The sequence below is a fragment of the Lissotriton vulgaris genome, chromosome 7, assembly GCF_964263255.1.
Source record: "Lissotriton vulgaris chromosome 7, aLisVul1.2, whole genome shotgun sequence".
NCBI lineage: Eukaryota > Metazoa > Chordata > Amphibia > Caudata > Salamandridae > Lissotriton > Lissotriton vulgaris.
Window position 1 is genome coordinate 88,602,949 of NC_141695.1, and position 144,179 is coordinate 88,747,127.

At 46.5% G+C, this 144,179-nt stretch overlaps 1 protein-coding gene and 1 pseudogene across 1 annotated transcript; one reads left to right on the top strand and one right to left on the bottom strand.

Annotated features, from left to right (window-relative positions):
* Window positions 1-39,020: 39,020 nt before the first annotated feature.
* LOC147700859 (uncharacterized) lies at window positions 39,021-114,221 on the bottom strand. The gene is made up of 3 exons (XM_086929758.1): window positions 113,404-114,221; window positions 68,291-68,632; window positions 39,021-40,738 (listed from the first exon to the last, which is right to left on the bottom strand). Exons 2-3 carry the CDS (start codon window positions 68,587-68,589, stop codon window positions 40,294-40,296), a joined length of 744 nt encoding a protein of 247 aa, XP_086785884.1. The 5' UTR covers window positions 68,590-68,632; window positions 113,404-114,221; the 3' UTR covers window positions 39,021-40,293.
* Window positions 68,890-72,817, top strand: LOC147700860 (proteasome subunit alpha type-2 pseudogene; annotated as a pseudogene).
* Window positions 114,222-144,179: the final 29,958 nt, after the last annotated feature.

Genomic DNA, 144,179 nt, shown 5'->3' on the forward strand with positions numbered 1-144,179 from the left:
TGTGGTATGTTTGTGTCGCCGTCACGGGGGGAGGCGGGGGGGGCAGGGGAGTTGTATTTTTCCTTTCTTTTCAGTGTTGCAACCGGGGTACCTAATTTCAGCGGATGGTGCATTTTTGTTATCTTTGGATTGCTCGAAGACCTGCTTGAAGGGACACTTTGATTTCGCGAGACTTAGCTCCTAAGTGGCATTTCTTATGGTTTTTTTCTTTTTCTATAGGTGCTCGGACTCATTGACTGATCTCTCTCTTAGCGTTGTGCATTACCACCGTCCTAAATTGCTTCATTTCCCACTGTGTGGGCACATGTGTGACGCCCCGGTGCGGCTTATTGTGTTTTCTTTCCCTTTTTGTTAATTGCAAAATAAAAATTTTACAAAAAAAAAAAAGTATGTAGTCTAGGGCATGGTCCTCTTCCGGAAAGCACAATGTCTCTGCCAGGCCGGCACCTCCCACACCACCACAAGGCCGACGCCGTCCTCGTTAGCAGAGTAGGCTGAGATCCTGTGTGCCTGCCGTACCCCGGCGCTCTGGTGCACGAACCCGTCAGGGCCGACCCTGCACAGCCAGGCCACACTGATCAGTATCAGACACCAGCGTGTGTCAAGGAGGGCTCACCACGTGGCAGTGTAACCTCCAAGCCTGAGGCCCGCGATCCGGACGGCCTTTCAGACCACCGCTGTCCCCCTGACATTGGCCCACATTACTCCTTTCTCGTTTACATATTCTACCGGCGTCCTCTGCAGCCCGGTAGGTCCCATATGTGAAACCTTGTCCTGGCTAATGAATGGCAGTGGCCCCAAATCCGGACCAGTGGCCACAGCACCAGACCCCCCCGATCAGTGACACATAGCTCCATATAGGCTACTTGAGACATGTGCTGCCACAAACCCGGTTCAACGCCAGCTGGCAACACATGCTACCAAAAAACCCTGTTCAACGCTGCCGGCGACATGTGCTGCCACAAACCCTGTTCAACACCAACCGGCGGCACGTAGATGAGGGACCAGGACTAACCTGTGGACCTGTAGGTCTCACATCCAGCAGCCAGTCTCGAATCATGAAGGGCAGAGTCCACACCAGTGGTCGCACGGAGAGGAGTAAGAGGAAGATGCGGCTCAGCCCAGACGAAAGCTAGGTCACAGTCATGGAGGTGACCGAACACGTGGTACCACTGAACCTGAACTACGCAGGCCGGTGGGGCCACCAACCTATGCCGGTGACACTCAGTGAATGGCCCGTGCTGACCGCTCACTTCGGCCTACACTGCTCAAGGCTTAGTCTGCACTCTAATAGTTCACAGATTTGGAACTGAACATTGAGTATGCCCAGGCAGATAACACTTCATTGGACACAAAGAGAGTTGTAAGTGGATGCCGCCTTGCATTTTGGCGTAGAGGAAAGGATCATCGTTACAGAGGTGTTCGTACACTACCAACAACCGCCCTGGTGTCACTAGCGCTGTGCATCGCGAGCCAGCGACATGTGGCTGTGGGCCACTGCTGACCGCTGCCTCCGGCCTACACTGCAATCCAGTAGGTCACATAGTCTTGATTAGACAATGACGGAGTCCATACCACTGTACCGGCATCATCGCAGACCGCATCCCCTCTCAGCCTGGGTGCCACTAAGTCTGTTCCCCGACATTCATGTACACTCTCTGGTCGAACTTTTGTGGCGTCTGAGCCTATGGACCTGGGGGCAGGTTTCATTCTCATGTAGCTGAGACTGAACTGGTGGTGGCAATGAGACTGTCTCATTCGACTTCTCCATTCAGCTGCTTACTGATAAAATCGTACCTTTCTGTGTCTTACCCTGGAGAACACCTTCCACTGTCCCCCGCAACCCTTCACAACATACACCTCGGACATTGATGGTGACCTGCTCAGGTCGAATAGCCCATCTGACTGCATCGCAAGTCACCGTCCCTTGGCACCCTGAGTGCCTGTGCCAACCGCTGTGCACTCCAGGTGCCAGTGACTTTGTACACCGCAGGTCATTGTCCGTTGCAGATTGTGTTTTGTGCTGTGGAATGTTTGCGCAGGTATGTCACCTCAAACAGTGTGGGGGCCCTGAGACGTTGATGGGCAAGATGATGAAGTTCTAACACACCCCACTGCATCTGCATCAGTAATATATTGAAGGGTCGCAAAAACTGTCTGGCCCAGCAACTGTCAGAGGCAGGCAATTCCTCGAAGGAACTATACAAAATACTGGAATCCTTTGTAAAACCCACAGCTTGTGTAAGCTCGGATGATTTTTCATTGCCACTGTGTAATGAGATATCCCTGTTTTTTGAGAGCAAAATCAACACGATTTATGATAAAATCCTGAAAACCACCAGTACCAACTGTGGAAACCCTGTCCCCTTAGCATCGCAACAAAAAAAATCATCATCCTTACTTTCCTTCCCCCCAGTGTCCAACACCGATCTCCCTCCCCTAACTAACCACATAAAATCCGGCTCCCCTAATGATCTCATACCAGCGAAAATGATGGCCCCTCTAAACTCCCTCTTAGGCCCATCCATACAAGCTATCATAAATCAATCCCTTAGTGAAGGACAGGTACCAACTGAATGGAAACAAGCAGTAGTCAATCCTATTCGGAAAAATACCACACTACCTTGGTCTGACCTATCAAACCTCAGACCCATCTCCCTCCTACCCTACCTCAGTAAACTCACAGAGAAGCATGTCAACACACACCTGTCGAAATATATCGAAGCAGCGGAAGGCCTGGACCCATCCCAATCTGGTTTTAGGCCTAATCACAGCACTGAATCAGCCTTCCTCTCCGTGACCGATAACATCAGGATGTCACTGGACAGGGGGGAATCTGTGATTCTAGTGCTGTTAGATTTATCCGCTGCTTTCGACACGGTATCACATGAACTTCTCCTCGAAAGACTGAGTGATGCGGGAGTAGGAGGAACGGCTCTCTCATGGCTGCAAAGCTTTCTCTCCGGCCGCACCCAAGGGGTCAGACTTGGCTCTCACTCCTCTCCATCAAGAGTGCTAACTAAGGGTGTGCCACAGGGCTCATGCCTTAGCCCTACGCTTTTTAACATTTATGTGGCCCCCTTAGCAAATATGATAAGATCCTTCGGATTCACTCCGGTGTCATACGCTGATGACACCCAACTTCTGTTTCCCTTTCAAACTCTCACGCCTGCAATTCTATCATCATTTGCTAATGGGATGAGAACGGTAGCACACTGGATGGCAAAAAAATTTCTTCAATGCAACGTGACCAAAACCGAGGTCATGTTGTTTGGAGGGGCGACTCTTCTCTGGTCCCCTGAATGGTGGCCTCTGGAGCTAGGCCCTGTCCCTAACCCTAAACCTATAGCGAAAAACCTTGGCGTCAACTAGACCAGGCGCTCCTGCTCAAAGAGCACACCACACATGTGGTGGGGCTTTTAAGACGTGTCTTTCCATTTCTGCCAGACAGCCACAGAAAGACCCTTATCCAAACTCTAATAATAGGCAGAATGGACTACTGCAACGGACTATACCTATCGGCAAATGAAGAACAACTAGATAAACTTCAGGTTGTCCAAAATACAGCAGCTAGACTGGCCCTCAATGCCCCCCCCCAGAACGCCATCCCGCCCTTTACTTCGCCAACTTCACTGGCTTCCTGTAAAGCAGCGCATCAAATTTAAAATCTTTAACATTATACACAGATGCTTGTATGGTACCAGCCCCAAATATCTAAGAGAAAAATTTATACCATACATCCCTAGACGCGCACTTCGCTCTAGTAACCATCTGCTGCTACAGGTCCCAAAGATAAGAAGAGCTAGACAGGGAGGCCGAGCCCTGTCTTACAAAGGACCCATACTCTGGAACTCCCTACCCACCGAACTCAATCAGTGACACTTATAAAGCGCGCTACATACCCGTAGGGTCTCAAGGCGCTGGGGGGGGGGGGGGGGGGGGAGGTGCCGCTACTGCTCGAACAGCCAGGTCTTCAGCTTCTTCCTGAAGGAGAGGTGGTCTTGGGTCAGGCGCAGGTCGGTCGGGAGGGAGTTCCAGGTCTTGGCGGCCAGGTAGGAGAAGGACCTTCCTCCTGTAGTCGCTCTTCGGATGCGGGGGACGGCGGCGAGGGCGTGGTTGGCTGATCGGAGGTGGCGTTTGGGAGCGTAGAAGTTGAAACTGATCAGGAATTAAGTATTATTCAGAAAAAAATTGAAAACTTACCTCTTCACCAGGCCATAGTTTTTCATCCTCCCTCTTCAGCCTCAACTCACAAAGTAATCTGCCCTAAATTGCAAGCAACAGCGCAGAGATATCCCTTCGGGAATTGACTCAGGCGCTTTACAAGCAAATAAATAAACAAATAAATAAATAAAGGGACACAATCCGTGACTTTTTCTCCACATGAGCACACTCATCTCCAGTGTCCTAAGCCATGTGCACTGCAACTCACGGACACTTCTGTTTGCATGTTGGCTGTCCTCTGGACTTTCTCCGGCTCACTCAATGTTGCTCAGCAGTTAACTCTGTATTGCACGTGTTTTCTGTTTCCGTTGCACTGATTTCCAATGTGGTTGCCAGCACCAGACATTCAGTGCGGAATGGCTTACACTCACCGCACACTCATCAAGCACAGGCATCACTGTACATGTGGCCCTGCCAATAAAGGGGCCATGTGAATGTGCCGTCGCCAGTTCAACATGATATATGCGTGTATCCCTGTTGTCTTGTAGTATGCATGTGGGCCCTGGGCCCTATGACATTACATTGTGCTGTGTACATCGGACGCAGACATGTCACTGCAGGCAGCGGGTTGGAGCTTGGACATGTAGCTTTGTCATCACCCACTCAATTCGTAAGGGGAGTAGCCAGGGCCGTCGAACGCACAGCCAACATGGGTATGTTACTGCTATTTGCGCGCCCCTGGGAGTGGTTCTGTGTTGTGCAGAGCCAGTTGTGTCCTCTGTTCTGCAGTGTCGGCTATGCACATTGTTCGACGTTGTCATCAATGTGGGTGTGCTGTTCGTGCTATGTGTGTGTGCTGCAGTGTGCCAAGGGAATCTGGGACATGATCCTGGGTGTTTTTGAGTGTGCAGTGTGCTACGCCTCATTGTGCATATTGCCATTGTGCCCATCTCCACTTGTCCATCTAGTTCCTGTCGTGGCACTCTCTGTTGATGTTGTGTCAGGTCCTCTCGAGCTGTGTCTGTACTCCTACTCCTTACACCGTCTCCACACTGATGACTGTGGCCTGAGTTTCCTCCGACACCGCCGGGGTCGCTGGACTGCCACCTCCTGTCGCCATTGCTACCTTCTTGTTGGCAGCTGGTTTGTGCCTGGTTTAGGTAGTCACGTCATGCTGTCACCTATTGGCCTCCTGGATTGGCCTCCTCGGCACTCCGACAACAAATCCAGGTTGTCTGCTAGTGGGTCAGTTGCTGGTAGTGTTCTGTCACCTCCGTGACGCTGGTCTTGTTTTCCTGCGGTCTGCACCCCATCTTCCTCGCGCTCTTCTCCTTGGCCTTCCCCGACCCCATTGTTCCTTGCTGGTAGTCTGTGGGGGTTGTGGGGTTCGAATTGGCCTCTGCGCTGGGTCAGGGTGCATCCATGTTGCTACGTGCTTTGGCTTGTTTCTGGTGTTTTTTTTTAGGTTTTTATGGTGCATTGTCCCACCAGACGCGTGGGATTTGCAGGCCTGTGGCTGCTTTTCGCTACTTTTTGTACCGCATTTGGGCTCATTGCATGTTTTTTTGCATTCGCTTATCGCATTTTTGCAGCGTGGCATTGATTTTCACGCGGACATTTGCCACGTTATCTGGTGTCTATCAAATGCTACCACCTTGTTGTGAATTCCACGTTGGCACAGGGTTATTTTCCAGCGATGGGCTGCGATGTTGAAAGTTGAATTATGGTAATCTTGCGGTAGTTATCACACCTTCTGGTGAATATACCACTAAGAATCCTCTTATGGGATGAGAGACACCCCATGATCTCGCTTAAGACTCTGCAGCGCAACCAATATAACTTGGGCTTGCACTCTCAGATATGGACGGTAATTACTGGGCGTCACATCTGATTCATATTAATAACAAGGTTTGTGCACCACACGACCACCTGATATTTTGGAAAGTGCGATGAGGACATATAAAAAAATAATCTAAGGTAAACTAGAACTCAATCTCTTTAACGAGATGTTATCTAGAATAGCACTTTCAGGCCATCATTCCAAGTTTGTTGGAATTGGGTGGGGTATTCACCACATGCAGTAAATACCGTTACCTGAGAGTGAGGTTTTTGCCACGTGGTAAACCCCTCCTATTCCGAGCATTTTTAAAGAAACATTTTGCCTTTTTCCCAATCTTTTCCCCCAATACATTTCGGCAGCTTTGACCTACAGCAATTTATCAGGGAAAAACTATAAAGGTGTGATAATTATCACACAACCTGCAATTTTGATCCCTGTGAAAACACGTGTTTGCACAGGGATTGGAATTTAGCCTTTAACTCACAATGAGGGCTATCATGAAGCAGCAAAAGGTCTGAACAGATTAAGAACTGCAAGTGTTCATGGTGAAATGAAAAAGAAATTACTGTATATTTTTACACCATATATGTAAGAAGAAAGCAGGCTTGCTTGCCTTTTTATGATTAACAGTATATATGCATTATTAAAACTGCCATTTGCACAGCTGTACAAAAAGGTTATGGAATCAAAATTTGGTAATTGCAATATATAAACATCTAAAACAAAACGCATGGTGCAAGTGGAATAATGAACAATAATGATACGAAGAACAGTGATAGTGTACTATTTGTAACAGGTTTTAACTTAGCAAAATACAACATGAAGTGTAAAAGATAACATGACTACATTTTACAAGGATGCAAATTTGCCAGCCTTAAAAGAGCTCTGAATCCTCTACCAGCACAGCATGTTTATACTATTGGACTGTCATCAAGAGATAAAGTAGCCAATTACATGGGAGAGCTTTATGAAAAGTAGAATGAATTCCCAGATTTGGAAAGAACCACTTTAAGTAAGCCCACTTGGAACATTGTCGCTATGAACATTAACGTGAAATATGACAAATATGATGAATATTTTTGCCATTCCCAATATTTTAAGTTTAAATGTTCTCAACCAAGAATATGAGTGGCAAGCAATGTATTTTTTTCATATAGAAATAAAAACAACTCAATTAAATGCTGATGGTTTTCTATAGCTTTATTATAATGACTGAATTAAAGTAAGTAGCTTTTGTTTTGTAGCCACAATAACAGCTGTTTTGAAGCACAAAATGGTGAACAAGAACGGTGGCATTCACTGATTAAAGGGAGAGACCTGTGACAACGTGAACAGGAAATGTACTGTGGAGAAACCTGGAAATCATGAACATGGATACTATGGTGCTCTTCAACTGGCATACAGGCACCATCTACATAATGACGGCAGAAGCCACAGATGATGTTTACTGCATCGGGGTTGAGGGGAAGAGTCCTAGCCTCATATTTTGTGATTGAATGCAGACACTCAGTTGGTAGCCAGGGTGGAGGAATACTGAGGTGCATAATCTGAAGCGCAGCAAGAACAAATCAAGGAGTATTCCAATACTATGTGCAGCAAGAGATATTCTGGTGCACAGCTGCTTGTCTTGTACAGCTAATGGGTGCTAAGCATATAGGGAGACCAGCTGTAGCAGTAGTCCCCAGGTAAGCACAATTAAGATCCAGGTTATGATACTGCGATTGCCCACACATTAAATATTAGTGCTAAAAATGTCCTCAGGCAAGTTTCAAATCCAGTATGTCCATCTGGGCAGCCTTATTTTTATTTGAAGTCTCAATTCAAATAGGTGAGTTCCAGCTCAGCCAACATGCATTTCGTCAATTAGGTGTTTGCCCTTTATCAAGACTAAGAAAGAATGAGAGCCATAACAATGTGGATTGATATAGTAACAAATAGTCAAAGTGCACTGGTTAAATATCTGAAAGTGTTTTAGTATGAAAAATGTAAAACATTCAGGGCCTCATTTATGGTATTTTGGCATAGGGCAACGCAAAAAGGCACCATGCTGTGCTGCCCTACGCCAAAGTGAAAGGGCAGGAATGCACCATATTTAAGAATATGGTGCAAGCATTTCTGTCCTTTATCCCAGGTCTGGCGCTGTTTCGGCAGCGTAGCTCCAATGTAGACACCCTTGCACAATGCTGCACATGCCTCCATTGCTTGCATGCAGGATTGTTTTTTTTAAAGGGCACCTTCCTCCACAAAAACAATACATTGAGACGTTTTTTCTCTTTCTATGTTTGCTGCAGAATGCCGAACACATAGAAAGAGGAAAACGAGGAAAAATAAACATGTTTGTCCTCGTTACACCTCACCTTGGGAGGCGTATGGATTTGGCACATTGGGGCAGTGTCACATCCCATGGATGTTGCGAGGGAAAACCCACTGCAATGTCCATGGAACGCATCCCAGGCGCAAATTAAGGTGACCCAGCTGTGTGCGCTGCGTTGTCATATTCATGATTTATGAGGTCACTCAAAGGCATGCAGGGTGGCTTTGCGTGGCTTCATCAATCAAATTGAGGGCCCTTGTCATGCATGTACCCCTTTACATGGTGCAAACGTGACACAGGGCTGTCATAGATAAGCCCCTTAGTTTTTAAAGTGAAATGTGATAAGCAATGAAAGTAATTAATGAATAGCAATGATATGTGTATTTCATAATGAATAAGAGCTCTGTAGATTTATTTTCTTTATGACAACATATTTGGTAACCACATGGTATAAAAATGTGTTTACAACTGAAAAGTTGTCTAACACATGTTGGCTTGAGTTCTTTTAGTACGGAATTAATGTGGGTTGAATTTGAGGGAAGATATTCATGAAATAAATATTTTGAATCAGAAAATAAAAATATTGTTATTGTAGTGTGTGATATCTCCCAGACTTAATGCATGTGAAAATTTATAAATGAACGTCATAGGACATGTGATGTAAGTAGTGAGATATAGTTGTGTTTAGTGCTGGTTTGAAGTCTAAAATGTTTCAAATTGAGAGAGAATTAGAGAATGGGAATGTATCATCCAATCTAGTTACAAATAAAAAATGCAGTAAGACATTTCTTACACTAGGAAAAAACACAGGTACTAGTTTGAGGTATGTGGTAAATATACAAACAGATGACCAAACAGTAAAATGGGACCAAGAACACTTTTGCAAAAGCCATTAAGTTGAGTTAAAATCAATTCAATGAGTCACATCATACCTTACCCCTTAAGAGGTGTCAATCTGGCTCACAGCCATAGTTATTAGAAGTCGAGCTTGAAACACCAAAATGCAGATTCCCAGGTGTCAGGCCAGTCAGAAGAAACTAAATTTCATGATGCACTAACCTGTTATTCTGGATTCAACAGAAGCAAGGATATTTTCCACACTAGGTCAAGCCCACAACTAACTTTGCAACACTATGATGGAGTTGTACAGCAAGCCTGGTGAAAGAGGACTAGGACACACTGCGGGACTTAATCTGCACTACCGGAGCGTTGATACAAAAGGTAAAAAAGAGCTTTAGTGTAACTATATTTTGTATTCTGAAGTTTCAGCTATGAAGTGGGGTCTCTTGTATAGCTGGTGGCACTCCCTGTAGTTTGACTCTCTGTTGCAATTTGAAACATGCTCTGCTGTAAAAACAAAACAGAATTTGCAATCAGTGACTGATATTAAGGGGAGCAAGCAGCCGTGCTCTAAGCTGCTTTTCGTTCCTCCCTATGGGGTCCACCACAGGGAGTTAGGGGCCCATTAGGATGACATCCCATCGTAAATAGTGACAGCCCGCCATAAGGGCGGGGGTCCCTTGCCTGGAATTAGGTTGCGACCACCACAGTGGCGGGCGCACCAGCATTCCTGACATTGTGGCGGGCGGTGCACTCAGCACCGCCCGCCACAATGCCAGAAAGGCATCCTGTGCACTTCCATGCACAACATGGCAGGCACAGCGCGCTGCCTGCCATGTTGTGCATGGAACTGCTGGGGAGTACCATAGGTACCCCCCATGTGCACCCCCACCCCCCCCCCCGGAGTCCCTGGGGGCCCGCAACAGGCCCCCAAAGCAGACTCTGCATGCCTTTCCAAAAGGCATTGGAAAATGCCCATTCTAATATGGCTGGCAGTGTCTCATAGACACCACCACCATATAGAACCCTTTTTCGCCCGGTCGCAAGGCGACCGGGGCGTAAAAGCGGCAGACGGTCTTTCCTTCCGCCGCGGACCCCCTAGCCATAATAAAATGGTGGGGGTCATTCCGGCACGGATGGCGGGGGGATCACCATCCTAATGGGGCCCTTAGTATCAGACCAATGCTTGGGAGCCAAAATTTGGGTCACACGCCAATGATGCATACCTTTCTGAATGCTTAACCCCTAGCTGCGGTGGCAATTCCGCCGCAGCGCTAGGGGGGAGGGGGAGCAGAGCGGCGCTCGCATGCTCGTGATGGAGCAGCTCCGTCACGGGCCACGGTTGAGCTTTGCTCCTGACAGAGCGGTCCCGTCATGGCCCCGCCCGTTCAAGGGAACGTCCAGCGCAGGCGCGGAATTCGCGCCGCGCAGGCGCGTCGAGCGGGCCATGACGGAACCGCTCCGTCATGAGCACAGCTCAACCGAGGCTCATGACGGAGCGGCTCTGTGATGATCATGGAAAAGGTTAAGGGAAGGGGGCTACCATTGTTTACCCCAAAGCCTATCGGTATCCTAGGGTCTCAAATGTTCTTTGTTGCATAGCATCAGTAGACATTGAGGTAATCAGAGGCTTTGTAGGAGTAAGTAAAAGGTATCTAAGGCAGGAAGAAACATTCAAACGCTTGTTGCTTGATCTGACTGACCTGTAAGCTTTGATTTGTCATTGCTTTATAGAAGCCCCTCTACTTGCAACAACAATTTCTAGTGGCTTTATGGTAGGAAAGATAAGAGGCTTCTCCCTAAAGCTCTTTCTTATACTGCTGCGACCTGAAAGAACATGACTGTCTGCTGATCTCTGGTAGCTTCTGGGAGGACTTTGCAGCTTGTGTGTGTGTTGACCTGCACTCCTACTGAGCTCCAAAACTGGGTAGACAGATTCTAATCACACCAATAATAATAAATAAATCATGTACTACCCACAGGTGTGCTCTAGGCAGTGGCACATAGAACTTGCTTTTCAAAGCCAGTGCACATGGGTTAGTAACAATGACTGGGTGAACCCAGTGTCAATTTATCTACATTTACCAAGATAACTATGTGCAAAACACTTTTAGGAAACAAAAGAAAAATGTTGAACTTCACTTTTTGTGTGCTATAATTAAGCAATGGCAATCTCAAACTAGGAACTCACCAAACAAGATTGATCAGATCAGTTGTGCCTTTGTCAAGCAAAAAAAAAGTGTTGGAAATAAGTACGACTTCTGTTTTTCAGTTTCTTTTCATTGTGAATACTGGGAGGTTTGTTCTGTGCTTTCCAATGTTTGAAAATTAGTGCTTATCTGTGTTTATTGTTTTTGCTCCTGACGTAATCACAAAGGTGATGTCTTCAGTTCTTATAAAGAAACTTGCTTTAATTTCCTTATTTCCCTCATTCACCCCTACAGTCAAATTTTTTTTTTTAATTCAATAAAACTTTTCGGTTTTTCACAACCATAAAAGTATACAATTGTTAACAATGCCTTCAATAAAATAGATATATACAGTTTTAAAATCAATTTCTAAAAATCACAAATTCATTTTGATCTCCTCAAGGTAGTGTGTTTCTATTCACATGGCTTTTACCCTTTTGTGACTCATTCTCCTCGTACCTATACACCTGATCATCTCAATTCTCAGTGCATTTTAGAGCCTCTTTAACTTTTTTTTATATATTTTCCCATGGCACAAGCTATGTCTAAATTAACCATTTCCGCTAAAAGGTTTACTGCATGCATCCTATTTTTAATATCATACTTTTTAAAAATCGGGCATAAAAACTCTTTTCGAATTTCTAAAAACTTCTGACAATCTAATAAAATATGTAGAGTATCACATTTTGTTCCTAAGGTGCAAGCGCAATTTCCTTTTTTATCTATCATGGAACTTTTTACCCCTTTGTTCATGTGACATGGATTTACTTCAATTCTCAGCCTGAACACTTCTCTCCGTAATGGGCAACTAGGTAGCCTATCAATATAGGGGAAGTGTAATTCCTTTTGCCACGCTGTGGCCATGTGGAGAACTGAACTTTTCCTCAAGAGGTAATCTTGGTCCTGTACTCTAGATATTTCTTTGCCCAAGATCCTAAGTTCCCTCTTATCTATCTTAAGTTGAAGGGTCTGGGGGAACAGCTTTAGCTTTAAAATATGACATGCATTCTTGACAATAACTCTGGTCTCTTTTACCCACTTTAGCTCACTATTTACAATTTCATTCCTACACCATTGCGAGTTTTCATGTCCTTCACCCAAACTCAAACGTTGCCAATAGCGCAGTAATTCCATGCAGGCTGTTAAACCCCAGGAGGTAATTCCCAGTTCTAGTCTCGCTGCCTGTACCATTGACGATTTAGGCAGAGAGAATAGATTTTTCAAGCTATTTCCCTCTTCTAAGTCCCACTGATTTTTACCACTCAAGTAAAGGACTTCTGCCCCATACAAGAATTGAGGTGGAACCATTGCAGAGTAGGCTTTTAGGACCGGTCGGTCAGACATTTCACCAAACACATTGTTAAATCTTTTTAAACCCTTCACTGAGGTAGCTGTTCTCAGATTTAGTGCGTCGAGATGGGTACGCCATTGTAGGCTTCTTTCAAACCACATCCTCAGGTATCTATATTCTGTTACTTTTTCCAACTTTTCGGTCCCTAAATACCAAGAAAACCCTGTTTTCCTTCCGCCAAAACATAATATCTTAGTCTTTTCCATATTAATCACTAGTCTCATGACCAGGCAGTATTCTTTAAACTTGTTTAATTTCCTCTGTAAACCAATTTCCGTCTGGTCAATGATTACCAGGTCATCCGCATGGAGTAAGCACGAAATATGTTTCCTACCTTGTTTTGGACTGACCCCTTTTACATTTCCTAAGATTAGGGGTAAGTCCGCGATAAACAGGGAAAAGAGCAGGGGGGCCAGTACGCAACCCTGCCTTAACACATTACCAATTTGGATTTTGTGCATTAAACTCCCCTCTACATCTAAAATTATTTGGCCCAATTTTCCGTATGCAGGGCTTGAATCAAACTCAGTAGATCCCCGGGATATTGTACCCTATCAAGGTCAACTATAGCTGCTCCCTATCCACCAGGTCAAATGCTGCGCGGAAGTCCACGAAGCAGCTAAACAAACTGCCCCTCTGCTCAAGCGACTTCCATGCAATTGCCCAGAGGGCGAAGCAAGGGTCTACCGTTGAGTGTCCATCTTTAAACCCTCCCTGTTCGGGGGCACGATCTGTTTTTCTTCCACCCTACCTTTGAGTAATCTCAGGATTATTTTAGCCAATACTTTTTCGCCTATATCTAGTAGGTTTATTAGCCTGTAATTTTTGGGGGCGTTTACATTTCTTTTTTTGTGGATAGGTCTAACAATAGCTCCTTTCCAACTATCTGGCACATTTCCTGTCTCCAAAATACCCTGGTACATATTCGCAAAGAACTCTGACCACCATTCTGGCTTAGTTTTTATAATAACTGCCGGTAAATTGTCTGGGCCAGCTGCACGGGTCAAGTTTAATCTAGAAATTATCTTCCTAATATGGCTTGGGGTAAAATGTTCTTTTAACTCTTCCCTCACACCTGGCCATGCAGTTGGACTTATTTTTTCTATTGTTGGCCACTTCCCATAAATTTCCTCCAGGTAGTCCACCCATTTACCCTCGAGAACCGAGCACTGCAGAGACCCTGCCACTTTACCCGTGCTTTCTTGTACCAGGCGCCAGAAGCCTTTCACATTTTTATCTTCAATGGCGACCAATAAAGATACCCAGCATCTGTCTTTATAAGTTCTTTTCTTATTCCTGATGATTGTTTTATATTTTTTCCTTAATTTCACAAGGTTAGTAAATAGTCCTCCATTAAACCTACCTTTAAGTTTTCTTTCCTTTTGCCTGATGTTAGCTTTTGCTTTGCGACATTCCTCATCAAACCATGGTCTATTTTTGGTGTGCAACCTTTTATTAATTTATTTATTTTTGCCACGGGTTTACCACCTCTAATTTTTACCCCTAGGCATTCTACTAGTTGACTTATTATATTTGCATACCATGTGGTATCATCCTCAGATGTCGTTTTTTCAAATGGGAGGTTTTGCTGAACAGCACTTAAGTTTTGAATATGCTCATCTGAAATACGGGTTATTTCACTCCTACAGTCAATTATTCCTACAGTTTTGCCTGGTCCTAACTTCCTTCTTTGTACCCTTTAATTCAATTTGCCCCTTCAAATAACTTTACATTATTTCTCGCAACTTTCTGCTTAATTTCCTAGCATTCAAATCCTTCTTTCCAGCAGTCCAGTCTCTCCCGGTGACAAAGATGTGTATGAATGGGGATATGTTTGCATCCCATTAAATATGATTGTAGCAGACAAACAGTTACCTGTGGCCATTTAACATATCTTCCTGCTCTTCTGTTCTTCAGACAAATGGCAAATAGTTGCTGAATGAAGATTTTTTACTTAGGATATGAGGGATATATATAGTAGTGTGCTCTGTAATCAGTTATTTTAATCTGTTATAACGTTGTCCTGTTCTTTTCTTTGAGATACCAAATCTAATTTATTTTTACTGTCCGATCTGGGCCTATCCCCACTCTACCTGGCCATAGGGGAGAAGCTTGCTAAGAAATTATTATATTCATACTATTAGCTGTAGGGGCTTTTGTGACAGCAACCTGTGCCACTGTATAAAGAAGCAGCTTTGGTATTCCAACAATATATTGAGTAAACAATATCAAGATGCAGAAATGTTGCTTTTTTTAATATCGGGATCTACAAATATTGTGAATCAGGTATATCGTTGACAAGAATGTCGATTTTCGAATGTAATATCCATGTTAAAAATATCTGTTATTAATATTGTTTACAAAAATATCTATGTTTTTAATATCGATGTTTAAAATGTCTAGGTTGTTACTATCGTTTACAAATATATTGTTGTTAATAATATCGTTTTTTTATTATTTTTATGCATTTTAGTATATGTTCTAATTGAATATGTTATACATTGTTTGTAAAATTATTATACATGCTTTTTATATCAATTGTAAAATTATAGTTGTTTTTTAAAATTAAATGTAATTGTTTATTGTCATTTTTAGTGCCGTAGTGGGTTGTGGGGTTTGTAGGGGTACAGGATTGGAAGTAAATACATTATCATTAATTATTAATTGATTTTTTATTATTAATCATTAAATTGATAATGATGTAAATTGTAAAATTAACATATTTTTTTAGTTATGTTTTAGCTGTGCATTGTGGTGTTTGTATGGGTTCAGGGTGGGAAGAACATTCATTATAATTAATTAATAATAATGGTTAATTAATAATTATTATTTAATTGATAATTATGTAAAGTGTGTCATTAAGATATTTTTTAAGCTATATTTCAGGTGTGGGTTAATGTGTTTGTAGGGGTAAAGGGTGGAACGTGAATTAAAATAAATAATAATTAGGTAATTATTATTAATTGCTTAATTATCTGCTTTGGCTGACTGGGCACTGTAATTATACTTGCTAGCGCGCACTTTGGCTTAAATATTTTCATAGCGCTTTGGCTGACTGTGAACTGTTATCTTATTTACTGTGCAGTACCTGTGATAATATTAGCTGCGCACTGTCTGTATTGCATTGGCTGTGTTGAAATTTAAACTGTGTCACTATTTGCTCTGTCTCCGCGCACGAACTCGCTCCCACCACAATAGTAGCGGTAACATCATTTGGCCCTCATAGCGCCCCATTGCTCCTTGTTGTTGTTGTTCGGCCATTTTCCAGGTTGACCCGAGCCCTCCCTCGACCTCGCTCCCGCCTCCCTGCTGCCCCTCCCACCCACGAGAGCTACAGGCCGTCCTCTCCCACACAGAGAGCTGTGACCATCTTGCCTCCAACGCGAGTGGTCGCTCCCCCCGCTTCCTCCCTCACCTGTGGTATCGTAGCGCTAACATCTGCTTTGGCTGACTGGGCACTGTAATTATACTTGCTAGCACGCACTTTGGCTTAAATATTTTCATAGCGCTTTGGCTGACTGTGAACTGTTATCTTATTTACTTTATTTATTCAATGCGCTTACACTGGTGCTACCTGCATTAATCTTGGACCCCTCCTGAGGCTTGAGCCGGGAGGTAGAGTGTAATTGTGTGCTAACTGTGTTATTTACTGTGTGCAATTGTCGCTGATTGAAAGCGCTTTGTACATGAACGCTAGCTGCGCTTTTAGACGCCGAAATTTTAAAAGTATCATTTATTCGTAATTTGCTTTGAAATAGTTTTAGCACTTACCCCGCCCCTACAAATCACTCCCCTTGCACTTTCGCCGGTAACAGCCGATTTCAGGGCTGTTTACCGAGCAGAAGGGAAGCATTTTTCACGGCAGACATCTTGAGTGGGAGGCGGCAGCTGGTTCAGCGCTCTAGCCATTCCTACAAAAGGAGCCCAGGGACTTCAGACGCGAGATTCAATGCGCTGACACTGGTGCTACCTGCATTAATCTCGGACCCCTCCTGAGGCTTGAGCCGGGAGGTAGAGTGTAATTGTGTGCTAACTGTGTTATTTACTGTGTGCAATTGTCGCTGATTGAAAGCGCTTTGTACATGAACGCTAGCTGCGCTTTTAGACGCCGAAATTTTAAAAGTATCATTTATTCGTAATTTGCTTTGAAATAGCTTTAGCACTTACCCCGCCCCTACAAATCACTCCCCTTGCACTTTCGCCGGTAACAGCCAATTTCAGGGCTGTTTACCGAGCAGAAGGGAAGCATTTTTCACGGCAGACATCTTGAGTGGGAGGCGGCAGCTGGTTCAGCGCTCTAGCCATTCCTACTAAAGGATACGGATACCCTCCGCGACAGCGGACGCGTGCAGTGGACGCGCCTCGCCAGCGCCGGAGTCACACCAGAGTCAGCCCGTCTGCGCCCGTCCGCGCCTCGAACGTGCCCTGGACGTGCCAATAATTATGGCGCCTTCTCCTTCAGGTATCAGGGAATACGTTAAATGCCCCTCTACAATCAATGCATTAACTACCACAATCGGCCATTCACGCCTAAAATATTCATCCAACTTTCTACTATCCCTACGACCCACTCGCCATCCTTTATGCAGGACTATCGATCCTGGTTTAAAGAAAATTACATGCCAATGTTGTCATTTATCCACTGACCACGTACTAATAAAAGCTTTACAGGTTAGAAAACCTACAAACAATGTCAAGATGAGTTCAGAACAATTCTTATTCTTTAGTATTAACTGCCGCTCATTACCTAAGCATCGAACTGAAATCTTCAACTTACTTTTGGATGAGGTTCCTGACGCCGTTTTTCTAACTGAAACGTGGCTTCAAGACAGCTCTGGACCTGACTTAGCCATGGCACTCCCTGAAACTTATGCTATTGTCAGACTAGATCGTGAAAAACCACCAGGAGGAGGGATAGCAATTATCTTTAAAAACCGTTTGACTTGTGCTTAGTGCTAACGCTGCTCCAGCGCTGCGCGCATATTGCTCCTTGCTTGCTCCTTGCTTGTAGAATTTTAAATCTTTACTCGCCTCGTTTTTATGCAAATAGCGCCGAGCGCTTCGCGCTTTTAATTAGTAGTCTTCTACCGCTTAGGGGGAAATAAGGGAGTCTTACCCGCACCATAATTCGCCACACACCCACATTTGTGGGTTAGAAGGGACTCGGGGGCTCTGCAGCATCATCGCGCCGGTTTGTGAGCGCCATCTTGGAGTGGGGAGAAGTCCTTCCACTCTCAGCGCCATCTTGGTGAGGGAGAGACACTCGCCCTGCCAGGACCCACGCATTGGAGGAGGAGGTATTATCAGTAGGACCTCCTACCTCGCTCAGATAGATTTTGACTTGTGCTTAGTGCTAACGCTGCTCCAGCGCTGCGCGCATATTGCTCCTTGCTTGCTCCTTGCTTGTAGAATTTTAAATCTTTACTCGCCTCGTTTTTATGCAAATAGCGCCGAGCGCTTCGCGCTTTTAATTAGTAGTCTTCTACCGCTTAGGGGGAAATAAGGGAGTCTTACCCGCACCATAATTCGCCACACACCCACATTTGTGGGTTAGAAGGGACTCGGGGGCTCTGCAGCATCATCGCGCCGGTTTGTGAGCGCCATCTTGGAGTGGGGAGAAGTCCTTCCACTCTCAGCGCCATCTTGGTGAGGGAGAGACACTCGCCCTGCCAGGACCCACGCATTGGAGGAGGAGGTATTATCAGTAGGACCTCCTACCTCGCTCAGATAGATTTTGACTTGTGCTTAGTGCTAACGCTGCTCCAGCGCTGCGCGCATATTGCTCCTTGCTTGCTCCTTGCTTGTAGAATTTTAAATCTTTACTCGCCTCGTTTTTATGCAAATAGCGCTGAGCGCTTCGCGCTTTTAATTAGTAGTCTTCTACCGCTTAGGGGGAAATAAGGGAGTCTTACCCGCACCATAATTCGCCACACACCCACATTTGTGGGTTAGAAGGGACTCGGGGGCTCTGCAGCATCATCGCGCCGGTTTGTGAGCGCCATCTTGGAGTGGGGAGAAGTCCTTCCACTCTCAGCGCCATCTTGGTGAGGGAGAGACACTCGCCCTGCCAGGACCCACGTGACACCCTGCTGGCCATTTAAGATGGCCGCCAGACAAGTGCGCAGCGACGGTGCGCAGCGGGGGCGCCGTAGGGGCGCCGGAGGTGCGCCAGAGGTAAGCCCGTTTGCGCCCGTTCGCGCAACGGACGCGCTTAGGGCCGCTACCTCTGGCCCCTCCGGTCCAAACCGCATAGCGTACACTCGGAGTGAGCTCCTCGAACTCAGACCTGGCCAGGACCCGGCCAGATCTTCTACTTCCAAGCCAATCACCTGTGGTTTGCTTAATGTCAGATCTCTCTGCAAGCACCACACGGAATAGCCTTCCTCATTGAGTCTGAACAGCTCGATGTCCTCTTTCTCACAGAAACGTGGACTCGGGAGGACTGTGAGGTCGAGCTGGGCTTAGCCTGCCCTTCAGGATATAAAATTAGTCACTCACCGCGCCCACTTAACCGAGGAGGGGGAATCGGATTCATTCATAGAGATTCGCTTACCCTCTCCCAGTTAAAGATTCGAGAGGTACCGGGATTTGAACTGATGGGCTTCTCAGTCAAACAGCAGGAGTCGATCTGCTGCTCGGGTGTTCTGTGTTACCGTCCCCCGGGACCAGCACCATCCACCCCTCTTCTCATTGACCTGATCTATGAACTTGCCAGCTCCCACTCCAGGTTATTAGTTCTTGGAGATTTTAATCTGTGGGCAGGCAGCTCGCTGGACAATGCATTTTTTTCTCTTAGCCAAGCCTGTACAGACATCAACTTAGTACAGCTGGTGAATGCTTCCACGCATCGGAAAGGCCACATATTGGACCTGGTGTTTGCGGATCCTCAATGGGCATCACTCATGGACATCAAATGCCAATATTGGACGGACCACTTTCTGATCAGGTTTTCCCTTTGGTCGGAGGACCCTACTTCGCGTAAGGCTGGACTACCTCTAGCTAAGCTAGAGAGACCTTGGTCCCGCATTCTAAACACTGTCCCATTGCCGAACATCTTAGATGAGGACTTCAAACTTGGCAACACAGTCGAAGATAGTTATACCCTCTTCTGTCAGTCCATAGCTAGCTCGCTGGATAAGTTAGCGCCCCTTCGGAAGTCGCGAGGGAGAGTGAACCGAGCTAGTCCTTGGTACACGAGCGAACTTCGCCAGCTCAAACTCGACTGTAAACGCGCGGAAAGGGTATGGAGGAAGCAGTACTTAGACTCTGAGAAAATTGCATTTAGGTCTGCTATGCATAAATATAAAGCTCAAATTAAGATAGCGAAAGCGACCTTTCTTGAACTAACTCTGAATCAGGCCCCAAACAAGGCTCAGGCCCTTTTTAAAATCGTTAAGGACCTGGCTCACCCTACGTGTGTGGCTAGTGCTGTTCCCTCGTCGCAAGCTCTTTGTGACTCTCTTGCGGATGCCTTTGAGGAAAAAATCCGTAAAATCCTAGCAGGTCTGCAGGACCCACGGATCTCCACCACTGAGGAGGGAGCTCCGGAGGCGATGGCCAGTCGACCCCTGCAGAGGGCTACTAATCTCTGTCAGGAAGCTCCGGTCACACCCTCCAGTCGACCCCGACCAGATGAGCAGTCCCCCAGCTCGGGAGCTCCGGCGGCGGAAGCCAGTCGACCCCAGTTGAGTAGCCCTCCTCTCTTTCCTTTGGACCAGGCCCTCAGCTTGGGAGCTCCGGCGACTGCGGCCAGTCGACCCCAGTTGAACTGCTCTCCCCTCGCAGCCCCTGATTCAGCTCCCTGTTTGGGAGCTCCGGCAATTGTAGCCAGTCGACCTCAGCAGGGTAGCCTTCTTCCTTTTCCTGTGGAGCCTGTTCTCAGTCTGGGAGCTCCGGCGAGCGAGGCCAGTCGACCCCAGCTGAGCGGCCCCTCTGTCCCCACTTTGGTCCAGGCTCTCTGCTTGGGAGCTCCGGAGACCATAGCCAGTCGACCCCAGCAGAGAAGTCACTCTTCTCCTTCCTTGGAGCCGGCCCTCAGTCTGGGAGCTCCGGCGAGCGAGGCCAGTCGACCCCAGCTGAGTAGTTTTCCCCTTCCATCCCTGAAGGAGTTCGGCGATTTAGCTCTGACGATTTCTTCTGGCTCGCCTTTGGATCCTCTCCCCCCAAGACTATGGAGGGTGTTTCAAGAGGACCTCTTCCAGCCACTGCACGCCATCTGCTGTCAGTCATTTGAGACAGCTACTGTTCCAAGCTGCTGGAAGAAGGCAGTGGTATCCCCGCTTCTAAAAAAACCTACGCTCGACCCTGCCTGCCTCTCTAACTACCGGCCAATTTCCCTGCTCCCTTTTCCGGTTAAAATTATGGAAAAGTTGGTTACCCGTGCTCTGTCTAGTTTCCTAGAAGGGAACAGCTGGTTGGATGAGACGCAATTCGGCTTCCGCCCAGCGCATGGGACCGAATCTGCGTTGGTGACCGTGCTGGACAATCTGCGGGCGCGAGTCGACAGTGGTCGGGCAGCATTTTTGGTGCTGCTCGACATGTCGGCCGCGTTCGACACGGTCAGCCATCCCACCCTGATTTCTAGGCTAGAGGAGTGTGGGGTCAGGGACAAGGCCAGGGATTGGCTAATCTCCTACTTGGACTGCCGTCAGCAACGGGTTTCATTACCCCCCTTCAGTTCAGAGGAGCGAAGAGTAGGACAAGGAGTACCGCAGGGCTCGGCCATCAGCCCCATACTCTTCAATGTCTACCTCCGCCCCCTAGTCCAGCTCATCAAAACCTTCGGTATCTCTGCATTTAATTATGCAGATGATACCCAGCTGGTCTTCTCTCTGGAGGGACATGACGCAGTCTCACTGGAGACCTTTCAGCGGTGCATGCAGGCGACAGCGGAATGGCTCCGGTTGAACTCGTTACAGTTCAACGGAACTAAGACGGAGGTTTTACACTGTTCCACTGATCGAGTTCCTCGTGACCTCCCTGTAGACTTCTGGCCTCCGTCCTTCTCAGAGACGGTGTCTGCGGCACAATCAGCGCGCAATTTAGGCGTCACTTTTGGGCCTAACCTGCAGTTGGATCTACATGTGAATAAGATCTCCTCAACATGTATGATGCTGATTCGTATGCTGCGCAAGGTCCTTCCTCTTCTCCCTGTGCATGCCAGACCAGAAGTAGTGCGTTGTACCATCCTAAGTCGACTTGACTATTGTAACGCACTACTTCTGGAGGCCCCGGTAACACTCTTGGGCAAGTTGCAAAGGGTGCAAAATATCGCTGCTAAACTCGCCCTTTCTCGCCCCTACCATAGTTCTTCTACGGCAGCACTGCGAGAACTTCATTGGCTGCCAGTTCATCTACGGGTGCGTTACAAAGCAGCGTGTATTGTGTTTAGGGCTATTCATGACCTGGGCCCCATTCCTTTGCGGCAAATGTTTGCCTGGTATTGTCCATCTAGAGCTTTACGCTCCTCGTCATCCAGGCTACTGGTAGTTCCACGATTCCAGAAAGTGAGGATGGGGGGCCGCTCTTTCAGAGTAGCGGCAGCCAAACTCTGGAACTCTCTGCCCATATCCTTGAGAAGCCTTGGAGATCTCCTATCTTTTAGAAAGGCTTTAAAAACTCATCTTTTCCCCAGGATAGGCTGAGCTACTGTTTCCATTGAGTACGGGTCAAAGCGCCAGGATGCCCTTGGTGGTGACAGGTTGCGCTATATAAGTATGCCACAATACAATACAATTGCGAATTCAATAAACTCCAATGTGAGGGTTGCGAAGGCACAATTTTTAAACTCTCACTTACACCGAACTTTACTTTCTCTGGAGCACTTATTTATAGGCCTCTAGGAACCGCCTCAAATTGGATACCTCACCTTGTGAACTTATTGGACCTTTAACTATGAAAATGGCTAGCTTCACTATTCTAGGAGACATGAATCTACATTTGGAGAAAGATGATTGCTCAATAGTCAATGGATTCAAAACGGATCTAGCATCCCTTAATCTGACCTTAAAGAACTCCGGCCCTACACACAGAGCTGGTTATTTGTTAGATCCCATCATCTCCAACTTAAATGATATATCTATACTCACGGCCACACCAGTGCCCTGGTCTGACCATTTCCTGATTAAATTTTCCCTTCTTGTAAAATTCTCAAACGGGATCAGAACTCCAGTTTCTACGCAACTAGTCAGGAAATGGAAAAAGCTTGATTTAGACAACCTCAATTCCCTTCTTGAGGGCCATCTCCCTTGTACAAAATCAACAGTACAAGAATTCTCTACATCAGTTCAAACCTGGCTTATAAAAGCCATTGATTCCGTTCTGCCTAAAACTAAATTAAAACAAAATTCCCACCGCCCCCCTGCTCCTTGGTTCACTGAGACCTTGAAACAGGAAAAAAGCGCATGCAAGACTGCAGAACGTCAATGGAGGAAATCCTACTGCCCTGCTGCCAAACTGGCTTACAAAAACTTACTCTCAAACTACCAGAGGCTTTGCGCCAAAGCTAAACCGGAACATGCTTGCACAAAAATCACTGAAGCATTGTGCCAATCCAAAACACTTTTTAAAACTGTAAGAGAATTAGCTGGTTCCCTCACTGTACAATCTCCTCCAGACCTAAATAAACCACAATGTGACGCTCTTGCAGCCTTCTTTGTAGAAAAAGTTGATAAGATATACCAGGGTATAGAACAAACCACAAAGGAAATTGCCAATTCCAGGGTGATTCTGCCTTCTACTAACATTGGCCTTGAAACTAATACTTCAGCCCCCAGCATCCCTGCGGAAACAGAGTTGTCCACCTGTATATTCTCCTATGATTTAACACCTCCAGCTATCCTAGACAAATGGCCGCTGCTTGACGTAGATCTGGTTCGTAAATTATTAAATTCCATCAAATCAGGTTCACCAAATGATCCAATACCTTGTTCCATCCTGAAAAAACTTAATAATAAAGCCTTGGAGACAATCACCAATCTTCTCAATAAATCATTAGAGGAAGAAATTGTACCGAAGGAGTGGAAACATGCAATGATTCACCCTTTACTGAAAAAAGCAGGAACAGATCCAAACCTGCCATCCAATTTCAGGCCTATCTCTTTATTGCCAACTTTTGCAAAGATATTGTAAAAACATGTTCACAGAGTCCTCACTGATTTCATTACTATCCATGATCTATTGCCCCTTCACCAGTCAGGATTCCGCACAGGGTTCTCTACAGAGACAACCCTGTTAGGCGTAACTGAGAACATCCGTCTAATGTTGGACCGCGGAGAAACGGTTGCCTTGCTGTTACTGGACCTCAGTGCAGCATTTGATACTGTGTCACATACTGTACTTGAGCAAACACTCCACACCACCGGTATCAGAGGCGCCGCTAGCAATTGGATTAAATCTCTACTAGAACATCGTACTTTCCAACACAGGCCTGATGTGATGGGTACCCCCCCCGACTCCAGTCAAATCAGCCCGCAACCTTGGAGTCATCATTGATGAATCACTTAATCTTAACCAGCAAGCAGCTAAGACATCAGCTACATGCTTTGCGATTTTAAAGTGGTTAAAAAAAATCTGTTGGATGCTGCCCAAAAATACCCAAAAATCGGTCATCAACGCTCTGATAACTTCCAGGCTTGATTATGCCAACGTGCTATACCTGGGGGCCAATAATGCCACAACCCGACGACTACAGACAGTGCAGAATGCTGCCGCAAGATTACTGTGGAAAATTCCCATCTCCACACCCACCACCAAGTACATCCGTGACTTACACTGGCTGAAAATCGAGAATCGGGTAAAATTCAAATCCTTATGTATTATGCACAGGATTTCAACTAACAAGGCACCCAAGTACCTACAAAATCTTATACACCCCTACCGTCCATCTCGTACCCTTCGCTCAGCCACAGCCAATCACTTTGTGATTCCCAAAATCAGGCTGGCGAGAATGGGGGGCAAATCTTTTTCATATCTCGGACCTTCTCTTTGGAACACACTTCCACTGACCCTTAGGCAGGGAACCAACCACTTGAAATTCAGGAAGGCCTTAAAAACCTGGCTGTTCAACATCTAAAACCTGAACTTCTCAATGCACTGGATCATCAGCGCCGGGAAACCCTTTGTTGGGTAGCTGTAGCGCTATAAAAATGAAACAAATAAAATAAATAAAAAATAAATTTACTGTGCAGTACCTGTGATAATATTAGCTGCGCACTGTCTGTATTGCATTGGCTGTGTTGAAATTTAAACTGTGTCACTATTTGCTCTGTCTCCGCGCACAAACTCGCTCCCACCACGATAGTAGCGGTAACATCATTTGGCCCTCATAGCGCCCCATTGCTCCTCGTTGTTGTTGTTCGGCCATTTTCCAGGTTGACCCGAGCCCTCCCTCGACCTCGCTCCCGCCTCCCTGCTGCCCCTCCCACGCTCCGCCCCCTCCACTATCCATTTATGACCAATGATCCAACGCGCAGCGTCCACGCGCAGCGTTCACGCCCCAGTCGCGCCGAAGGTGCGCCAAAGGTAAGCCCGTCTACGCCCGTCCGCGCCTGGACCGCGCCCAGCGCCAGACCCCCTGGCCCCCGTACCACCAACCCCACCCGCATTACATACGACGCCTCCACCCTCTTAGCCCTAAACCCCGGCCGACTCCCCAACTGCGCCCAAGCCGCTCCTGGACACACCCATGGACCCTTCACATGCAACTCCTGCAAGTTCGACAGCACCAAGAACAATTCCTCACCCACGAACACAAAACAGATATCTGACTCCACCCACCTAAAATGCATCCTACTCAACACCCGCTCAGTCCACAGACACGCCATCGAACTTTGGAATCTACTAGACACCATCTCTCCCGACGTCGCCTTCCTGACAGAAACATTCATGAACGCCTCGTCAGCCCCTGACATCACCATTGCCATCCCGGAAGGATACAAGATCATCCGTAAGGACCGCACCGACCAAACAGGAGGAGGCATCGCTATCGTCCATAAGAATTCCATCCGCATCTCAACCAGCTCTGACGTCAACCTTGCTATAGCCGAACACCTTCACTTCCAGATCCACACCGACCCCAAAACCACACTCAGAGGCACCCTCCTCTACAGGCCCCCAGGATCCCGTGCACAATTCAGCGACGTTATCACTGACTTTATCACCCCACACGCCCTCCCCTCCAAGGAATACATTCTACTGGGAGACCTCAACTTTCACCTGGATAAGAGCAACGACAGCAACGCCACCTACCTTCTGGACAATCTCGCCAACCTCGGACTCAAACAACTTGTCACTACCCCCACCCACATCGCAGGTCACACACTCGACCCTATCTTCACCTCCAGCAAACATGTCTCCTTCAGTCACACCACTACTCTCCATTGGACGGACCACAGCTGCGTACACTTTTTCTACAATAAAACTACCACTCACAACCATCCTCAACCTACTCTGCGAAGAAACTGGAACAAAATAACCATCGACCAGATCTCCTCATCGCTTCTTCAAAACCCCCCTGTCCTCTCCTCAAACCCCGACCAAGCAGCCATTAACCTCACCCAATGGCTATCCAACAGCGCCGACATCCTAGCACCGTTGAAAAAACGTCAAATCAAACTAGGCAGCAAAAACGCCTCCTGGTTCAACGATGATCTTAAGAAATCGAAGAAACTATGTCGCTCCCTCGAGAAGGCCTGGAAAAAAGACCCAAACGCCATCACCAGGGACGCCTTCAAAAACGCCACCCGCATACACCACCAACTGATCCGGACTGCCAAGAAAGCCGCATTCAAAGACCGACTAGATAACAACGCCCACAACAGCAAGGAATTATTCAACATCGTCAAAGAATTTACCAACCCCTCAGCCAACTCCAACGACATCACCCCCTCTCAAACCCTCTGCGACTCCCTAGCTTCCTTCTTCCACAACAAAATCGCAGACATCCACAACAGCTTCGACAACCAACCCGGAGACCAACCCACCCAACCTTCTGCCGTACCTTCACCCCCCCTGAACATCCTTAATGACTGGAACCCAATCTCCACTGAGGACACCATCCGCCTGATGAACTCCATCCACTCAGGATCCCCCACAGACCCATGCCCTCACCACATCTTCAACAAAGCTGATTCCATCATAGCACCCCACCTCTGAGACGTCATCAACTGCTCCCTCAACTCCGCCACCTTCCCGGAAAGCTGGAAACACGCCGAACTCAGCGCCCTTCTGAAAAAACCCACAGCTGACCCCACCGAACTCAAAAACTACCGACCCATCTCGCTCCTACCATTCCCGGCCAAAGTCATCGAGAAAGCCGTCAACAACCAGCTCGCCGCCTTCCTCGAAACCAACAAATCCCTCGACTCCTCACAGTCCGGCTTCCGAGCCAAACACAGCACGGAGACCGCCCTCATCGCAGCCACAGACGACATTCGAACTCTACTGGACAATGGAGACACAGTCGCCCTCATCCTCCTCGACCTCTCCGCAGCCTTCAACACAGTCTGCCATAGTACCCTTCTACAGCGCCTCAGAAACATCGGAATCCAAGGAAAAGCACTGGAATGGATCACCTCGTTCCTCACCGGAAGATCCCAGAGAGTCCGCCTACCACCATTCAAGTCTGAGGCCACTGAAGTCATCTGCGGTGTACCCCAAGGTTCCTCACTCAGTCCCACCCTCTTCAACGTATACATGAGCCCCCTCGCGACCATCGCACGCCGACACAACCTCAACATCATCTCCTACGCTGACGACACTCAACTGATCCTATCACTCACCAATGACCCTCACACCGCCAAAACTAACCTACATGAAGGAATGAAAGAAGTAGCCGAGTGGATGAAGCACAGCCGTCTGAAACTGAACTCAGACAAAACAGAAGTCCTTATCTTAGGTACCTCCCCCTCCGCTTGGGATGACTCTTGGTGGCCAGAGGCCCTTGGAAAAGCACCCATCCCGACGGACCACGCACGGAACCTGGGCGTCATCCTGGACTCCTCACTCTCTATGAACAGACAAGTCAACGCTGTTTCATCATCATGCTTCAACATTCTCTGCATGCTCAAAAAAACATTTCGCTGGATCCCCACTGAAACCAGAAAAACAGTCACCCATGCACTGGTCACAAGTCGCCTGGACTACGGAAACACCCTATACGCCGGTATCACCGCAAAACTCCAGAAAAAACTCCAACGCATCCAGAACGCATCAGCCAGACTCGTACTAGACATCCCGCGTAAAGACCACATCTCTAGCCACCTGAAAAACCTCCACTGGCTCCCCGTCAATAAGAGGATTACTTTCCGCCTCCTAACCCACGCTCACAAAGCACTCTACGAACTTGGACCCGAATGCCTCAACACACAACTTTCCTTCTACACCCCCTCTCGCCAACTACGATCTTCCAACCAAGCCCTTGCTACCGTTCCTCGCATCAATAAAACCGCCATGGGAGGTATATCCTTCTCCTACCTCGCAGCTAAAACCTGGAACTCACTCCCCACTCACCTTCGTCTCACTCAGAACCACCTAGCATTCAAAAAGCAACTTAAAACTTGGATATTTGACAAGTAATTCCCCTCCCTTCTCCCAGCGCCTTGAGACCCTCCGGGTATGTAGCGCGCTATACAAATCTCCTGACTTGACTAGGTTTTGGTTGCTGGGTTTTTAGGGGTAAGATATATTTTAGGTTTCGTTTGTTGGGTTTTTAGCGGTACAGGGTGGGAAGTTAATTAAGAAATACATTTTGATCGTTGATTATTGAAATGTTTTTAATTATTCATTTGTTAAGTATATATGAGGTGTGTGTTGTTTAGTTTATAGAGGTATAGCGTGGGAAGTTATTTAAGTAATAATACATTTGAAAATATTAATTTATAAAAAATGGTGTTATTTATTATGTAATGTGTGGATTGTGTTCTGCTTTTTCATTTAAAATGACATTTTAATTGTTGGCTGTTATGATTGTGAGAATAGTGTGGAAATGTAATTTAATTAATTGTATTTCTTTTAATTGATAATAAATATTAAAAATGTAATAATTATGTAACTTGTTTAATTTCTGCTAAATTTTTAGACATACTTTTTAAATTAAATATTTATATTAAGTATTTTTGATATTTAATAGAGTTGTTAACATTTTTTACTTTTGTACTACCTCCTTCTACTGTTGAACCGAGTGGGAATAGTAAATGTTATCCCTCCAGAGATTAATGCTTTCCCTACTGTTGCACAGACTGGAGTGAGAATATGTAAATGTAACCTCTCCTGAGTCCAAAGCTTTCCCTACTGTTGCACAGACTGCAGTGGACATAATACATGTAACTCATCCTCAGTCCAACACTTTCCCTAATGTTGCACAGAGTGGAGTGGGAGTCTATTTTACCCCTCGTAAATCCAACGCTTTTCTGACTGTTGATCTGACTGGAGTAGGAAAAGTAACTTTTACCTTTCTTAGTTTAAAGTTTCCTCTACTGTTGTGTAATTTGGAATGAGAATAGTATATTTATTATTTATATAGTAAAACATTTTTATTAATATTGTTTAAAAATATATTAAGTGTTTGTGTAAGTACATTTTAAAAATATTTTTAGTAAAACTTATTTTTATATATTGTTTACTTTTATGTATAATTAAATTGGAAACATTTAAAAATAAATGTCAGTTTATTTGTTGTACTTTTTAATTTTTCATATTTATTTTATAAAGGCTTGTAGGGTCTATGTTGCAGATGGCACTTTAACTTTTTACTATGTGCAGTGTGAATAGTTATGATGCATTTTATATCATAGCCGAAAGAAAGAGAGCATTTCAAAATGTTCCTATTAAATGCGGACACAGTGTTTCAGCACCAAAAGTGACAGGGTTTTTTGACACGCAGGCAGTAGGAATGCTATTACATACTAGAAGACTACTCGATGTACTGTCTATAGTTTATACACTGACTAACACATTTTCTAAACTAATGTATGAACTGAACACAGCAGCTTCTCTAAAACCAGCTCATTGACTTCTTTGCATTGCACAGTGTAACTGAGCATATTCATGATATGGTCCATGGTCCTTTTATATGGACAGGCATGCTTTTTAGACCTTCACAGGCTAACCCTAAAAATAGGAGTGTTGGGTTTTGTGATTTATTGGAGGACATTGATTCTGGAGTCATCCCAATGCACAGTGTTTTGTTGCCACAGTCAAGATACTTGAGTTTTCGGAGGGCAAAACTTTCCCCCACTTATAATGAAGGAGGATGGAAATATGGAGATGCTCCTTGGCTTGGACTTGGACACTGTTTAGTGAGCTGCTGCAAACCTGCTGGTCAGTTCACAGCAAGATATAGTGAACAGTAAGCTGAAGCCATATGATGTGTACCATACTTCCAAGATGGGAGTGTGAGTGTTTCCAAGGGTACAGGGACCTTGCAGATGTCTACAAGAACATCTTAAGTGGCTTAGCTTGGCCCACGTTGGTCATAGTTGGAGCATAATTGGAGCATCCATCACAGAAAACTGCTTATAGGTAGGGGTTGCAGTTATACTGTTGGACACCAGAGGTGACCAAAGCATTAAAAGTGCAGCAAAAGTCTGTGTTTTCTAGTTTCTACTGAACACCAGTATTCCCATTGGTGGTGGTTTACCAGTTAAAATTGTTTTAAACTCAAAACCCTAGAAATAATAGTGCTGAAGGTTAGGGTGTTATTTTTGGTACATCACTTGATGTCCTTTTTGTAACCCTGTAACAGCTGCTCAGAATCTGACAGGCCCTTTATAATCCCTTAATTAATAGTGGCGTATAGTCTTTCTTGCATTGGGAAAGCCAAAAGGTCTGGCTTTTACTCCAAGTGCTTATTCTCTGCTTGGTCATGTTGTGAGTGTGCTATTTTAGTTCGGCGAGTGTGTGATTGGAAGAGGTGGATGAACATATGCATATCTGTGTGCATGAATGAGGAGTGACTGACCGCATGGATGGCTGCACTATTCCACCCACTCATGAACTCGTTTGTGCATACACTCACTCTCTCATCCATAATAACACCCACACAAAGTCAGCACTCAAGTAAGAGGCACTTTTGGTAATAAGCCAGATGTTTAGCCGTTTCTACTGCTTGTTTGGATATGGCAGAAATCTATACTACTTTTGTAAAGAACTATGCTGCAATGCTTTTTTAATGAAATACTGAGTAATCTATGGAGTTGCTTTTAACAAATATACAATTCCCCAGGCCAGGTATCAACAAAAGACAGATATGCTGAACACTGCAGTTTATCAACATCGTATTATGGAAATTCTTCACTTTCTGCACAACATCAAGAATCTCATCTTGCTCGCATGGACACACGGGAGACCGCCCAACAAGCATGCAGTGGTCTGACCGTCATATTTGTACATGACCGCCGGGAAGGCGGTCGGAAAGTCAGTGGTCCCACTGCTATGGTATGGCTCGGCCATATAGAAGGCCTACAGCAGATGCCGCTGTGGTGCAGTGCCTTCTGCTCGTCCGTGCACTGTGTGCCATACACTATGTTGTACATGATACATGGTGCACGGAGGTAAGTGGGGGCTCTATATGTGCTCCCAGGGCCAGTTTTCAGTGGCCCACCATGGACGGGGGCCCTGTCAGGGTGCTCCCATATCCTTTTTCGATAACATTTTCATGTCATGATTCACACCATGAAAAGGCTGTCGGAAATGGATATTGTAATCCTGATGGCTGTGCCTGCCTCAGAACCTAAATCATACTAGGACGCTGCTCCGTCCTCCTCCTCGTCGGGATCTCTGATCCTGCTGGAGCCGGTGGTCTTGCATCCGACATCTGTAAGTCAGAATGCCAGCATCGTAATGCGTTGGTCCAACCGAAGGGATACTGGCGGTTGGCCTGCCACCGACGGCCTGTCGGTTATCAGACCATATTGTAGTAGCAGTTATTAATTTTGTTTGTTCTCACTTGGATTTTTTGATTTGGTGAACGTTGATCTACTGGGTGCTATCCTTTTTCTATTAAATCTTTTGTATGTTGTATGATAGTTGGCCATAATAGGGGCTGAGACATGGAAGAAGAAGTTTTGACTTTTAGACACTCCTGGGAAAAATCTGACTCTCTTTCTTTTCAGCCACATAATGCCCATTTCCTTTGTTCGTTCACCTAGTAAGGTTACTTTTGTTCTTCAGTTGTGGGTAAGAGAGAAAACATCTACCCATATGGTAAGGCAGACAACTCTTAGGGACCAATTAAGAGTTTGACAGTGTGGCTGCGGGACGGCTCCGCCGCCACACTGTTAAACCCGGTTGAGAACCGCCCGCCATATAATGGTTTATTTGGTCATTGGCATGCGATTCTTTTGGCGTTCCCACCGGGGTGCCTATAAAATAGGCACCGCAATGGGAACATCAAAAACTGTTCCAGCACGCCATGGACTTAAAAGTTCATGCCGTGCTGAAATTCCTGTGCGTGCACACAGGGGGGCACATCCCAGCTGGGGTTTTCATGGAGGAGGAACTGGCATGAAAACCCTGGCAGAGAGGAGTCGGTCCCGCCAAGCATATGGATGCCTCTGGACTGCCAGCGCCAGGGAACAATTATTCCCTGGCATTGTCGGCGGTTCCATGGCAGAACAACCGCTAGGGTTGTAATGTGTAGGTTGCAAGACAGCCACTGCCACCCCACCATGAGTCTGGCAGTTCAAATACCGCCAGACTCGTAATCTGCCCCTTAGTGCAATCACCAATGTCATTAGTCTTCAGTGCAAATGTTGTGTTTGTCTGACAGAGGTGGATCAGGAGTGTGTGAAGGAACACAGAGGGATCTAAGATGGTGTGAGGAATACACATCTGAGCTACTTTGGCAAGGGTTTACTGAGTGACATTATAACTGATGTCTGTGCTTACATATGGGCAGTAAAAATGTAGGGATAGTGCCTCTGAGGAGGACACCATGGTGTTTGCATCCAGTATGTCAAAGGGTGCCACACTTAAACGTACAGATGTGAAAAGGGAATTTTTAGCAGTCAGATGAACTATTATGAAGTGTAGAGTATTTGGGTGCAGGATATGATTAAAGTAAGAGCTGACCACAAACTTTTAAAGATGGCATTTATGATTAAAGGGGTAAGCATAATTCTATCCAGGATCTATTTCTGAGTATCCTAGCTGCAGGAGCATACCTGTGATATAGAATTTGGGGATTATATAAATAGCTTTACAATAGATTGTCATATTTACCTTCTGATGTTGAGAAAGGGGAAGCCAAGGGTTAGATGAAGCATGTCTTTTTGGCATTCCCTGAGACAGTGGTTTAGTCAGAGTGGAAAAAGACTTTAAGGGTTGATAAGTTGCTTTTTAAGGTGTATGAGCGTGCAATGGTGGTAGGGCACATAACATACTGAATAACCTACTGAAAACATACTGAAAATAGACCATTTGAGCCAAACAGATACATCTAGGAGCCTATATAGCCTATTGGGTGATTAGCAGTGCTCTATAAATACTGATCAATTAATCCTAGAGGCATACATTATTGGTGATTCTACAAAAAAACGTATTTATCGCCACTAGCAACTCTGGCCTTGAAGCACTCTATTTGGAGTTGCCTCCATGGCAGGCTGCCTACCAGCGTAGATATCTTCATCTCTACCTTTGGGTCCATCAAGATGCATTGACATCTCTGCTAAAAATGGATGAACAGTCACTTCCTATCTCTGGAACTGTTGAGTCAATGAAACAACATGCAGGAATATTGTGGTGAACTATCCAAAAAATATAAATATGATGTCCTTTAGGTGTTCAAAAACAGCCCCAGCATTTTAGAGAGATGAGATGTGTGTACTGATAACTGTCCCCCACAACTGGTGGTAGACATTCCACAATGGCTTGCTCAAGTCTGAGGTTAAATGGTGCTCAGAAAGCAAGGTGGTAGCTTGTGGCCCCGTGTAATTACCAGTGGCGGATAAAAGGACAAGACGTCTACCTATCACTTTCTTCTCGTCCTCCTCAGTGCATCACCCTAATTGTAGTGGACATGTGCAGATGTGGTGCTCCTGCACCCTGTGCCTACTGAGGTTGCTTAGGTTCTAGTTTAGAGATGACTTGGCCTGGCAATTCAGGCTGGACTGTCCTTATGAAGCAAGACCGAAGCTGATTTGACTATAGTTGATTCATGTCTGAGAATACAAAGCTGCCATCAGTCTAGCTAAAATGGAACACTTCTCCAACAGGATCTCGTCGGCGGTCGACAAATCTAAGGAGGTGTTCAGAGTCATGAACGAACTTACTATAGATGATAGAACCCTCCCAGCCCAGACCCCCACTCAAGAGGCATGTGACACCCTCAACTCCTTCTTCTTGGAAAAAATCACAAAAATAAAAAATTCTATCCCTCCCCCTCCCCAGTCACACCCACCGGATACTTCCTCTAACAACTTCTCGACTCTCACTACTTTCCCCACTCTAGACCCCATTTCTTTAGCGGAACTCGCCACCCGCGTGAAATCTGGCTCCCGGAACGACTGCTGCCCGCCATCTGTCCTGCGGAGTATATGCCTCAACCTGCCAGATTGTATCCTACCTCTACTTAACGGGTCGCTCAGCAGCGGCATCGTTCCTAGTTCTCTCAAGGAGGCCATCCTAGTGCCCCTCCTTAAAAAACCCGGCGCCAACCCCTTGGAGCCGTCGAATTATCGCCCCATTTCCCTCCTCCCGTACTTTTCAAAATTAATGGAGGCCCACGTCACCCGGTGTCTGTCAAACTTTATTGAATCTTCCTGTCATCTTGAGCCTAACCAGGCCGGCTTCAGACCTGCCCACTCTACCGAGGCCGTCATCCTGGCAGTTCTGGACACACTCAGGAGCAACGCGGACGCTGGGTCCCCCCAAGCCCTCGTTCTCCTGGACCTGTCGGCCGCGTTCGACACGGTGGACCACAACATCCTTCTCCACCGTGTCGAGCAGACAGGCATCCAGGGCACCGCTCTTGAGTGGGTCAAGTCCTTCCTTACTGGAAGAACACAGGCGGTCTGCCTGGGACCCTACACTGCCACAAAAACTCCCACGTCCTGCGGAGTCCCTCAGGGCTCCTCCCTCTCGCCGCTCCTATTTAATCTATACCTCCGGCCTCTGATCCAATCTCTTCAGAAATGGGACATTATTGTCTACAACTACGCCGACGACGTACAGATCATCCTTCCGCTCAACTCACCTCATGCCATCAATACGTTCCACGCAGTCATGATTCACATCCAACTCTGGATGAACCAGAACCAACTGAAGTTAACCCCGGGAAAACTGAGCTCCTCCTCCCTGGACTCAGTCAAGCTCACTGGGGCCCGCAGTTCTGGCCTCCGGAGCTAGGCTCTCCCCTAGTCCCGGCAAAAGCAGTAAAGAGTCTGGGAGTGATCATTGATGCCGAACTCTCCCTCAGAGCCCAAGTGGGAGCGGTAATCTCATCCTGCATGTACCAGCTCCGGAAGATCCGTAAAGTTTGTCACTTACTTCCCCCAGCTGCTCTTACCCAAGTTGTCATTTCACTTGTGCTCTCCCGCCTGGACTTTTCTAATTCCATTTACTACGGTCTCCCACAATTCCTGTCACACCGCCTCCAAGTTGTCCAGAACCAAGCGGCCCGCCTAATTCATAAAACCCCCAGATGGCAATCGGCCAAACCTTTACTCCACAGTCTTCATTGGCTCCCAATAGACCAAAGGGCAGCCTTCAAGGTGGCATGTCTCACATTCAAAGCCCTCCGTTGTTCCGGCCCCGCGTTTCTTATCCGCCCTCACTGCCCGATACGTAACCTCCGATCAGCCCACCGTCACCTGCTAGTCACTCCCAAAATCAAAACCAAGAAATTCAGCGGTCGCCGTTTTTCCTATCTAGCTCCCGGGCTTTGGAACCTCCTTCCTCTATCCATCAAATCCTCCTCTTCCCTTCTGAATTTCAGAAAATTGCTTAAAACTCACCTCTTCCCTCCCCTTAGCTAGAATTTCACTACTCTCGCTTCCTCCTCACTCACTCTGTCTTTCAGCGCCAGGAAGCCTCGGCGTCAGTGCGAATTACAAATTGCACATAAGATAAGATAAGATAAGGTTTCATGGTGGGCAAAATATTTACGGATTGGATTGTGGCCCAGAGTAATTACCAGTACCTGAGATTAGTTCAAGCATTCCATCAATACCCTGCTGTTGTTTATCCTCAGTGTGATGCCACAAGTATGCTTGGATGTGGGCCCTGGGCTCACTACGCCGTAGGACTCAAGCTGCACCCGACTGACAAGAATTAAATATGCTGAAACCGTCAGAGGTTGCTGGTGTTCACGTTCAGAGGGGACTTGGCCTGTCAGTTTGGGTTGAACTGTTCCTTTTGGAGCAGAACCAAGTCTGATTTGTCTGTATCTGGATCCTGTCTGATGTGGCCAGAGCAAGCAGAATAATGATGGACTGGATTGTGGCCCAGAGGAATTACCAGGAGTTGAGATTATTTTAAGAAATCCATCCATCACTTTTTGTAGTCATGATCTACTGAAAGGCAGGGTCAGTCCTTAACTTTTACTACCATCATTTAAATCATTTGCTTTGTGAGATATATATTTTGAATATTATTCCTAGATTTATATTAACAATGCTGGAATCACTCCTTTCTACCTTGTTTCATCTTGGAGATTTGGCATTGCTTGCAATGGAAGAAATCTGAGGTGTTCTGCTTTTGTCTGCAATCTATATCTGCAGATATTTTCCAGTCTGTGACTTTGACAGGATAAATAAAGAGAGAGAACAAGTACATACTCCTCTACAGATGTCTTGGAGGCTTCTACTGCTATCCAATGAAGAGAGGTATTACTTCTCTCGGATAGGCCCCTATTCTTAGAGGGTAGTGTAGGCCCTCACATTTCAACAATACTGAGACAAGTGAATCATATCTGTATTGTAAATTAAAAACTCTCTGTTTAGAAGATAAACAAAATGTTTATTATATTTGATTTTCACATACTTGATTATTGAGGAAAGTGTTTCCATCATAAGTTGGAAAATTTAAATAATTTAGGTAAATAATTTAGGTAAATGAAGTAATAAAAGGGGAAGCATCAGTGTTGTTGAAATGACGAAATAGGGAGACCTCCATGGCTTAGTTTTGTTGCTTCTCCTTTGAATACTACTGTCTCTGTAAGAAACTTAGGGGCTCATTAGGATGCAGGCCCGGCGATGGCGATCATTACGCCATGCTAATGTGAAATACCCCCTCCATATTACGATGGTGGTGTCTATCTCGGTGGACGCAACTTCCGTCCGCTGCTTTTCTGCCGGTCAGCAATCGTTACGATTGCCGCTGGGCGAAGCTGGGCCACTGATATGGTGGTGGTGCCCAGCAGGCACCACCAGCCTTATAAGAATGTGGGTAGTTTAAAGACCTTTCCATGGCTGCTATGCCCCATGGAAAGGGTGGCGGGTATTGGCTTTGGAGGCCCGTGGCGGGCCCACTGTGGGGTGTGGGGGGTGCACTTGAGGGGTACAATGGCAGTACCCTACACCAAGTACCAGGCACTGCGTGATGCCTGCCACGTGGTGCAGGGAAATGCTGTGCTTGCCCTATTATAATTGCGGACGGTGCTGCAGCCAGCAGCACCATCCGCAATGGTAAAAGGCCAGGATGTACCCTTCAGTATGGCGGGCGCATCTTAATTGGGCCGGTGGGACCGCCGCACATTTGGTGGTCGGACCAATGTCCGCCCGCCATCATAATGAGCTCCCTAGTTACTTGTTGAGGGGTGCTGAACTCTACTGAAGCAGCAACAACAATCTTTGTCAGGGTGAAGTCACAAGCAGTCCCTAAACTAACCTGTTCTCATCCCTCTGGTACCTTGTGTTTCCTCAGAGCCATCTCATGTGCAGAGTAACATTTGTCTATGTCGTCTTCCACTACAAAAGTGGGCACCAGATCTTTAGGGATGCAGACTTTCTTTTCTCCCTCAGATACTGCAGGTATGTTGCCACCATAGCAGATGGACTCTGAGGCTTGTCTAGCTTTGAGATCCAGTTCCTTCTGGCTCATCTCATCATTTTCTTCTCTGCCAAGGCCCTCTCAGCTGTGGCCTTCCTTTCTTATGCCTGCAGTTTCATTTTGGCCAAATTCACCTTGAGCTCCCTTTCAGCCCTCCTGTCCTCTAACTCTTCTGGGGACATGTTATTTGAAGACACACACTGCTTTCTGCCCTCACACTAGGCTCTCTGTGAGTGGTCAAATGGTCACCCTCTTCTGGGAGCTCCTGTTCAAGCCCACAGTCAGGGCCTTCTCTACTTCTAAATCAGTGTTGTCTTCATCCGGATTAAGATCCTCCTCCTCAGACTCCCCTGCATTCCATCCTTGTGACTTTGTCTTAGACACAGAGGGCTATCTAAAGGTCCAGCGTTTTGCCATCTTTCCTGCACACAGTCCAGTCTTCTTGCAGAGTTTCTGCAGCTTAGCCCTGCCAAAGGTGTCCACATTGAGCACCTACATCTCCATGAAAGAAGACAAACTTTAATTTAGAAAAATGAAAAACAGTCAATCAGAAAACTAGGGAGAATTAAAAAAAAAGGTTTAGTTTGGTCTAACATTACTTATCTGGGTTTTCAGTGTAAAACAAAATCACGGCATGGTACTGCACAAACACAAGTCCAGATCCTCACTGCAGAACAACAATTTTGACCGGTTTACCTGCTCCTAAATGAAAGTTACCTCTTATTAAATGTGATAAGGGAACCCACTATTAGTCTATGGGAGAAGTAGAGTTTTTCACCACCAGAACATGTAAAACTTAAAAGTACATGTGCAACCTTTTACTTACACTGCACCCTTCTGTATGGTCTATTTAGGGCCTACTCTAGGGTTGACTTATACGTATTTCAAAGGAGTGTTTAGGCCTCGCAAAAGGCTTCTTTTGCCACGTCGAAATGGCAGTTTAAAACTACAGACAGGCTGCAATGGCATGCCTATACCATGTTTTACAAGGCTCCTTAAGTGAGTGGCGCAATCAGTCCTGCAGGCCCACTAGTAGCATTCATTTACAGGCCTTGGCACAGGCGGTACCACTCTACTAGGGACTTACTAAATAAATGTACTAATTGCCCACCAGCCAGTTCTTCCATGTTTAGGGGAGAGAGCACAAGCACTTGATCACTTGCAGTGCCGGATTACCAAATAGGCAAAGAAGGCACCAGCCTATGGGTCCCACTCCTATTAGGGGCCATGCGACAACAGATACAAATAATATTGATTTGATCTTGAAAGAAAATTAAAATCATACTTTCAAAACGATAAAAAAATTAATTAATTCAATGAAACGAAAACATTACATTAAAGACTCCATAGGGAAAATACTGTATTAATGAAATGTACCCATTAACAACTTAAAGTACATTAACCAGAGACATCAGATTCACAGTACAGTTTGTCTCATCTTCTGGCAACTGTCAGTTTGTAAATAAATCAATACATTGGGTATTAGGAGATAATTTGCACGGGGGGCCTGACATTGCGACTGCCTAGGGGCCTCCACAGGTTTTAATCTGGCACTGAGCAGTGGTTAGCAGTGGTAAAGTGCACAAAGTCCTAAAGCCAATATCAACAAAATCCAGCAAAAATTCAAGGTAAGTAGACAAAATATTTTTGGGAAGACTACCTCAAGGCTGACAAGTCTTGCACAGTGTTTTCCTATTGGATTAAGTAGACGAGAAGTGTTTCAGTAGGAAAAACAAGATCTAGTCCTATTATTTGTTGACTATGAAAAGGCGTTTGATAAACTTTGCTTTCCCCACTTCACAGAGGAAAATGGAAACGCGAGGGTTTGTAGGAGGGCTACTTTCCTTAATCATATCAATCCATTTTAAAACTCTTTTAAAGCTAATGATGAGATCCGATAAGGAGGCCAACTAAGATAGGAACGGTAAAGGCAAAAGTTGTGGTGGAAGACCACCCTAAAGATAACAGGTCTAGCAGTTACGTTCTGTACCCAGCTGATCACTTCTTCCCCCTCCTTCCAGCCTTCCTACATATGCATCTCTTCTTCCCTCTCTCTCCTCCAGGTCTCCATTAGGTCTCTATCCCCTACATTTCTTACAATCCTTAGTTGCAATATTTTCATAGATACAATAATTTTAAAACATGATCAGTAGAAATGTAAATAGCTTGATGGCAAAGAGGTCTTTATTTTTGCCATGCACCTAGAAGATGGGAGCAGTTGAGTACATTAGGGGATGAGAATGAGGGCTGAGAGGACAACAAGGATAAAACTTTAAGTAAGTATTTGAGTTCCCAGTTTCTTCTGATCCCACACTTCTGCAAACTTTACTAGTAGTGGAATTATTTTAGTGATTGGCTAACATTCTCTCTTATCTTAGCATAGATCCTCAAATCTTTCTTTCTTACTCATAAATTACTGAAATATCAGTGAACTGTCAAGGAAGGTATTAAATGTTAGTAGGCATCTTTAATTGGTTTTAACTGGAGAAAAAGAATTGCAGATAAAAAAAATTGCCTACATTCTAATGATTGTAGTGATATATTTGTAAAATTGTCATTGTCTATGGGTAGCATTTGAAATTCCGTAGTCCTCTGTGTGTTTTCCTTTTCATACCCCATCTCTTAGTGATAGTCCTGCAGGTGGATTCCATTCTGTAGGATAGAAAACATCATCGTCCACTGCGTCCTCGTAACTCGGTGGAGGGGTCTGCGTTTCCTCCCGAGGTGACCCCTCTGCTGGCTGAATAATCTCATGCATACTGCAGGGACCCCTGAGTGGCTTATGGTGCTTCAGGATCTTGAGCACCAGGGCGGGGCCTGTCACTGGCTCCCGAGCACCTCTAATGTCTTCTGCTGCAGAGCCCCCTCTTCCACATGGTGTGACCTGCTGCGAAGTTGGTCCCGCTGTACATGGCATTGGAGGCACGCTTATTACTGCGCTATATGGAGGGGGCTTGTCATCAAGAACTCCAGTAGTCCATATGCCGGACAGTGTACTGTTCATGGGTCCCACAACTTCCTCATATGTTGGTACATCATAAACAGCAGAATCCCTAGAATGAGAAGCAAATTGAAATATTAAGAACAAGACAGTGCAGCAAAAATGTATCAAGAAAACTAGAGAACAATATGTATGGCTTCGCCAAAGTGAAAGGGAAGGAATGCACCATATTTACCCAATACAGTGCACTCCTGTCCTTCCCCCTAGCTCTGGTTCCATTTTGGCAGCCTAGAGCCAGCGCAAGCACCCTTGCATCCTGGTGCAAGAGTGCCTGTGTTGTAAGTAGGATTGTTTTTCTGCAGCAAGGACCACCTTCCAGCACGAAAACACCCCTTAGAGGTGTTTCCTCCTTCTATGTGTGCTACAGAATGCAGCACACATCGACAGAGGAAAAAAAGGAGGAGAAATAAAGATACTTTTTCTAGTCACGCCTGCCCCTGGGAAGAATAAGATCTTGAAGCATTTCCGGATTTGCAAGTCCTTGTTAATCTAGGAATGCATCAAAATCCATTGAAGTGCGGGGGAACATCCACTGCAACGACCATGGAAAAACCTCCCTTGCGCGGAGTAAGGTGACGTAGTGATGTGTGCTGCATTGCCTTACTTAATACTTATGATGCCACTCAGAGCCATGCAATGTGGCTTTACATGGCTCAGAGCCTTGCGTCATTCATGTACGACTTTGCATGGTGCAAACATGAGGCAAGGCTCTCAAAAATATGCTTCTAATTCACTCCTACTGTTTAATTTACTTGGTTAAAGAATATGGATACTAACGTAACTGATTGCATGCATCAGTTAGGATCTTTGTGCAAAGTACAATTTATGAATACTTATACCATTGGCTTACAGGTAGCTTTTTTTTTTTTTAAACTTTATTGTCAAGTAGGCAAAGAAGTTATTCACATTATCCTTATCTACCATTAGTCTCACACTATTACATATTTTTTACCAGAGACGGATAAATCACATTACAGTCTGATGTCTGAGTCTATTCTCGCATTATGGATATGGAAGAAATAATCGCAACCATTCCGCATAGAATCTCACTTATCAACATGCCATATCCTGTTCTAGTTCGTAATTTGCCCATGTATAATACAGCAATTGGTTCCCAGCAATTTCAACTAACAAAAAGAAAATGACTTCTACAAAAACCCAACTAATGTCATCACCTCAATAGAATGTTGTACCCTTTCATAGACAGTTGTCATCCACTGCACATAATCCGTACATTGTTCAAAGGTAATGTCGTGTTCACGCTCCACCCCATCACAAATCAGAGTTTCATATACCAGCCTGCCCCCTCTAATCTTCTTCCTCCTCTGACTCTAGGTCTTCGTCCTCTGGTAAGGGTGCACACGGTTCACCCCTGTATTTATTCCACGGCATCCACACCTTATTCCATTTACGGGGACAGGCCCGCAATACGTACACCGCCCTTTCTTTTACCATTAGGAGGTCCATATTTCTAATCCAGCCAGTCACTGTAGGCAATTCTGGAGCACCCCATTTTTGTGCAATGTCCCTTTTGGCCACTGTCACAGCCAACGTGACCCACAATTGTCCATATCTGTTCAGGTCAGTTGGGTCCCAAATGTTTAGCAGGCACTTACGGGGTTCAGGCAGGAGTGACACCTCAAGGGCTTGGGAGACTGTGCGCATAATTTGTCTCCAGACTTCTTGGATCAATGGGCAATCCCATAGTGTGTGGAGTAAAGTTCCCTCCTCCCCGCATCCTCTTAGACAGAAGGGGTGTGGTGCCCGCTGTATCTTGTGCAGAAGTGTTCTGGTGTAGTAGGTGCGGTGTAGGATCTTGAGCTGGACTAACCTGAACCTAGCCGAGATGCCCACTTCTCTTGGTGACGCAAGCGCCTCATTCCATTCTGTGTCATCCATGTCTCCTAGTTCCCCAACCCATCTCTCTCTAAGTTTCTGCGTGGGGTCTGTTAGGTTGTTAACCAGTTTTTTGTAGGTGAGAGAGGTTGCCTTCTGCTCCATAAAGTCCGTCAGTAACCTGTCCTCTAGTGGTGACGACTCCGGGAGTGTGGTGTCAGGTGGAATTGCGTGTAGTAGGGCGTGTCGGATTTGCACATACCTGAATGTTTCATTGGGGCCCATACCATACTGCTGCTGTAGCTGTGAGAACGGAACCACCGAGCCCTTATCCCAAAGGTCTCCTACCACCGAAATCCCTATCTGATCCCAGTGTGCGAAGCCCTTACTGGACCTTAAGTTTCCTAATGATTTCGCGTCCCATAACGGCGTCATTCTGGTGATTTTTCCCTTCCACCCCAGTCGAGATTGTGCTGTATGCCATAAGGTTGCCGTATGTAACGTCGGTCCAAACAATTTCCGAACCTGTGAGTGATTGTATAACACTGAGAGCATGCCGTCCGTCCCCAACTGTGACCAGTCCGCCTTATATGCGGGGTCATCCCGCGGGATGTGGATCCAGTGATTAATTATCTTAAGTTGGGATGCCCAATAATACAATTGAAGATTGGGTAGCGCAATTCCTCCTTCATACCAGCTTTTAACTAGTTTGTCCTGTGCTATACGGGCTGGGCCATTGCTCCACAACAGAGCAGATACCAGTGCAGCGACTTGTTGGAAGTAGCGTGGAGCCACCACATAAGGGGTATTTTCTAACACATAGAGAAATCTAGGGAGAGCCATTATTTTATATAATGCTGCTCGCCCAAGGAGGGTTAGCGGCAGGGTAGCCCAGTACTTAACGTCTGCACGGAGACGTGCCAGAGGTGGCACCAAGTTCGCGGTGTAAAAGTCCGCTGCATTAGTGGTGACGAAAATGCCCAGGTATTTAAATGAGCCAGTCGCCAACTGCAGGGGGCAGTCATCCCGCAATAACGGCTCCGGGCCCTTAAGTACGAATATTATAGATTTGGACCAATTCAGGGTGTAGCCTGACGCTTTTCCGTGCTCATCGCACAGAGTCAACAGGGCAGGAATACCCTCATTGGGATTGGTCATGTAGATCAGCATATCATCTGCATATAGGGATACTTTATCTTCCCACCCGTCCTCCCAGGCGATGCCCCGAAACAGTGGTGTTGCTCTGAGCAGGATAGCTAGTGGCTCCAGTACCAGCGCGAAGAGTAGGGGCGATAGCGGGCACCCTTGTCTGGTTCCGCGTCCCAGGGGGAAGGGCTGTGAAATGTGACCATTCGCCACCACCTGTGCCATTGGCGACTTGTACAGTAGCCGTACCCACGCTATATATTTCGGGCCGAAGCCCATACGAGCAAGGACCGCAAATAGATACTCCTATTCCACCAGATCGAAAGCCATTTTGGCGTCCAGGGATAAGATGACAGCCTGTTCTGAAAGGAGATGTGCTCGTGCCAGGACTCCATGTACCCTCCGCAGATTCAGTGTTGTGCTTCTGTGCGGCATGAAACCTGATTGGTCGGGGTGTATCAGAGTGTGTAGGTGCTTGGTCAGGCGACTAGCCAGGAGTTTCGCTAGGATCTTTGCTTCCACGTTGAGCAAGGAGATGGGTCGGTACGAGGTGCATACCGTCTGCGGCTTGTCTGGCTTAGGAATGGCTACTATCGTGGCTGTGCGTTGGTCCAGAGGGAGTTCAGCCTTGTCTAAACTCTCTTCATACATATCCAGCAGGGGTTTGCTCAACAGGGGGGCCGACGCTTTGTACCATTCCACGGGTATCCCGTTAGGACCTAGCGCCTTGCCAGATTGCAACGACTGTATTGCCAATTGGATTTCATTGTCTGTTAAGTCAGTGTCTAGTTCCTGTTGCGCTTCTTGTGAAAGCGCGGGGACAGTAATGTGGTCAAGCGATGCTAACGCCTCCCGTTCTCCGACAGCCCGAACCGGTGTGTATATTTCCTGATAATGGCGTGCCAGGGTGCTTACTATTTGTTCAGGGTGCGTCAGCAGCTGGCCATCCTGTGTGTATAGTCTCTGAATGCCTCTGTTGCAACCACCCCTCCTGTCTAACCAGGCCAGCATCTTCCCGGCTTTATCTCCCACGTCATATACCCTGTGTGCGGTGTTCGCCAAGTGCCCCTTGGTAACCGTCGTGAGATGGGCCAGGTGTTGTTGTTGTCTGAGGTGTAGCGCATGTGTAGTGTCAGGGGTGGGGTCGGACATGTGGGCGGCGTTCGCGGTGTGTAGTGCCAATTCTAATTGAGCGAGTTCACTTCTGGAGTCTCGTTTGTGCCCCCTGATAGCCGCTATTGCTGCGCCGCGCAGGACTGTTTTGTATGCCTCCCAGAGTACCGAGGGCGAGGAAACTGTTCCTACATTTTCTGTAAAACAGTGTGACGTGGCCAATTTAAGTTTCTTCCTGATACCAGGGATTTGCAAATAGTTGGGGTATATTGGATAGAGCCTGGTGCGTTTCCTCTCTTTAGTCGTAATGTGGAGGGACACTGGGGAGTGATCAGATACACCTCTGGGTAGGATCTCTAGTTTGTCTACTGATCCCAGTCCCACCCCCAAAAAGAAGAGGTAGTCAATACGTGAGAGACTGTTGTGTGTAGAGGAGTAGTGCGTGTATTGAGTTGCTGTGGGGTTCAATTGACGCCAAACATCTGTGAGGCCTAGCGCGGTCAGAAAACTAGGAAGCGTGGCAGTCCCCCTCTGGCGTTCCCGTACGGGAAAGGTGTCTAACAGTGGGTCTGTTATGGCATTAAAGTCTCCCCCAATGATCATGTCACCCTCTGGGAGGTCAACAAGAAATTGACCCAGCGCCGGCAGTGCCGTAGAGTGCAGTGCCGGGGGGATGTACACGGACACCACGTTGAGGGGTCTCCCTTCCCACTGGCCATACAGCGCCATAAACCGACCCTGGTCGTCCGTCCTGCGGCTTTCAACCATAAAAGAGGAGTTCTTCTTAAGGAGTATCCCAGTGCCCCATGACCCTGTAGTGAACTCCGCATGTACCGCCATGGCATACCCACGTCTGTCAAGTGCTTTGCAGGTAGACCCAGCCAGGTGCATTTCTTGCAACATCACCAAGTCAGGCCCGTGACGTTTGATGGTTTGGAGGACCAATCCCCTTTTAATTTTGTCTCCTAGACCCCTAACATTCCATGTGAGCAGTTTTAAGGGGGATACCACTGTCATTGGTGGGCCCCCGTTAGCTGGTGTACCTCGAGCCTGTTGGGCCATTCGGGTTCACGATTAGTGTTGCTGATGTGCGGAAGTGGAGCGCAGCACATATGCAATGACTCGTGCTAGGGTACCAGGAGTGTACGGCCTGTAGTATGACCGTGTTCCATACTGAAGTGGTGATGACTGAGAACAATAACCATAACATTACAACTTATCCCCTCCCAGCCCCCTCCCTGCTCCCCTGCACCACGGACGAAAACCCGCCCGCATCCCCAACTTGGCAGAGTGCTTAATCCCATCCCCGTCCATCTTACTTGCTCGTGGGGTTGGTGTGACCCCTACAGGCACCGGCCGATGCCCGCCCTACTCAGCTCCATCAGCGTCAAGGTCCCAAGGGCTACAAACATGCTGTCCCTCATGCAGCCCATTCAGATCAGCCCCTAACAGGTTGTCCAGAGTCAAGTGGGTCCCTCTCAAGATCCGAGTCCAGTGCTGTCGCGCCTTCCTCGTTCGTGGGGCTTCCCGATGGGTGATCCGGCTGGTGCTGGTGCTGTCGGTCCCTGTGCGGACGCTGGGGTTGGCCCACCTGTCTCCATCCATCAAGCCATTCTCTAGCCACCTCCGGCGTGTCAAAGAACCACGTTTTTCCTTCGGCCACAATGCGCAATTTGGCGGGGAAAAGCATTGAGTACGGCAGGCCTTTGTCTCGCAGCGCCTTTTTCACGTCCGTGAACGATTTTCTGCGCCTAGCCACCTCTGCTGTGTAGTCTGGAAAGAAGGCCAAAGTTGAGTTCTGAATTCTTACAGGTGGGGAGACTCTCGCCGCTTGCAGGATTGCGTCTCTGTCCCTAAAATTGAAGAGCCTGGCCAGTACAGGCCGCGGAGTGGCGCCTGGCTTGGCCGCTCCACCAGGAACCCGGTGTGCTCTTTCAACAGAAAAGAAGTGAGATAGACCTTTAGGTTTCAGCTGGGTTTTGATTAGGTCCTCGACGTATAAGTCCATCGCAGCTTTACCCTCCGATTCCGGCAGGCCTAGGATGCGGACGTTGTTTCTCCGGGAGCGCCCTTCCTGATCGTCGAGCTTCTCCTGTAACTGTTTAGTGACTCTTTCCACGCGCTCCATGGCTACTTGCAGGTCCGAGGTGTCCTCAACGAGTGATTTTGTAACTACCTCCACTTGAGACACCCTCTCCGCCATTTTCTGGAAGTCTGCCCGAAGCAGAGTGACCTCGGAAGAGATGGAGCCCACTGTCGTCCGGACCTCGTTGAGGGTTTTCAAAACGTCCTCTAAAGTCACCTTTGGAGTACCACCCGTTTCTGGAGTTGCGCCAGCGGAGTGGCGGCCGCCACTCTGGGATTATCCATGTTGGCCGTACGCAAATTTGTCGAGCTTCGCCTGTGTCGACGTGCTCCTTGTGCCTTTTCCGGCCATGTTGTTGTGGTGTTGATGGAGGTATGCACACTCGGCTGCTGGGTTAGCTCTTGGCCTATGAGCCGCGCGATTCCCCCGGGCGTCGGGCTGTCAATTGTGTGTTCCACTGGTTCCAAGGGGTTCCCTGTGTTCCCCACAGGGCCTAGATGCGTTGCAGCCGGTGGTCGCGACGATCAGCACGCCGGCCTCCGAGAAGGTCTGGTGCGGCCTGCTGCGCGGCTGCTCTCGTTCTCTGCGTGTACTGTAGCGCTACCAATCATGGTGCTGTGGTGTTTCTTTAGTGGGTCCCTGCCGGGGGGCCTCCTGTGCAGCGCGCCCGATCTCCCCCGTGCACTACTGCAGCATTGCCAATGCGGGACTGTCTGAACCAACAGGGCGCCACATGAGTCGGGCAGCACCGTGGACACCCCCACACAATGTCGCCTCTGCGTCAGGATATTGGGGCTCAGACGTGTCCCTTCGTCGATTTGGGGTGATTCTAATCGGCAGCAGCGCAGGGAGACGGCAGGGTCCCCAACGCAGATCGCCTTACCCTGTTGCATGAATGGCGTGTCTGGTCGCTCGTTCCCTCCAATATGGCGCCGTCCGGGGCCCAGGGAGGCCCTCGCCCTTGCCGGTTATCGCTCTGCCCCCAGACGGTGCTTGTGGCCAGTCCCGGTCCAGACAGCTCCCTCGGTCCACACAGGGGTGTGCGCTGGAGAGGCGGTTTGCTCGCGCACCCCTCGCGACAGAATGCAGCAGTGGCTGGCCGGCGTCACAGCGCCCGGGCCGAGGATGATGGACTTCCGCCCGGGTCCGCCAGCCACTTTAGGTCGGTGCGGCTAGGCAGGCGCAGGCCCCAGATCGTCGTCTCAGGATGGAGCAGTTCCCGGTGTCCGATTACCGCCGGGGTCGGAGCAATTAGCGCCACTCGGGTCCCCGAGCCGATGTCGCTCCTTCGAGCGGGCGAAAAGTCGGATCAGTGTTCGGATAGATAACGCGGGCCGTTATGCCTGGAGGAGCTCCCGCTTCAAGCTGCCGCCATGCTCGGCAGTTGGCCACGCCCCCCTACAGGTAGCTTTTTTATATTTATTTTCCAGTTGCAGGGTTTAATTAAAAGAAAAAACGAGCAAGGTTATTAAACATAGTAATGTTTAATGTTTACATTTCCTAGAGTATGAACTTTGACCATTGGTTGGTTAATTCAATGAAAGCAGCACGTTTGGTCATCCCATTTGGTTATGTTGGGAATTCTAAGAGCCTCATTTACGAGGCCCCTAGCAACACTTTCGCGCCACCGGAGCATCCCTTTTTTGACCCTCCCTGTCGCAATTCGCTGCAGCATATATCCTAGGCCACGCAAAACCACTTTGCGTAGTTTTTCATAGCCTTATAAATATGTGCACCTTTCACACAGAACACTGCGTGAAAGGGGCATTCCATGGGTGTTGCTGTGGGTGTCCCCATGCAACATCCATGGACCTGACATAATCCTAGATTTATGAAGAATCTTAAACCTGGGAATGTGTCAGATGCTAAACTCACCCTAGGGGTGGTGTTAGGGAGGCATGTTAAAAGAGGAATAGGCAGTAGTATAATATATATATATAAATAAGTGACTGGAGCAAATGTTTGTCAAACTCTATACGAAAGATGTTACAATTCAGAGCATTTAAGCATAGGACATTGTGCAGATTTATTAGAGAAAAATTCTTAAATAAACAACTCATTATGAACAATTCGGACCGGAAATTAAAGAATGAAACTATTAGATAAAATGCAGATACAAGACTATTCACGCTCCTGAAACATGGAAGACTTAAGGAGTTTTTTTAATGTGCTGTAGTCGCTAACCTGGTCAGTGAACTGCTTCCCTTCTAGCACAGCTCGGCCTAGGTGGCTGCTTCACCTGACCATTATTGGTCAGAGTTCAAGGTCCTTCTCCACCTGCAGGCAGCCGCCTGCACCTCATTCCTGGTGGTCCAGTGGGGAGCTTCTCTGCTCTGCAGCTTAACTGCTCTGCCGCTTCTCTGCCTTCTATCTCTCTTCCTACTGATCTCTTTTTCCCTTCTTTCATTTTTCTTTGCTTTTCTACACTTTTTTCACTTTTCCCCTCTCTAGCCCCTTTCTTCTTTTTGCACCTTTCCCTCCGTGTCCCTGCTGCTGCTCATGCCCCGCAGCCCCCTCCCCACCAGTGCTGCTTCCCGCTTTCCCACCTCCCAGCCTTCCTGCTCACTACTTATGGCGGTCCCTGCATGGATGTGTGGAGAGGGTGCACCAATGGCCCGCTAAAGGCAAGACCAACTGGGACCTGATCTACTCCATCGACCATGACATCACCTTCCTCATGGAAACGTGGATGTACCCCAACTCCGCCCTGGACATGCCCACCACTATCCTGGACAGCTACAAGATCATTCACAATGACCTCATCAATAAACCAAGGGAGAGGGTTTTGCAATCATACACAAAAGCACCCACTGCCTCACCACCCACGCAGACGACCACTCGACTGACATGGAGCACCTCCACTTCCAGGTCCAGACCAACCTGAACACTACCCTCATCTAGAGAACAGCTCACCACCTCCCTCAAGCAAAAACCCTCCCACCGACATCCATGGATGCTAATATCTCAGCACGCAACTTCCACCGATAGATCTCCAACTGCCCTGACACTCTGTTTCCCCTGAAGAAAGCCCCAAGTTTGAGACACTCCAAGAAAACCAGCCGGTGCTCTCTCACCCTTCATGAGTCCAGATGATACTGTACGCGGCTCAAGAAGAAGAAATGGAAGAGCAGCAAAGACACTGGAAGACCACTCAGCCTTCAAGACCGGTGTCACCGCACACTACCACCTAATTAGAAAAACAACAAAAACGGCCCTACAGGAATGGATCAACGCCAATGCACTCAATAGCAATTAACTTTTAGCCGTGGTCAAAGAATTTTTCACACCCAGCACAGAGACAGTAGACAACCCACCCTCTCAAGACCCCAGCATCATCCTTAGCTTCTTCTTTCCCTGCAAGATTAAGGAGATATAGAACAGCTTCGACAGCCTTGTAACCCAAGAGCCTCCCATCTGCAGTCACCGCACCCAATGACACCAGACCCCAGCAGACCCTACTCAGCTGGACTCCCCTCACCACTGCTGACACCCTCAAGCTCATGAAGAGCATCCACTCCGGAGGACATCCACTCCGGAGGACCCTCGAGACCCTGCCCGCACCACATCTTCAACAAAGCCGGCACCACGATCACCCTCAAATTATGTTGCACCATCAACTCCGCCACCTTCCAGGAAGACTAGAAACACGCAAAGATCAACCCCTTGCTGGAGAAACCCTCTGCTGACCCGATGGACCTCAAGAACTTCAGACCGATCTCTCTTCTACCCTTCCTTGCCAAGGTCATCGAGAAGGTCATCAACACTCAACTTTCCAAGTTCATCGAAGAGAACGACATACTGGACACCTCCCAATCTGGCTTCCGAAGCAACCACAGCACCTGGACTGCCCTCCTCACCGCCACAGACGACGTCTGCACCCTCCTCGACCGAGGGGAAACTAAAGCCCTCATCCTCCTGGACTTCTCGGCCGACTTCGATACTGTTTCACAACACATCCTATGCACAAGACTCTTTGACACCGGCATCCACGACACAGCCCCGGAATGGATTTCCTCCTTCCTCACCGGCCGAACACAGAGAGTCAGACTACCACTGTTCCACTCTGAACCCACAGAGAATATCTGCTGAGTGCCTCAGGGCTCTCTCCTGAGCTCCACTCTCTTCAACCTCTACATGGCCCTGCTCATAGCCATAATCAGGAACCACAGACTCAACATCGTCTCCTACTACGATGACATCTAACTGATTCTCTACTTCACAAACGAGCCCATAGTTGCCAAGAGCAACTTTCACGACAGAATTAAGGCTGTCGCCACTTGGATGAAGAATAGCTGCCTCAAGCTTAACTCAGAGAAGACCAAAGCCCTCATCATGGGCTCCACCGCCTTGGCCGGAGACGACCACTGGTGGCCCACAACACTTGGAAGCCCCCCAAACACACAGACCACACACAGAACTTCTGCATCATCGTGGACTCCTCACTCACCATGAGCAGCCAGATCAACTCCGTCTCATCATTCTGCTTCCACACGCTATGCCTTTCCCTGAAAGATTTTCAAGTGGATCCCCATAGAGTCTAAAACAACAGTCACCCACACACTCATCAGCAGCAGAATCGACTACTGCAACACACTCTATTCCAGCATCACCTTGAAACTCCTCAAGAAACTACAGAACATTCAGAACACCTCCGCCAGACTCATCCGCAACATACCTCACCACAGCCACATCACCGGCCAACACAGAAACCTCCACTCGCTCCCAGTCTACAAAAGAATCACCTTCAAGCTCCTCACACAAGCCTACAAAGCCCTACATGATGCGGGACCTGCATACCTTAACCAACGCCTCGCATTCCACGCACCCACCAGTGACCTCCGCTACGGTCAACTGGCCCTGCCTAGAGTCACACGTTTCCGCAAGACCACGAGCAGAGAAAGTTGCTTCTCCTACCAAAGACCTGGAACAACCTGCCTCTCCACCTCAGGCAATCACTGTCAATGCCTCATTTCAGTATCGACCTCAAGACCTGGCTCGTCGACTGAACAACAGTGCCTTTGATGGACCAACAGTTCCCCCCATGCCTAGAGACCCTTACGGGTGAGTAGTTGCGCTTCATAAGCCACCTGCTTGATCGAAAGATCACTGATGGATATTATAGAATTTACATCACCAACTCCATAGTCCTTCTCAATCTAAAATCTATTCAACTTAATTTCACAAAGCCATAGAAGCACATTAAAATAAAATTAAAAACATGCAAATCTAATAAAAAACATTATTAAACAAATATCTAAAACACTGTCACATCTCGTGCTATTGACACAAGCCAAAATCATGTCCTCCAGGGATTTTCTGATTTGCGAAGTATAATTATGATGAAGCAATTACACAAATTTTGAGCAAATACAATTGTTGCAAAAACATCAGTGCCACTTTAGAATGTCTAAAGCTGTGCTTTTTTTAAAAGAGCTTCCAAAAAATGTTTTCATTGCACAATATGAAAGCTTTAATAATGACATGGGCAGTAGAAATCTGACATATTAATTGCTATGTTTCATTTTGCATGCCTGCGGTCCATGCCAACTCAAGAAAGAACAGGGAAGGCTTGTTTATAGGTTTCTCAACTCTGCAAATGGGGCTAGACTATACATATCAGACTGGCAAGTCATACTGTCAGATCTTGGGTCTAGAAGCCTCTAGGTTCAGGTGGCTAAAATGCATTGGTTCCTACAACAACCTTTGTGATGAGGGAGAACTGGCATGATTTTAGGCTGGACAAAGATTTGATGGCATCAAGTAAGATAGGTCATGATCTATATATGCTTTGGGGTGGGAATTTCAACTTCAATCCAGGAAAATCTGTGGCTTCTCCGCTGCCGAGAGAAATGAGCAAACACATCAGAGATCCGTTGAGTTTGAAATCAATGAGGATTGCAATTTTTTGCATTATGTGTAGTCTGATAAGATATTCATTCATTCAAATGGCCAAGTTCCTATCCAGAACCTTAACTTAGTTATTGAGCAAATTAAAGATTGTTGGTCAACATTGTTTCAAATAGTTTTTTTTAGTATTAGTAAGTTTATTATATTTATCGAAAAATGATTACAATAAATCTAACAGGTTAAAATCATGCTTAAATTAAATTGCTCTGCTAGAATATAGTAAACACTTCATATCAGCTCATGCAAGACCATGTTGTAATAAAACATTAATAATCGTGTACAGTTTGGTTAAGTTAATAGTAATCATAGTCTAAAAATGTCATACATTTTCTGATAAAAGTGTTAGATCGTTGCAGTAATCAAAGTTTTAGAGACTTGTTGACAGTCCTTAAAGTAACTTCTCTGAAGACTACACTCAGATATTTCTTGCTTAAATCAAGTAGATTTGGACAAAGACAGATAACCAGCATCCCTCATTACCAGCATTCAAATGGTTAAAAAAACATTCAAAAAATTTATCTTAAACTGTAAAGTAGCTCTTTCATGGAAAGGGAGCATCATTATCCTTATTTATAGGAAGGGTCCTCTGGTATGACCTGAAAGGTATCAGTTGAGAGCACTCCTGGAATGTTGCAGGACATTATTTTGAAAACTCAGCGAATATATGTTTAAGGAAAAATTTAAGTGGAAAGACAATGTATGATAAATTGGTTTGTTGGTTTACTGGGGTGTGTGCCCTGGTCAAGCAACTGGCACAATCGCTTCGAGGGTGAACGACAAAAGGCACCAAATTAACCTGTGCTTAACCCTTGGTAGCCTAGTACAAACATCATTCAGGCTTAACTTAGAGGCAATGTGTAAAGTATTTATGCAGCACACAAACAGTAATTAGGTGAAAACACAACACAAGAAAAATCCCAAACCAATTTAGAAAAGTAAAGTACATTTTAATACATAATTTGACACCAAAATGACAGAAATCTAATCAGTAGAACTGGATTTATGATTTTTTTAATTTTATTTTATTATTTTTTTTTTTTTGGAAAACCTTTATTTATAGAAAAAGTACACCGCTATTCAGCCATACATCCCGGAGGCCAGGCAGCATGAAGTCAACAGGAACGGTCGTGCACAACACCATAAACAGGAGCAATCAGGTTTAATTTTTAAATAAGAGTGAACTCAAAAAATAAATAAACCATGAGGTAGAAAGGCCCGTAAAGGGCAGAAAGAAAGAGACGTGCAGGAAGCACGATAGGCAGCGGAAGAGAAAGAGAAGGAGGCTGAGGACAGTACAGATATAGCGGGCTATTGTAGCGGGAGGGGGTCGGAGGCTCGACACCCAAGGTTGTGCACAATATGAATGACAACTGTGAATGACGTGGGGGGTAGCACAGCAGGAGACATAAATTGGAGTCCCGGGTAGGGGGTATTACGGGGAAGGCAGGGTCTCAGTATCGAGTTCCACGGGGGGGTCGCAGATGTCTCCCCTATAGGAGTTCCAGGCACCCCACACAGACATCCACATTCTAGGCTTACCCCTGGCCACATACACCGTCTTCTCCAGCAGCATGCACCAGTCCATATTCGATTCCCAGAGGCTGAGCGAGGGGGGAGCTGGCGCACCCCATTTCTGGGCGATATCCCTTTTGGCCACCATGTTGCCCAAGGTGACCCATCGGGTCTGCGCAACACTATAATCAGTCGGGCCCCAGATGTTAAGGAGACATCTCCGGGCCTCAGCCGGCAGGGTCACACCAGTCACTTCTTCCATCACGGCATGCACACGCGTCCAATATCGGGTCACACTAGGGCATTCCCATATAATGTGTAGGAAGGTCCCAAGCATTCCACATCCCCTACGGCACATGCCATCCGTTGACAGCCCCATGTGTATTAGTCTGGGACCAGTGACATACACCCTGTGCAGTATCTTCAGCTGCACCAGGCGGAGACGCGCCGAAATTGCCACTTCTCTGGGAGAGGAAATCGCCGATTGTCACTCCTCGTCATCCACCTCAATTCCGTCATGCACCCAAAGCTCTCTCAATCGCACCAGCAAGCCAACTCGCACATTAATACGTTTTTTGTAGGTGAGGGAGATAGCGCTGTCCGGCATATGGCCGTCCAACACCCGATCCTCCAGGGGAGATGATTCAGGGATCGCTTCCGTCCCCGACACATGAGGGGAAAGAGCATGGCTAAGCTGAGCATGTCGGAAATATTCCGTTGCCGCCAATTGGTACTCTGATTGCAACACATCGAAAGACTTGACCCTACCCCTAGCCACCATGTCCCCAACCTTGGATATCCCGATGGTGTCCCACCTGTTGAAGCCCTTCGTGTGCCACAACTTCCCCAAGACGTCCGATTCAAACAGCGGGGTGGCCATGGTAACCCTATTGTGCCAGCCCAATGTTTTAGTAACTGCACGCCAGATATGAACCATAGTCTTAGTGGGACCCGTAAGCTTCCGATCCAGAGACCTGGAGTATAACGCTCTGTAGTAATTCCCGTCTCCCACGAGCCAGCGATCCATAGCATAGCCTGGGTTCACCGCCGGTCCATAGAGGCCGTGATTGATTGCCGCAAGTTGGGACACCCAGTAATATCGACGCACGTCAGGCAGCGCAATACCCCCATCATAACTCGGTATAGTCAGCTTGGCCAGCGCAATCCGCGGCCTGCCGTCCCACAGCAACGCTCGTTGGAGGGATTCGATTTGCACAAAGTATTTAGCTGGCACAGGGTCCTGGGTGTTCTGCAGGGCATACAGGAAGCGAGGTAACGCCATCATTTTAAAAAGGGCCGCCCTGCCCATAAGGGAGATCGGCAACTTCCGCCAGCCCTCGAAGTCCCGGCGGAGCCGCTCCAACGGTGGAAGGAGATTGTGCGAATAACGGGCTCGGGAGTCCCGCGACACGTAGATGCCTAAGTACCGGAAGCCCTGTTGGGCCACCTGGATGGAGCACCCCCGGGGGAGACGCGGCGTATCACCGGATAGTACATACAGCGAGGACTTGGTCCAGTTGATTACCAGGCCCGAGTGGGCCCCAAAGGTCCCCAGGAGATCGAAAGCCACTATGAGTGAGTGACAGGGAGAAGCGAGGTATAAAAGGATGTCGTCAGCATAGAGCGACACCCGGTCTTCAAACCCCGGGGACCACGGTATGCCAGAGATATCGGGGTGCGTTCTGATCCACGCCGCCAGTGGCTCAAGTGCCAGAGCGAAGAGAAGCGGGGAAAGCGGACAACCCTGTCTAGTGCCTCTGCGTAGCGCGAAAGAGGCCGACAGCCGACCATTAACCGCCACGTTGGCCAGTGGTGCAGAGTACAGTAGTCGAACCCAGCCAATGAATGCGGGTCCAAACCCAAACTGGGCCAATACAGCCCACAGGTAATTCCACTCCAACGAGTCGAAAGCCATAGTGGCGTCGAGAGAGGCAAGGACGGCAGGCTCACGGAGCAGGTGCACACGTGCCATTACTGCGTGAAGCCGTCTCAGATTGAGCGCTGTGTTCCGGTGCGGTATGAAGCCGGACTGGTCTGGGTGGACCAGGTCCGAGATCACGCCCACTAGCCGGTTAGCCAGTATCTTAGCCAATATCTTAGGCTCAGCGTTCAAAAGGGAGATGGGTCGGTAAGACCGGCAAAGATCGCGCGGTTTCCCCTCCTTGTGTATCACCACAATGGTGGCCAACCGCTGGTCTGGGGGGAGTTCTCCCAAAGCACAGGCCTCAAGGAACATGTTCAACAAGGGCCCGGCAAGCGAGTCAGCCCTGAGTTTGTAGAGCTCAACCGGGATGCCGTTAGGCCCCGGCGCTTTGCCAGAACGCAAGGATTTAATAGCCAGGGCCACCTCGTCCGCCGTCAATGTCCGATCCATGTCGTCTCGCTCAAGGTCCGAGAGACAGGGAAGCTCTATTTCTTCCAAAAATGAGGCCGACGCAGACTCCGGAAGAGGGTCCGCCGAGGCGTAGACCTCCTCGAAGTAGTCCGCGAAGGACCCAACTATCGCGGCCGGGTCGGTCAAGGTGACGCCATCTGCTCCTACCAACTCTGGGACCACTCGAGACGCGAGTTCCCTTCTATCTAGCCACGCCAAGAGCTTTCCAGCCTTGTCCCCCGCGTCGTATATCCTACCTTGTTGCTCCCTACTCAGGGCTTTCGCCGCATCCGTGGCAGTCGCGCGGAGTTCGGACTGTTTAAGGGAGAGCGTGTGAAGCAGGTCGGGAGATGGATCTAGCTCTAATTGGGAGTTTAGCTCAGCAAGGTCGGATTCCAGCCGAACAACATCCTCATCCCGCCGGCGGCGGGCCTCCGCAATCAAGGAGAAGGCCTCGCCGCGCAGCACAGTCTTGAATGCCTCCCAGAGGGAGACAGCTGAGTCAACTGAGCCGGTGTTTTCGGCAAAGTACCGATCCATTGCTTTGGTCAGTAGCGACCTAGACTTCGGGTCACGGAAATACCACGGGTTAATGGGAGCAACTCGCGAGGACGCGGGGATCTGGAAATCAAAGGAAACCCAAACTGGGGAATGGTCCGAGATACCCCTAGCCAGGAGACGCGCCGTGGATACGGACTGCGCCTGGGCAGCTGGGGTGAGAACGTAGTCTATCCTGGACAGGCTACCATGGGCGCCGGAGAGAAACGTGTACTGTCGCTGGGAGGGGTGCATCAACCGCCAGCAATCAACCATCCCCATTGAACCCAGGAAGTCAGGCAACCAGGATTGGGAAGGACGCAGGTCTCTGGATGGGAAGCGGTCCAGGGTTCCGGACACGACAGAGTTGAAGTCCCCACCCACTAACAACAGGCCCTCGGGGAGACCCAAAATGGCGGCTGCCAGGTCCCTAAAAGTAGTCTCCTGTAACCCCGGGGGAATGTAAACTGAAACCAAAACCAGAGTACGGCCCTCCCATTTACCAACCACAGCCACATATCTGCCTCTCTCATCCGCAGTCACTGACTCCACCTCCAACGGGAGGGACATGCGCACCATGATGCCCACCCCTCGTGATCCCGAAGAGAACCCCGAGTGCGCCACCATTTTGAATCCACGTCTGCTCAGTGCTTTACAAGTGTGTCCCACTAGATGGGTCTCCTGCAGGAAAATGACATCAGGCGAATAACGTTTAAGCATCTGCAAAACAACACCCCTCTTAATGCGGTCCCCCAACCCGTTGACATTCCAACTCAACAAGTTTAAAGATTTACCCCCCATCGTCAATGAGGCTCCACCCCCTCCCCACCCCCCGCAATGGCGCCCACCACAACGACATAACAGTCCAAGGAACCCTCAGCCAGAACAAAGAAAAAGACAGAAAAAGAAGTTGAAAAATCACACCCCAACTACCCCCCACCCTGCACCCCTGCATTAGACTATAATCCACCCCAACTAGCAGTGTGCCTGTCGCCCCTTAACTAATCTACAAGAAGCCTACAGAGGAGAAAGGAGACATCCTATCGCCCCCCGTCATCCCCCATATTAATGACAAAAAGAGTCAAAACCAATAGCAGCAATGTCTGAAGTTGAGGTCCCATACGGTCACCCAGCTAATGGAAAGCCAAACTGAAAACCATCACTCCCGTGCTTCCGCGCCTCCGGCGGCCTCCCCCGTCTGGTCAGCCGGTTCTTGTCGCTCCTGGGGAAGGGTGTCCAGCCAGTGTCCCATCTCATCCGGAAAGTCAAAAAACAAGGTCCGGTGGTCACGCTCAATCCGAAGCTTGGCTGGGTAGAGCATGGAGTACCGCAGGCCCATTTCCCTCAATCGCCGTTTCACCCCAGTAAAACTCTGACGTTTTTTCTGCACGGCCTGGGTGAAGTCCGGAAAGAAGTTAACTTCGGAATTTTGGAAACGCAGAGGGCCCGCGGTCCTCGATGCCTGCAGGATAGCGTCTCTGTCCCTAAAGTTAAAGAGCCGTGCGATAATAGGGCGAGGGAAGGTGCCCGACTTCGGCGGTCCCCCCGGTATCCTGTGAGCCCGCTCCACTGAGAAGAACTTACTCAAGCCTCCGGGCATCAAGTTCTTAAGCACCAGATCCTCCACGAAAAGTTCCACCGAGTCCTCCTCGGCCTTCTCCGGGACCCCAGTAATGCGGACATTCTGGCGTCGCGCACGGCCTTCGAAATCGTCCAGCCGGCGCGCCAGCATACCGTTCGCCAGCTTCAAGTCACGCACCTCCGTCTGTATATCCGACACATCGGTGATCAGGCTAGCCGTCTTGAGGTCCAGCGATTTGACCCGGTCGTTGGTTTTCCCGAGGTCAGTTCTGATGAGGTTCAACTCAATCTTCAGGGAGTCGACCTTGCTGGACAGTTCTTCTCGGAGAATATGCATTTCTGATTGCACTCCCGTTATGGCACCCATAACGTCCCGAAGCGTTATCTCAGAATCCTCCGGCGATCGATCCTTAGTCGGGTCTTTAGCACGGCCTGCCAGAACCGGCGAGCCTTTCGACTGGGAGAAGCGCTCTGGGATGGTAGATTGGGACTGGGACGGTTTTCTGTTGACCCGTTGGGGCTTGCCTTTGTCCAGGTCCCCTCTGCCCGCCATGCTGGCACGTCCAACAAGACGATCAACAGGGACCAAGAAGTCCAGCGGGAGGTGCGCCACACACTCGATGATGGTACCAGGGTCCGATACACCGGCCGAGTATCAGGGCGTTCAGATACCGGAGTCACACACCGCAGGGTCCAGGCGTAGCCAAGGAAGCGCCCACATGGGAGCACCGCTGCGCACCCCAGCAATAGACCAGTGTCACGGGCGGAGCCACCGAGGCCCGTCGAGCTAACGGGGTCCAGGAATGTCCGATTTTCACTCCGAAAGCGGGCGCCGCATCAGGACCCACTCAGCAGTCGATTCCCACCATCGTGGGACAGGATAGGCATCAGGATTATTGCGGAGGATCGGGAGGTTTTCGGAGCTCCGAGCTCACGCGGCCATCTTGATCGCCCAGCGAAGCTCCTCCCCCCGATTTTTTTAATTTTAAGTGAAATCTAGGGCCTAAAAGATCAAAGTGCTAACTGCGGACAGCTAGTAATGCGAGACTGGGTCAAAGTTGAAAGTTAAGGTCGACTGAGATGAAGCAGGGTTCAGATAAATGATGTGTATGGGGCCCGGTCAGCACTTACCTCCAGACTTGGAAAAATTCTGAGAAGGTGAAGTTCAGCGGGGCGAGGCTGCAGGAAATTTCTGACGAGGAAGCTTCATCGTCAGATGGCCTCGCGTTTAAGCATTGTTAAAGACTTCTATGCTTGGACTTAGTTTCGGAAATGGAAGTCGAGAAACTGCACTGGGACAAAGCAGAGAACTGTAGCCAAAAACAATTCCACAAGGTTGGAGATCCCTCTGGTGAAGGACTGCTGAAACAAATTTGCTGCTGTGGAGAAGAATGTAGTGGAAGAAGTGGCAAAGTCAGTCCTACTGGCGATGCACCTAGGGCGGATAGGCTAGCACGTTGGTCCTGTTCTCCTGTTTCTCAGAGCACTTTTTGGCCACATTTTCCTGAGTTTTTGAACTTGGTTACCTTTAGCACCACAACCAAGGGTGTAGGACTGGTGGGACTCCTCTTGGGGGATCAGTACTCAGGCTGGGTCGAGGTGTGTCACCACCCCCTGTGCTGGATGCACGCCCTCCCTCTAGATGCACCAACTTTTGACTATTACTGCAAATACACTTTTCCCTGATATCTAATGTGGAGCGCCCATCAGGCTGTTAGTATCCATTTTCAGTTGTGGTCGAGGTGTGGGTTCAATATAGTAGGACCCTTTTATGACCCTTTGGCTCTGAACAGTAGGCCAGCAAACTAGCCCTTGGAGTTACATCTGGTAGTCCTGGGTGCAGGTGAAGATGCAGGGATCAACAGCAGGGCTGGCCTCTGAGGGTTCAAGGCGAACGGCAGGCAGCAAAGCAGTCTTTCCTGGTTCAGCAGCAGTCTAGCAGAGTGCATAGCAGGTCTTAGCAACAGGCAGTGTTCTGATGGAACTTAAGCAGGTCCAGTAGTGAACAGAAGGTCTTATTTTTATACCCAGGTGCTCTTCTTTTGGAAGGTGAGAGAAGCTTCTGGAATGGTTCTTTGAAGTGCATGGAATTTCCTGACACCCCTGCCCAGGCTCCAACCTGGCTGCAGTGACAACACAGACTGTTAGGCCCTTTGTATGAAGGCAGAGCAAAGGCTAGTGAGGTGTAAGTGGGGCTGTCCTTAACTCCGCCCGCCCCATACTGCTAGCAGATGTTCCATTGAGGCACACCTAATCATTCTATTGTGTGACTGTCTGGGAGGAATTCACAAAGTCTAACATCAGCTACTCCCAGGCATATGACCCAAGGCAGTCTGTAGGCACAAAGGGCGATGGGCAGGAAAATGCCAACTTTCTAAGTGTGGTATTTTCAAAATTGAAATGAAAAATCTGATTTTACCATTAAGGAAGATTTACCAGTACACTTTCATAGGTACCAAACATGATATATCAACCTTCTCCCAATTAGAAATTACAGCGTATTCAACGTAATAAGGAATCACCAATTTTATTCTATGGAAGGGTATTCACAACAGTGAAATTAATTTAGGAGTATTTCACTACCAGGACATGTAAAACTGAATGAATGAATGAATGAATGAATGAATGAATGAATGAATGAATGAAGCAGTACTTGTATAGCGCTATCTACCCGGAGGCCTCGTAGCGCTAGTGACAGAAATTCAATTAGCAAGGGCTCAGGGCAGGTCAACAGAATGTGGTATACAAGTGTGTTTTTAAAGTTTTCCTAAAGGAGAGATGGTTTAAAGTTTCCCGCAGAGGCAGAGGGAGGGTGTTCCATAGCCTTGCCGCAGTGTGTGAGAAGGAGCGGCCACCCCATCGAGCCTTCTTGACTCTGATGGGAGTAGCCAACTGAGAAGAGCTGGACCGAAGAGAACGAGATGGAGCATAGGGAGTGACCAGGGACTGAAGAATTGCAGGGCCGGTGCGATGAAAGGCCTTGTGTAAAATACACATGGCCTTAAATTGTATTCTTCCAGCTATAGGAAGCCAGTGAAGTTCCCTCAAAGCATTCCTCGCTGACTGCCAACGGGGAAGGTTGTAAAGTAGACGGGCTGCACTGTTTTGGGCGACTTGGAGCCTGTGGATGGTATAGGCAGGAGCTCCCATATAGAGGACATTCCCATAATCCAGGCGAGATAGTATAAGGGCCTGGATCAGGATCCTCCTTGCCTGAAATGGGAGCAGAGGGAGCACCCTCCGTAGCATCCTCATCAACCCAAAACAGGTAGCCGCAGTCTTCGTAGCTTGTACCGAAAAGTTCAGGTCGGTATCAAGCCAAATCCCTAGGCTTTTTATTTGAGGTTTGGGCGAGGGGGGTGGGCCTAAACATGGAGGCCAGGAGGATGCAAAACCCGAGGGAGAGGAATTGCCCAGCAAGATGACGTCTGTCTTCTCCCCGTTGAGTTTTAAACATGAGGATTGCATCCATCTGGAAACCGCCTCCAGACAGGAGCCTAAGGTGCTGGACGATCCCTCCTGGTGGTCTAAGGAGACCACCAGTTGGGTATCGTCTGCGTAGGTGACAATACGCACACCAAAGGGATGGACTATCCTGTCTAGGGGCTCCATGTAGACATTAAACAGAGTGGGGCTCAGGGAGGAGCCCTGAGGAACCCCACATCTGAGAGGGTGTTTAGGGGATGTCACCTCGCCCTCGAAGACCTGAAAGAAGCGGTCAGCCAGGAAGGATGTCAGCCATTCTAAGGCTGCGCCCGACACACCCATGTCCGCCAGGCGTTGTAAAAGCGTGACATGGTTGACTGTGTCGAACGCAGCACTTAGATCTAATAAGATAATGGCGACCTTTCCACCCTGGTCCAACACAGTTCTAGCTTCCTCCGTTACCGCTAGGAGAGCGGTTTCGGTTCCATGTCGAGGGCGGAACCCTGTTTGGGAGGCACGCAGGAGCCCATTTGATTCCAAATGGCTCATCAAGATGTTGTTCACGTGCCTCTCCAATAGTTTACTCAGCCAAGGGAGCAAAGAGATAGGGCGATAGTTCGCCAGGTTGTCCTGGTCCAGGTTGGGCTTCTTCAACAGAGCCCTCACCTTTGCGCACTTCCATGACGGGGGTACGGATTTTGTGGTGATGGAGGTGTTGAGGACGTCCAGTATGACCGGGCGGATTATGTCCACTACCTTCAGAAGGGTCTGGGGGGATGCTGAGTCACTGGGTGAACCAGAGGTAATTTGAGAAATAAGTCTGTCCAGAGTAGGCATATCTAAAAGAGGAATGGTATTTAGCTGGCAAGGAGTACATGTTAGAACGGTTAACCACACAGCATCCTGGCATATGTGTTACCTAGGAACTGGCTTTCGGGGGCCCTATATGTAATAAAAGGGGTTTTTAAGGCTTGGCAAGGAGGTTTGAATGCCAAGCCCACATGGCAGAGGAACACTGCGTTTAGGCTGCAGTGGCAGGCGTGGGTCATGATTTAGAGTGCTACTTAGGTGGGTGGCACAATAAATGCTGCAGGCCCACAGGTAGCATTTAATTTATAGTCCCTGGGTATACCACTCTACAATGGACTTATAAGATAATTAAACATGCCAATTAAGTATTTGCCAACTAAACCATGTTTAGGGGAGTGAGCACAAGCACTTTAGCACTGGTTGGCAGGGATAAAGTTCACAGAGTCCCAAGGACAACATAAAGGAAATCCAGCAAGAATTGGAGGTAAGTAGACAAAAGGTTTGGGTGAAGGTCACCCTAAGGCAGAATGGTCTAACACAGAGTATTACTATTGGATGCATTAGACCAGAAGTGTTTCATTAGGAAAAACAAAATCTAGTCTTATCATTGGTTATCTATGAGAAGGTCCTTGATAAATTTTGCTTTCTCCACTTCATGGAGGAAAATAAAAAATGGGGGTTTGTGGGGAGGCTACTTTCCTTAATCATATCAATCCATTCTAAAACCTTTTTTAAGCTAATGATGGGATCCGATAAGGGCTTACCCCAGAAATGGGTTATGTCGGGGTTGCATCATTGTCCCCTTCTGTTTCTCATTTACATTTCTGATTTCCTAGATGCATTTCAAGCTCTAAAGATTTTCTCACCAAGATTCGGCTCAGAGGATTACCTTATGGTAATGGATGCAACGACTTGGTCAATTTGAACCAAATCCAGCTTTCAAGAGAAGATTTGAAACAAAATTCTTGACAGACCTTCCTCGCCTTCAATCTTTTGAAGACTAGAATAATCTCTCTCTCTTCTGGAATCCGTTGAAATTGTTACTTTATTAAAAAATAAAAGGGCTCAAATTTCATTTTAAGGCATATAAAGGCAAGACACCTCTCATTTTAACATATGGTCTGCTCATGGTGTATTGTATTGAAATACAATGTTTTTTCCACGCTATTGACCACATAGGAATGTTAAGAACTCTGATTCATTGAAGATGTTCACTCAGCCACGAAGGCCTCAAACGCTTACTTTGAGAACATTAATTATATACCTTGCTTTGATGACATGCAATGGTGTCTGGTCATTTGCTTCTACGCAGTAAGTTTGCATACTGTAAATTATCTTTAAATAACCCAGGCACTACCCCAAAACTTGGACATTTCTTCAGGACATTTCTTAAATTTGAAGAAAAGTGTTGGGACACTTCTCCAAAAACTGGGACATTCCAGGGCAATCCAGCATATCTGGTCACCCTACCCAGCAGTGATGTAGCCTGCAGCCCATTAAATTCTTTCCCACAGGGCGATGCAGGTTGAAGTCCTACTTGATGATGTAAGACCTTTCACGTCAATCGTCACTGAAAATCCTCCATTTTAGGACGGTCCATATTCAAAGTTTATGTTTAAGTGAACGCAGACTACCCCCTGCCGAGGGTGTATTCTGGTACAGCCGTTGAATGCCAGTGATGTTTAAACTTTCGAAAAGGCCTCAGCAACATGTACTTTATTTAAGATGCTTAAAATTTTGCTTCACAATTAAGGTTCATGCAGAAATACATCACAGCCATTTCTACTGATGAAATATGCAGAACTGTTTTGAATAATCATATTTGAGGGAGTAGTGGTAGCATAATTCATTCATTCTATATTTGTTACGTAACTATTTCGAACGTGTATCTTAAAACTGATACTTCACTGTTGGAATTTGAGTAAATAACGCCTCCTTCAGGAATGGTTCAACTGTAGTTCAATGTAATTACAATGTAAGGAAGTCCTCTGTGCCTCTACCTATAATTGTGAAGCCATGGCATAAAGAATTGAACTGTGTTTCTATTCAATGTCCAGCATGGGCTAATTTTTGGGACCTTGCGGAAGAATGTAATGGGATTTGGGATTTATTATCGGTCTTTGGTGGCTTGCTTGCAGTAGATTTTGGACATCTTGAATGGTCACAAGGGCTGGGGGACTGGAGGAGATATGGAGTACACTAGCTGGATGCCTCAGTTAGTGGTGATTGTTTCTGGAGGTAGGTCTGATGAGCGACTGGAGATTGAGGGATGAGCGACTGGTGATTGAGCGTTAATACCTGGGAAGCTGCTGAGTGGACCCCTTCTTTGGCCACAGCTCATTGGCAGATGTTCACTTATCCTGTGCCTGAAAACTTCCTTTATCAGCTTTTCCTAATTTTCGTAATTGAAGGAGTAAGTGCAATGGAGAAGTGAATATTTTTGTGGTTCTTGATCATCAACTCTATGAAGACATTCAGATCTGAAATTACAGTCAGGTAAGAGTGAGTGCACTAGACCTGCCTCAGAGGATGCGGTTGGAAGAAAACCGGCCATTAGATGTGAGGCCTGCTCAAGTAATGGCTCCATATTTGTCCTCCACTGGGACACAAACCTCGCTGTAGCACTTAACTCTCTCAGGGTAGCGAAGCAGAGCAGTCCAAGACCTAGCAGAGCAGTCTGAGGCCTAGTCAAGGGAGGTTGTTTGAGCTAGTAATCACCATTCACTGCCACCCAATTATAACACTCAATAAATGACTGTCCAGTCTTTCAAAGTTTCTTTTGAAAAAGGAAAAGTGCATTTATTACACATTCATTACTCAGTCCTACGCAGAAATTTACAAATTTCCATAAGGCTGCTGAAATACCTGGTGAATACACTGTCTAATCACCTCTGGACTCTTAACAGGGTCCAGACTAGCAAACCACTTGTCAGAATAGCATAATTCTTGGAGAAAATGCAGCAATCACAAATAATCATGTGAAAATACACTTAATACGACATGACCAAAAATCAGGAAATGTTATTCTTTAAAAAAAGCATTTAAAAAGGATACTTAAGCATGTACCACAAGGGGAGAAAAACAGTGCCAAATGAGCGAGCCCTGCAGGGCATTATGGGGCCCTCTTTGTGAGTGGATGCATATTGGATGAGCTGCTCTCCCATTGTCTCAGGGAGAGGCGCTGCCTTTGTTTGCAGTTTTCGTATTCACCACTTGTCCTTTTATTTTCTTGGGGGTGCACAGTCCCACCCTACACCCCGTGCATTTCCAGGATGGGAGGCAGCCTGAGAGACCACTCCTCGTTGCCCCCGTCAGCTCCTTGCATGCACAGCAGGTGGCAAAGCGCTGTGGCACCTGGCGGCCCTCTTCTCCCATTGGACTTGGGCATGGGGAGAGGGACAGGCAAGAGAACCAAGAGAACTCCCCCTCACATCCTCTTGGTTCTGTGACCCAGGGAGAGGGCCCTGAACCCCTCCTGCACACCTCAGATGCAGGGAAGTGCAACAGCGCTTCTCCGCCTTAACTGACATTTGGAGTCTGGAGTTGGGCTCCCCAATCAGGAAACTGACAGTGGCGCTCACAGACCAAATTCTTTGCAGGCTGATTTCTCATGCCCCGTTGGGCCGTTTCGTGTGATCTTGGTCTCGTTTTCCTTCTCCTGGTGGTGAGACCTAGCCACCTGGAGCCCTTTTGTTTAGGTCTCTTGGCCTCGAAGGCAATGGCATTCGCAGGGAGCTAGTTTAATTGGCTTCCTGCTCTAGCCTTTCTACTTGATTTCCTCTGGGCCTCTCCTCCTTGCCGCAGAAGCCCAGTCTTTGCCCCAACTAGTCTTCAGGGGTGTAAGGGAACCAGCTTCCCTGGTTCTGGGGAGAGCCCCACTGGTCCTGGGGTCAAATTAAGCCAGAGCCCTTCATCCAAATGGCCATCTGGGGGTTCTTCTTTTCAATTGTCATGGCTGCCATCTCCAGTCCCAGTGTCCATCAGAAAGTCACATCCGAGAGAGAGCTCTCCGCCCTGCACAAGACCTATTAAGTGGGTGCAGGAGAGTCCAACAGGGAGGCACCTCTGCCCTATGCTCAGGGGCCACATCATCTCTCCAGCCCTGTGCCTACCTTTCTCCACACACTGCCGGAACCCTTCAAAGTTACGTCACCCAGGAGTCACTTGCCATGGCTCCTCTGGGGGGCTCAATTTCACCTCTTGCTGACATCACTGCCAGGGCCTGCCTCAGAAAATGTTTAAAGGGAGCCTCTTACTAGGTTGGCTTCAGAGGTCTGGCTGCCTCCTTTGTTTAGTGGGCTTAGGCAGGTGCATCCCCGGCACAGTGTGACAGTGTGACAGCTGGTTGATTGATACAGAGCATTCTGCCCCACCCCTTTCTTCCTCAGGAGCTTAGTGAAGCACTGTTAATTGCTCCCATTGTGTGGGGAGGGGTTTGTTCCTGCAGTTGTAGAGAAATGTAATTAGCTTGGGATAGTGGGGTGACAAAAGGGCTGGGCTCTGACCCTGAGCTGGGCCAGAGAAATATGGCATTCTTGCATAACCCATAAGCTGTACAGATTTGTTTTTGGAACTTGCACAACTGATTGTGCCATATAGGTAACACCTTAACTTGATATTACTCTGGTCTCTGTAGGCCAAAGGGAAGTGAAGCTGCCCTCGTAGGGAGCCATCTCCATAGGTATATAATGGAGTGTCACAGCCGACAAGTCAGTAAACCACACTGACTTTCTCTTTGAGTGTGCAATAACATCATGAGGCCTATCCAGGTCATACCCAATCCTGCACAGTCCCCGCTGCACCAGGCTACCTGTGTGCTTTTACTTTGCTGCGCACGACAGGAGTCTCTCAAACGCAGCCCTCACACATGCACATGGGCATGTGTTCATGTGTAACCATCCAAGTGCCACTTACCCTTGCTGCACAGTGGCCTTACCTTAATAAGCAGACTCCGACTGTAAACACGCACAATCCATTTACCAAGAGTTTACTGTGTCCAAGTCACCAGTTGGTAGGCTCACACCACAGTAAAATGGTCAAAAACCAGGTGGTCAAAAAGCAAAAAATCCAGATGGATTTGATGGGTAGAACCCATTTCCTTAAAGTAGATATTTAGTGTGTTGAATGAGAGATAGAAAGAACAAGCAAGATAAATGGAGCCAGAGGAAGATACCAAGAGACAATAGAGAGAGGAAGACACTACACCTCTCTCTATGTCATCCTGGCTATTTTTAACAACAGCAAGACAATGGAGTAATACGTATATAGATGCTCACCAGTCTGTATTGTCCTGTACCATCCAGCTTCCCTGTGTCACATGATCCTCTGTTCGGTTCATTGTGGTTGGCAAGAAATGTTTCTTAAACCACTGTGCTACAACGCTCAAGCTGGTCAGCAGATAGAGCAAGAGTACGGTAGAACCGGAAGCGATGCAGATGACACCGGAAACAATTGTATGGAATCTAAAGGCCAGCAGGAACACCCCGATCACATCCATAAAAGCACCAACAATCAGCAGCCATTTCCGTATCCAGTTCCATGTGACGTCAGCATAGGAGGCTTCACAACGCCACATGATGGGATCTCCTATGGAGAAGGTCACATGACTGCCCAGGGATCTGTAGAAAACAGCATGAAAACAAGAAGGTGTTTTTTTAAATAATCTGAATATATTATCCCCTTTTGAATTATGTGGGTTAATTTATTACAGTATATGTTTAAATCACTTGAATACATTGTTCAATGTTTGTTCTAGCATAGACTGATATCTTGATTATCTAATTATTATTTCTAAACAGTCAACAAGATTTCATAGAATCTGATATCTTGACTTCTCAGTTGTTGTTTCTAAATAGTAGACAACATTTCACCGAACATGAATAGGTAAAGGGCTGGGATGCTTTTATGTTGATTGTTGTAAAAATATTTAACAACGTTTGGACAATATAAGCTGCACCGAAGTATTGTACAAGATAGATAGAGGGGAACTTTAATCCAACAATTGCAGGCTGAGGGGTTGTGCTGACAAGAGATTTAGCTGCAAACACCTTTCCTTGCAGAAGGTTACACAAAAGGAGCATTGGGTCTTTTGACAGACTGATCTACCTGACTGATGATTCAGAAAAGGGGGTGGTGATGAACAGAGTGTCTGAATTAAGCAGACCACTCTTACCCAGTCCAAAGATCAGGGCTTGATCCATCACCGTTTTTTAGCTCACTGCACCATCCCAGCTCAGAACTTGGCTATATGCAAATTAGTCTGACCCTGGCCCAGTGCATCATGGGAACAGGGCAGACCAAACTACCAAGCCAATTCTTATACTGGGAAGGAAACAAGCTACCGGGAAACCTGACTGATGACAATACCTCAGCTGTGTCACAGAAACCACAGCTATCTCTCTGCAGAACACTGCTTCTGTTGTTATAAAACATCTAGGTGCATGTGAGCATGGCCATCTAAAAAAACATAACATGCCCTTTTGATATTAAGATCAGCCTAGTTAGCTAAGAGAAGAGAGGAGTTGGGGATACTGTTAACATGTTTTTAATTAATAGAAAATAATAATTAATTTCAAGGGGCTTTAGTTAGCATAACCAGGCTTCAGTTGACATGACCAGGCAAAGTCAGAAAGCTTTGACATTTATTTTACAGTGACAGAAAGAAGTGTGCTTTTAAAATGAGCTTTCTACATGAATGTTTCTCTTCTGTTTGTTTCCATTTCATAGAGATAACCAAAATAATATTTATTTCATAGGGCTGTTTACTTTTCAAGCTGGAATTAGTTTGTGTTCCTTGCAAAGAAAGCCAGGCCCTGAATGTTTCTGTATTTGCAACAAATTAAAAGTTCTTTACCAAAGTCTGCTCTAAGACTTATTCATCAGCTGTACTGTGTATTCTTTTTATTTGTTATGCACAGGCCATGTTATTTCCTTCAATATATGCAAGCCTTATTATAATTGTACATGAAAATAGGTGCTCCTAAATATGTCTTATTTGATATATCAAATTTTCTTTAAAAAACTAGTGTTTATATATGCATGGCAACTTGATTAGAACAGCCCTATTATGTCAGATCTAACTATGCCGAATGTGTGGCATTAATTACCTAAAACCTATAAAATATGCCATTTTTGGGAGATGTGTCAGACTTTTTGCTTAATTCTGAGAATGCAAATTAATCAGACTGTCTATACTTAGACTTTTACTGCTTTCTGAACTGTGCAGACTGTGTGTTACTCTGTCTATTGATTTATACGTATACTTTCCTTGATTTTTTAACTGACCAGATTTATGTTAGTCCTTTTGCTTAACTATACTTTGGTTCTAGCTGTTTACTTGCTTTGAAGATAGACCTTATATCGATCCTCTAGCATTTTTGTTATCTGATACATTATTGATGCTGATTTTGGCTAACTAATTACTTTTTGCCTTCTGTAATGAATATTAACTTTGAATAAACCTTTATAGTTTTTAATTTGCATTTTGTATTGTGAAGTTTTCTTTTATTTGCACGATTGCCATTGTCTTATGAGACTTGAATGGCCCCAGGACTGTGCCTCAACCCTTTTGATTTACTAATAAAAGAAGCATGGTCAGATTTTGGTGGAGTAACATGGGCATATTGTGCCAATTAAGTTGCATAATTTGCATAATTATTAAACTTACATGATTAGTAAAAATTGTGACCCTAAAATTATTAGAATTTAGAGTGGGTTAGAATTGCTTGTATTAATGTTAATGTACCTGTTGGTGTTGTTGGTAGTTGAATTAAATGAGTGTTAATTAGGTTGAGCATGATGAGTTGTGTTGCTCGGTGTGCTTCTTACAACATGTGATTTGGAGTGAAATGATTAGTTTTGTGTGCACCGCACAGTGTATTATGTTAATGGTATTTTGCGAATGTTTTAAAAACTTTATTGCATTGCAATGTGTTGTGTGAATTGCTAAAGCTGTTAAAATTGTACTTTTGATGAAGAAATATTGTTATTTTACGTAATCTTTTTGAAAGGTATTTGGATTTACATATAAGGTTTACAGATTTATGAAAATCTAAGATCTCAAGATAATATTATAAAGTTTCTGTTGAATGTGGCCATGTGACACCACACCAGGTTCTAGATTAAAATGTAATAGTCTACTTGGGTGTGAGAACTAATTCTGAGTAGTGGATAAATACTCGGGCTTCATTTACAAAGAATTGGTGTAGGGCATCCCCGCAAGTCATTGTACTGCGCTGCCCTACGCCAATTTGAAAAGGCAGGAATGCACCATATTTACAAGATAGGGTGCATTTCTGTCCGTTCAGCCAGTGCTGGCATACCATATGCACCCGAGCGCCAACGCAGGCACACTTGCACCATGGTGGAAGGGTGTCTGTGTTGTTGGCATGATTGTTTTTGTGCAGGAAGGGACATTTTCCTTGTTCTATGTGTGCAGCAGAATGCAGTACACGTGGAAAGAGGAAAAAAGGAGGACAACATTTCTCCTTGTAATGCCTGCTCTGGGGCAGGCCCGGACTGGTGCTTTCGGGCACCGGGCAATCCCCCGGTCGGCTGGAGGGGTTGGAGGCCGGTTTTGAGTCAGGAGGGGGCCGCTTTTGTGAGTGAGGGCCGATTTTCGTTTTCGTTCGTCCGTCACAGGCCAAGCGTCAGCATCAGTGTGTAAGTGTCAGTCGTGTTGTGACTGCCTGCAGGCTGCAGCGCCGCCCATGCTACAGCGCAACGAAGCAGCAAGAAGGCTGATCACAAGCAGCAACCTAAAAAAAAGCGGAAGAAGGGTTTCTGGAGGGAGAAGGGACCGAGGGAGGTGCCTGTGCGCAGCGCGCAGTCATGCCCTGCCTCCTCCGGCGCGTCTGCGCGCCTAGGGTGCCCCCCCCCCCCACATGCGCATTGCATTGTGGGCAAAAGAACTGCGCAGTCATCACCATCATGACGAGAGAGTCAGCCAGCCCTGAAAGGACCTCACCGGAGCGGGCGCGGCCATAATTTAATTATTACTGTGGTGGCTAGCCCGCTCCCGCCACTGGAAGTACTAGCCTGCCCTCCTGTCCTCCTGTGTCTGCCAGTACCACCCACCAACAGCAGGAGCCCGGCCGGCCCGACGTGACCGTTACTGTGACTGAGTAAGTGTATTTTATTTTTTCCCGCCCTGGGCTGGCTCCCGTACCGACAATTACAGTTACTTTCTTTCATCATTAATGACTCATGATGACTTTGTCGTTAATGCTTGGTCTTCGCTGAAGTTGGCGGGAGGGGCCGCGTCGCGCAGTGGTGGTGGTCAGTGGCATGGGTCCTGACTACAGGGTACTGGTACGGAGGGCTCGGAAGTTGGCTCAGCAATATTTCTTGGTTTACCAGGAACCAATTCCAACAGCGCAGCTAGTACAGCGAGTTGCTTCAGTAATGCAAGAGTACACACAGTCCGGTGGTGTTCGCCCATTTGGTGTATCATTGTTAATTGCTGGTTGGGATGAGGAAAGGCCATGTTTTATTCAGTCCGATCCTTCTGGTGCCTATTTTGCATGGACAGCAACTGCTATGGGGAAAATTACGTGAATGGAAAAACTTTCCTTGATAAAGGGTATAATGAAGAACTGGAACTTGAAGATGCACACAGCCGTTTTAACATTAAAGGAAAGCTTTGAAGGACAGATGACAGAAGACAACATTGAAGTCGGTATCTGCAATGAAGCAGGACTTAAAAGGCTCACTCCAGCTGAAGTAAAGGATTATCTGTCTGCTATAGCATACTACTTGTACATTAGAATAACTGGGAATTTGTAGAAAAACATATATTTCTACCACAGGAGAATTACAATGTATAAAATGTTTAATTTGCAGCTTTTTTGAATACTTATTTCTACATGGTTTGTCTGACGGACCTTTTTAAAATGGTATGCGTGCAAATCACAATAAACGAAAACCTTGAACTGTACATTCAGGGAGATGACTTCCGCAGCTACAGCCAATCAAAAAGCAAACTCTGCCCGCTGTCACCCTTAATACCTCTCTAATACACAGGAAATTAGGAGGGAAGAAACTCAACTCAACAATGCCTGCATACTGTAAGCTATAAGGAAATCCATGGTGTGAAATGGAAACGTAGAGGGTCGGTTGTAATATTTGGTATGAGAAACTGTTTTTCAGAGTTTACCAATAGGTATCAAATTATTACCTCCTCAAACAATTTTCCAGAGCAACATTCACAACCTGAAGAATGACAAAAACTCCAAATTGTTGCATATTCGAATTTTAATGCAAAACTAGGAGTGGCTTCTGATACTCTGGAACCAAAACTCCATGGACTCAAGGTTCCCCATATCCAATCTATAACATGAGACAAAAGTGGACGGGGTAGCGCAGGTGGCTGCTTTAATCTATCTAACATTGAAGCCCCACAAGTGTCAACCCAGGAAGCAGCCATTCCTCGAATGGACATGCCGTCACCTTGCCTGGTAAAACTATGTCATGTGAAACATAGGCCATGCTCATAGGAGTTCTAATCCAGTTACTCAAAGTCGGGGAGGAAGCTTTCTACCCATATTAAAATATATCAAAATGAAAATATTTTCACACTATCTACAGTCTTGTGACCTCGCCAGATAAGACACATAGATCTACAGTGTCCTCAGCATATGCACTGTGTTTAAAGTATCCTTCTCAGGAATTGTAGATGCTGCAAAAGAAGACGGAAACATATTTCTTGTCTTCATGGAAAGAAGACATAACTTTAGGATGGAAACCTGGTTCTAATCTAAGAATCAGTCTATCTGATAAAAATCCTCAAAAAGCAGGGTTTAATAGACAACAGACCCAACTCACTTTGTCTACAGACTGATGTTATGGAAAGAGAACACCTTAAAGGACACATGTTTCCAGTGTCTACCTCCACGAAAGGCTCACAAGGATGAGACTATGAAGCTTTAAAGACTAGAGGTAGATCCCAAGTAGGACATGTTGATTTCATAAATGGTCTCATCAAAGAATGATCCTTTGAAACCTTACTAATCAAGGAATCCATGTCCAGAATACTCCAAGGAGCTCTTGCTGTCCTTATTGCTGTCCTTATTGCTGTCCATTGAACCATTAAAGTATTGAGTAGTGGCCAGACCTTTATCCAGAGCCAGCTCTAGGATGGTGCGACTGGTACAACAGGGGGTATCATGTTTGCAAGTATATCATGGTTTGAAAAGCACCTGTTGCCCCGTTTCTGGCCTCCAGCAATTTTCAGGCAACAAAAAAATGTCAAGATAACACTGGTGATTAATGTTATTTCTAGAGAAAGATTGGAGGTTTGTCTAGTGGAAGTTTTGACTCAAATCAAATCCAAATCAAAACAAGCTTTATTGGATTTAAACGCTTAAATCATAAAAGCATAATACTTAAAAGAATAGAATCATATGTGACAAATCCATTAGATTACAAGTTATGACTCATGGTAAGGTAGCACAGTGAGTTAATATGCCTGCTGCAAAGAACATGCACCATGCAGATCACAGAGTGCCTATAATGTAAATAAGTCCTTGGGTTACTGATTTTGAGAGATCCTATTGTTACTTGTTAGTTAAACACTCACCTACGTCGTCTGATATGATCTTTATAATAGTTCAATTTCCAGCTAACCCAGCCTCGGACTACGTCCCTCTGATGCAGGCCAAATGGACGTTAAATTGGGTACATTTGTTAGTAAGAACTCCTCTTATTTAAAACACTAAGAAGCTGCATAGGATTGGTATGAAGCGCTATATAAAAAAAACTGATTATTAATGACTGCCAATGAGTATTTAATCTATATTGCAAGATTGAAAATACATTAGCAGCTGCAGAGCAATGTGATTCCAATCCGACAGTTACCGCAGTGTGTAACATACAGAGCTGTGCTGTGTATATACGGTCAGTGGTAAGTTGCCTACCACTGACCGTATATGCACAGCACAGCTCTGTATGTTAGGCCTCTAGTCTTGGAGTCCCTCGGAGTCGTCAGCTAGAGCCTGCCCATAGCTGCCAAGGTTTCAGATTGCTATGTGTGACATTTTCATAAGTTATGCATGTTCTCAAATCGTAAAAATCTCTCTAGACTGCAGACCCTTGCATCTTTATTTCCAGCGCATTACTTCTGGATGTGTTTTCTACCAAGTGGAGGCTCTCGTGAGCTGCTTAAATCTTAGACGATGGCAAAGGAAATTATTTTGGCACGCCTAGTTATTATTTCACTGCTTAAACCATGCTGAAACTAGTCCAGGCTGGCTGGCTGCTTTGTTCATGCTCCTACTTTAATCACGGCCTTGGCATGGGTTGGATTAATATTAGTGATCAGCAATTGCTGTAACTTTGAGGGATTGTGCATGGAATCTTTAGGCTGCACCAAGCTATTTTTGCTCTTAGTTTGAGAAACTATTCAGTGAGATGCAGACACACTTTATTGTTGTAAATCACTGGCAGAGCCAGAAAGGCCATCTTTGTAGTACAACTGTACACGGTGGTGCATCCTGCAAACCTGACCCCATTGTGTCCATTGAAATTGCCATATCATGTGCCTTTGTGATAACTCCTAACAGTGAAATCTACTTATTTTTGACTAAAAACCCAGTTGTGTTTAAACATTGGAGTTAATCGCATGATCACGCATTTGTTTGCACTTTGGGGACCAAAGGAAAGTGAGGCTGACAAACGTGCTGTAAAAAAAAGTTGTCTCTTCTTTTGGATCAGCTGCAGTTCACAACAAGTTTTGAAATGCTGACTCAGAGGCGTCCAAGTTTGGTCCAGGAAGGCTGGATCCTTGGCTGGTGTTGGGATAAGCACAGACTGCGTAATGTGTTCCATTTCAGACTCGGTGGATGTGCATTTATCTCATGCCGATAACCTTAAAACGGCTCTATGACTATGGACCTTTTGGTTTAAGTGTTGCCCGCTGTCAATATTGGGACGTACAGGTAGCACAGTCGTGCTCTGTCTGGCATGCATGCATGAAGTGGAGCTAGTCGGGGGTGTAGAGATGAAAGGAAGAAGAAAAGACAAATGCGGACAGAAAAGGGAACAGTGTGATCTCTCTCCCTCTCTCTCTCCCTCTCAGCTCTTTCTCTCTCTTAGCTCTTTCTCTCTCTCCATCGCCCTTTCACCCTCCTTCTCCCTCCCTCCCACTCTTTCTTTCTCTTGCCCTCTCTCTCGCTCTCTCCCTCTCTCTATTTCTCTATCCCTCTCTCTCCCTCACGCGCTCTCTATTTATCCCTCTCAATCTGTCGCTATACCTATCCCTCTCTCCCCCTCTAACTCTCCCCCTCCCTCTCTCCCCCTCTCTCTCCCTCTCTATCCACATATCTCTCTTACTCTCTATCCCTTTCTCTATATCCTTTTCTCTCTCTCCCTCTCTCTATCCCTCCCTCTCTTTTATATCCCTGTATTTCTGTCTCCCCTCTCTCTCTCTCCACCTCCCTCTCTTACCTCTCTCTCTCCTCTCTCTCCCTCTCTCTCTCTCTCTCCCCCTCCCTCTCTCTCCTCTGTCTCCCCTCCCTCTCTCTATCTCTTTCCATCCCTCTCCCCATCTTTCTCTCATTCCACTCCTTCCTCTCTCATTCTCTTCCTGTGTTTCTCCCTCTACTTCTCCCTATCTCTTCTTCTGTCTCCCTCTCTCTCTCTCTCTCCCCCTCCCCCACCCTCTCTCTCTCCCCCTCCTCCACTCTCTCTCCTCCCCACGTACGAAACATAACCAGATCTATTGCTGTTTTGGCCTTTGTCTCCCAAATTTTCTTGGGGGGTAGAAGTTCAACCCCCCAAACTCCCCATAGTGGTTGCTCACGGCTACACACCATGTGGGGGTTGGTCTCACTTTTACTTTGTTCTTTCTGATTCACTACTTGTGTCTATTTTTAGTGCTCTCTGAAAGAATGCCTATGGATACATATGACTGGGTGGGTAACCTGATGTTCTTTAAGGTCATCATCTACTGTTTACTGTGCTTTGAAAGTTGATACAATTTGAATATGTAATGAAAAATGTGCTGTAAAATTCACCATTTTGGTATGTCGTTTTTGAAAAATTTCTTGGGGGGAGAACCCCCCCAAGCCCTCCTAATGGCCATCGGCCTCGCGCGCTGCGCGTCGGACGGGGGCTGGCTCGCTGCGCATCGGACGGGGGCTGGTCTGGCAATATTTGCCAGGGCTGCTTTCACTTCCCAGTCCGGCCCTGCTCTGGGGAGGTGTACGTTTTTGCCGCTGCCCCAGGTTTATGAGATTTATAAATCTGGGGCACCCACAGCAACGCCCATGGAATTTGCGCTGCCTTACCTTGCTCTATATCTATGAGGCCATGCAGGGTGGATTTGTGCCGCCTCTTCGATATGATTGAGAGGCCTGAGCCACCAGTTCATAAAAGAAGTCTCTCCGGTGGTACATGCCTTTTGTAAATGAGGGACTCTGGCTTTAAAGGTAGGTGTCCTCTGGTCGGTACCTATCTTGGTGTGTTCGGAAGCACTCAAGGTGATAACCGTTTTCTGTGATGAGTTTGATTTTCCTTCCTGTATCCCGAAAGGCACAAAAAGGTTTTCCTTTTTTGGGTTATTAACATTATGTTTTGTGTTTCATGGCTTGTGTTGAAGTTGTATTGTGATTGGTTGTTTTAGTAATACATGTATTATAAAGTTAGGCTGAGATTACAATAGGTAAATCGTCAATTTGTAACCGTGGAGGAGAGGCTATGACCCCAGTGGGTACCCTAACGCTTGAGATGCTCCCCAACTTGGGTAATAGAGAAACTTAGAAACTTAGAAACTTACTTGGGCACTTCAGACCTGCACACTCGGCACGTGCAGCGGACTCTATCGCTACCACGCTGCCTTGATCTTCTCCTACGCCCCTAACGACCATTGCACCGCGAGGACGGTGGCCACGCCCCCTTTAGGCCACGCCCCCAACCAACGACCAGTACAAATCGCTGAATACGAGCGACTGGCGCGCAGACCTAGATTCGACTCCTGAGGCGGAAGCCGGGAGTGTGTGTTGCGGGTATTTTAAAAATTTACTGTGTTTTGTTTCACTGCTTTCAATCACTTAGAAACTTACTTGGGCACTTCAGACCTGCACACTCGGCACGTGCAGCGGACTCTATCGCTACCACGCTGCCTTGATCTTCTCCTACGCCCCTAACGACCATTGCACCGCGAGGACGGTGGCCACGCCCTCTTTAGGCCACGCCCCCAACCAACGACCAGTACAAATCGCTGAATACGAGCGACTGGCGCGCAGACCTAGATTCGACTCCTGAGGCGGAAGCCGGGAGTGTGTGTTGCGGATATTTTTAAAATTTACTGTGTTTTGTTTCACTGCTTTTAATCACTTAGAAACTTACTTGGGCGCTTCAGACCTGCACACTCGGCACGGGCAGCGGACTCTATCGCTACCACGCTGCCTTGATCGTCTCCTACGCCCCTAACGACCATTGCACCGCGAGGACGGTGGCCACGCCCCCTTTAGGCCACGCCTCCTGGACGTTCCCACCAGCAACCAGCTATAAAATGTGCCTGGCCAGGAAGCACAGCGGACGAGCGCAGCGGGAGCGCCTAAGGCAAGCCCGTCTGCGCCCGTCCGCGCCAGACCGAGCCCAGAGCCCACAACCCCTGCCACATCTACCCAATTACTCATCAAATACTCTCAAGAATCTCTGCATCAACTCAGAGACCTTCCACTTACCAGGTGTAACAGCACCATTGCCCCGGAGGATGTACATTCACGATGTCCTTATTGTTCCTATAGGTTCACTCCTTTCCCCCCCCTGAACCTATTTGCCTCGGATGGCCCTGCTCAACTACAGATCCCTTCCGAAGCATCAGACAGAAATTAATTTACTTCTGACACTCGGACATCGACGTCCTTTTCCTCACAGAAACCTGGCTTTCATCAGGTTCGGAGCCAGACATTATTCAAACATTACCACCTGGCTACCTCATAAAATCCCACAATAGACCCACGGGTATTGGAGGGGGTTTAGCGATCATATATCGCGACTACCTGTCCTGCCAGTTTAAAGACAGCCCCATCTTAGACTGCGAAAATGTCCACTTTTCCATCCACCGGCCTTCGTCTACCACGCTATCCGGTATACTAATCTACCGTCCCCCGGGACCGGTAGGGCGCTTTACTAACTCCCTAATCGACGCTATCTCCTCCCTCGCTTGCGTAGCCTAGAACTTTACAATCCTCGGAGATTTAAATGTCCACTTCGACGATCACGCTAGCAAGCTTGCTGCTGATCTTAAAGCAGACCTAGGCTCCGTAAACCTACAACTTCGAAACAATGTACCTACTCATACGAAAGGACATCTGCTAGACCCCATTTTCTCCAACCTCACCAGATTGTCAGTACAACCCCCTATGCCTCTCCCCTGGTCAGACCATTTTTTAGTTCCTTTTAAACTTCAACTCTCAGCTAATAAGACGGAAATACCCCTTCCCCAGCCTCCCTCCCGCCCATGGAAAAAGTTGGATACTAACTCCTGGGCACAAGCACTATCCTCTACCACGCCAGTACTGGACCCAGACCCCTCCAGAGCTGATGTCCAACTGTACGAATGGATCAACGATTCTCTTAATTCAATCCTGCCACTCAAATCTCTTCCAACTATTAGGAAATCTGCCAAACTCCTGTGGTTTACTCAAGAATTACGTGACCTAAAAAAAAATGCAAAAGGCTAGAGCGCCTATGGAGAAAAAATTGGACTACGGAAGATAAAAGAGAGTACAGAGCCCATATCAGACTCTATAAAAATTCTATAAAAACAACACAGGCCATCTTTTTCGAGAAAAAAATTGCTTCAGCGGCCAACTCCGCAAAAGAGACCTACCGCATTGTACATCTCCTCACCAAAATTCAGGACCCACCACCTACTCCTGACCTGGAGGGCATAAGATGTAACCAGATGGCCGAGTTCTTCTCGGCAAAAATCGATAAAATTCTGACCTCCCTACCGGCCCAAACCCTCACACAAGCCTGCACTAACCCCTCCCCTCTCCGAGAGGCCCCCTGCCTACGCACCTTCCCCCAAATCACCACAGAGATGTTTTTATCCATCCTACATACGGTAAAAATTGGTGCCCCGTCAGATCCAGCCCCTATCAGCAAGCTCAAACTGGTCGCCTCAACGGTAGCTCCCCCTCTTACCAACCTCATTAATGCCTCCTTCAAATCAGGTTCTGTCCCGGCCAATTGGAAAAAAGCCACGGTCAAGGCTCTTCTAAAAAAAACACAGCTAGACCCCATGGAGCCATCTAACTTTAGACCCATTTCGCTGCTGCCTGCCATCAGCAAAATTGCCGAGCGCGTAGCCAACCAGCAACTCTCTACATTTCTGGAAGTCAATCATCTGTTTCGCCACTCACAGACAGGGTTCAGACCGGGACAGGGTACAGACACCGCACTGTTAGCCGTGGTCGAAGAAGCTAGGAGCATCATGGACGCAGGAGGGTCAGTGGCAGTGATCCTCCTCGACCTGAGTGCCGCCTTCGACACGGTGGACCATGCAACCCTTGTCCACCGGCTCGGTCTATAGGAGTAGCGGACTCGGCCCTAGCCTGGATTAAATCCTTCCTGGAAGAGAGATCCTTCCAAGTGTCAGATGGATATGCCACGTCCAAAGCCCAGCCACTCCAGTGTGGGGTCCCACAGGGATCTTCCCTGAGCCCCACGCTTTTTAATGTTTACATGGCCCCTCTCGAGGACATTGTAACACCTTTTGGCATCAAAACAATAATGTACGCCGACGATACCCAGCTGGTCGTTTCCCTCAACCAATCAAACAATAGCCACTCCAACCTAGCTTGTTGTCTAGAGAAGGTGTACCAGTGGATGTGTGACTCCAGGTTAAAACTAAATGGGGATAAATCGGAGATACTTCTCCTGGGAAATCCAAACAAGATCCCCACATCCCTTCCCTGGCCACCATGCATGGGAACGCAACCAACCCCCAAACCCGAAGTTAAAAGTCTGAATATCTGGCTAGACCAGGATCTCAGCTTCAAGACCCAGGCTAGAAAAACCGCAGGAACCTGTTTCGGCCTCATCAAGATGTCACGAAAGATCCTTCATCTGATCCCCCCCAATTCAGAAAACTCCTGATGCAAGGGCTAGTGAACTCCAGACTAGATTACGGCAACGTGCTGTATCTGGGGGCTCCAGCTTCTGTAGTCTACAGACTGCAATGCGCACAGAATGCGGCTGCCAGAATCTTGACTAGAACTAAAGCGAGGTGTTCGGCCAAACCAGCTCTCAGAAGCCTGCACTGGCTTCCAGTGAAAGGACGGGTCACGTTCAAGACCTTGTGTATTTCCCACAGAATAATGCACGACGAAGGCCCCCCCATTCTGAGACCACTGATGAAACCGCACCAGTCCAACAGACAACTAAGATCCAACTCCCTCGCTCTTGCCAGCATCCCAAGGATTAGGAAGGCCAGAACCGGCGGCCGCCTGTTCTCTTACAACGCCCCCAGATTGTGGAACTCCCTCCCACTTACCATGAGGCGAGAACATAATCACCTCAGTTTTCGGAAACAACTAAAAACCTGGCTCTTCCCTTGATCACCACTCCCCTCCTGCTCCCCTCTCTTTGGATCTATGGTCACTAGCGCTGGGATGCCCTAGGGTATCTATGCGCTCTATAAATCCCAACTCAACTCAACTCAACTCATAGAATAGAATTGCCGCTGATGACAAAAGATTACAATTTCCTGTGAATGGTGCATGTGAAGTCAAAAAGATTGAGAATTTGACGTGTGTCTTCTTTCAGATGAGGCCGGAGCATAGACCTGTGCAGCTCTAAGCTCAGAATGAGTGGGACTATATGACAAATGATAAAACACACAAGAAGATGTAAAAAGAACAAATTGGCAAAGCTGTTAAAAAATTGGCTGGATGTGAGATTGGGTTTACAGAAGAAGGCATGGCTTAAGGAAGAGCTAGAAACAGTGGCTGCTTTCCCTTAGTTATTGATGAATCAGACAAAAAGAAAACAAAAGATGACAAAAATATAAACAAAGACGAGAAAAAGAATGAGAGGGAAAAGAATGAATGTGTCTCTGAGGGAGAAGATACGTTTATAGACAAATTGTTGACTGAAGTAAGACCGCCTCCATTTAACGAGGCTCATGTGCAAGAGCACGTGCAAGAGAAAGGAGCAGGAGAGCAGAGTGTGTGGAGAGATGAGGTGGAAGCTTGTTTGTCTTCACAAAGTAAGGCATTTGTGTTATGTATCCTTTCATTCTTGAGGGGGGTGGGCCATTTAGGAATCATTGGACATACTCTGGGATTCTGCCATCACAGCTAGCAGCCCTGGATTTGTGTAATGTCCTGGAATGACAACTGACATTCCACGTGCATTTAAGCTCCTCTTAAAGAATGTACGGGGTCTAACCTCCCCTAAGAAAAGATGGCACGTCTGGAGATATTTTTGCCAACATGGCCCTGCTATTATATTTCTTCAAGAAATGCTCTCCAGCACATGTGTCTACCAAAGTACCCCCCACTAGTACTGGGAGTCCCCTTTTAATGGGACTGTGGGAGTGCCATCCAATGGAAATCCATATTGGTTGGACAGAAGCTTGTCTCAGGTGCCAGAGACACAGATGGTCGCTACATAAAGCTAAGAATACAAAAGGGTTCGACATCACTTACAATGCTTAATCTTTCCACTCCTAATACCTCTCAAGATGTATATACTTGTTCCTTATTAAGACAGCAGTTACGAGATATTCAAGGTGATATAATTGTGGGGGTGGGGAGACTTCAACCTGGCATGGGATCCAGAGAGGGACAGGAAGAGGAATATATAGCAGGGGACAGGGGCGATGTTTGTTCTTCTAAAAAAGAAATTCACTGAATTAGGGCTGAATGACGACTGCAGTTATTTGCACCTTGACCTTAGGGACTACTCTTTCTACTCTTCTTTGTACAGTTCACATATTCTCACATAATTAAATGTTCATTACTCAGCCACTTCTATGCTCATTTGACTTGGCCTCAATTTTTGGCATATTTATATAGGATCATGCCCACTTGAACTTCACTTGGAGTGAGAGATTTGCTACCCGGGGACCCCCTTGCTGGCATTTTAACCCTCAAATATGGGGGCATATTACCAAGGGGGTCGATAGGCAATTATCGTCCGTTTTCGGACACTAAGCGGCGATAATTCTATCGCTATATTAGCAAGCTGTCGCTAACTGAGGTTAGGCCGCGACCGCTTTTAGGCCATAGAGAGTGGTTTGGGGTCCCCTTTGCATGTCAGCGACATTTATCGCTAATGACATGCAAAGTGGGCGTACCCAACCTGTTAGCGACTGAAAGCAGTCGCTAACATCGCTATCGCCTATTAGCAAGGCGGGCGTAACGATGGAAATATTCCCGCTATTGCCAAAAACAAACGCCTGCTCAGACCAGTTCTCAGCCATGTTATCCAATGGGAGGTGGATAACATGGCTAAGAGCATTTAATCGCTAATGCGTGAATATCGCTGTATTCTCAGCGATATTCACGCTATCGCCCGAAAAATTATCGCTTTGGAGATAAACGTTGCTAATAGCACGTTATCTCAGCGATAATTTCCGGCGATGCTTAGCGATAAAAAAATCATTGCTAAGCCTAGTTAGCGATAAATATCGCTACTCGTTGGTAATATGCCCCATGGAAAGGCCCATGAATAGAGCTACTGCCATTGATGTAATCCATTACTAACCAAAGCCTCCCTAGAAATTTCCCATCACATGTTGTGGGATGCGTGCAAAGCTACCATCAGAGTCACCTTTGTCACTATTAAAAGAGACTGGGCTAGGGAGGCTTGCCTTTAAGAACAGAAACTCACCTCTGAGATGAGGTTGCTAAAGAAAATGGACAAACAGAACCCTAGCAAATGCACTCAATGACAGTTAGCTATCACAAGGAAACAGTTAAAATCGCATAAAAGCAACCGTTCGAGTGTGCGTTGCTGGTCCTGGGCCAACGGCTCCGTGACAAAGGGGATAAGTTGGGTACCTTATTAGCAAGTAAAATAAGGGTAATTGATGCCTCAAAGAGTGAAGGAGTCAGGCTAAGGTTCTGTAAAAAGGAGTTAAACAGAGAGATTTGAAGATCTTGAGCTGAGTCTATAGGAGCTTTGAGCAGATGTCAATAATAAGGTTTGATAGGTGACCACTCGCAAAGAAGGACGCAAGTTGTCCTGTTATCTGCTGAATTCTTGATTCCTTGGATATAAAGAGTTTGATAGAATTTAAAAAAAGAGTTGTGCTCATCTTTCTCCCTTACAGCCCAAGCGTGAACCTCTTTTTCAACCTGTGGAATAAATGTTTTTGCCCTCTGGAGTCTTATTTTACTTGCTAATAAGGTACCCAACGTATCCCCTTTGTCATGGAGCCATTAGCCCAGGACCAGCAACGCACATCAGACTCGCTTTACAACATAAGGAACTAGTCGGCCTTGAGTTTTTTCCTCGGTCCAGAGTACCAGCTGAGTCTCACATTGAAGGCTTAGTTAGACGACCTTACTATATTCCTGTTTATGGTAGTTATTTTTCATCTGCCCTAGGGGAAAGCCACACGCATTGCCCCTCATCAGTTATTTATGTATTTATTGAGGATGTTCATGTACTACAGATATAACTTCCTGTGATCACTGTGGAGCGCTGCAGGCAGTGCTTGATTTGTGCTGGTGTTTACTGGTGCTTGGAACAGGCACTTAATTCTCAGCACCGACACTTATTTCTGACAGTTGACCACATGGCGGCACTCTTTGTGCAGAGTACATCCAAATAATGTTAAAAAATTCAATATACATTAAAGTTATAATAATAATACCTAGCCAAGGCCATTTTGGGTGGCGCATGATGGTTAGTAGGTAGCAGTGCACTGGCATTTGGCATTGGAAGTGGGTTGTGCAAGCTGTACAGGACACCCTTGAAATAGCCTGGGCACTGACACTTATCTTTTTTCAAATTAAACAATGGCTGCAGAGGAGAAAGCAGTCGAAACCGTTACGTGGCCCGCTTGTTTCTTGCATGAGGATGCCTGACGCTCCAGTTTTATGCCCCCTGTTGGTTGGAGAGAGGGTGTACTCTGCGTGATGCATTATTAAGCTTGTTGATATTGTTATCCCTTTGCTTAGGTGTGCACTCCTTAAAAGTGCTTTAACATCCAAAGTCTTTGAGGAGGAGCTAGACTGAAGTAAATTCTTAAATCTGCAGATTGTCACATGATCATACCTTTCAGATATGTTATTGCTAACTTCTAACACATTCCCCTGGTATCCGCATAAAAAGAACACTTTCCCATCTCCTCAACAACTGAGGGCCTCATTTACAACATTTTGCCACAGGGCAGTGCCACAGGCCTTCCTGCAGCTCTGAGCTATGGACGAAGAAAAGGACAGGAATGTGCTGTATCTTTCAGATATGACGCATTCCTGTCCCCTTTCCCTGCTCTGGTGTTTTGGCTGCCATGCACCAACGCAGGTATCTGTGTTGTGGAAATGATTATTTTTATGCAGGAAGGCTTCCCTTCCTGCACAAAAACAATCAATGAAGGCGATTCCTTCCACCTATATGTGCTGCTGAATGCAGTACACATAGAAAGAGGAAACAACAAGGAGAAATAAAGTTATTTCTCCTTGTCGCACCTCACCTGAGGAGGCTTAGGTTTGTTCGCATTCCCGGGTTTACAGAGCGTTGTAAAGCTGGAAATGTCTCAAGTGCCATTGGTGTTACTTGGAAACACCCACCGTAACAGCCACCGTAACAGCCAAGGCATGTCTCCTTATCGTAGTGTGAGCCACCGCTGGGCCTCGCACTGCATTGCCTCACGCCATATCTACAAGGCCATGAAAAGTCACGCAGGATATTTTGTAGATATGGCACTGCACTTTGCGCCACCTGAACATCAATAAAAGTGGCGTTCTGTTGGCACACAGGGGCCCTGAATTTCTAAACTGTAATAAACAGGTGTTGGTAAGTGTTATCACTCATAAGTTGTGACTGACTTTTTTAAAAGCAAGAGATTTTCTTTGGGCAGGGGAAGCTAAGAAGAATCTGGTCAAGTCCCTCGGTAAGACTTCATAATCTTTATGTCTGGCTTTAGCCAAGAAATCGTTTTATATCACGGTTTATACATTGTACTAGCAATACATTGCAAAACAAATCAAATGGAAGAGACAGAAGGGCATATTGGAAATCTCAGCCAAAAATTCATTCATCTAGCACCAATAATTTTAGGTAGCTGGACATTCACAAACCAAGTGGTAAAATGTTGCTGGGGGGGTTGCACAACGCGCACATGTAGGGCTACTGGCTCTGTCCGTCTTCTGATCATGACTGCAGTATGTCCTTTGTAGGTAGTTAAACTGGACTGCTGTGAGGTTAGATGGAATTGCCAAGCCCCATGCCACCATCTTTGTTTTTTTGCCATTCCTCGCCATCCAACTCACCCAAGTCTTTTGCCCAAGTCACCTTAGTGTTACCCAAGATGTCTGGTGTATGGGAAGCAAGGACCCTAACAAACTGGAGCTACCATTGCGCCTGGGAGACTCCAATACCAATGCAGCCTCCAAGGGGTTAAACTATTTATGAAATTACCAATATGTCCCGAGAGTGCATGTCAGAGTTGCAGATATCTAAAAAACAGAAACCTAAGAAGTTTTGATTTTACTGACGCATCTGTAGGTACATACAGCAAGCATTCTTCACCCTTTGGTCTACAGCATCATTCACATCTTCCTTCAGCCCACAACAGCATACAGCATGGAGCAATGGGCAAGCTCAGTTTAACCATTGGCTAACTCCAGTGTGAGTGACAGCTTCTGATCTTTCACAAGGAGCACATCCACACACAAAGTAGTTCCCTTCAGTGCTAGGAACTACTACCAAAAGCAAAAAATTGTTTTGCGTTTAGCCAATTATTTCTTTTTTTATGTTGGCGATAGCCTGGCAGCTTCACCAATAATTAGGTTTTACAAAAAAATATGGGAAAACAAGCATTGACATGGTTACATGGCTGGGAATGGGGACCAACGTTAGACATGTCCCTTTTTCCAATGATGTTTTTAGGTTGAGCCTGGGCAGCGCATGCGCTGCTCTGTGAGGCATGCTGTATTCGAGTATGGACTTAAAGGCCCACCCACATTTTTCATTGGCTTGTATCATTGTCCTTTGTAAATGCTGCCTACAGATTAATTAATCAACTTATTAGTCCCTCCTTAGTACAGCCTTGTCTTCTTTTGCAACCTCTCATGAGGACTGGCCCTTTTACGTCTGTTGTTACACAGTGAGTCTTTTTTAATCTATAAGCGCTATTTTCTTTCATGAGCTTCTCCTACTGCAGGCACGGCATGCTTTCCTGCAACATTCAGCACGCCATGCACGCTTTCACTTTCCAAGCAGATAGCGACAATGGCGGCTGCTTTTTTCAATAGGTCTCGCATATACAAGAGTTTGAGCTATTGGCATTGTAAATGACAATGCCATTAATCTACGGGGTAATTATCAAAACAGATAAATAAAAGACAATGTCATTTACAATGCCAATAGCTTAAACTCTAGCAAATGTGAGACCTGTTGCATTGCAAATGCTTTTTCACTTTGTAGTTCTTACACCAAGCGACTCTAGGAGTTTTATTCTTCAAGTTTCTTTCCTGAGTGCTGGGTTTTGTTGAACAAAAAGGTATATTTGTCTTCTCTATTGGCCCAATTTCAAAGCTTTGCGCACTTCGGTCGAACTTCAGCGTGCTCCATTGCCACTTTGCACTCATCAGTTCCTAATCATGATTCATACAATCAGGGTAGGCGCAGAACTTCATGTGCGAAGTGCATAAACATGGATGGTTTGTTTTGTGGTGGCTGCATTAGCGTTCCTTGGTAGGCTCGCCTGTCAAAGTTGCTGAACACCTTAGTCACTAACAAGGGTCAGGTAAAGAAAGGTCAGGTGTCAAGCGCTGCTTGGATGGTGACGCTGAAGAAAGCACCCAGATGAACGGGGCTGTAGAGGAAGGTGTTCCTGCCCCGGGAATATGCATTCCCTGTTGCGAACAAAAGTTATAAGTGCTTACCCCCCCTTGCGTTACATCTCTGTATGCAAACATTTGCAATTGTGGTGAAACTTCTGCGTGCATAAATGTAGATGACTGCTGCTAAAAACGACGACTATCAAAGCATCCAGGAGGACTTCTAGAATTCCCTGAGAAATGCAACAAAATCTGACATTTACTCAAAATGCACGAATATACCAATAGGCAGTGTCACTGCAATTATGTGGCAGGAGTGGGGCATATATGCGGCAGAGTTGATTAAATTATGCAGCAAGAAAATGCAAATTATGTGGCGTAATGAGGCACATTTTTAAATAGTATTACTTCATTATTCTGTACTTTTTGCACTTATTAACACTGCCTGGGCCTTGGGTGCACCTATTTAGTCCCAGTTTAATACCTAAATGTAGCAAGCAAAAAGCAACAGAAAGTTGACCAGTCAACCTTTGCAAAAGGCCTTCCACTGCAAGGTAATACGGGCCGCTGCTTTTTCGGTAACTCTTGAACTGTTTGAGATGGAAATAAACCTTTTCCTGTTACAATCTGCAGATGATGCAGCAGATAATGGATTATGTGGCAACTGCAGCAAAATCAATAACTATGCGAAAATCGCCGCTGCCGCACAATCGCATAATTCCAATGGCCCAGCTCATAGGCGCACATGTCCAATTGTTTACTCCTCACCACGAGACTTTAAATTTTGGGGCACATTTACAAGCCCCTTGCGCCACTTTTACATCACTTTTAACATGGGGAAAGTGACGCAAAAGTGGCGCAAGGGGTTAGTAAATCTGCCCTTAGACTTTAAGGAGTTGTAACTTTTTAGGGTTACCTTGCCATCTAGCGCTTACAGACAGTATGGGCCGATTCACAGAACTAACTTAAGACAAAATCCTAAACTTATTACTTTTGGTATTCACAGAAGTTAGGATTTTGTCTTAAGTTTGTCTTAAGAACAGACTTAAGACAGACTTAAGTTAATATTTTGTCTTAAGTCTGTTTTAAGTCTGTCTTAAGACAAACTTAAGACAAAATCCTAACTTCTGTGAATACCAAAAGTAGTAAGTTTAGGATTTTGTCTTAAGTTAGTTCTGTGAATCGGGCCCGATGTGTTTCGTTTGAACTCAATGCGATCGGAATTACAAGCTGCTGTTTGTTCCTTTCATTTCATTCAGCATGACAGGAGGCCATTCACATTGTATGTGACTTGCCCTATGCTGACAGGAGGCCAATCACATTTTAAGTGCCCTATGATAACAGGAGGCCATTCACATTTTAAGTGACTTGCCCTGTGATGACAGGAAGCCATTCACATTTTAAGTGACTTGCCCTGTGATGACAGGAAGCCATTCACATTTTAGGTGACTTGCCCTGTGATGACAGGAAGCCATTCACATTTTAAGTGCCCTATGATGACAGGAAGCGATTCACATTTTAGGTGACTTGCCCTGTGATGACAGGAAGCCATTCACATTGTATGTGACTTGCCCTATGATGACAGGAGGCCATTCACATTTTAAGTGCCCTATGATGACAGGAAGCCATTCACATTTTAAGTGACTTGCCCTGTGATGACAGGAGGCCAATCACATTTTCAGTGACTTGCCCTGTGATGAAAGGAAGCCAATCTTGTTTTAAGTGACTTGCCCTGTGATGAAAGGAAGCCAATCATGTTTTAAGTGACTTGCCCTGTGATAAAATGAAGCCAATCTTGTTTTAAGTGACTTGCCCTGTGATGAAATGAAGCTAATCATGTTTTTAGTGACTTGCCCTGTGATGAAAGAAAGCCAATCATGTTATAAGTGACTTGCCCTGTGATAAAATGAAGCCAATCTTGTTTTAAGTGACTTGCCCTGTGATGAAATGAAGCCAATCATGTTTTAAGTGACTTGCCCTGTGATGACAGGAGGCCATTCATTTTGTATGTGACTTGCCCTGTGATGACAGGAAGCCATTCACATATTAAGTGCCCTGTGATGAAATGAAGCCAATCATGTTTTAAGTGACTTGCCTTGTGATGAAAGGAAGCCAGTCATGTTATAAGTGACTTGCCCTGTAATGAAATGAAGCCAATCATGTTTTAAGTGATTTGCCCTGTGTTGAAATGAAGCCAATGATGTTTTAAGTGACTTGCCCTGCGATGACAGGAGGCCATTCACTTTGTATGTGACTTGCCCTGTGATAACAGGAAGCCGTTCACATTTTAGTTGACTTGCCCTGTGATGACAGGAGGCCATTCACATATTAAGTGCCCTGTGATGAAATGAAGCCAATCATGTTTTAAGTGACTTGCCCTGTGATGCAATGAAGCCAATCATGTTTTAAGCGACTTGCCCTGTGATGAAACAAAGCGAATCATGTTTTAAGTGACTTGCCCTGTGATGAAAGGAAGCCAATCATGTTATAAGTGACTTGCCCTGTAATGAAATGAAGCCAATCATGTTTTAAGTGACTTGCCCTGCGATGACAGGAGGCCATTCACTTTTTATGTGACTTGCCCTGTGATGACAGGAAGCCGTTCACATTTTAGTTGACTTGCCCTGTGATGACAGGAGGCCATTCACATATTAAGTGCCCTGTGATGAAATGAAGCCAATCATGTTTTAAGTGACTTGCCCTGTGATGCAATGAAGCCAATCATGTTTTAAGCGACTTGCCCTGTGATGAAACGAAGCGAATCATGTTTTAAGTGACTTGCCCTGTGATGAAAGGAAGCCAATCATGTTTTAAGTGACTTGCCCTGTGATGAAATGAAGCCAATCATGTTTAAGTGACTTGCCCTGTGATGAAAAGAAGCCAATCATGTTTTAAGTGACTTGCCCTGTGATGAAAGGAAGTCAATCATGTTTTAAGTGACTTGCCCTGTGATGACAGGAAGCCATTCTCATTTTAGGTGACTTGCCCTATGATGACAAGAAGCCATTCTCATTTTAGGTGACTTGCCCTATGATGATAGGAGGCCATTCACATATTAAGTGCCCTGTGATGATACGAAGCCAATCATGTTTTAAGTGACTTGCCCTGTGATGAAAAGAAGCCAATCATCTTTTAAGCGACTTGCCCTGTGACGAAAGGAAGCCAATCATGTTTTAAGTGACTTGCCCTGTGATGAAAGGAAGTCAATCATGTTTTAAGTGACTTGCCCTGTGATGACAGGAAGCCATTCTCATTTTAGGTGACTTGCCCTATGATGACAGGAGGCCATTCACATATTAAGTGCCCTGTGATGATATGAAGCCAATCATGTTTTAAGTGACTTGCCCTGTGATGAAATGAAGCCAATCATGTTTTAAGTGACTTGCCCTGTGATGAAAAGAAGCCAATCATGTTTTAAGTGAATTGCCCTGTGATGAAAGGAAGCTAATCATGTTTTAAGTGACTTGCCCTGTGATGAAATGAAGCCAATCATGTTTAAGTGCCCTATGGTAGCAGGAAGCCATTCACATTTTCGGTGACTTGCCCTGTAATGACAGGAAGCCATTCCCACTTTAGGTGACTTGCCCTATGATGACAGGAGGCCAATCACATTTTAAGTGCCCTATGATAACAGGAAGCCATTCACATTTTAAGTGACTTGCCCTGTGATGATAGGAAGCCATTCATATTTTAAGTGACTTGCCCTGTGATGACAGGAAGCCATTCACATTTTAAGTGACTTGCCCTGTGATGATAGGAAGCCATTCACATTTTAAGTGACTTGCCCTGTGATGACAGGAAGCCATTCACATTTTATGTCACTTGCCCTGTGATGACGGGAGGCCATTCACATTGTATGTGGCTTGCCCTATGATGACAGGAGGCCATTCACATTTTAAATGCCCTATGATGACAGGAAGCCATTCACATTTTAGGGGACTTGCCCTGTGATGAAATGAAGCCAATCATGTTTTAAGTGACTTGCCCTGTGATGCAATGATGCCAATCATGTTTTAAGTGACTTGCCCTGTGATGAAAAGAAGCCAATCATGTTTTAAGTGACTTGCCCTGGGATGAAAGAAAGCCAATCATGTTTTAAGTGACTTGCCCTGTGATGACAGGAGGCCATTCACATTGTATGTGACTTGCCCTATGATGACAAAAAACCATTCACATTTTAAGTGACTTGCCCTATGATGACAGGAAGCCGTTCACATTTTAGGTGACTTGCCCTATGATGACAGGCAGCCGTTCACATTGTATGTGACTTGCCCTGTGATGACAGGAGGCCAATCACATGTTAAGTGCCCTATGATGACAGGAAACCATTCACATTTTAAGTGACTTGCCCTATGATGACAGGAAGCCGTTCACATTTTAGGTGACTTGCCCTATGATGACAGGCAGCTGTTCACATTGTATCTGACTTGCCCTGTGATGACAGGAGGCCAATCACATGTTAAGTGCCCTATGATGACAGGAAGCCGTTCACATTTTAGGTGACTTGCCCTATGATGACAGGAAGCCATTCACATTTTAAGTGACTTGCCCTGTGATGACAGGAAGCCATTTACATTTTAGGTGACTTGCCCTATGATGACAGGAAGCCATTCACATTTTAAGTGACTTGCCCTGTGATGACAGGAAGCCATTTACATTTTACGTGACTTGCCCAATGATGACATGAGCTCAATCACGTGTTAAGTGCCCTATGATGACAGGAAACCATTCACATTTTACGTGACTTGCCCTGTAATGACTGGAGGCCATTCACTTTTTAGGTGACTTGCCCTATGATAACAGGAGGCCAAGCTCAATTTAACTGCCCTATGATAACAGGAAGCGATTCACATTTTAGGTGACTTGCCCTGTGATGACTGGAGGCCATTCACATTTTACGTGACTTGCCCTGTGATGACAGGAAGCCGTTCACATTTTAGGTGACTTGCCCTGTGATCATAGGAGGCCAATCACATTTTAAGTGCCCTATGATAACAGGAAGCGATTCACATTTTAGGTGACTTGCCCTGTAATGACTGGAGGCCATTCACTTTTTAGGTGACTTGCCCTATGATAACAGGAGGCCAAGCTCAATTTAAGTGCCCTATGATAACAGGAAGCCATTCACATTTTAAGTGACTTGCCCTATGATGACAGGAAGCCATTCACATTTTAGGTGACTTGCCCTATGATGACAGGAGGCCAATCACATGTTAATTGCCCTATAATGACAGGAAGCGATTCACATTTTAGGTGACTTGCCCTATGATGACAGGAGCCCAATCACATGTTAAGTGCCTTATTATTACAGGAAGCCATTCACATTTTAAGTGACTTGCCCTATGATGACAGGAAGCCGTTCACATTTTAGGTGACTTGCCCTATGATGACAGGAGCCCAATCACGTGTTAAGTGCCCTATGATGACAGGAAGCCATTCACATTTTAAGTGACTTGCCCTATGATGACAGGAAGCCGTTCACATTTTAGGTGACTTGCACTATGGTGACAGGAAGCCATTCACATTTAAGTGACTTGCCCTATGATGACAGGAAGCCGTTCACATTTTAGTTAACTTGCCCTGTGATGACAGGAAGCCATTCACATTTTAGGTGACTTGCCCTATGATGACAGGAGGCCAATCACATGTTAAGTGCCCTATGATGACAGGAAGCGATTCACATTTTAAGTGACCTATGATGAAAGGAGGCATTCACATTTTAGGTGACTTGCCCTATGATGACGGTATTCATTTTCAATCCAGATGACGCCTGCGGTCACATTATGGATTTGTCCCACAGTCCCACTCTGCATATTTAAGTCTGTGCACATGGAGCAGTCTAGGAAAGTGCACTGTATTGCACCAAATACATTGTTCCAGGTGCAAACCTGCCCCTGCACCGGAAATTTTGCATTAGTGAAAGCCCAATCGGCTTTGGAACCTGCCAGTCCGTGTTTCATTGACGCGGCAGTACGTGGGTACGCAATTCAAAGGGTGTCAGAGACCCCCTGCGGGCAGATCAATGAGTGACTTCACCTGCCTACAGGGTGATGGTAGGGGTGGCACCTGGGGCTCCATTTCTTCCCTTCCAAGGAACTCTGAAAAGGGACGCACTGACTGCTTGCAACCTCTATGTGCTGCACAGTCAGTGCGCATTGTGTCGATCTCTTTGCCCATTTTCGTACTATGGCACGGGTGCAAACGCGACAGATTCCTTTGTTTACAAGGGACCACTCCATCTCTCAAATGAGAGAATGCCCCCTTGAGATCATGCCAGCCACATTCAACCGTCCGGATTCCTCCTGAGACGGCCGCTCCCCCACGCAGCTCCTCACCCGCCTGCAGTGGTATCGTAGCACTTGGGCTGCAGACTGATTTGGGCCTCGCTTTGCTCATTAGCTGTAACTGTGCTGCTTGTAGCGCTCTGGCATCGCAGCGCCTGCATTAATCAATTGTTTGTGCCTCGCATTGCTCATTTATTGTAACTGTGCCACCTCTAGTGATCTGACACCGTAGCGCCTGCATCTTAAGTTTGTGCCTCGCATTGCTTTCAGTAGTACTGCCCATTCCAACCTGGTTACTCTGCTACTCTGCTAGCAGCCATTTGCTTCGTCACGTTTGTTGTGGCGCCTCCTTGCTCGGACATACACCCCGCCCTCGGCCTTCCAGCTGTCCCTCCCCCGCCCCTCCCCCTCCACCTTCTATTTATGTCAGATGTCCACACGTGCAGCGTCCACGCGCTGCGGCCGCGCTGAAGGTGCGCCAAAGGTAAGCCTGTCTACGCCCATCCGCGCCTGGACCGCGCCCAGCGCCAGACCCCCTGGCCCCCGTACCACCCACCCCTCCCGCATTACATTCGACGCCACCACCCTCTTAGCCCTAAACCCCGGTCAACTCCCCAACTGCGCCCAAGCCGCTCCTGGACACACCCATGGACCCTTCTCTTGCAACTCCTGCAAGTTCGACGGCACCAGGAACATCTCCTCATCCACTAACACCAACCAGAGATCTGACACCAACCACCTACAATGCATCCTGCTCAACACCCGCTCGGTCCACAGACACGCCATCGACCTTTGGAATCTACTAGACACCATCTCTCCGGACGTCGCCTTCCTAACAGAAACATGGATGAACGCCTCATCAGCCCCAGACATCTCCATTGCCATCCCGGAAGGCTACAAGATCATCCGAAAGGACCGCATCAAGCAAACAGGAGGAGGCATCGCCATTGTTCATAAGAATTCCATCCGCATCTCAACCAGCTCAGACGTCAACCTTGCCAGCGCTGAACACCTTCACTTCCAGATCCACACCGACCCCAAGACCACACTCAGAGGCACCCTTCTCTACCGGCCTCCAGGACCCCGTGCACAATTCAGTGATGACATCACGGACTTTATCACCCCACATGCCCTCCCCTCCGAGGACTACATTCTATTGGGAGACCTCAATTTTCACCTGGAAAAGAGCAATGACAGTAACGCCACCACCCTTCTGGACAATCTCGCCAACCTCGGACTCAAACAACTCGTCAACACCCCCACCCACAATGCAGGTCACACACTCGACCCTATCTTCACCTCCAGCAAACATGTCTCCTTCAGTCACACCACAGTTCTCCATTGGACGGACCACAGCTGCGTTCACTTTATCTACAATAAGACCACAACCCACAACCATCCTCAACCTACTCTGCGAAGAAACTGGAACAAAACCACCACCGACCAGATCTCCTCATCGCTTCTTCAAAACCCCCCTGCCCACTCATCGAACGCCAACCAAGCAGCCACTAACCTCACTCAATGGCTAACCAACAGCGCCGACATCCTAGCACCGTTGAAAAAACGCCAAATCAAACTAGGCAGCAAAAACGCCTCCTGGTTCAACAATGATCTTAAGAAATCTAAGAAACTCTGCCGCTCCCTCGAGAAGGCCTGGATAAAAGGCCCAAACACCAGCACCAAGGACGCCTTCAAAAACGCTACCCGCATTCACCACCAACTAATCCGGTCTGCCAAGAAAGCCGCATTCAAAGACCGACTAGATAACAACGCCCACAACAGCAAGGAATTATTCAACATCGTCAAAGAATTTACCAACCCCTCAGCCAACTCCAACGACATCACCCCCTCTCAAGCCCTTTGCGACTCCCTAGCTTCGTTCTTCCACGACAAAATCGCAGACATCCACAACAGCTTCGACAACCAACCCGGAGACCAACCCACCCAACCTTCTGCCGTACCTTCACCCCCCTTGAACATCCTCAACGACTGGAACCCAATCTCCACTGAAGACACCATCCGCCTGATGAACTCCATCCACTCAGGATCCCCCACAGACCCTTGCCCTCACCACATCTTCAACATAGCAGACTCCATCATAGCACCACACCTCCGAGACGTCATCAACTGCTCCCTCAACTCCGCCACCTTCCCGGAAAGCTGGAAACACGCAGAACTCAGCGCCCTTCTGAAAAAACCAACAGCTGACCCCACCGAACTCAAAAACTACCGGCCCATCTCGCTCCTTCCATTCCCGGCCAAAGACATCAAGAAAGCTATCAACAACCAGCTCGCCGCCTTCCTCGAAACCAACAAATCCCTCGACTCCTCACAGTCCGGCTTCCGAGCCAAACACAGCACTGAGACCGCACTCATCGCAGCAACAGACGACATTCGTACTCTACTGGACAATGGAGACACAGTGGCCCTCATCCTCCTTGACCTCTCCGCAGCCTTCGACACAGTCTGTCTTAGCACCCTGCTACAACGCCTCAGAAACATCGGAATCCAAGGAAAAGCACTGGAATGGATCACCTCGTTCCTTACCGGAAGAACTCAGAGAGTCCGCCTCCCACCATTCAAGTCAGAGGCCACTGAAGTCATTTGCGGCGTGCCACAAGGATCTTCACTTAGCCCCACCCTCTTCAACGTATACATGAGCCCCCTCGCGACCATCGCACGCCAACACAACCTCAACATCATCTCCTACGTTGATGACACTCAACTAATCCTCTCACTCACCAACGACCCGAACACCGCCAAAACCAACCTACATGAAGGAATGAAAGAAGTAGCCGAGTGGATGAAGCACAGCCGTCTGAAACTGAACTCAGATAAAACAGAAGTCCTTATCCTAGGTACCTCCCCCTCCGCCTGGGACGACTCTTGGTGGCCAGAAGCCCTTGGAAAAGCACCCATCCCGACGGACCACGCACGGAACCTGGGCGTCATCCTGGACTCCTCACTCTCAATGAACAGACAAGTCAACGCCGTTTCATCATCTTGCTTCAACATTCTTCGCATGCTCAAAAAAACATTTCGTTGGATCCCAACCGAAACTAGAAAAACGGTCACCCACGCACTGGTCACGAGCCGCCTGGACTACGGAAACACCCTATACGCCGGTACCACCGCAAAACTCCAGAAAAAACTCCAACGCATCCAGAATGCTTCAGCCAGACTCATACTAGACATCCCGCGTAAAGACCACATTTCCGGTCACCTGAAAAACCTCCACTGGCTCCCCGTCAATAAAAGGATTACATTCCGCCTCCTAACCCACGCACACAAAGCACTTTACGAACTTGGACCCGAATGCCTCAACACACGACTTTCCTTCTACACCCCCTCCCGCCAGCTACGATCCTCCAACCAAGCCTTTGCTACTGTACCTCGCATCAACAAAACCACCATGGTCTGATGAGGCACGCGAACGCAACGTCTGCCTCCAGCGAGGTGTGGGTCTGCCTTTGCCGATCTATGGAGATACAATGTTTCCCTGTGCCTATGATGATTCTGTACTTGCTGCTGCCTCTACCGTAGCCGACGGATGGCAGCCCTCCAGTTCCGTGTCTGATACATTGTCTCCCCTTCCCTCGAGGCTTGACTCATTGTTGCCTGTACCATCGCGTTTTTCTATGGATCCAGCTGCGCAACTTTTGTCTTGCTTGTTGACTTTTAATTGGTGGCCTTCACCCTTCCCCCTGTGGAGTCTCTCTTTTCCAGATGCCCTTATGGAACTATGTATGGTGGACAAAGGACCTTTTAACGATAGTCGGCCGCCATTTTGTGATCCTGCTTTGTCTTCTTCTTTCAAGCGGCCATACTGTCCTTTGGTGCACAGGGGGGAGGGCTCTCATGGGGAAGTGTGCTCAAAGTTACATCCACGATCGGGTCAGGGCTAGGCTGTTTTTTGTCACTAACTGTTTTGCTGGCTGACGGGGATGGGGTTGGAACTGCTTTACATATTTCATGGGCACGCATCACACGATGGCTTTCTCCAACTGCATTGCAATTGCTGATTGATTTTGTACCGACGCTTTAGTAATGGACGATATCTATGGTGTGGGAGTCTGTGGAGGGCCGGGATCTCCGGGTGACCTGATATCGAGTGGGCTCCTCCCCACCTTCTTCTCTTTGGGAGTTTAGGTGGATTTATTCTTTCTCACTCCCTATATTATAGGTATTAATGTTATTCTTCTTTCTTCATTCTCTTCCTTCTTCTTTCTTGTCTATATTTCGGGTTCTTTAAAGGGCGACAGGCACTCTGTGGGGGGGGGGGGGGGGGGGGGGGGGGTAGGCCGTAGCCTCCACAATGATGCAGGGTGGACGGGGTAATTTGGTTTTTTAGTTCTATGGGCCTTCTTTTTTCTATTCTCTGCGCTTTCTTAATCTGGTTCGATTCTGGGTCTGGGCTGGGGTTGGCAGGGAGGGGGCGGCGCTGATTGGGGTGCGTAAATGCTGGATGACGACTTGCCGTTGTTTTGCACCGCCATATTGTACTTGATGTTAACTTCCACTGTTGTTTTCAGCTACAACGCCGCTTACCCATGTCGTGAAGCCATTGTGCGGACTCGAATCTTCTTAGTTTTATTCTTCACTGACTTATCCTATGATGAAAACGCAAAAAACTTTAAAAAATTAACCTTCAATTCTCCTCTCCCCCGGCGACATGATTCTTCCCAGTGTAACGCTCATTGATTGTTGAACTTTTAACTATTGCTGCTGGGGAACTGTAATGCTTGCACCTGTGCTGACAATGTATCGTGGCCGGCCTGTCGGTTGTAGGCCTGTATTTGTTCTTTTATTCATGCACAATAAAGGTTTTCAAAAATGTAAAAAAAAAAAAAAAAAAAAAAAACACCATGGGAGGAAGATCCTTCTCCTACCTGGCAGCTAAAACCTGGAACTCACTTCCCACTCACCTTCGCCTCACTCAGAACCACCTAGCATTCAGAAAGCAACTCAAAACTTGGATATTCGACAAGTAATTCCCCTCCCTTCTTTAAGCGCCTTGAGACCCTCTGGGTATGTAGCGCGCTATATAAATTATTTGACTTGACTATTTGACTTGACATAGTGTGATGTGTATTAGAGAGGAGGTCATGCAAGCATCTGCTGTCCCTTATGTAATACCATAGTACCCCCAGGTGTGCAAAAAACAGGCACAAACACTCCTTATGCCAATAATGGCCCATTTTCTGAATGAAGAAGTGCACTCAGATACCAGGGCTGGACTGGAAACCAAACTAAGCTGTGGCAAACATGCTCAAACAAGCCCCACGCTGCAGGAGGCCACGACCAGAATGGGGCTTTGGGGTCTTTCGTTTTTGGTGCACCGTAGCAATTTATGCTTTAAAAGCAGCTTCCTGGTCTTTGGTCTACTGACTGAGACAATGCCTAAGAGGGAGACTCAGACACTGCATGCTCCTGATGAGGAAGCAAAGCTCAAATCAAGCAGACCTGACCTGGGCGAACAACATTTCCCAGGTTTAGCGAATCATTAGCCTTAGGCCAGCCTGACCAAGAGGGCACTGAACCAGGAAGGGATTAAAAGGAATCCACCGAGTGTGATGTAAGGTAATTCCGATTATTTCCTGCACCCTCCCTTGCTGTGCTGAATACTCCACTGTATGATGGATTATGTCACACTATCTTTCTCATTGCGCGCAACAAAATAAATGTTATTTATTTTTGTTTACTTACCTGAATTTGGCCGTATTCCGTAGTTTACTACCCCCCACCCTGCCCCTCCCCGCCCCACCATCACCGCCTGGCAGCACTCCCACCACCGACCGCTACTGCTGTGCTCCCACCTGGGAAATTATCAAAATTCACGAGTTGGGAATGGGTGATTCTGTATAAGATCATGTTTAAGCTCAATCAAAGGTGCAGAACTCAGACTATTGTATTTTATCCCTTCACAAACGTTCCTGCCAGTCGACATTTCTGAAGGGAAAACTACTGTGTCTTTGTAGTATTTGTCATGAAAATTGTAGTGCCGCTTTGGGTACTTCCTACTATTTGCATCTGAAATTGGAATAATGGCCGGATGAGAAAGAAAGTGAGGATGTACTTTATTTCTGATAATGTAAAATATTGTCTGGAATGAACTCCTGAGTTCAGGCAAGCCTTGGTCGAAGAGAACCCCATCAGGTTGATTTTATGTTACTGCCCATCACATACCCCAATGGAATGCTTTGAGTGTGTTGAAGAAATATTAATCCATTTTAAGTCGGAATTCTAGGAGACTTTAACGTATGGGCTTAAACGCAAGAAAATCCAGCCAGCACTAGGGCACTTAACTCGCTCCATCAACTAGGTCGTACCCAGCAAGTGGCCTTACACATTGAGATGCCCTACTCTAGACCTCATTCTTTCCACCACTAAATGGGTAAAAGTTCTTGATACTAATGAATTTCCTTGGACAGAACATTGTTTGGCCCTATTCGACATGGACTCAATGCAAACACATAATGATGCCCATAAAAAACATTTTAACATAGTTAAATGCTGCAACTGGACCTTAGCCACTCCTATGGCTGTTAATAACACATACAAGAAGGTTAAAACATGAAGTTCCTCATTTCGTGTCTGTTTGCATCACTTTTTTGATGCAGCCCCAAAGCATAATGTATTTTAGGATTAATAAGCCATGCAAAGCTCGATTTGCACTGCATAGAAAAGTAAAGCACAGCAGTGCATAGTGCTGCCTTGCGTTCCTTTGCGTTGGAGAGGCATCTCATGTTTGTAGCATGGCCATTCCTGTGTATCCACACATGGATTTTTACATGAATTCGGATTAACTGAAGTCAGTAAGCCTCCCCTGTGCTAAAATTGTGCACTTGCCTGATCCTAGCTTAACAAGGGGAAATATCTTTATTTCTCCTCATTCCTTCCTCTTTCCATGTGTGATGCCCTCTGCAGCACACAGACACAGATGAATAGGTCTCTAAGGATTGTTTTTTTGTGCTGGAAGGTATATCCCTTCCTGCAGAAAACACAATCCTCTGAAACACAGGCACTTGTGCACTGTAGTACAAGGGGGCCTGCGTTGGTGCTAGGCATCCACAAACGTGCCCACGCAAGGAGAGAGTTGAACAGCACCATATCTTTGTAAATATGGCACAGGTCAGCTCTCGACACGTCACGCAACGCAGTGATTTGCCTTGCTGTGTTGTATTGCATGAAAGATTAGTAAATCTGCCACTAAGTGACTACATCATGTCTGTCGCTGATATTAATGCAAAAATCTTACAATTTAACTTTCTCCTCAGAACAACCTCCCAGCACTGCCCGGAACCAAATTTAACTTGTTTCTCTGGTTCCCACAGGCACACAGGTCAGAAAAGGAGAGTTTGAAAAACGTAGAAAGAAGATCGCGTAAATCACATCATTCTTCAGCCTAACTTGATTATACTAAACGGAGGCATAGATGCTGCCATATTGTTAGGACCCAATGGAAACCCCCATTACTCTCAAAAGAATTTAAACGTTAAAAGTTTATTTGAAGACATTTTTTAAAACACTTGAAGATTTGGTTACTCGAAGATTTGAGTTAGCCAAGCTCCAAAAGTAACACTGTTGCTCCCTCCCAAGGATTAGTGGACACCTTACTAATTTTCAAATGTCAGTTCAAACATTCAGGGGTAGATTTACAAGAAACTGACGCATCTGTAGAGATGCATCAGTTTCCCTGTGCCAGCCTGCGATACCCTTGCGCCACAATGGATGCGCTGTATTTAAAATATGGCGCACAAGGATTGACAGATGCGTTTCTGGCGCATTTGTGGGCCTAAAAGTCACGCTTAGCTGTAGTTGCGTCGCAAGCATGACTCAACTCCAGCAATGCATGTTGAGGCCTATACTTATTGTACTGCGTCACTCCTTACGCCTGTTTCAAGCAGGCATAAGGTTTTGACGCAGTGGCGTCCTAGAAGTGGCACAGTGAAATCTTGTAGATTTAACTGTGTTACTTTTACGAGGATTTTCTGTTTGGGAACGCCCCCCTGCATACATTATCCCTGACGCCGGTATATTGTGACGCAGGGCTTTACAACGTGACGCATCTCCTTAGATGTGTAACATTGTAAATGGACTGCAATGTGGCGCATTGTTTAAGCTGCTGCTGCGTCAGAAAAGAGATGCAAGGGCGGCGCACATGTGACGCAAGGGGCTTGTAAATCTGCCCCAAAGTTTTTAACTGAAGAAACCCCACTGAAATGTAATGGTTATAGTTATTTCAAGTAACTATAACTCTTGCCCCACCTTGGACATTCTTGTCATCAATGATGTCAGTTCAGTTTCCATCAGTGATGTCATAAATTATGTCATAAAACATGTCACGAGTGTTGCAATATGTGAGGTCATAAGCAATGCATAGTGATGCTGCAACATATACCTCCAGATGCATCAAGAACCCATTTTGCTATTTCTTAAAAACGAAAAATAACGATTCGCTATTAAGGAATAGCAAAATGCAATGCATAAAGAAATCACTAAAAAAATAGGGATTTCTTAAAATTCCTTAATTGCGACTCGCAATTTGCGAGTCGCAATTAAGGAATACCTCCCCATTCATTCCTATGGGCCTATAGGCCCATAGGAATGAATGGGAAGACATTCTCAATTTGTGAATCGCAATTAGCGAATCGCAAATAGAGAATGCAATTTCAAGAGTGCAGTGGTGTCCAAAGGACACCCTGTTGCACCCCTGAAATTGATCTGTGCACATATGTTGCCCACACACATGTCCTTAGTGCATGTGTGTGCGCAACATGAAACTTTGAAAAATGCACTTTAGTGCATTTTTCAAAGTTTTTGCAAATTACCATGTAGTTCAACTTCATGGTAATTTGCGAGCCCTAATAGCGAAATCGCTATTTTTTAAACTTTAATGCATTGCATTTAAGGAATCTCAATTTGAGATTCCTTAAATGCAAGTAATCACAATTTTGCGATTTCTTAACTTGCGATTTTTGCATTTGGGATGATGCATCCCAAATGCAAAAATACCGGTCGCAAAGGGGCAGATTCTCAGAATCTGCCCCTTTGCGAGCGGATTTTACCTTGATGCATCTATGCCATAGTTACTTGAAATAACATAACTGATAATTTCACCTTACTATAACGTGTCTTAAACCTTTGTATTTTTAAGTGAATTTCCAAGTTTTTTAATGCAAAGTAAGATAATATTACCATACCAAACTATGATGTCACCTTAGCATTTTGGGTTTTCAGTGAATTTCAAGTTTGTTTTTTTCCTGTACAAATTGTAAACGACTTTGGCCCTCATTTGCAAACTTTGGCGCAGGGCAGCGCCGCAAGCCTTCTTGCTGCGCGGCGTTAAATCAAAACAGAGAGACTGGAATGCGCCGTATCTAGGAGGCAAGGCGCATTTCTGTCCTCTTTCCCTGCACTGGCGCTCAATTGGCTGCCAAAGCAGGTATCCTTGCACCACTGTTCAAGTGCATCTGCGTTGTGGGAAGGATTTTGTTTGTGCAGACCGGGACACCTTCCTGCACAAAAACAATCAATGGAGGCAATTTCCACCTTCTACGTGTGCTGCTGAATGCAGCACACATAGGAAGAAATGTGGAGAAATAAAGTTATTTCCCCTAGTTGTGCCTCCCCTGGGAGGTGTAAGCTTTTGACACATTCCCGGGTTTACAGAACATTGTAGATCTGTGAATGTGTCAATTGCCATGGATGTTATGTGGGAACACCCAGTGGCACGCCTCCCCATCGCCTCCCCATCGCAGTGTGAGGCAATGCAGCGGTTTGCGCTGTGTTGCCTCACACCATATCTGCAGAGCATGAAAAGCCACGCAGGGCGGCCTTACGTGGCCTTGTAAATATGGTACTGCACTTTGTGCCGCCATAAGGTCAGTAAAATTGATTTTCTGGTGCTGCACAGGGGCTTGTAAATAAGTACCGCCGTCCCTGTGTAGGTTAGCGTGGATGGCACTGTTCAGATACTATGCTTACAAACTTTGCTAGAAAAACAAGCATTTGAGGTGAGCAAATTTTAGGGTGTCATTTGTGTTATAGGATGGACTATATAGGAGCTGCTCGCCACCTAAACTTGTGAACTACCCAGAGTTCTTTCCTTTGTTTTTGTATATTTTGTCTGGCAATCTAAGCCTAAAAGGGTATTGTTTTGACTTACACTGGGTGCTGTCTTGTGTGTGGACGAAGGTAAACCTCTCTGAATAGCTGTAATGACAGTGAAATCTGTGTCGGGGTTGCTTTTACTTATTCCAGGTTGTCTTGGATGGTATTTTCCTAATCCAAAGCTGTAATACTGTGCCTGGAGTGGTTAAAGGCATTTGTGGTTTTACAGCTCGGCAATCTTATGCTTAAAAACTTTGCTGTATAAATGGCAAAATACCTTGTCCCTTTCTACTCCACGTGGATGGCACTGAGCTAATCCTATGCTTACAAACTGCTAGAAAAACAGACATTTGCGGTGAACAGATTATAGAGTGTCGCTAGTGTAGTAGGGCGCTCTATATAGGAGCTGCTTTTCACCTAAACTTGGGAACTACCCAGAGTACTCTGCTTTGTTTTGCATAATTTATGTGCCACTCTAAGGCTGGAAATGTATTGTTTTCTTATAAATATATGTGTACACACACACCCGTGTACATTTGTGTGTACTTACTTCACATTTTTTTTAAAGCATAGAAATAGATGCAACGGATAGGTGAAATGTCAGTTAAAACATACAATTTTAAACTTAAAAAACAATGACATTTACCACTTATAGTTATCTGAAGTAATTGTAATTTGTGCAGCAAAGTAACAATACTTTCGCCCTGGCCATGCATAGTTGTTATCAATTATGTCATTTTAGATGTTACAGAGATATTATCAGTGATGTCATAGAACATGTCATGAGTGATGTAATAAAGGAGGTAATTAGCAGTACATGTCGAGGGCATGAGTTATATACGTTAGAGAGGCCTGTGGCCAGGCACTGCGTCCAAACACCACAGGTAGCCAACCCGCTTCTGTGCACAGCATTCGATTGTGCATGGCATGGAATTGGTCACAGGCACTTCCTCCACCCCACCTTTTACAGCCTTATTTAAATTTCTCCTACACAGGGCTTGCGCCGTGCTTGTAAAATCTCTTGTAAATGAAAAAAATCTTAAAAGGGACCTATTAGTTACCTTTACTTACCATTTGTTGGCTACCACGTCACTCTAGTTTTCTTGGTCAGAGCCTCCTCCTTGCTTCGACTTCCTCCTGGAGCTTTGCTGTAAGTCCCTGCCAACGAGCTTGGTTTAAATACTGCTTCTTGTGGCCAGTGTCCTTTTACTTTCCATAGATTCCTCCAGGTACTGTTTTTTAAATTTTGGACATGCACTTTTATAGCGAGTGTGTCTCTGCAGTCTCTCTCATCATGACTTCCGCAGTCGATTCTGTCCCCCTCCTCCTTACGTTGTTCTGCACATGTAAATATTACCAAACTAACCGTATTCCCTTTACCTACTTAGGAAGAATGGAACATTAGGTTGCTCTTGTAGATTGTAACTCTCCCGGGAGGCATTACCAAAGATCTGTAACTTTTTTGGACGGGTCCAGTGGACTCCTGGGGGCAGATTTATGAAGGACTTACGCCGCCGGTGCATCACTTTTTCCCATGTTAAAAATGACGCACCGGCGGCGCAAGGCCTTCATAAATCTGCCCCCTGATTTCCCTTGCATCAAACGAAAACTTTTTGCTGATGAGATTTGCACCTGACTGGTGTAGCAGACTCCGAGCTGCCTCTGCATGCACTCGAAGGGGCAGATTTACAAGCCCCTTGCGCCACTTTTGGGTAATTTTGCCCATGTTAAAAATTATGCTAAATTGGCGCAGGGGGCTTGTAAATCTGCCCCGAATTGCTTAAATACTGCTGTTCTTGGCATCTTAGCTCCTCTTGGATTGGTAAATGCCCTGACCGCAAAACACAGACTCCACCAGCTGTGCGGACTGAATGAAACATCCAGGCTTCTACAAGTAAAAACGTGAATAAACACCCAGTGGCAGCCCCACAGCTAAGGCGAAGGAGCGTCACCCCACTGCTTTTAGCAGTGGGAATGAAGGAAAAATAAAAATGATAATAACTGTTTGTTATTAGCATTGAATTTTTTCCTTCTGCAGCATCTCTGCGAGGCAGGGCGGAGCTGCTCTGCTCCCAGAGCAGGGGGAAGGAGCGGTAAGCACTCTGTGAGTCTGCAATGACTGATTGTCCGGCCCTCCCAGGCTGGCAAAACAGTCATGTGTACTTTGCATGTTCTCCACCCAGGATGTATTACTGCCTGCGTGGGGAACATGCCCAGGCTCTCATTCCCTGGCTGAGCACCGAACCACGACGCTTAAACTAATCACAACGCTGCATTGTAGCATCGTGATTGGCTTAGAGGAGCCTCAAAGCCTGGGTGCTTCCTGTTCCGGAGCGGAGGGACGGCGAGGAGAGACGCGGCGAGGAGGTACGTTTTTTTTCCCCTTTACCTTTTTTCCCCACCCCCTCCTGCCCCACGCCCGACCAGCCGCCACTGTGAACACGCAGGCTTCTACAACTGAAAATGTGAATAAACACTCGGTCTTCTACAAGTGAAAATGTGAATAAACACACAGGCTTCTACAAGTGAAAATGTGAACAAACACCCGGTATTCTACAAGTGAAAACGTGAATTAACACTCGGTCTTCTACAAGTGAAAATGCGAATAACCACGTAGGCTTCTACATGTGAAAACTTGAAAAAACACCTGGGCTTCTACAAGTGAAAATGTGAATAAACATCCGGGTTTCTACAAGTCAAAACATGAATAAACACCCGGTCTTCCACAAGTGAAAATTTGAATAAACACCCGGCTTCTACAAGTGAAAACATGAATAAACACAGAGGCTTCTACAAGTGAAAACGTGAAAAAACATGTGGGCTTCTACAAGTGAAAACGTAAATAAACACACGGGCTTCTACAAGTGAAAATGTGAATAAACACCCAGGCTTCTACAAGTGAAAACTTGAATAAACACATGGCTTCTACAAGTGAAAACGTGAATAAACACCCGGGCTTCTACAAGTGAAAACGTAAATAAACACCCAGGCTTCTAGAAGTGAACTTGTGAATAAACACCCGGGCTTCTACAAGTAAAAACGTGAATAAACACCCGGGCTTCTACAAGTGAACATTTGAATAAACACCCAGGCTTCTACAAGTGAACCCGGGCTTCCACAAGTGAAAACGTGAATGAACACCCGGGCATCAACAAGTGAAAATGTAAATAAACACCTGAGCTTCTACAAGTGAAAACACGAATGAACACCCAGGCTTCTACTAGTGAAAACGTGAATAAACACCTGAGCTTCTACAAGTGAAAACGTGAATGAACACCCTGGCTTCTACAAGTGAACCCGGACTTCCACAAGTGAAAACGTGAATGAACACCCGGGCTTCTACAAGTTAAAACATGAATAAACACCTGGGCTTCTACATGTGAAAATGCGAATAACCACGCAGGCTTCTACATGTGAAAACGTGAAAAAACACCTGGGCTTCTACAAGTGAAACGTGAATGAACACCCGGGCTCAGGCGCGCAACACCCATTGGGCTCACCGGGCTTCAGCCCCCCCCGTCGCCTCCTCTGCCCGGGCTAAGATTACACGCACTGAAATGGTGCAAGATAGCATCCGATCGGAGAATGATTTTTTTAATGCTTTCTGAGAGGCCCAGCAGCCCGAGCCAGCCAGCCTCTGCTTCAGTGAGTGACCTCCTGCCCCCACCTCTTGTTTTCCTTTACGGTGGCGCCGCGAGGTGAAATCCTTGCCTGAAGGCAGGGATTTCACTTAAGCACTTGATCGCTTGTGAGCATGGGGTGTGAAGTGCACAGCAGGGGGAAAGGGCTGGCCAGTTAAGGTGATGCTTTTCCTTTGTAAAGGAATTTCTGCTGGCGTCATAGCCCATGGGGTGCTGTCTGTGCACTTGTATAGATGTGTATTTCATACAAGTGCGCAGACAGCAACCCCTGGGCTATGACGCCAGCAGGAATTAATTTACAAAGGAAAAGCTTCACCTGCACTGGCCATCCCTTTCCCCCTGTTGTCAGGCAGCAGTTTTTTGTGTAAGTTCCAGTAACTTTAATGCATTTTTCAGCACAGCATTACATACTGCCTACATATCTAGGGGCCATATGTATCAAGCCATTTAGCATTCGCAAAGGCCGAAATTCTGCGAATTTCGGCCTTTGCGAATGCTAAATACCTAAATGGTATGTATCAAACATTTTTGCATCAAAATAAGGAATCGCAAAAATTGCTATTCCTTATTTTGCGATTGCACTTAAGGAATCGCAAATTTTGCGATTCCTTAAATGCAATGTATCAGAGAAAAAAAAAGAAAAAAATGCCATTAAGGAATCGCAAATTGCCACCAACTTCCAGTTGGTGGTAAGTTGCAAATTCTTTTAATAATGCTTTTTTCAAACAAACCAAAGGTGCCATATGACGCCCATACATGCCCTTAGGGCATGTATGTGCGCCATATGCCCCCAAATGTCTTTTTCAGGGGTGCAGCAGGGTGTTCTTGAGACACCCCTGCACCCTTGAAAAAATTCCTAATTTGCGATTAGCTAATTGCTAATCGCAAATTGCCCCTTCATTCCTATGGGCCTCCTGGCCCATAGAAATGAATGGGTAATTTGCAATTAGCAATTTGCTAATCGCAAATTAGGAATGGTAAGGAATCGCTATATAAAAGCGATTTTGTTCATACATACCATTTTGCATTTCCAAAATAGCGATTCCTTAAAATTCGCTATTTTGGAAATGCAAATTGGTTTGATGATACATATGGCCCAAATTGAGAATGTCTTCCCATTCATTCCTATAGGCCTCTAGGCCCATAGGAATGAATGGAGAGGGTTTCCGTAATTGTGAATCGCACTTTGCGATTCACAATTATGGAATATGTAGGATTCACAATTTTTTTTGCAAATCCTACATACATCTCGTTTTGCCATTCTCAAATAGCGATTCTCTAAAATTTGCTATTTGAGAATAGCAAAACCAAACTTTCATACATATGCCCCTTGGTTACTGTGAATGTTGTTCTTGACTTACATACATAGAAACGTCAAAGAGGACAGTCCCCTCCAAATATGCAAATGTAGTGTAAGTTTGTAGTGTTCATTTTTTTTTGGGGTGCTAGTGGGTAATTTTAGAGTTCAGGGTGGGTGTGGGTTTTAGGGTGCCAGGGAGTAATTTTATGGTTCAGGGTGGGTTACGGGTGGGTTACGGATTGGCGTGCCAGGGGGTAATTTTAGGGTTCTGAGCGGGTATGTGTTTTGGTGTGCCAGGGGTAATTTTAGGGTTCAGGGCAGGTGTGAGTTTTGGGGTGTCAGGGGGCAATTTTAGGGTTCAGGGTGGGTATGGGTTATGGGGTGCCAGGGGGGAATTTATGGTTCAGGGTGGGTATGGGTTATGGGGTGCCGGGGGGAATTTATGGTTCAGCATGGGTATGGGTTTTGGGGTGCCAGGGGTAATTTTAGGGTTTAGGGCAGGTGTGGGTTTTGGGATGTCAGGGGGCTATTTTAGGGTTCAGGGTGGGTATGGGGTGCCAGGGGACATTTTAGGGTTCAGCGTGGGTATGTGTTTTGGTGTGCAAGGGGTAATTTTAGGGTTCAGGGCAGGTGTGGGTTTTGGGGTGTCAGGGGGCAATTTTAGGGTTCAGGGTGGGTATAGGTTATGGGGTGCCAGCGGGGAATTTATGGTTCAGGGTGGGTATGGGGTGCCAGGGGACATTTTAGGGTTCAGCGTGGGTATGTGTTTTGGTGTGCCAGGGGTAATTTTAGGGTTCATGGGTATGGGGTTTGGGGTGCCAGGGGTAATTGTAAGGTTCAGGGTGGGTGTGGGTTTTGAGGTGCCATGGGATTAATTTTAGGGTTCAGCGTGGGTATGTGTTTTATAGTGCCAGGGGTAATTTTAGGGTTTAGGGCAGGTGTGGGTTTGGGATGTCAGGGGGCTATTTTAGGGTTCATGGTCTGTATGGGTTATGGGGTGCCAGATGGGAATTTATGGTTCAGCATGGGTATGGGTTTTGGGGTGCCTGGGGTAATTTTAAGGTTCAGGGTGGGTTTGGATTTTGGGGGGCAAGGGGGAATTTATGGTTCAGCATGGGTATGGTTTCTGGGGTGCCAGGGGTAATTTAAGGTTCAGGGCGGGTATGGGTTTTGGGGCTCCAGGGGGGTGATTTTAGAGTTCAGGGTGGTATTGGGTTTTGGGGTGCCAGGGGGTAATTTTAGGGTGTGGGGTGGGTATGGGTTTTGGGGTTCCGGGGAGGGATAATTTTAGAGATAGGATGGGTATGGGTTTTGGGGTGCCAGGGGTAATTACAGATTTCAGGGCGGGTATGGGTTTTAGGGTGTGAAGGGGTTAATTTTAGGGTTCAGCGTGGGTATGTGTTTTGGTGTGCCAGGGGTAATTTTAAGATTCAGGGTGAGTATGGGTTTTGGGGGGCAATGCATCAAACTAACAAAAATGTGTGCTTTAATTGTTGTCCAGTTTCAAATGTAGAATTCACCACATTTTTTTCTCAGCTTGACCTGAGCATTAACCGATCCTGATTATCTGTCATTTTAGCTCCGCCCCATTGATTTACATTAGCCACACCCCTTCCTCTGCCATGTTAGCCCCCCCCAAAATTAAGACCTAGTTTCGCCCCTGCCCGGGCTTCTACAAGTGAAAACGTGAATAAACACCCGATTTTCTATAAGTGAAGATACGTTCGTAGACTACTGTTGTTGTTCCAAGATGTCTTGTTTTTGCGTGTGCACACAACTAATTGAAAACACTATGACAAAAACACTTTTTTTCAATAACATTACTAATAAAACTTGTTTTTATAATAACATCTTGCAAAGTACTATTTGGTTTGATACTTTTGCCTGCATTTCTCAAAGGAAACCATTTTTTTATGGATACAAATTCCTTTCCTGACAGAGCTTTGGTATATACCGGGCAAATCCTGCCTGGTGTCTGGTATCCTACAAGAAAAAAGCACATTACCATTATCTGGGTGATGCTTGCCCATTAACGCTTTTGATGGTGCAGGGTCGCTGTAGTTATCATATATTATTTTTGTAACAATTCATTGAAATCCGCTCTACTGAGTGATTCAGAAGCCATAACACAAATTCATCCGATTTCGAGGGCGGCCATTTAAGCTCCGGGAGGACATCCCGTTGTCAAGGCATGTGGGCTTAGATAACTGTGGTGACAGAGGACAGTGGCTTTTCTGCTGCTGCCTGAGGATAGCATTATATTTACATATAGTCTGTGATTAAAACCAGGGCTTTAAGTGGGGAAAAAAACTGGGGGTGCTCTAAAAGGGGCGTGGCACATTTCTTAAATGGGTGTGGCCAATCCGAGTAGGGGCGTGGTCTAAATTAAGATAACTAGCTTTGTGGGCTTAAGAAAATCATGAAGTCACATCCAGCAAAGGATAATAAAATAGGCAAAAAGGTATATTTATTAAGTATAAGCCATAAAATACCAAACGCTTTAAAAAAATTAAAAATGATTTACATTACTTAGAAATCTGTTGAGGATTTCCCAAAACCCTTGAAGATATTCACTGTGTCTATTTTGCTGGGGTTTCTCATAACAATTTTCTACAGCAGACCGTCTACCTTTTGCTAACCAACTCTTTACATACAGCTTTGCGTCAAATGTTTCAAGTGGAGGACCATTGAGTTTTACACATAAGCATGACGAAATGGTCTCTACAAGAAGAGAGGCCCTTGTTGGACAAGCAATTAAGTTCATTGCGCTGAAACCTCTCTCGCAATCCGCATTACTTGCTGGCAGGGTTTCCATGAAAACTACTAACTTTTTTAATGCTTCAGGGGTTTTCTTTCCACCATAATCTTTGAAAAATCTAAAAACTTGGATAGTATCTCTTGCTGGCAGCTAAAACTCTGAACACAGGTTCTAGATATCTGTTTCCCCATAAAGAATGCATTCATCACCAGAAGGCAAGTTGCATCTAGCACACTGAAGCTGGCTATAAGTTTTTTCTCAGAATCCGGGGCACATCGTTTATTGATATTTACAGAGAGACTTTGGTATAACTGATTTTGATTATGGGCAACAGAGTTACTTCTGCTGAAAATAGAGCCCCCTAGAAACCCCTTTCGAGGCCCCCCCAAAAACTGGGGGTGCTCAGACCCCCACAGACCCCCCCCCCACTTAAAGCCCTGATTAAAACTCAGAAGCTACGAGCGACACACACAGATCTTTACAGCAGCTGCAAAACCTGCTGAGCTATCTTCTTGTTGACTTCAGCATCAGGTACAGTGGCGTGGCTTTGGCCTGTTTCTGACTGTAATCTCCTTTGGCCTAATAGATTAGTCCAACCCTGTTAAACTCCCCGTCCTGGTATTGTGTAAACGTCTGCAATTGGCCAATATAATATAACCAGGGTTAACGTCATGTTTTGCAAACACCTGATGTGAACAGGGGACTAAAGAGGATGTGTTTTAGAAAGTGCATTCTGCTATGCCCTTCCAGCTTAACAGCATGGTGATTCACTGGTAGTATTGATTAACAATTCAGATGCACACTTGTTATCGACTTCAGAAGAATGAGCGTCTGAATTGGCCTACTCCGGATTCACAAGTGCAGGTTGCACAAAGTTCTTAGCAGATGCATGAACCCGTTGAGCTATTTAACTGCTTTCGAGGCAACACGGGATAAAAGGAGGGGGTCAAATATGCCTGTAATTTCCATGTTAAACAACCTTTTCCGCCTTGGATCGCCAAAGGTGAGATTTGCAGGCCTTTCAAGCGCTGGGAGCACAGCCCAGCGTCAAGGCGCCTGGGCTTAGATAATCGGTGACAGAGGGCAGTGGCTTTCCAGCTGCTGCCTCAGGATAGCACTATTATGGGTCATATGCACAAGGGAAGTGGTGGAAAGAGGCGTTAGCCTTCCTGGCTTATCACCTCACTCCGCCACTTCAGAAACGCAAAGAAGAAAGTTAGAAAGAAGGTTAGGATGAGATTGAAAGAGAAAAAGGGAAGATGAGAAAGAGCCAAAGAAAGAGAAGGAGAGAGAATAGGACCCCTACAAAAGAGATGTAGCTCACACACCTGTAGGCAGTGGTGTCTTCTGGTCTGCTGCAGTTCTTTGGAGAATGTCCCCTCTTTAATCTCTTCTCTTTTCTTCCCTTTTCGTCTCTTCTCCTCCTCTCTGCCCTTTCCCAGCCCCTGGAGTTTTCCCCCTTTGCCCCTCTGCTCGCCCTCTCTGTCCTTTCCTTGGGGTTCTTTCCACTCTGCCCTTTCCCTGTCCCCTGGAGTTTTCCCCCTTTGCCCCTCTGCTCGCCCTCTCTGTCCTTTCCTTGGGGTTCTTTCCACTCTGCCCTTTCCCTGTCCCCTGGAGTTTGTTTCTCTTTTCTCCTCTGGTCCCCTGCTCTGTCCTTTCCCTCCCCCTGGAGTTTCTTTCCCTTCTCTTCTCCTCCTCTCTGCCCTTTCCCTGCCCCTGGAGTTCTCCCCCTTTGCCCCTCTGCTCCCCCTCTCTGTCCTTTCCTTGGGGTTCTTTCCTCTCTGTCCTTTCCCTGCCCCCTGGAGTTTCTTTCCCCTCTTCTCTCCCCTTTCCCTCCCCCTGGAGTTTCTTTCCCTTCTCTTCTCCTCCTCTCTGCCCTTCTCCCTCCCCCTGGAGTTTGTTTCTCTTTTCCCCTCTGGTCCCCTGCTCTGTCCTTTCCCTGTCCCCTGTAGTTTCTTCCCCTCGCTGTTCCTTCCCACCTCCTGGAGTTTCTTTTCCTTCTCTTCTCGTCCTCTCTGCCCTTCTCCCCACCCTGGCGTTTGTTTCCCTGTTGTCCCTGCTGCTCCCCTGTCAGAGTGGAGCTGGCAGGAGAGAGCCACCTTCCTTGGCAGGGAGGACCCACCCCCCCAGAGAGGCCCTGTCCTCCTCCAAGTCACGGGAACATGTCCAAAGTCCCTGCACTTAGACGGCATCCATGATAACAGCGCGTCTTCACCTGCACTTAGTGGCCTTGTGTAAGCACAGCGCTTGGCCTGGCGCCAAGAGGCCTGACCGCCCAGGCGCTAGGTTTACTGCTCTGTACCAGGCGGTTAATGTTTACCAGGCTTGGCTGCAGGCTCACAAACACGCCAGAGGGATTACATTCGCCCTTGGCCGCATGCGCCAAGAGATACCAGCTCTCTAGCGCGCTTTTACCCGCGTGGGGAGCGAGGCGCTACTGGAAAAGTTACTATGTTATGCTATATCATTTATAGAGCCCATAGCTGCCCCAACAAGGGGGCTTCTTAGCGCTGGACCCACAGAATGCAAGAACTGCAACTGATGGCTAATCAGAGGGTAAAAGAGGGAGGGGTGCTGAGTGGAGAAAAGCCATGTCTTCAGAGACATCTTATCAATGTTGGAAGGCCGCCCTCCAGACATATTAACCAAAGAACTAACTTACCTCAGGCGCCTAGAGGCGGGAAAGTCCCAGAATTAATAGGGACAGCCAAGCCAGGTCCGAGCCAGGGGTCACCTTAGCCCTAGAATCCAAAGTGCCTTGGGGTTATCTACTGACTCACCTTGTGAGCTTGGTCAAAAGTGGTATGGGGGAAGATCCCAAAAGTCTTTAAAAGCCAAATATAGTTTATAAAAAAAAAAGGATACTTTTAAGTGCTTCAGTGTACTTCAAAGGGTAGCTTTGCTGCATTGAGGGGCAGTTGTTAAAAATGGTTATCTTTTGAGTGCACTTGCACCAAGGTTTATTGGCGCTAAATTATAATTCCTCAAGATGAATTTACAAAGATTGAATGAAGAATGCCCGAGAATATCGCCTGGATGATCAGTTAGACATTTATACGTTTGGTGTGCACTATATAGTCCATTATGTAATTATGGATGGAGTCAAGAAGCGTGTATTAAAGCATGCGTGCATTTCCCTGCCCACTGAGCAGCACCAATAAGCGCTTCATTCAATGTCCCATGATAAACCGGATTCGGTTTTAACCTGGAGTAGACAAAAGTCTCATAGATTTCACTGCACCACTTCTACGAGCCTATTTTACAGGGGAAAACCCACCCTGCATACATTATACCTGACACAGGTATAATATGGCGCAGGGGTTTACAAAGTGACACATATGCCTACATGCGCCACTTTGTAAATGTGTCACAGTGAGGTGCATTTTTTACATCGCTGCAGCGTCACAAAAAGTTACGCCATGGCAGAGTAAGCTTTTTATAACCTCTTAGTAGCTATGGAACGTCCAGCTCCAGTGCTGAACGTTCCATTGCGCAGGTGAGGTTTGAACGTCCAACGGCCGACGGCAGCACTCCTGAGGTAGTGGTGCCGTCGGCCGTTGGAATAGGCGCAGCACATAAGAGGTTAAAGAAGAGCCCGTATCTGTAAATGGCAGTCAGCATTCAGGCTTGCCGCGTGTGTTTACATCAGAACTTTATGATCCATAAACACGGTAGTCAGAGTCTCTGAGACATGGGCTTGGACTATTTGCAGGCTATCTGAACAGCTCCAATGAGGTGAGATGCCGAAAGTGGCCTGCTGCACACCCTGACTCATGCTGCTGATAATCCATGCGAGAAACCTAGAAACGACCGCATGACCCATGCAGCAGAACCATGGATAGCTTGACCATGTGCAGCACCAACCAACCACCATTGGAGACCCAAGGGCTGTAGGCCTTGTTCAGAGGGAAACAACCTTTACTACGCAGTTTTTACACCGCAATACAATCACAACGCGGTCGTTACAACAACCGTGTTGTGACCACGCAGTGCCATTACAACAAGTTGTTACAACGATGGCGCTCTAGACTAAGGAATAGTATGATTTACTATTCCAACACCTTCCCTAGTGTTGCACACACTACAGTTGAAATAGTAAATCACACTATTCCTAAGTCCAGCGCGCCATCTAGCGCAAGTCGCTGTAACGACTTGCACTGTAATGGCACTGCGTGGTCATACGCAGTCGTTGAAACAACTGCGTTGTGATTGTATTGCGGTGTAAAAACGGCGTTGTAAATGTATATATTCTTGTTCAGAGACTCCCATTCAGCTAAATATCAGGATCAAACTGAACACTCTTTTCTGTCTACTTGCCATTGCAAAGTAGTGATAGTTGATCATACACCTGTCATGGAAAAATAATTCATCAATAAACGTTCAGTCATACCTGCTACACAACAAAGCACACACCAAAGAAAACCAATCTTGCCCTAGGAGGCTCTGCCGTTGATATTTGGAAGTCATGAGCCTCATATCAGTGGTGGGATATCAGGTCAATGCACTTATTTGTGACACTTTATAGAAAGTGAGCCAGGGGACAGGAGTGTTGCTTCATGCAGGGATCTAATTGGTTGTCGGGCATGCTATGTTTAAGTCTAGGTTATAGAGATCTTTTCTAGTTAAAATAACTCCGGTCATCAATTCTTCAAAGAAGTACAATAAGAAGTACACAGAGAGTGGACTTTGGGTCAGCTATTGGCTTTCATATGTTTCCATGGTTCTCCATCGCTTGGAAGGAATGTCCAGTAAAGCCTTGGCATTTAGCGCATGGTTACATTTTCCCTATGTCTGGATTCTGGACCCAATTACAAGGGCACAATGTCATTTTGCTGTACGTCTGATCAGAGTTCACTTACTGGAAGTATTCTTGTTTCCTTATTGGAGGATCTTCTTTTTTTCTTATTTTTTGCACTAATCTTGCAAGAGAGTCCAAGGTTCAGGCAGGCCTTGATGGTCATGGCATCGAGGTGACACTTGACAATATTGCTTTGTGGTTCATTCTCTCCTGGTGCCGAGCCCAGGCTTTGCGCCAGAAATCAGAACCCAACGAGAAAGAATTAGAAACTGCAGCTTGGAGAGCATAGCGTTTTTGAGTAGACTTCAAATGATTGTACAGGGCTCTGAGACAAAAAAGGAGAGGGACAGCAAAGTATGTTTGGGCTGAGGAGGGTGGGTGGGGTTACAAAGAAGAGATATTGAGGTGCAGATTCACAAATGGGCAAAAGACAGTGGGCAGTTAGTGTGTATGTACATGTGTGTGTGTATATATATATATATATAAATATATATTACCTACTAACGGTCACCAGTAGGTAGTTATAGTTAGGATTGGCTACCATAGGAAATTCCGAACATTCTATTGGGAATGACTTTGGCGCTGATTGAGGGATCTGCCTGTAATTTTCCTTAAAATGGTCTCGCTGCGCTCCGCTCCTTCCCTGAAAGTTTTGGGGGGCTTCGTGAAGTGGGGGCTGAGAAAAAAGGGGGGTCCCAAAATGTGTTTTCCCCATGTTAATTTCCGTAGGAAGGTCTGACAAGTCTACAGCCCGAACCGCTGAACGGAATTACGCCAAACTTGGCAAAATTGTAGGGACTGGTACGCAGATGTGCCTTTGCTATGTTTGGTGAAAATTGCTCCAGTGGTTTTTATGAAAATTAAGTTCAAAAACGCATATATATCTATAGGCGCGCTGCCGGCGCTCTCCGGTGTGCGTACCGGGGAGCGCACCCGGCGCGATACGGGTGTTCGCGAGCGAAAGCTGATTGGCTGTCGGGTGTCTGTTAACATTCTAAACAGTCCGGAGAGTACGCCATCTTGTGTCTTGGTAGAATCGAGACACAAGAGGTGAAAAAAGAAAGGGGGATATAATTAAAAGGGGGCAGAGTAGACACCCCCTGACCCCCTAGGTTTTCTGAGGGGGGCCTAGAAGGACCATGAAGGGCTAAAACCTTTTTTTAAAAAAAAAAAATTTGCGGGGTGAGCGCTGTCGGCGCTCCCCGGTACGCTCTCCGGTACGCGGACCCTGAGTGTACCACGGGGAAAAAGAGTGTAAAAAAAATAGAGAAAAAAAAATGTTGAGTGTTTAGAGGAAAGGGATGCATTGCTGGAGTGTGACAAAAAAATGATGCAACTCCAGCAATGCATCCTTTCAAATGGGGCCGTGCCTATGTGAAAGGGCCTGCATCAGTCTTACCCCTCCTGTGAAACAGGCGCAAGATTTGGACGCAACAGCGTCATAAAAGTGACTTCACTTCACTTACTCTTTTTCATTTTTTTAAGAATATAGCTCTTTGATGAGAATTGGAGGTAGTTCTGAAAAGAACTTTTTTTTCCTTCTTTTTTCTTTTTTTAGAACAAAAACAAAAACAGGGAATGGAAATGCTCAACAGGAGCAAAAAAATAAATAAAATCAGGGCTGGGAACGGCAGCGATGGTTCTCCAATGCTCGAACCATAAGCAGAACACTTTGCTCCCCATAGCAAAGTAGCTGATCACAGTCTCTGCATTTAAGGACGCCTTTGTTAAATGCAGGCTGAATGTTCGGAACCAGCTCTTGCGATCTCCACCTCACCGATGATGTTGGTCCTCCGGTTGATGTAGAGGCCCCATCACTGGGAACCTCTTGTGCCAGAGCCCTGACACTTTCCCAGGCAAAATTCTGGGGGTGCCTCCTCTCCACATGACGAATCATTGTGGAGTTCCCAAAAGAATATTTTTTAGTGGGGTCACCCCGTGACAGGACTGTGTGACAGATCCTGCACTCTACTTTTGGAGCATTTACTTTCTTCTGGTCCTCAGGAATTGAAAAAAACTTCCAGATGAAATGTTCTTTCACCTTCGGCTGAGGAGGCTCTTCATCGATGAATTCATTGGTGTCATCTTCACTGCTGGATGGTCTGGCAGCCATGATAATCCAAGATATCCAACAAAGAACCAAGAGCAAAAAGGCAGGTCTTGCAGTCACAAAAGTGAAAGAAGAAGTGAAGAAAATGGGTGGGGATTTCATTCTTTGTAAAAAAAACTGTTAGCAACCAATGAAAAGTGTTATTTTAAGGTCACATGACCTGACGCGCTTACGCTGCGCGCACCGAAGCGCTTCGGGGGGCGTTTACTTGGCGCAAACGTAGGCGCTTCCGGGGGTGCATACGCGGCGCAACTGTAGGCGCTTCCGGGGGCACTTCCGCCGCGCGCCTAAGTGACGTTTCGATAGTTTCGCGAAAATGCTAAATTATTTTCATTTCGTAAATCAAAAATACTGCTTTTATATGTATGGTACTAGGGGCCAGATGTAGGCAAGTATATTTTACCGACTCATAAATACCAAATTTTACCGATTCGGTATTTATGAATCGGTAAAATTGAAGGAGGGAGATTTAGGTAAATTCGGTAATTGAATTACCGAATCTGTAAAAATCGGTATTTACCGAATCGGTAAATACTGATTCGGTAATGCCCATTGATTCCTATGGGCCTTGAAGCCCATAGGAATCAATGGGCATTACCGAATCGGTATTTACCGATTCGGTAAATACCGAATCCTGCAAGGGTGCAGGGGGTGTCACTTTGACACCCTCTAGTACCCCAAATACAGGCATGTGTGCCATGTGGCACACAGACATGCCCTAACGGCATGTCTGTCTGTCACATGGCATAGGTGTGCATGAACACATACCTGGATTCGGTATTTTACCACCCAATTGGATTGGGTGGTAAAATATCGAATCTGTAAGGCCTTTGGGACTCAGAAGAGCCCCACCTACATCAGGCAGTTATCGAAACGGTAAAAATACGATTCTGTATTTTACTGATTCGGTAAATTTACCGAATCGGTAAAATTGGCCCCCTACATCACAAATACCCATTTACCGGTCGGTAACGGCCGAAATTGGCCGTTACCGGTCGGTAAATGGCCTCCTACATCTGGCCCTAAATGTCTTGCGTTATTATTTACTTTTCATTCATTTTTTTTACACGAACGCAGAAGTAACGCTCTGGGTGCGCTCTCCGGAGAGCTTACCGGTGCGCACACCCAGAGCGCCCCAGGAAAAAATTATTTTAAAAAAACCATTAAAAAAATATTATTATAAAACAAATTAATAATTAATACAAACACAAAACAGCTAATAAAAAAATAAATAAATCGTAGGTTACAAACTTGATATAGAAAGGACTTAGCTTTTGAAAAACCTTTGAAATTCAATGAAAAAACCAGAGGTTTCACAATCGTTATAGTTAGGAATTAGCATTTAAAAAACCATTGAAATTCACTGAAAAAACCATAGGTTTCACACCAGTTATAGTTAGCTGAACAGTTTACTCATACAAAACCATTGAAATTCCCACGTTATAGTTAGTTGGACTCACTATAACTCGCGCGCCCGCAATCCACTGCTGATGATGTCACATATTACATCATTCTAGACATGGTCAGTGACATCACTGATGACATCACTGATGACATCTCAAATGAAATCACTGATGATATCACTGATGACATCATCCAGTGTCTGTGTGTTTCTGTAAAGTTAAAATACAATTAAGTTAAAGTAATAATTTACATATTGAAGAATGAGTGGATGTATGAGTGTCTGGATGAAGGATTTAGTAGGTGCGTGACTGACTGTATAAGTGAGTGATTAACTGTGTCTTACTGAATGCATTGGTTAGTGACTAACAGCCTGATTCATCAAGCATAATTGCGCTCGCGAATGGCCAGATTCTGAGAATCTGGCCCTTTGCAAGTGCAATTTTTGCTTTTGGGATTCATCATCCCAAAAGCAAAAGTCTCTATTTAAGAACTCGCAAATTTGCGAGGAATAGCATTTAAGGAATCTCTATTAGAGATTCCTTAAATGCTATTCTTGAAACATTTAAAAATTGCGATTTCGCAATTTTGAGCCACTATTTACTGCGAGGTCAAACCTCGTGGTAAATAGCGAAAACTTAAAAAAATGCTTTTTAAAGCATTTTCCTAAGTTGCATGTTACACACACACATGTCCTTTGGACATGTGTGTGTGTAACATCTGTGTAATTTAACATTTCAGGGGTGTTACAGGGGGTCCTTTGGACACCCCTGCACCCTTGAAATCGCAATCTCATTTGCGATTAGCCAATTGCTAATCGCAAATAAGGAATGACTCCCCAAGCATTCCTATGGGCCTTTAGGCCCATAGGAATGAATGGGGAGTTATTCCTTATTTGCGATTAGCAATTAGCTAATCGCAAATAAGGAATCAGTAGGACTCGCAAAAAATATTGCGAATCCTACATGAATCCCGTTTTGCGAGTCTGGAATAGCGATTCCTTATGAATCGCTATTTCAGGCTCGCAAAACTTCACATTGATGAATCTGGCCGGTAACTGTTTGAATATTTGCTTCAGTATGTCTGTTGCTGTGTAAGCTGCTACATTTTTTGATCAGTAGCTATATGAGTGGCTATATGGGTTATTGATTTGTTGTTCAAGTATTTGTATGTGAGGGTGAGTGTGTGTGGGGGTGGCTGGGAGGTGTGTGACTCTGTCCATATACGCAACTCAAGCAATGCATCCTTTCACATGGGGCCAGCCTCATGTGAAAGGGCTTGCGTCAGTCTTACGCCTGCTGTGAGGCAGGCGCAAGATTTTGAGGCAACGGTGTCCTAAAATTGACGCAGTGAAATCTCATAGATTTCACTGCGTCACTTCTACGACCCTTTCTTGCGTCAATATTCCCCCTTTGCATACATTACACCTGGTGCAGGTATAATGTGGCGCAGGGGTTTACAAAGTGCTGCATTTACCTAGATGCATCACTTTGTAAATATGACTCAACAAGGTCCATTTTTTACACCACTGGTGCATCACAAAAACTGACGCACCGGTGGCATGAAAGTGACGGATGGCCTCATAAATGATGCCTTCAGTCTTCTACTCATGCGTCATATTTAATGTATGACGCATTATGTCGCAAGGAGTTACAGATACGTCAGTATTTCTGACATATCTGTAAGCGCAAAAGTGATGCATTGCTGGAGTGTGTCACAAAAGTGACGCAACTCCAGCAATGCATCCTTTCACATGGGGCTAGCCTTATGTGAAAGAGCTTGCATCAGTCTTGATAACGTAATTGTATTTTTACTTTACAGAAACACACAGACACTGGATGATGTCATCAGTGATGTCATTAGTGATGTCATTTGAGATGTCATCAGTGATGTCACTGACCATGTCATGAATGATGTAATATGTGACATCATCAGCAGTGGATTGCGGGCGCGCGAGTTATAGTGAGTCCAACTAACTATAACGTTGAGAATTTCAATGGTTTTGTATGAGTAAACTGTTCAGCTAACTATAACTGGTGTGAAACCTATGGTTTTTTCAGTGAATTTCAATGGTTTTTTAAATGCTAATTCCGAACTATAACGATTGTGAATATATATATATATATATATATTGAAATCCCAAGGGTGCTCAGATATGAAGCCGCACTCCGCTGACAGGTTGATGCACAACACCTTTTATTTTCCAAAACATGCAGCTTTTCATCTCGCAAGTGAATCTCCCGGCCTGACGCGTTTCAAAGCCCTTCTGCTTCTCATCAGAGGCCAGCATTCGGAAAGAGTTTTTTTCCCACCACATGCTCCCAGCACGATATCAATTATTTAAATAGGCCTCCGGTGTGCCTCTGCAATTCGAGTTCTTTTTCCTTGGTGCATGCTGGGGTATGTAGTAAATTCGGAATGTTTTTTACCCTCCAATGGGTTTCTTTCTCCCCTGCTCAATTTGAGATTAATTTACTACATACCCCAGCATGCACCAAGGAAAAAGAACTCGAATTGCAGAGGCACACCGGAGGCCTATTTAAATAATTGATATCGTGCTGGGAGCATGTGGTGGAAAAAAACTCTTTCCGAATGCTGGCCTCTGATGAGAAGCAGAAGGGCTTTGAAACGCGTCAGGCCGGGAGATTCACTTGCGAGATGAAAAGCTGCATGTTTTGGAAAATAAAAGGTGTTGTGCATCAACCTGTCAGCGGAGTGCGGCTTCATATCTGAGCACCCTTGGGATTTCAATATTATCACGGCGGCTCCGGCCGTGGAAGCATTGCACCGCCTAGAGAACAAACGAAGGTCTGGCAGAGAGGTACCATCCCCTCGGTAACAGCGCTGCAGGTACTTCAAATTAATAAAGCATGCAAAGGTTCATCTTGGGCCCACTGGAGGGCTACAAAATTAATCTCAAATTGAGCAGGGGAGAAAGAAACCCATTGGAGGGTAAAAAACATTCCGAATTTACTACATACCCCAGCATGCACCAAGGAAAAAGAACTCGAATTGCAGAGGCACACCGGAGGCCTATTTAAATAATTGATATCGTGCTGGGAGCATGTGGTGAAAAAAACTCTTTCCGAATGCTGGCCTCTGATGAGAAGCAGAAGGGCTTTGAAACGCGTCAGGCCGGGAGATTCACTTGCGAGATGAAAAGCTGCATGTTTTGGAAAATAAAAGGTGTTGTGCATCAACCTGTCAGCGGAGTGCGGCTTCATATCTGAGCACCCTTGGGATTTCAATATTATCACGGCGGCTCCGGCCGTGGAAGCATTGCACCGCCTAGAGAACAAACGAAGGTCTGGCAGAGAGGTACCATCCCCTCGGTAACAGCGCTGCAGGTACTTCAAATTAATAAAGCATGCAAAGGTTCATCTTGGGCCCACTGGAGGGCTACAAAATTAATCTCAAATTGAGCAGGGGAGAAAGAAACCCATTGGAGGGTAAAAAACATTCCGAATTTACTACATACCCCAGCATGCACCAAGGAAAAAGAACTCGAATTGCAGAGGCACACCGGAGGCCTATTTAAATAATTGATATCGTGCTGGGAGCATGTGGTGGAAAAAAACTCTTTCCGAATGCTGGCCTCTGATGAGAAGCAGAAGGGCTTTGAAACGCGTCAGGCCGGGAGATTCACTTGCGAGATGAAAAGCTGCATGTTTTGGAAAATAAAAGGTGTTGTGCATCAACCTGTCAGCGGAGTGCGGCTTCATATCTGAGCACCCTTGGGATTTCAATATTATCACGGCGGCTCCGGCCGTGGAAGCATTGCACCGCCTAGAGAACAAACGAAGGTCTGGCAGAGAGGTACCATCCCCTCGGTAACAGCGCTGCAGGTACTTCAAATTAATAAAGCATGCAAAGGTTCATCTTGGGCCCACTGGAGGGCTACAAAATTAATCTCAAATTGAGCAGGGGAGAAAGAAACCCATTGGAGGGTAAAAAACATTCCGAATTTACTACATACCCCAGCATGCACCAAGGAAAAAGAACTCGAATTGCAGAGGCACACCGGAGGCCTATTTAAATAATTGATATCGTGCTGGGAGCATGTGGTGGAAAAAAACTCTTTCCGAATGCTGGCCTCTGATGAGAAGCAGAAGGGCTTTGAAACGCGTCAGGCCGGGAGATTCACTTGCGAGATGAAAAGCTGCATGTTTTGGAAAATAAAAGGTGTTGTGCATCAACCTGTCAGCGGAGTGCGGCTTCATATCTGAGCACCCTTGGGATTTCAATATTATCACGGCGGCTCCGGCCGTGGAAGCATTGCACCGCCTAGAGAACAAACGAAGGTCTGGCAGAGAGGTACCATCCCCTCGGTAACAGCGCTGCAGGTACTTCAAATTAATAAAGCATGCAAAGGTTCATCTTGGGCCCACTGGAGGGCTACAAAATTAATCTCAAATTGAGCAGGGGAGAAAGAAACCCATTGGAGGGTAAAAAACATTCCGAATTTACTACATACCCCAGCATGCACCAAGGAAAAAGAACTCGAATTGCAGAGGCACACCGGAGGCCTATTTAAATAATTGATATCGTGCTGGGAGCATGTGGTGGAAAAAAACTCTTTCCGAATGCTGGCCTCTGATGAGAAGCAGAAGGGCTTTGAAACGCGTCAGGCCGGGAGATTCACTTGCGAGATGAAAAGCTGCATGTTTTGGAAAATAAAAGGTGTTGTGCATCAACCTGTCAGCGGAGTGCGGCTTCATATCTGAGCACCCTTGGGATTTCAATATTATCACGGCGGCTCCGGCCGTGGAAGCATTGCACCGCCTAGAGAACAAACGAAGGTCTGGCAGAGAGGTACCATCCCCTCGGTAACAGCGCTGCAGGTACTTCAAATTAATAAAGCATGCAAAGGTTCATCTTGGGCCCACTGGAGGGCTACAAAATTAATCTCAAATTGAGCAGGGGAGAAAGAAACCCATTGGAGGGTAAAAAACATTCCGAATTTACTACATACCCCAGCATGCACCAAGGAAAAAGAACTCGAATTGCAGAGGCACACCGGAGGCCTATTTAAATAATTGATATCGTGCTGGGAGCATGTGGTGGAAAAAAACTCTTTCCGAATGCTGGCCTCTGATGAGAAGCAGAAGGGCTTTGAAACGCGTCAGGCCGGGAGATTCACTTGCGAGATGAAAAGCTGCATGTTTTGGAAAATAAAAGGTGTTGTGCATCAACCTGTCAGCGGAGTGCGGCTTCATATCTGAGCACCCTTGGGATTTCAATATTATCACGGCGGCTCCGGCCGTGGAAGCATTGCACCGCCTAGAGAACAAACGAAGGTCTGGCAGAGAGGTACCATCCCCTCGGTAACAGCGCTGCAGGTACTTCAAATTAATAAAGCATGCAAAGGTTCATCTTGGGCCCACTGGAGGGCTACAAAATTAATCTCAAATTGAGCAGGGGAGAAAGAAACCCATTGGAGGGTAAAAAACATTCCGAATTTACTACATACCCCAGCATGCACCAAGGAAAAAGAACTCGAATTGCAGAGGCACACCGGAGGCCTATTTAAATAATTGATATCGTGCTGGGAGCATGTGGTGGAAAAAAACTCTTTCCGAATGCTGGCCTCTGATGAGAAGCAGAAGGGCTTTGAAACGCGTCAGGCCGGGAGATTCACTTGCGAGATGAAAAGCTGCATGTTTTGGAAAATAAAAGGTGTTGTGCATCAACCTGTCAGCGGAGTGCGGCTTCATATCTGAGCACCCTTGGGATTTCAATATATATATATATATATATATATATATATATATATATATATATATGTATATATATTCACAATCGTTATAGTTTTATAGTTAGGAATTAGCATTAATATATATATATATATCAAAGCTCCACAATCCTCAAAATGCCCAGCCGGGTCAAAGGAAGAAAGAAGCACTCGCAAGCACGGCACAGCTCGTATTCACAGGGCAAGTTTATTCAGGACAGACGCGTTTCGGGAGAGCCCTCCCTTTCTCAATGTTTTCGTCTCACAAGACGAGCGCAGCGCCATTATGAATGTTTACAAACACATAAAGAAACAAACAAAGGACTGATGCTTTTTTTTTTTTTTTTTTTTTTTTTTTTCTCTCTGCAGCAAGGGGCGCCATCTTAGAGTGTCTCAATAACACAATTATAATACTGTTTTGCTAATAGTAACACCACAAACAACAATGATGCCGTGTATCGGCTAACCTCCTGTCAACAAAAAACCCAATACTAATCTTATAAAGTATATCACAAGGTTAAGACAGTGGTATAATGTTGAAACCTAACCAACCTACGACATGAACACCGTATGTATAAAGTGTACAGGTCGGAAAAATATATATATATATTTTTTTTTTCAGCTGAAAAAAACAAAGGCTAAAGTAATGTTATAGTTAGGTGTGATAAAAAGACCTGCAATGTCATAAATGTCATAGAACATGTCATGAGTGATGTAATATGTGAGGTCATAAGCGGTGCATGGTGGGGCGCAAGTTGTAGTTATCTCTGCTAACTATAACTGTTGAATTTCTGTGTTGTTATTAATTAAAATATTAATGTTGCCACTGATTTATTCACCTAACTATAATGTTACTTTAATATTAGTTTTTTGGGGGGAATTTCTAAGGCTTTTTTAAAACAGAAACAGATCTTTTGATCACACCTTGCCATAACGTTACATTTACATTAGTTTTTTTCACTTAATTTCTAGGGTTTTCTATCAATAAAGTATTATTTTATTACCATAGATAAAAACGACACCATGCCATGCATGGCCTTTGGCCATGAAATGTGGGGCATTGGGTGCAGGGCTTGGCCTCCAACCAGGCCCTACAGCAAACCCCCCAGAGGAAGCCAACCCCATTCTGCGCACTGCATTTTGCTGTGCAGAGCAGGGAGAGCAAGAGGGCATGACCTGCGGTCAGACACTGTGGCTAATCCACTTGGAGGCAGCCAACCCCTTGCTACGCGAGGCCTCTTGTCACATGCAGCATGGGTTTAGCTGTAGGCAGCCACATGGAGGCAGTCAACCCCAACCGCAAACATCCTTTGGTTGTGTGTGGCAAGGGTTTAGATGCAGGGCCTATCTTGCAGCCATTCCCTGCTTCCAACTCCACACAGGCAGTCAACCACTTGCTGTGCACAGTCATTGGCCATCCTCAGCAGGGGGTTGGTCATAGGACGTGGCCTGCTGGGAGGCCTTGTGGCCAAGCCCCCTGGAGCCAAGACATATATATTACGGGAAAGGAAGATGCAGCCCCCTTCCCAACCCTTAATTGGCCCTGGGGACCCAATACCCCCCTGCATTTAGCCTTGCATATTAAATCACTCATGAAACACTCATTGACTGCATTTATAACATCCCTAATCACATCTGAAATGCCATTATTCTTTACAATACTGTGCATGATGGGACGCAAGTTATTGTTAGTCTAGGGCACAAGTTATAGTTTCTTGAGATAACTGTAACCAGTGAATTTCAGTGGTTTTGTTAGTTTCAAATGGTATGTTATACGCACCATTTTCACCTTACTATAATATCTCTTTCACCTTTGTTTTTTGTCAGTGAATTTGTTAGATTTTTTTAATGTGAAATTAGATGTTTTTAAATTTCTTAACTATAATGTCACTTTAACCTTTGTTTTTTTCAGTGACTTTCTAGTTTTTTTTTAAAGCTAAGGTAAGATGTTCATAGCAGTGCGCTGGAAGGGATTGACATTGTCTGTTGTGCTGTCCCAGCCAAAGCTTGCTGCCCCTTTCCCCCTCTTCTTTGCCATCCATTGTCCAAGTCCATGCCCCTGCCCTCTCATTCCAGCCCTGTTTGGCCGTTATTCTGCCACTGTCCTCCCCACTCGCACTGAACTATTAACTTACTGTCCGTACCTACCTCCTCTCTGCCTTCTTTATTCCGAGTCATGCACCTGCCCCCTTGCTCCTGCTCAGCATGGCCTAATGTGCTGCCACTGCCCCCAGTTAGCTTGTAGTCCCTGCCCACTCCACCTGCCCTTAATTGCCCGAGTCCATTCCCTGTCAATGCCCTCCTGCTTGACCTCTGTGCTTAGCTGGCTTCCCTCCTGCCTTCTGATGCCTTTGTGCATGTCACTGCTCCCTCCCATGTGTCCATCATGTTCCATGGATAGTTTGAGCTGCCACTGCCTCTACCCCTCTTGCCTGCCCTGCATCGTCAGGCATCTGTCTCTGCCCCCTCCACCCTACCTTCCATTGTCTGAGTTTGATGCCCCTGTACCCTCCCTCCTACCCTCAATGGTCCATTCTGCTGCCACTCCCTTCTGCCCTTGTTGCGCTGTTGTGTTGCAACTACTCATCCTGCCCACCCTACTTGGTCTGTTATTAAACCTCTACTCCCTACCCATGCCCTCTGCTGTCTATGTCCAGCCGCTTCCCGCCAGCCCTCCATGGCCCTTTGAGCATGCCCCAGCCCCTTTCCTCTTGCCCACCATGGTCGTTGTGCTGCCACTAATATTCCTATCCTCCATCTATGGTCTTTTGTGCTGCCACTGCCCCCCTGCCCTGTGTGGTCAGCTTGCTGCCCCATACCCCCTATCACACTCCCAGCGCTGTCTGTACGTATGCCATATAGGCTCCCTGTTACCCTACACGATGTGTATACTGCCTGCCCTGCATGGTCAGCTTGTTGCTCCTGCCCTTCACTCTTGCCCTCCCACCTGTCGTGAATGTGCTGGTCCATATCCCCTCCCCCCTGCCTTTCATGGTCCCTTGGCATACCCCGCCCATTCCTCCTGCCATTCATGTGATTCAATAGCCCCTTCTGCCTGCCCTGTATGTTCAGCTTGCTGTCCTTGCCTCCTTCTTCCCACCACCTGTTGTCCGTGTGCATGGCCCTGTCCCCTCCTTGTTACTTTCCATGGTCCGTTGTGCTGCACTGCCCGCCCGCTTACCCTGTGTGGTTTATTGTGCTGCAACAACCCCTGGTGCTTGTCCTGTACGGTTAGCTTGGTTCCCCTGCCACATCCCTCCAGCCCTCTATTGTCCAAGTCCATGTCCAGACCACCACATTCATTCTGGCCTTCATGATCCTTTGTTGCATACATGCCAGCATTTCAAACTTGTTAAAAAGGAGATTTTGAAAAGGAAATCAGGGTAATTGATTTTCTCCATTGAATTAATTTGAAAAAGAGGAGATTTTAGGTGGGAGACAGCTAAAATAAAGCCCTTTTGGTCTTAAAGAAACTGTAAATCTCCTGCCTGAATTGGGTCTTTTGGTATGTATGGTTGTACTGCCACTGCTTTCTCCTTTCTGCCTTCAATGGTCTGTTGTGTGACACAGCCTCTCTTGCTTGTCCTGTTGGTCTGGTTTTCTACCCCAGGCCCCCTTCACCCTGCCCTCCATGGCTTGTTGTGCTGCCATTGCCCCTCTCGCCTACCCAGCGTGGCCAACTTGTTGCCTCTGCCTGTCCTCCCTGCCCTCTGACCTTTGCCTCCCTATAGCATTCTAATGAACAACTAGATTGCTAACTTTCTATATTTATTACAAAGTGTGGCACACCTAAAGTCATTTTGATGTAAACCAAACTTTAATACCTAAAGCATTTCCTTCAAAATGATTAAAAACATTTTTTTTTCCATAGAAATGATTTTCTGACTTCTAAACTAGCGACAAAGTGCTTTTAAATATTTGCTATATTTATGTTTTTATCCAGTTCATCACTTAATTATTTGTTTCATATAGGAGAGAGGATGTGGAGTTACGGCCAGAGCTGCCAACTTTCCAGTGGGATTACAAGGTTCGAGTTTTGGCATCGGCTCAACAGCCTGTGATTCTGGGCAAATCACTTAACGTCCCCATGACAAAAACCAAAATGAATTTGTCCAATACGTTCGGGCCAAGTCAGTGCTATATAAAACCATACATGCCTTAATTTTAAGACAGGGACGTGGGAGATTTCAAATAAAAAATCGGGAGAATGAAAATTTCCCGTTGACTTCTATCGTAGAAAATGTCATTTCAGGCGGGAGACAGCTAAAATAAAGCCATGTTTGGCTTGAAAAATCGGTAGTCTCCCGCTTGAATTAGGTCTATTAGTATGTATGATAAAACCGCAAAAAAAGGGAAGAAAGTAAGCGTTTTGTACACTTTTGTCTTTGGGATATACCTGGGCTACATTTGGGCTCTTTTTCTCAGGTGGTCATTTTGCCAGACTTTTTTGCTACGAAGGTCCTTCATTTCCTCATTCACTTCAGTTACCTCTGTAGGAAATACTTTAAGTTTTCCTCTTCAATTCCACACTTTTGGCATAATCTGAGAATGTTATCATTCTAGTGTTTCATTAGAACACTGTGGTAAAGCTGCAGTTGATCACCAGGGAGGTAACTGGCAGCCTGCTGCTGGTGTTGAAAGTGCATACTTCAATCTGCATGTCGGAGTGTTTTAATTAAATAAACGAGGAAGATATTTGAGAACTCATTTAAAATGAGTTCTAATTGTGCTTTTGTCAGCACTAACTATAATGTCTACGACAAACGGAACCCCCTCATTTTGTTCCTTACTAAATTAAATGTTTTAGGTTCTAGCAGTTTGATTAAATCAACATGGCTTCAAGTGTGCCATAGTTTTGTCATAAGTAACACTGTTAGCGCTCTAGTTGTTCTTTAGAACACTCTGAGAGGCTGCAGTAGAACACATGGGAATCAACTGACAGGCTGCTCCTGTTAGAAATACATGATTTACTTCATTTTCCTATGCAATGCCTGAGAAAGATAGTGTGAATTTACAGAAAATAAGCACTCATTTTAGCTTTTGGAGCACCTTCCATAACCTCTATGAGAAAATCAAACATAAATAATGAAATCCCAGCATAAGTTCACCTTTTTTCACTGGGTAAAATCACTATTTATTTGTTCTTCTTTTTGTGACCCTCAAAACCTGCCATTCACAATAATGCATTTCAATAGGGTCCATGTCCCAGAGTCCTGTAAGTGCTGCCACAGCATTTAGTCCATATTGTGGCCAGACTATAAAGGAGGGGCGGTCTCTTTTGGACCCCCCACATGCCCTTTGGTGTGCTCACCCTGAACTAATACATATTTTAAAAAAAATCATTTTCAGGTCTCACCAAGTCACTGAGCCCTGTAATGGCTGCCAAAACACATAGTTCAGGTTGAAACCAACTAATCAGGTTTGCCTAGTCACCTATAAATTGGCCAATCAGAGCATATGTGAACACTAACGGGCCAGATATACAATTATTTTTTAACTTTAATTTCCCCAAAACTTCTGAGCAGATTTACACCAAATCACAAAAAGGACATTCTGTGGACCAAGATCTAGCTTCCTGTCAAAATTGGTGCAACTCCTTTCACAGTTTTTGCTGTAGCCCTTCTTAAAGAAGTCTATGGAAAATGCATGAGAATTTTGCAGTTTGGGACCCCATATTTTCCTCAACCCCTGATTAACAGATCACCCGAAACTTTCACAGAAGGAGCTTAGGCAGATGAACTTTATTTTTGGAAAGTGTTGTGAAGATTTGTCAAATGGGGCCAAGGTTATTAGGAAACCAAAAAACACTCTTTCTATGGAGAAGCATACCTACATAGAACTACCTAGTGGTGAATTTCTACGTTTTTTTAATGAAAAGTAAGATTTTTTTGTTTACCATACCTAGCTGTCCCAATCTCGCACCATGCGCAACATTCAGCCTTTGGCAGAGTGCCGCATGAGGCAGTGCGCTCAATCCCCTGTGAGTGAACAACCACAGTCAAGCATGGCCTTCAACTCCCTGCAGGTGACCATTCCCCGATTGCTGGCCAACACCTCATGGTCACGTAACACCAACAGACACCCACCCAACAATTTGTTGCCTATTTTATTTGGTCACACTGTAATCTCACAATAGTTTCATGGTACTGTCACAAATGCTCACAGGGGCCACACTGATTACAGTGAGTCTACAGCTACAATGAAAACAATGTGTTTACAGTTCAGCCCAGAGAGAGGTCCCTCTAGGACCCCCACACAAGAATCAGGGGTTAAGGTACCCCTTCCGAAATTCTAAAATGGCAGCTGCAACATTTATCTGCATGTTGCAACCAGCCAATCACATCATTCGGTCTTACAGGACTTGCCCCAGTCCTGTGGGAACCAGCCTATCAGAATGCTTCATTTTTTCCCTCTGTACTCCCTCAACAGTACCTCAAATCAACGGCGAAGCAATAAAAAAACGTTTTTGCACTTTTGCCCCCTAGGGTCTCTACAGGACATTCCCAAAGGGGTAAGCACATCAAGGTACCCCTGCCCTGAAAACTTATATGTTGTTTTATTTTAATATTTACAACACAGGGACTAAATGCTAAAATAGCGTGGTAACATTTCTCTTCATGTTGTGGCGATCCATTCACAATGCTTTGTGGTACAGGTCCCAGTCCTGTGGGACCAGGTTATCAGAAGGCTTCATTAATTGTTTCTTTCTTCTGTACTCTCAGTTGTACTTAGTCACATGATATCTGTATATATTGAAGTTTAATTTCTATCAAACGTCTATACAGATTTTCACCAAATCACATAAAGCACACTTTCTGGGTAAAGATCTAGCCTTCTACCAAATCTGATGTAATTTTGTTGAGCCGTTTAAGCTGCAGGGTTGTCTAAAGTTTCTATTGCAAATTGCATGGACATAACATGTTTTGGGTACCCCACCTTTTTCTATGTACCCACCTAACGGATCACCTTAAAATATTCTAGGCAGCTGCTGAGATGGATAAACGTTTTTGGAAAGTTTCATGAAGATCAGTCAATTGGCGCCAACATTATTAGCTAAATAAAAACTCCATTTACAAAGTAAATCTTGCCCTAACTATAACTACACGGTGGCACCTGAAAAAACACACTTAAAAGTGAGTTATGCTATAATTATGATACCCACTTGTTTAACTCTTTCTGGACTACTCTTTTTCCAGTGTCATATGCAAATTTTTTTGTGCCTGGAGGGCTTTGTGAGCTATGGTGTGCATTATGTGTGTTGCATAACATAACTATCAAATTTCAGTGGTTTTGTGCATTTGGGATAGAACCATAACTCAGTTAACTTTTTTTTATATTGCCTTTATTTTTCAATAGCTTGCCAGTAGCCACCTCCTCAGCTCATGGCCATTAGCTTTGCACATCAGCGCATGAGGGCAGGCTTGAAGTCAGGCACTCACTCAGTTCCATGCCGTGGGCTAATTGCCTATTCATTCGTCTGTGAGCTGGTAGGGTTGGGAACAGGGCCTAACTTCCTTGCCTGTGTATTTTTTCACAGGGATTTCACAAAACAGTCATTGAATTCAGCTCCTAAAAGACAGCTTTAAGGATTGCAATCCCTTTTTGGTCACAAATTGCGTGCTGGCTGGACAGCTATCACAGTAGTTGTAGACAATGGATGCATTGGAGTTGTGGACTCAGGTGCTACATTACCGGGAGAGCCACCTCTTGAGAGCAAAGGCATCAGGGTGAACTAAACTCAGACTCCTACAGGAGGTTCTGCAGGCAGAACAGAAGCCCCGCTAGAGCTTCACTTCTACAGGGAACCGAGGGAGGACACAGGAAGGCGATCAGGCTTAAGGACTGACGCGGCCTCATGTTAGCTCGATAAGGGACTGAGCAGCAAGAAATGCATATGACGGAAGGTCTCGCACTTTGTGGGACTCTTTTAAAAAAAAAAATTTATTGAAAGAAATCCAGGGCATTGTAAAATCACATGGCATATACATTGATCACTGCGTATCGAAACAAATGTCGGCAACACTACACACATTACTAATACATGTTTCATTATAGTTGTTACTGTTGGCATATTGCTTAACCCCACCTCCCCACCCTCCCCCTCCTTTGGACATGTCGTCCATTTCCTGCATGAGCGGGTCACAGATATAGCCCCTGAATGTGTTCCATGCTCCCCCACATCTTCTCCCATTTCCGGGGGCATGTTGTTGATTAGCTTGCGATAGGTGAAGGAGGTAGCCTTTTTAGGCATGTTTTCAGTCAGCAGCCTGTTCTCTAAGGGAGTGGCCTCTAGTATGTTGGTATCAGGCATGAGAACCGAATGTAATGCGTGCCTAATTTGCATGTATCCAAACATCTCAGTGGGTGCTAACTCATATTGGATCCTAAGCTGTTTGAACGAAACCATTACACCCCTCTTCCATAGATCCCTCACCGTGGAAATACCTATCAGATCCCATGCCTAGAATCCCTTACTGTTTTTAAGCCGTCCAAGCTGCTGCGCGGACCAGAGTGGTGTCATCTGGGTGATAACACCCTTGCATTTTAGTTTTACCTGCGCCGCATACCATATGTGGACTTTGTGTGCTGTTGGTCCAATGAGGGAGGATGATCTACTTTTATCGTATAGTACAGACATAATTCCTGCTTCTCCCAGCCCCTGTCTGTCCACCTGGAACGCTGGCTCTGTCTGAGGTGTATGTATCCATTGATTGATGATTTTTAACTGGGCTGCCCAATAGTACAACTGTATATCATTAAGAGCTATTCCGCCGTCGTACCAGCCCTTTACCAATTTTACCTGTGCTATGCGCGCTGGTTTGTGTCCCCAGAGCAGACTGGAAACAGCCGCTGCTATCATTTTGAAATATTTTAGTGGCACAACAAATGGAGTGTTCTCCAAAACATATAAAAACCGGAGGAGTGTCATCATTTTAAAAAGGGCTGCCTTGCCCAGCAAGGTCAGCGGCAGGCTATGCCAGTGCGTCACGTCTCGACTAAACCGTTCCGGGAGGGCAATAGATTTTTCTGGAGAAACTCCTCTGACTTGGGTGTTACATAAATGCCCAAATATTTAAAGGTATCTTCCATGATTTTTAGTGGGCAATCCACTTGGAGCAGTGGGGATGGGCCCCGCAAAACAAACAAAATCGATTTAGACCAGTTGATAGTATAGCCTGACACCCGGCCGAAGATTTCACAGATGTTTAAAAGCACCAAAATAGAGCGCCTAGGGGAGGTCAGGTATAGTAACACATCATCCACATATAAGGAGATGCAGTCTTCCCAGGTCATTGTCCATTTAAGTCCCCGAATCATTGGCTCCCATCAAATCCATGCCGCAAAGGGCTCCCGCACCAAGGCAAATAACAACGGGGACAGTGGACAGCCTTGGCGTGTGCCACGTGAAAGTGGAAAGTCCCTTGAGATATGTCCATTAGCCACCACATGTGCTAGGGGATGCGAGTACAACAATTGCACCCATGCGCAGAATTTTGGGCCGAAGCCCAGATGCCTGAGGACCGCAAATAAGTAAGGCCAATCCACCATGTCGAATGCCATTCATGCATCGAGGGAAAGGATAACTGCAGGTCCTTGAATGTACGGCATGCGTGCCATTACCGCATGTAATATTCTGAGGTTAAGTGCTGTATTCCTGTTAGGCATAAACCCGGACTGATCTGGGTGAATTAAGGTCACAAGTTGCGGGTTAGACGTGTTGCAAGAAGCTTGGCGAGGATCTTAGCCTCAGCGTTAAGTATGGATATGAGCCGGTATGAGGAGCAGTCTTTGGGGGGTTTACCAGGCTTCGGAATCGTTACTATGGTGGCCATTCGTTGATCCTGTGGTAGCTCCCCTGCCCTCAAACTTTCAAGAAACATTTTCAGAAGATGGGGGCAGTTAGATCAGATGTCCTTTTATAAAGCTCGATGGGTATACCATTGGGCCCCACCGCCTTTCCTGATTGCAGGGAATTGATGGCCTCCAGCAGCTCATCAACCGTGGGGTCAGCCTACAGTAAGAGGGCCCCCTCCTCCGATAATGTAGGCATTTTTTATATTCTTGATGTAGGTCTGAGCCTCATCTGTCGTCATGTGTGAGCATGAGATATACACTTGCTCAAAATACCCGGCCAATGTATTTACTATATCCTGCGGAGCAGTCACTGTAGAACCTGACAGAGTACGCAGCTGCGCTATCTTCCTCTGTGCTCTTTCCTTCCTATCCAGCCACGCTAAAAGTTTACCTGCTTTATCCCCTACTTCATATACCTTGTGACGGGTAGCCTGCAGTCGTGCTCTAACCGCTACACGCTGATGTTCCCATAGGTTCACACTGTTTAAGGCGTAAGGCCTGTGATGTCGCTGGGGAGGGATTTTCAGCATGCCGATCAGTAGCCTCGGCGAGGTCGGATTTCATGGTATCCAACTCTTCCCGCGCTGCACGCCTATGACCTGTTATAGATGCAATAGCCTGCCCTCGCACTACCGTTTTGTACGCTTCCCACAGAGTACTGGGGGATTGCACCGAGGGCACATTCTCTTGGAGGTAATGTCTAGTGACTGCAGTGATGTCTTTCCTTATAGGTCAGGGAGATGGGCGAATGGTCAGAAATGCCTCGGGGACGAATCTCAATGTCTGTCAAATTGGGAAGGCTTTCAGCGGAGATTAGGAAGTAGTCTATGCGGGAGAGGCTATTATTTACCCCTGACTGGAAAGTTTGGTGCCGTGAGGTAGGGTGTCTTTACCTTCATGCGTCTGTGAGGCCCAGGGCGTCTATAAATCCCCCCATGTGGGAACTGCTTGTTACGTCTACCCTGGGGGGTATCGGTCCATGGTTCCATCCACCACTGTATTAAAATCACCCCCCATGAGCAGCTCCCCTTCCGGAAGACCCAGTATAAATGCCCTAACCGGCGGGAAGGCCACAGCCTGGAGGGGTGGGGGAATGTACACCAATACTTTGTTAAAGCGTCTCCCCTCCCACTGACATACAATGGCTGCATATCGACCCTGGTCATCTGTCCGAGTTTGGTGTATGATCAACGGGAATTGTTTACGCACCAAAATCACCACACCCCTGGAGCCAGACGAGAACTCAGAGTGCACTACCATTTTAAATCCCCAACAATCCATGGCCCTACATGCTGAGCCCACCAAGTGCGTCTCCTGTAACAGGGCCACTGTTGGCGCACATCGCCTTAAATATTGCAACACCAGGCCCCTTTTTATCTTATCTCCCAGCCCATGCACATTCCATGTGATCAATGATGAGGGAGTTTACGGGGACTTCGGGGTGTCACGCGAACCAACTTCTGAGTGTGTCGCCATTGTTCCCTATGCCATAGGTAGTGTAGTACTTCAAACAATCATCAATGCAGTATGCCCAAAAAGCTGTATCAATTATACATTATGTTGCCATTGCCCTTTTGAGAGAAACATCAAACCACAAATCAACTCTCAGCAACTACCCCCTCCCTCCCCCCTCCCTGCTCGACGGAGTCATAACTACCGCCACCCCAACAAAGCAGAGTGCGTATTAGCCTTTCCCAGTTCTAAACGACGGGGGTGAGAGAAAACGACCTCCGCCCCCCAGAGCTCCCCTTCCCTGAATCCTTATAAACCTGTTGCCCCTTCTCTGTTTTTTGTCCGAAAAACCAAAAGAACTGGCAGTTGAAAGGGCACAATAGTACCATCATGGGCCACGCCACCCTTTTACATCAAAAAGTACATGTTCAGGAGCCGAGAAAAGTATAAGTGCTATAGTCTTCTCTACTGGGAACATCTCAAAGGCACCATGGATGCAAGTACCCTTATGAAGTAGTGCAGTGGCAATACCATGGCACTTCATGCCTGTTTGCCACTCAACAGTATGCGCCATGTCCAAGGTTTGTGTTCATTCTTGCTCCATTCTCGTCTGGTGGTCGCCACGCCGTGCTTCACGATCTCCTGTGCGTCCTGTTCGTGTGGCCTTGCGCCAGCCATCCAGCCAGTCCTGCAACTCTTCGTGCGTCGAAAAGAACCACGCCTTACCTTCGGCTTCAACTCAAATTTGGCGGGGAACAGCATAGAGTTCTTAATTTCCCGTTCTCTGAGAGCATTTTTGACGTCAAGAAATCCTCTGCGGTGTTTCGTGACTGTTGCAGTGTAGTCCAGAAAAATTGTAATAGTGGCATTGTCTATTCGGATCGGAGGAACTTTATGGGCGGCCTGCAGGATCGCATCCCTGTCTCTGAAATTAAGGATACGGGCTAGAATGGGCCGCGGTGGGGCCCCCGGCTTTGGTCTCCCTCCAGGGACCCGGTGCGCCCTCTCAACGGAGAAGAAATTGGACAATCCCTATGGCTGAAGGTGAGTCGTGACCAAATCCTCCACAAAGAAATCAAGGGCCGGGCCGCCTGTTTTCTCCGGCATGCCAAGAAGGCGGATGTTGTTTCGCCTCAATCGCCCCTCCTGATCCTCCAGCTTTGAAGAGAGAAGTTTATTATCTGCCTCCAGCTGTTGTACCTGCTTTTTAAGGGTGGATGTGTCAGATGACAGGACCGCCGTCTTGGTCTCAACCTCCGACACCTTGGTGGACATCTTATTGAAATCAGCACAGATCAAGGCAAGATCTACTGCAAGAGTCCCAATGCGCGAATCCACCTTATTCAGGGTGGTCTTGATATCCTGTAAGCTCACCTCCTGGGTTGCACCTGCACGTGCACCATTTGGAGATGGGGAATCTCTGTCTTGCGCATCTACCTGCGATTTTGTGTATGCAAATGTATCCAGCTTTGACTGGTTGGCACCTTTTGAGTTCCTGTTGCTCATGGCTGCAGGTCAGGCGTTCGTCCTGTGTGGGCTGGGGTTGCTAGTCACCGCCGCCTGCCTGAGAGCACTTGCTGCTCAAGCGGTCTGTTGGGTTTCGCAACGCCCCTGCCCCTCAGTTCTTCCTTCAGCTATCCGGAATGGACCTGCCGCCAAAATTGTGCCACTGCATTGAGGCAATGAGGCAAAATGGCACGCCCCCCCCACCGCCTTCCACCACAGGGGATGCACCACTGCTTCGCCGTGTGCAGTATCTGTAGAGCGGTAACTCAGTCTGAGTTGCACATGTCCTGGGCCCGGGGCATTAACATGCACTGTGAGGGAGAAAGCTGCAAGCAGCACTCCCTCCCAACACCCAAGCCCTCCACAGGATGTGTCTAAAATGGTCGCTTAAATTCAGCCGGGATATCAACCGGGCGAGCGGTATTCCTGGATTTCAGATGTATAACAGTGTATTGAATTTCACAGGTCTGGTCTCTAATAAAGTCTTTCTTCCTTACCTGCCTTAAAAGGTTGAGGTAATTTGCATTTTGTTAAAGAATATCCTCTTGAACATGTGGAGGCTTTTTATGCAGCTTAGGATAAAGTGAAACGAATTCCTTGGCAATGGCAGAGGCAGCTAAGAGTGATACACTATCTCATCTTCTAATTGCATGCACCAGTTCCTTGTCAACTCCAGTCACTCTAGGCACTCTTGCCCCGATATTGAATGTACCTTCTTGATGAGGCCACCAGCTCGGCCATGCGCAGCAGGAAAAGGCGGCCGGAGATCCGGTCACCGACATCCCTGTCCCGGCCGCCACAGGAAGTATGAAGCGCCCAGTGGTCAGTGCTCAGAGAGTTCCCCAGCACCCACCTCGTAGCTTCTGGGCAACGCGGACGAGCGCCTCTTCACGTTATGCCTCGGAGGGGGGAGCGCACTGCCAACCGCTCCTTCCGCACCCTCTTGATCCGGGCTGCAGTTTACCACCTCCGGGCAGCCGCCAAACTCTAGGTCCCGGCCACCGTCACTGCACCAGGCCTCAAAGTGTCCCACGCCGCCACTGCCCCGGGGAGAATCTTGCTTTGGCCAGAGCACGATCGCTAGGTACCAGCCACCTTCCACTGCTATCTCCTTCGTTTGGGGGCAAAAAAGGTACGGAGAAATGTGCGGATTGACTGTGCTCCCTTTAGGGAGCAAGGAGCCTCTTTAGGTTGTGGCCATGTTCTTCAGCTGCTAGCCACTTGCATGCAGGGGAGCTGGAAGAGCCTGCTGTAAGTGGACAGGGTTCTCAGTAATAAAGGGTGGCAAATAAAGGTAATGTAGCATGTGTGGTGTGCAATGGTTAACATTCCAATGAGGTCCCGTTTCATGTGCAACAGTTTACAGTCTACAAGGGATTCGCTCACACATGTCCATGAGAATTTAAGGGCTAGGAAACCTACTTTGCAAACCATGAGATGGGTACCAGGAAGGTCTTTGAGTAGGCACTATCTGGGGTGGCATTTTTTTTACTGATGGGAGTGTCTTAGTTCAGAGTTTGTTAGGACACTAAGCTCTCTCCTTCTCTTCAAACCAGCTCAAAACCCACATTTTCCTAGTTGTCAAGTAGAGAACTGACGAGATTCTGGACGACGCACCTGCGTGCTGGGCAACAAGACCCGTGACGGTTACGAGGCGGCCTTCTCTTCCACCCTTATTGACTTTATCTACTGATGAGGGAAGATATCCCGAAACCCGGGCCATGTTCCTGGTCTAGAGGTCGGGGGAATAACAAGTATCTACTTGCACCTACATAGGTGAACCACTTACTAACTTTCAGTAATTCTTCGAACTTCAGGCACTTCACATAGTAATTCTTCGAACTTCAGGCACTGCACATACCAGAGTGCTTAGGGGCGACCCGGAGGAGGGGCTAGCGGTGTGCGGTCCATTGCTGTTTTTTCTACATAAGAGCTCCCATGAGCCTCCCAAGCTGATGAGCTTCTGAATGACGCACCTGCGTGCTGGGCGACAGGGCCCGTGACGGTTACGAGGCGGCCTTCTCTTCCACCCCTATTGAATTTCTCTACTGATGAGGTAAGATATCCCGAAACCCGGGCCATGTCCCGGGTCTAGAGGTCGGGGGAATAACAAGTATCTACTTGCACCTACATAGGTGAACCACTTACGAACTTTCAGTAATTCTTCGAAGTTCAGGCACTTCACATACCAGAGTGCTTAGGGGCGACCCGGAGGAGGGGCTAGCGGTGTGCGGTCCATTGCTGTTTTTTCTACATAAGGGCTCCCATGAGCCTCCCAAGCTGACAAGCTTCTGGACGACGCACCTGCGTGCTGGGCAACAGGGCCCGTGACTGTTACGAGGCAGCCTTCTCTTCCACCGTATTGACTTTCTCTACTGATGAGGGAATATATCCCAAAACCCGGGCCATGTCCCGGGTCTAGAGATCGGGGAATAACAAGTATCTACTTGCACCTACATAGGTAAACCACTTACGAACTTTCAGTAATTTTTCAAACTTCAGGCACTTCACATACCAGAGTGCTTAGGGGCGACCCGGAGGAGGGGCTAGCGGTGTGCGGTCCATTACTGTTTTTTCTACATAAGGGCTCCCAAGAGCCTCCCAAGCTGCCGAGCTTCTGGACGACGCACCTGCGTGCTGGGCAACAAGGCCCGTGACGGTTACGAGGCGGCCTTCTCCTCCACCCCTATTGACTTTCTCTACTGATGAGGGAAGATATCCCGAAACCCGGGCCATGTCCTGGGTCTAGAGATCGGGGGAATAACAAGTATCTACTTGCACCTACATAGGTGAACCACTTACGAACTTTCAGTAATTCTTCGAACTTCAGGCACTGCACATACCAGAGTGCTTAGGGGCGACCCGGAGGAGGGGCTAGCGGTGTGCAGTCCATTGCTGTTTTTTCTACATAAGGGCTCCCAAGAGCCTCCCAAGCTGACGAGCTTCTGGAGGACGCACCTGCGTGCTGGGCAACAGGGCCTGTGACGGTTACGAGGCGGCCTTCTTTTCCACCCCTATTGACTTTCTCTACTGATGAGGGAAGATATCCCGAAACCCGGGCCATGCCCCGGGTCTAGAGATAGGGGGAATAACAAGTATCTACTTGCACCTACATAGGTGAAGCACTTATGAAATTTCAGTAATACTTCGAACTTCACGCACTTCACATACCAGAGAGCTTAGGGGCGACCCGGAGGAGGGGCTAGCGGTGTGCGGTCCACTGATTTTTTTTCTACATAAGGGCTCCCATGAGCCTCCCAAGCTAATGAGCTTCTGGATGACGCACCTGCGTGCTAGGCAACAAGGCCCGTGACGGTTACGAGGCGGCCTTCTCTTCTACCCCTATTGACTTTCTCTACTGATGAGGGAAGATATCCCAAAACCCGAGCCATGTCCCGTGTCTAGAGATCGGGGGAATAACAAGTATCTACTTGCACCTACATAGGTGAACCACTTACTAACTTTCAGTAATTCTTCGAACTTCAGGTACTTCACATACCAGAGTGCTTAGGGGCGACCCGGAGGAGGGGCTAGTGGTGTGCAGTCCATTGCTGTTTTGTCAAGTAGAGAACCAGTTCTGACCAACCTACTGTGATGTGACAGGCCCAACAGCCTGTCACGATGGATCACATGAGCCTTCCGCAGCCCTAGAATTAATCTGTTAATCTCACACACACCCAAAACATCCCCTCATGTATATACAAGGACTAACCCTCATGGGACCAGGCCAGGTGCAGACTTTGATAAATCTGCAGTAGTAACTAAGATTGAATTACAAGAGTGTTGTGAGTGTGTAATGTCCTCAGTGGGCTCATGTGATCTTCTGCACCCAGTTCCTCCTGGATTCAGTAGTTCTTCGCTTATGCTAAGTATGGTCTCAGTGGTCCAATACATCCACGCCAGGATTTTGTTTTTGACCTAAAGGTAACAAGTTTGAATCCCAGTGGGCCCAACTCAGTCATTCATTCTTCTGATGTTGATAAACCGAGTACCATTGAGTTGAGCAGACTCAAGGGGTGAACGTTTGCTTTACAAATAATGTAGTGTTTACAGCAGTGTCAGTTCTGTGAGTCACCTAGAATGAGGATGGAGGATCAATTCTGTCACCTAAAACTGCTTACATTACTTATATTTTATATGCTTGGGAAATGTCAAAAAAGTGAGAAGTTAAATTGACATTGCCATACAGGCGAACCCAAGCATGATACAGTGTTGCTGTATATGACAACTGGCTCCTTCGTATTCTAGTGCCAACTGCCTAGCAGCTTAGATTAAAAACTGAAAGCGCTGTAGCATGATCAGGGTGAGTTTCCAGAAAGTTGCTCAGATAATACTCCATCTGTGCAGTGGGTGTCTGCGGTATCTACCATTTTAAAGCAAACTCGTGATGAATGTATTGCAGTCCAGCAGCACCAAGGGAGGTAGGTTTTAATAGGTAAGTCTACATATGCTCTCTGTCTGTGCTGGCTGCACCCTCCCTTGGGTGCACTGGGACCAGACAAGGACACTACCTCATACTACACACAAAACGTGCTGTTCCCAGTTCTGACAGAGTTGTTGTGTGCACTGGGGACAGAAGTGCCCTGAAAGGGAAAATAGCAGCTTCTCCTTTCTTTTCAGCAGGGCTTGCAGCCCTTTTAGTAGGGGGGAGATGTCATCTCAGAGGCAGGTGCAGTGTGTTAGTGAACCACCTGTGGGGAGATGTATGGGGCATTACTGGGACTTCATATGCCCCTGCCAGTGGGCATCATTGGATGGTGCACTTACTGCATGCCACTTCATGTGTAAAATTGTAAATTGATACTTGTATAGCGCACTACTCACCCGCAAGGGTCTCAAGGCGCTTGTACGAATACCGCTGTGGAGCCCATCCTGGCTTCCCCTGTGAGGTATCCACTCCTGGGCAACCCCAAGGGCATCCTTAGCGTTGTGGGGGCCGTTGTGGAGATTAAGCAAGCTATTGCCCAGAGTTGCAGAGTGGGACTCCATGATTGGAATAGGCACCGAGGCGAGAATCATCAGGTCCATGGAATTTTTGAGCCCAAGACCCGCCGAGGCGGGGAATTGAACTCTGGTCCCGGGCTAGACCTCTGCATCAGGGTCTGCCGCTCTAATCATTGAGCCCTATAGATGCCAGTTAACCCCGCACCTGCATCTGTAGTAAGGTATATGCGCATAGACATTCTCTCGTTTCCATGAGATCCACATTTGAATCATTGTCCCCTAGAGATTACCTGGATGGGCACAACAT

What these genes read in the sequence shown, in the direction of transcription:
- LOC147700859 (XM_086929758.1), bottom strand. Translation starts at nt 68,589, where the DNA reads ATGTGGCGTTGTGAAGCCTCCTATGCTGACGTCACATGGAACTGGATA. An exon ending in GTACAGGACAATACAGACTG is followed by an intron (nt 40,739 to 68,290) that starts GTGAGCATCTAT and finishes TTCTCATTCTAG; the next exon opens with GGATTCTGCTGTTTATGATG.